This window comes from Barbatula barbatula, assembly GCF_947034865.1.
Source record: "Barbatula barbatula genome assembly, chromosome: 10".
NCBI lineage: Eukaryota > Metazoa > Chordata > Actinopteri > Cypriniformes > Nemacheilidae > Barbatula > Barbatula barbatula.
The window spans coordinates 18,631,357-18,775,535 of record NC_136773.1 but is presented as its reverse complement, the minus strand read 5'-3'; the positions used below and the strand labels follow the sequence as shown (position 1 = coordinate 18,775,535).

The 144,179-nt window shown below is 38.2% G+C and overlaps 10 protein-coding genes and 1 long non-coding RNA gene across 13 annotated transcripts in view; 7 read left to right on the top strand and 4 right to left on the bottom strand.

Moving 5' to 3' along the window:
* Nucleotides 1-23,328, top strand: part of itpr2 (inositol 1,4,5-trisphosphate receptor, type 2) — a 58,281-nt gene extending 34,953 nt beyond the window's left edge. The window contains exons 38-57 of the mRNA XM_079465894.1: nt 3,320-3,422; nt 3,930-4,117; nt 4,208-4,388; nt 5,488-5,732; nt 6,040-6,240; nt 6,467-6,577; nt 6,824-6,919; nt 7,056-7,166; nt 9,458-9,568; nt 9,655-9,847; nt 9,953-10,078; nt 10,703-10,878; nt 11,672-11,836; nt 12,168-12,351; nt 13,246-13,320; nt 14,251-14,378; nt 15,094-15,259; nt 16,002-16,162; nt 20,556-20,717; nt 22,611-23,328. Of these exons, the coding sequence (XP_079322020.1) occupies nt 3,320-3,422; nt 3,930-4,117; nt 4,208-4,388; nt 5,488-5,732; nt 6,040-6,240; nt 6,467-6,577; nt 6,824-6,919; nt 7,056-7,166; nt 9,458-9,568; nt 9,655-9,847; nt 9,953-10,078; nt 10,703-10,878; nt 11,672-11,836; nt 12,168-12,351; nt 13,246-13,320; nt 14,251-14,378; nt 15,094-15,259; nt 16,002-16,162; nt 20,556-20,717; nt 22,611-22,694 (2,967 nt within the window). The 3' untranslated portion in view covers nt 22,695-23,328. The remainder of the gene's footprint in view (nt 1-3,319; nt 3,423-3,929; nt 4,118-4,207; nt 4,389-5,487; nt 5,733-6,039; nt 6,241-6,466; nt 6,578-6,823; nt 6,920-7,055; nt 7,167-9,457; nt 9,569-9,654; nt 9,848-9,952; nt 10,079-10,702; nt 10,879-11,671; nt 11,837-12,167; nt 12,352-13,245; nt 13,321-14,250; nt 14,379-15,093; nt 15,260-16,001; nt 16,163-20,555; nt 20,718-22,610) is intronic.
* Nucleotides 23,329-26,021: 2,693 nt separating this feature from the next.
* Nucleotides 26,022-31,275, bottom strand: sspn (sarcospan (Kras oncogene-associated gene)). Its single transcript, XM_079465236.1, has 3 exons — nt 30,750-31,275; nt 28,471-28,557; nt 26,022-27,875 (listed from the first exon to the last, which is right to left on the bottom strand). The coding sequence occupies exons 1-3, from the start codon at nt 31,008-31,010 to the stop codon at nt 27,516-27,518; spliced, it is 708 nt and encodes a 235-aa protein (XP_079321362.1). The 5' UTR covers nt 31,011-31,275; the 3' UTR covers nt 26,022-27,515.
* Nucleotides 31,276-32,212: 937 nt separating this feature from the next.
* Nucleotides 32,213-36,451, top strand: bhlhe41 (basic helix-loop-helix family, member e41). Its single transcript, XM_079466547.1, has 5 exons — nt 32,213-32,442; nt 32,546-32,609; nt 32,729-32,836; nt 32,942-33,053; nt 33,216-36,451. The coding sequence occupies exons 1-5, from the start codon at nt 32,381-32,383 to the stop codon at nt 34,115-34,117; spliced, it is 1,248 nt and encodes a 415-aa protein (XP_079322673.1). The 5' UTR covers nt 32,213-32,380; the 3' UTR covers nt 34,118-36,451.
* Nucleotides 36,452-38,062: 1,611 nt separating this feature from the next.
* On the top strand, nt 38,063-42,540 carry ctsd (cathepsin D). Its single transcript, XM_079465471.1, has 9 exons — nt 38,063-38,332; nt 39,512-39,668; nt 40,419-40,542; nt 40,730-40,848; nt 40,940-41,139; nt 41,244-41,366; nt 41,472-41,616; nt 41,719-41,817; nt 42,020-42,540. Exons 1-9 carry the CDS (start codon nt 38,271-38,273, stop codon nt 42,179-42,181), a joined length of 1,191 nt encoding a protein of 396 aa, XP_079321597.1. The 5' UTR covers nt 38,063-38,270; the 3' UTR covers nt 42,182-42,540.
* On the bottom strand, nt 42,414-54,970 carry slc6a15 (solute carrier family 6 member 15). The gene is made up of 12 exons (XM_079465470.1): nt 54,791-54,970; nt 53,000-53,471; nt 50,383-50,540; nt 50,093-50,219; nt 49,800-49,981; nt 48,102-48,212; nt 47,421-47,662; nt 47,107-47,296; nt 46,192-46,384; nt 45,351-45,510; nt 44,870-45,032; nt 42,414-43,910 (listed from the first exon to the last, which is right to left on the bottom strand). The coding sequence occupies exons 2-12, from the start codon at nt 53,304-53,306 to the stop codon at nt 43,518-43,520; spliced, it is 2,226 nt and encodes a 741-aa protein (XP_079321596.1). The 5' UTR covers nt 53,307-53,471; nt 54,791-54,970; the 3' UTR covers nt 42,414-43,517.
* A 1,533-nt stretch (nt 54,971-56,503) lies between these two features.
* Nucleotides 56,504-58,575, top strand: LOC306899317. Of its 2 annotated transcripts, none has more exons than XR_013787185.1 (5): nt 56,504-56,733; nt 57,093-57,128; nt 57,297-57,378; nt 57,778-57,863; nt 58,449-58,575. It is a non-coding gene; the product is annotated as an uncharacterized lncRNA (long non-coding RNA). The 2 variants fall into 2 exon arrangements; XR_013787186.1 differs by having other exon boundaries at nt 57,294-57,378.
* A 3,186-nt stretch (nt 58,576-61,761) lies between these two features.
* Nucleotides 61,762-85,069, top strand: lrriq1 (leucine-rich repeats and IQ motif containing 1; the record flags this gene model as incomplete). Its single annotated transcript, XM_079465997.1, is given in 26 exon segments — nt 61,762-61,875; nt 62,093-62,198; nt 62,281-62,378; nt 62,580-62,640; nt 62,992-63,212; nt 63,493-65,025; nt 65,127-65,279; nt 65,398-65,548; nt 65,998-66,191; nt 66,688-66,815; nt 67,845-67,918; nt 68,020-68,113; nt 70,124-70,294; nt 72,700-73,035; nt 73,341-73,512; nt 74,091-74,210; nt 74,888-74,977; nt 75,877-75,992; nt 76,141-76,185; nt 76,283-76,371; nt 77,138-77,187; nt 77,189-77,237; nt 80,870-80,999; nt 81,154-81,214; nt 81,472-81,592; nt 84,436-85,069. Coding segments are annotated over 26 exon segments (4,611 nt in total). The 3' UTR covers nt 84,570-85,069.
* Nucleotides 85,070-87,886: 2,817 nt separating this feature from the next.
* Nucleotides 87,887-91,629, top strand: alx1 (ALX homeobox 1). Its single transcript, XM_079466478.1, has 4 exons — nt 87,887-88,203; nt 88,823-89,115; nt 89,531-89,659; nt 90,760-91,629. Exons 1-4 carry the CDS (start codon nt 88,002-88,004, stop codon nt 91,096-91,098), a joined length of 963 nt encoding a protein of 320 aa, XP_079322604.1. The 5' UTR covers nt 87,887-88,001; the 3' UTR covers nt 91,099-91,629.
* A 19,116-nt stretch (nt 91,630-110,745) lies between these two features.
* Nucleotides 110,746-116,769, bottom strand: rassf9 (Ras association domain family member 9). Its single transcript, XM_079465368.1, has 2 exons — nt 116,443-116,769; nt 110,746-113,861 (listed from the first exon to the last, which is right to left on the bottom strand). The coding sequence occupies exons 1-2, from the start codon at nt 116,487-116,489 to the stop codon at nt 112,604-112,606; spliced, it is 1,305 nt and encodes a 434-aa protein (XP_079321494.1). The 5' UTR covers nt 116,490-116,769; the 3' UTR covers nt 110,746-112,603.
* On the top strand, nt 116,103-121,293 carry nts (neurotensin). Of its 2 annotated transcripts, none has more exons than XM_079465369.1 (4): nt 116,103-116,736; nt 118,688-118,749; nt 119,957-120,172; nt 120,888-121,293. In XM_079465369.1, exons 1-4 carry the CDS (start codon nt 116,649-116,651, stop codon nt 121,029-121,031), a joined length of 510 nt encoding a protein of 169 aa, XP_079321495.1. In that variant the 5' UTR covers nt 116,103-116,648; the 3' UTR covers nt 121,032-121,293. The 2 variants fall into 2 exon arrangements, with proteins under 2 accessions (XP_079321495.1, XP_079321496.1); XM_079465370.1 differs by having other exon boundaries at nt 116,388-118,106.
* Nucleotides 121,294-127,199: 5,906 nt separating this feature from the next.
* On the bottom strand, nt 127,200-135,792 carry mgat4c (mgat4 family member C; the record flags this gene model as incomplete). The annotated part of the gene is made up of 5 exons (XM_079465996.1): nt 127,200-127,320; nt 127,927-127,999; nt 133,548-134,690; nt 134,765-134,912; nt 135,664-135,792. The coding sequence occupies 5 exons, from the start codon at nt 135,790-135,792 to the stop codon at nt 127,200-127,202; spliced, it is 1,614 nt and encodes a 537-aa protein (XP_079322122.1).
* Nucleotides 135,793-144,179: the final 8,387 nt, after the last annotated feature.

The window sequence follows — 144,179 nt, the reverse complement described above, 5'->3', positions numbered from 1 at the left end:
GGTCTTTTTCAGTAGGGTGAAAAATTGCAGCTTCAGTGGTTAAGATCTGAAGCAACCTCGGCGGGGAAATCTGCAGGGAATGTTTGGGGGGGTTGTAGTTATTTATTTTACATTATGTTTATCATGTATATTTGTTTTTACGTTTTTTTATACTGTGGCATTATAACTTTAGGACTCTTTCTGCATATTTGTTATGCACTATTAGTATTGGTCATAAGTATTGAACTTTGACTGTGTCTATGAAGGATGAATAATACCTTGTAGATTATGCATTTGGTTTACTTAAGAAATACCGTACTTCACATTTAAATGTGTAAATAAAACTCAATACTGCTTAAAAGGGATGACTGCTCTTGTGTTGCTTAGATGCAATCTTATGCATAGATTTTATTGCAGTGGACATTGCCGTTAGCGCTCATTTAATGTTCTGACACTCTTTCTCCCTCTCCCTCCCTCCTCTCCTCCTTAAGTCAATTTTTTAACACATCCACAAGACTATGGCAGCTGTAACCCTAGAGCGGAGCCCCATGTGCTGTGATTGCAGTGGATATGACCCAGGGGGGAGCCGTGAGGCCTTAAACTGAGCCTGAATCGGACTCTCTCTCTCTCTCTCTGTATCTCCATCCTGAGCACTCGGGCACCTGCAGTCAGCAGAGCAGGGCATTTTTAAGCTCGCTGGAGCATCCCAGGCTTAGCTGGGCCAGCCGCAGTGTGGCGTGCCCGTGCACATTTTAAAGAAGTCAGTTACCTCCATTCCTCCAGACTATCTATTCTTCTATCTCTCCCTCGTCCTTGTCTCTCTCTCTCTATATCGCCCTCTCATTCTCTGTCTTGCTGCTTTATCTCTCTGTCTCTTTCTCTTTTTTTCCCACCGTCCTCGCTTCACCTGCACTGATTTTTTTCCCTCTCCAATGCAGCAGCAGACGGATGAGTCAGACCGGTCCCGTTACCTTCATCTTTCACTTTTCCTTATTTGTCTTCCCATTTAAAATCATCTGCAGAAGTGAAAAAAACTGCATCACCTGGAAGGATGCTGAACTCCCCCACTTCGGCTGATTTTGTGAGAAAGCGAACAGATTCGGAGAAAACGGCAAACGCTATATAGTTATAAATCTACAGTATATAGTTGTTGTGAGTTGCAACTAAGTTTTTCATTGGCATCTAGAGCATTGCTATGCAAATGTTAGTGTCATGGGTGGTTGCTAGGGCAGTGGTTGCTATGGGCTCCAGTGCATTGTTATGCAATTGTTTGGGTTCTTGGACAGGTTGTGTGCGTTGCCATGCAGTCGCTTGTTTTTTCTGATTGCTTACTCTTGGAAGTCAGAATTAGGGGTTTAAACAAAGTCAAATGTAAAGTATGACAGAAAAGGAAAATAAATATTCTGACATTATTTATTCCTCATGTCATTCAAAACCTGTAGGTGACTCTTTGGAACATATTTTGAGATGTCTCCGTAGTTTTGTCTCCAAACAATAAAAGTCATTGGGGTCCAGTGTTGTTTGGTTACTATATTCTTCAAAATATCTAGAAAGTCACACAGGTTTGCAATGACATTACGGTGCTTAATAAATAAAAGAATGTATATTTTGTGCTGAAATCTTTTTAACATCAAGTATAAATAGCAATCATGATACTTGCCTTCACAAGTGCTCAGAGTTTTTATCAGATCGTAATGTTCACCTGCTGTGAGTGTGTGTGACGGTTCATCCAGACAGTCAGAGCAGACACAGTCTGCACTGACTGCTGATGAAGCCGAGTGTTTACTGAGAGCAGGAACATCAACAACACGTGCTTGTCGGAGTGGGAGAGGAAAGCGTCTTCTCTCTGTGGCAGTTTGTCATTGTCCTGATGGCGTGCACGTGACCGCACGGACCCCGCGTGTCATCCTCTTGAACGCTGCTCAAAGCATTTCTGCCATTGACTGAACTTTAAAGTTGTTGATGCTGATTTAGAATGCCTTGTGTTCATCTGGATAGATTTTAAACGCAGTTTAATATATTGTTTTTTACATTTGCAGAATGTTAGGATTAGAAGTGATAAAAAGAAGAGTAAAATCTAATGTTTTGTTAATGAATGATAAATATATCCTTTTTATTTATTGATTATAGATGTAAATGCTTATCAATTTATAGGAAATTCAAACAAAGTGTAAAAGGTTAAAACATTATAATATCGAGACATGTTTGCCACTGTGCTGGTTTCCATAGGAACAAAGATAACTTTAATGACATCCAGTCATGTCACTCCAACCGGAGTTCATTTTCTCTCTCCGCCTTTTAAAGTTGCAACTATTTTCTACCAGATGTATTAAAGAGAAGGAACAAGACAGACATGAAGGATACAAAGAAACAGGAGAATATTAGGCAAGCAGAAACGATTCTGTACCATCCTGCTCCCTCCGTCGTGCCTTCCGCGTGATCTCTCAGCAAGCCGCCACCAGGTGTTACGTAACTCTCTTTCTTTCTCTCTGTTAATCTGTCTTTCTCGCTCTTTCGGTCTCCGTGCCAGCCCCCTCACTCTCTCACTTTTTCACACATTCAGTTTTCTCTCCCACTGGGAAACAGATTTTCGAGGCGGCCGTCCGCTTTCTACCTTCAGCTTTCACCCTCTGGGTTTCGCTACACTTCTGGCATAATTACAGCAATTATGACAGATTATTCCAGTTATGTAAAATTATCCCATGTGAGCGGGAGTTTTATCCGACATGGTGGGGAGGGAAACACATAAAAGTGTGAGAAGACTCAGAACAGGAAATGAAAGTCACTCACATGCTGGGATTGCATTGAAGTTTTGTATGGTTATCTGACATTTGATTATCCGACAATAAAAGCATTCATTACTTATTTGAAGCAATTATAACTTTAAGTTAATAAAACACACATTGGTTAATGAGCAAATTCATCCATCAAAATGGTCTTATTGCCTTTGTAAGTTAAGATGTCGGATACAAGTTTGTGTAAGTCATTGTGGGACTTTGATGTGATTTGATTTCTAGCCACGTAGGTAAATAAACCTGCATATACATTTTTTGTTAAAGCAAAAGTTACGGATTGCAGCTGACAATGTTAAAAATAGGTTTAAGGCAAATTAAATGTACTGTAAGCGCAAAATTAAGAGCAACATCCTTTTTTGAGGAGGTTTATAATCTATTATATTTCATTGCTGTGAACAAAGAATGTGTGTGTTTACAAACTGAGGAAATATTTTACATTTACTGAAACTTAAACATAACTTAACATTATATACTGTATACTAAACATTTTATGTGTGATTAAAGACGGCACGTTAACTGCCATACCGTGTCTCTTTCTTCCTCAGGGAAACGTGCTGAGGAAGTCTCTCCTAACCCATTACTTCGGCAACCAGCGGCCCTATGCCAAACCCCTGGACTACGGCAGTGGAAACAGCTCTTCCTCTGGAGGTACAGCACACAGTTGGCTCACAGTAAACAATCTCTCGCTTAACTTCACCTCTTCTCGTACCTGACTCTAATGAAGACTGACTTATTCACCGTCTCAGCACAGCTGGTGCTGTCACTTTAAATACAAGACATAACATCAGTTCAGTACACAGAAACTCTCCAACACATTATTTAAGAAATTAACTTTCAGAAAGATTGTATGGTTCCCAACAGCTAGCTTGTGGGGCTGGTTGGGGAACGTTGCCATGCAAGTTGACTTGATTCAGGTTCAGTTCGAATTTGGTTTCCAACGCAATATTAAAAGAATGCTATATAATGACAAAGAACCGCAGTATAGGTTTTGAAAATGCACTGTATAACAATATGAATGTATATTTTTGATATGTTTAGAGGACAAACTAATATAAAAATCCTTTGACAGGAGTGTGATTATTGTATGGTTTCAATCACATTGTAACAAAATAACTAAAACAGTGTTTTTGTGTGTACATGTGTGCATGTGTTTAGGTGTCTCTACAGGGCAAGACTCTGATAAGCCAGGCACTTGCGTTGCCGATATCCAGTGTATGTTAGACAGTGTTGGTGCTTCTGAGCTGGTCATCGATCTCATCGTTAGCTCTAAGAATGACCGGATCTTTGAGGAGAGCATTCTGCTGGGCATCGCACTCCTTAGAGGAGGGAATACACAGATCCAGGTAAGCACAGGTGCTGCCCGATCCACGCATATATACCTGGATCTTGCAAGTGCCTCTGTTTGATGTCATTTCCTGTCGTCACACCCGCAGAACTCTTTCTATAACCAGCTGCACAAGCAGAAGAAGTCTGAGAAGTTCTTTAAGGTCTTCTACGATCGCATGGAACTGGCTCAGAAAGAGATCCGCTCCAGCGTTTCAGTCAACATGTTTGAGCTGAGCTGCAGGAAGAGAGAGGAGGAGGGAGAGGGTCTGGGAATGAGACATAGAAAAGGTAAACTTCCTGTTTTTCTGTTCATCCTGAAATAAGAAGAATCAAATGTTTACTTTTATTTTTGCAGGATGACTTTAATGAGAGTTTGATTGCAGAAATGGGAATTTGGGCTTTGCTTAATTATCTTGAAAATATGGTCACAATACAAAATCCCAATGCCCTTACAGTAGGCTTAATTTTCTTTACTAATTGTAATTCACTAACAAATTGTGAATTTAGATTATTGCAAAATGTAATACTTTTTCAGGTGCATGTTCGAGGTGGGAATAAATTGCCAAATATTTCTCAATAATACACCGTAATGACATCATGTCAAATAATATCGTTAAATAATTCAAAAGTAGTAATAGTTTAAAAATGCTGTTTTGACTTGCTTAAGTGCTTTGTTGAAGCGTATGTAAAGCATAAAAAAACTTTTCTCATCTTCTTTATCATACATGGTTAGTCTTAAAACTCAATCCAGACTTATAAATGAAACGCTGCATTTGCACTGTAACTGTGTCATTGGTTGGATGAATAGGGGTCTCTCACAACCAAGAATTTCTTAATGCAAGACTATTCATGTAAGTGCAGTTGTTGCCTGAGGCGCCGTTAATTTCCGGACACGCAAATGTCTGAATAAACATCTGTCCCCGATTCAACTGCTGCCTGTCATGTCACATGAGGTCGTGTGAGGAGTAGCGCTGGTTTATCAAAGGCTGGACATTAAGAAACAGTCTTTTATTTATCACTTCATCGAGAGAAAAATAGATTCCTAGTTCGCTTCATGTCATAGAGAAAATGTTTGATGTGGTGCCAAATATGCGCTTGTTTGAGAGTAAAAAATTTGAGGATTTGGTTCAGTTACCAATGAGCTACTTTGTCACAACGGTAAAACCAAAAGCAGTAACTACAACCTTGTTTGAGTGACCAAAAATCGGTATAGCAGTTCTCTAGTACACTAAAAAAAGTGTAACGCACATGTGTTGGCTGTGTGGTGAAAGATTATGTGATGTTGCCGTTTTGAATTGGCCAAAGCATAGTTCAAAAGCAGTATTGTACATAACACTATCTGTACATATTTCCTAACCTGATGTTCTTTTTCTTTGGCTCCGTAAAGTTCGAGATTCCTTGTACCTCAGAGAGGACATTCGAGTTCAGCTGAAAGACGCCTCCTCTGTCACCTCGAAGGCGTACAGCACCTTTCGCCGAGAGCTGGACCCTGATTTGGAGCTAATGGGGTCCGGATTGGAGGGGACAGAGGAGGTGGTGGAGGAAACCCAGATGAGCCAGGCCATCACCATCATGAAGCCCATCCTACGGTTCCTTCAGCTACTCTGCGAGAACCATAACAGGGATTTGCAGGTGCGGTGGAGCTCATCTTGTCAGGTTTTGTTTAGGTTAATGGTTGAAAGACGGTGGATAAGGTGTCTGCTAGATGCATCACTGTGAATTTTTCACATAACCGTGATTAAAGATATCCATTTCATATCGTAATGTTTGGAAAGTAAAAAAAATGAGAATCAACTGGAGTTGCCCTAAACCAGATTTTGAAATCTGTCTCTATTCAGACCTTTACTCTGAGTCTAACCCAGAGACCAATTACTGCCACCCAGGAATTGAGATTTAGGTTTGTGTTGTTAGTCCAAATCTTTTTGTGCTCTTTACACAGAACTTTCTGCGAGATCAGAACAACAAGACCAATTATAACTTGGTGTGCGAGACGCTGCAGTTTCTTGACTGTATCTGTGGAAGCACCACAGGAGGTTTGGGGCTGCTGGGTCTCTACATTAATGAGAGGAATGTGGACCTGGTCATCCAGACGCTGGAGACCATCACAGAGTACAGCCAGGGTCCATGCCACGAGAACCAGGTATCGACCACTCCTCTTCGGTGAACAAATGTGTTTCCACGACTTTGTGGTGTTGTGAACTCATTTCTGTCCTGATGAATGATTATGCAAAAGGACAGGCTTTGCTACATGCCAGAGACTTCGTAAATAAACAACTCTTGCAATGAGCATCTGTTACAAGTTTCAGATAACAAGTGGAGTTTCAAAACTAGGTCTTTAGGATGATAGATTATGCATTTTCTCCCAGTCATGCATAGCCAGGCACGAGTCAAATGGCATTGACATCATCATCGCGCTCATCGTGAACTCGATTGAGCCACTAGAAGAGAACCGGCTTGACCTCGTGCTGGAGCTGAAGGTAGGTTTTTGTGCACCATTGCTCATGTGTATCCTAGGAGGCGATTTGTTTTTCATGTTGCCATAGAACAGCTTTTTAAATAGTTGTTTTAAAAAAACAATGATGTGCATGATATGTTAATGTTCCCAAATTAAAATGATTGAATGTACCAAAAAACATTAGCAAATAACTCCAGGACAATAGGTCATTATTGCATGTCACAACAATTTAAATAAAAATATCTCTTTCAATGCAATGAAAAACCAGAACAATGCGTCTAAACTACTTTTGGCCATCATGGAGAGCCGTCATGACAGCGAGAATGCAGAGAAGATCCTGTTCAAGATGAGACCCAATGAACTGGTAAGCAAATAATCCGAATTTTAAGGGTGTCATCATGTACCCTATATGTATTTATCCAGTTTTGGTCATGTATTTTCAATCAAAACATTTGTATCAATCAGTTCTGATTTATTGTGTTCATATTGAAAATCTACAGGTTGATGTGATTAAAGAGGCCTACGCTCAGGGAAAAGAAATTGATCAAGAGATATCAGATCAGATCAAACCTAGAGACGTCGGCCACAACATCTATATCCTGGCCCATCAGGTGAGGTTCCTGCATAACACCTTTTGGAACATGGAGTCTTGTGGTGTCACGATTGGTTAAGAAACAAATAACAAAAGTACACACCTAATGAATTTCACAAAGGACGTGGCCATCCAAGTGCACATTTGCATTTTCTGCAATTATAGAAAGGCCCTGTGAGGAAGAGTTCAAGCCTATGCAGAGGAAATCCTCCGTCCAGCTGTGTGTTTCTCAGTCTCAATCTTTCACTTCCTCCTGCATGTCGGGTTCAGCCATCTGCCAGACAGTTTATTTCTGTCTCTAATTGGCTGCTTTCATTATGACTCCATCTTTGTTTTTCCAGACACGCTCTCACATCACCTCACACGAGAGAACACATGTGCAAATACACTCACTACAAGTTTGTTATTTTGACAGATTTTCCACGTAAAATGTAACCCCCCCCAGAACGTAAAAATACAGATAAAGACAGCAAATTTAAGCAAGTTCATTTCAATATTGTCAAAAACTGTAAAATTACAAAAAACAAGACAACAAATTTACAAGAAAAATGGGTGAACATTTTTATATAATATAATATCCTTATATCCTTTAATTTTACAGCGGAAACATATTTTACGGTATATTCCGTAAAATAAGTTAATTTTATTCAGGTGTGAGGATGGTGGATCAGGAAAGATAGGGGAAAGCAACAGGTAGGTCTAACATTAGGTGAAAGTGTAGAGGGAGCTTGATACCAACTTGATACCAACAGATTCATTTCTTAATATTATGAATATGGAAAAGGTAGGGGTGTAATGGTTCACAAAATTCAGGGTTCGGTTCGATACGATACACTTGTGTCACCTTTCGGTACGGATCGGTACGTTTTAGATACGGCAAAAAGAAAGAAATGGCAGAGAAATTTCCATGAATACATTTTTATATATTTGTGTCCATATACCATATAATTATGGTAGGCTTACAGTAGTTGTCTGATAAACCTTTATTATTTCAAGCCCATACATGATGATGTCAGGCACACTTTTTTATTTATCTGGGGGGGCACCAAAACTTTTGCATACCCCCCTAACACTGAGTAGTTGCGCCAGTGTATGCAAAACTCTCTCGGAGTTTGCTTTGCTTTCTATGTTCATATGATATGCATTTGGATGTTCCGCTGACGTTTGAATAGTCAGCACAGTGTTTGTCTGTCTCATTGTTCAGTGTAGTTCCTCAAATTAAGAAAACAAAACAGGAGCTAAGACTCACAAGGAAAGAGAGGAAAGTTGGTAAAAATAGGGAGGAAATACATTTTGTTGTGTAAAAATGTGCGTTTCATTTACGCAGTGAGTCGTATCGAATAATGACATAATCTTTTTCACAAAGAGTGACGAATGTTCTCATCGTCCTCTTTTCCATTGTGGTTTGATTTTCTTTTGTTTGCTAAGCTCTGTTTGCCTGCTGGGGTTTTCAGACCATGGTAAAACATCTGCCAAATAGAAGATCTTCCTGTGTTTTCATGGTACAAGGAGAATGACAACAGGAATGACATTTATTTTGTGTGTTTTTGTCAATGTGCTTTGCTGTCTCACAATTCTTCTTAAAAGATTCATGATGTTTAAGTGGTAGTTTACTCAAAAATGAACATTCTGTCATTATTTATTTACCCTCATGTCATTTCAAACCTGCATGATCTTCTTTCTTCAGCAAAAGAAGATATTTAAACGTTGGTAACCAAACAACAGTGGTCCCCATTGAATTCCATTATATGGACACAAAACCACTAGACATTTCCCAGAATATCTTTTTCTTTTGTGTGGCACTGAAGAAGGAGTCATATACAGGTTTAAAATGACATGAATAATGACAGAATTTGTATTAATGCTTGGACTGCCCCTTTAAAATGGAACAGTCTCCCATTCAGAGGAGGCAAACGAAATGTTTTATCTCGATGCCTTGTGAAAATGATCAAGGACTCTTGTGTTAACAACCATGTTGATGATTCTTGACTTGAATGTGAGTTGCTTTGTTCTTGTTGAGCGTTATTGGTTCTTTGCTTCCTTCTGATTCCGTCAGGTGTTGGAAATGATCAATACATAGTTTTCAGGGTGCGGTTTTGCTTACAGGCCTGGATGTCATCATCTCACTGGGGGTATCCAGGCATTAAGATAAACACCAGAGCTCCTCTGCGTGGGCTTCCCCTGATTAATCCGGCCTCATATGCACTGATCCATGATGTTATGACTCGATCGCTAACGTGTCACTAATACACTCATATTGAGCCGTTCTTTCTGATATTTTTTTCAAATTGCTGTGTTTCTGATGATCAGTTGGCACGACATAGAAAAGACCTCCAGCAGAGTTTGAAACCTGGCCTAGATGCCACCCTTGATGGAGAAGACGCGCTCACTTACTTCACCAACCACACCGCTCAGATTGAAGTACGGCATGATATGTTGTTTCATTGTTTAGTTTCATCATTTTTGGTCATGACATGAGACAAGAGGTTTTTTGTTTCACATTTTAGATTGTGCGTCATGACCGCACCATGGAGCAGATAGTGTTTCCAGTGCCCAACATCTGCGAGTACCTAACGGAAGAATCGAAAATGCGCGTGTTTACAACCACAGAGCGAGACGACCAGGGCAGCAAGGTCAATGATTTCTTCCAGCAGTTCGACGACCTCTACAATGAAATGAGATGGCAGAAGAAAATAAGAAGTGAGATGGTTTGCTTTGCAGAGAAATGTAACCATCACAACCTTGAGTCTAGTTTACATTGATTTCATATTGACTTATTACACGGGTGTATTGATGTTTTTGCAGATAACGCACCACTATTCTGGGTGTCGAAGCATATATCTTTATGGGGTACCATCTCATTTAACTTTGCTGTGCTGGTCAATTTGGCCGTTGCGCTTTTCTACCCATTTGGAGATGATGGCGATGAAGGTAGTTCATGCTTAATAATTTGTCTAAACTAATTTATTTTATATTTTTTTCTAGGGCTGTCAAATGATTCATTGTGATTAATTGCATCCAGAATAAAAGTGTTAACATATTCATTTTGTTTATATTTTGTATTTACAAACACAAACACATACACATTTGTATATATATGACATATATTATGTAAACACAAACTTTTATTCCGGATTTGATTAATCTTGATAAATCATTTGACAGATCTAGTTTTTTATATTTATTTCAAACTGCTGGAAATATCACAGGTTTGTGAAGGTCTAATATTACATTATTCAGATTTTATTAGCTGTGGTGTGTGAACTTTAAACATATGAGTTTGTTGATATTTAATCACACAATTACATTTTTTAGGAATAGTTTAAAAAAATATTTATTATTCTTTATTTAGAAGTTTTCCATAAAACACAAAATGAGATATTTTAGAAAAAATGCCCTTTGTGCTTCATGGAAAACATTTGAGACTTTACAGAAATGTAATTCATTTCATTGATTCATACTTTTTTGGGCCATTTTACATCCTCAAGATTCTGTAATACTAAGCAAAGAAGACCATATCATTCCACAGTAGCAATTCATATTTTCGTCTGGCAGGTACGTTGCCGCCTCTCCTGTGCTTCTTGCTTTGGGTGGGTGTGGTGGTGAGCTCCTTCATGCTGTTCTTCCTGCCTCGGCCTGGTGGCATCCTGGCGTTCCTGGTCACCGTCATCCTCCGCTCAATATACACGCTGGGTTTAGGACCCACGCTGCTGCTGCTGGGGGCTGCCAATGTAAGACAAATTCATTATCACCCATTCATGCTTCGTTAAGCCTGTCAGCGGTCCGTAACCATTAATAGATTAAATGTCGGATTTTATTAAAAACCTCAGTTCTGTTAGAAAAGACCATAAACATTCCAGTAAATAATTAACATTAATACAGATTAATCGTAAAATCTGGCTTCGTATTCAAAATGGCCATGGAGGATCTTATGATGATGTGTGATCAGATACAAAATAAGAGCGATTTCATGCCTTTCCAACCAATTGGAGCTTCAAAGTTGAAGCATGCGGACTCTACCCTCTGTTGTGTCAGTCTGTGCGTCTGTTCCTGCTGGCATCTCCGCAGCCATTATGGCACCGCGTGTAGAACCAGCAAAGACATGTGCTGAAACAGATTCTGAGAGTCTGGGATTTATTTTGTTGTTGACACCACTTCAGGAACCAGATTTCACGTTGGGCATGACGTGGTGACCCAACCAAAATTGTAAAAAGTATATTGACATAATATTGAATTGAAAGCCCTTGGCCAACAATACGCAATAATAAAGATTTCATGATGTAACTAGTTTGGTAATGTTTCTTGAAAGGTAGTTGCTTTATAATTCACTACCCAACACGCATTCACGCGTTACATTATTTGTTTCCAAAGGATTTGAAATGACATTGCTATTTGTGATTACACGACCCTAACATATCAGATGAGAACCTCCAAAACTGGCACTGAAAAGTATGAAGGCGTTTTTTTGTGTGATCTTAAGGATGATTCCAGTTCTGAGGGTAACAGTGCATTGTCTCTTCACAGCTGCTGAATAAAATTGTGTTCCTGGTAAGTTTTGTGGGGAACCAGGGCACGTTCACACGAGGGTACAAGGCGGTCATCATGGACATCTTCTTCCTTATCCACGTCGGTTACGTAATTGTGTGCATGTTGGGGCTGTTTGTACACGAGTTCTTCTACAGCATACTGGTAGGTGTTTTGCTCTTTATGGACAGTATTTACAACTTAATAAATATAACTATAGAATTAAATATGTAGGTCTCTTTATTTTTTATTTATGTAGTTTATTAAACCATTAATATACAAGAGGCTGTTCTATTTGTAGCTATTTTACTAAGCAAATGTGTGCCATCTTTTCACTTAAAGTCCTTGACACATCAACTGAGGTTCATAGTTGGCCTCTGTAAGTATTTTGAAGTGATATGTTTGTTAGAACTGTATATTGAACTGTATGTTGTTCAAAAAAGTTCACGCTCCTTTTGTAAGCTCAGACTCTTTCTTACTTTTTTAATCTCCGTAGCTGTTTGATCTCGTTCGGAGGGAAGAAACGCTTTTAAACGTAATGAGAAGCGTGACAAAGAACGGACGATCCATCTTCCTCACAGCTGTTTTGGCCATCATCCTGGTGTACCTCTTCTCCATTGTGGGATTCCTCTTCTTTAAAGATGACTTCCTGATGGAAGTGGACCGTCATCCTGCATTAAGTAAGTCTGAAGTTTCCTGGTCTGCGTGTTCTTATGGCCATCTACTCAGGAACGTGGGGTTTTGGTCTTGCATTTATTTTTACCATGATGTTCTGAAGTGCTGAGGTCATTATCATGTGCCAGCGAGGAGCTGGACACGCTAGGGATTATTTGTGTAAATGTTTTGGCGAGATTAACGAAAGGCGAAAGAACGAAATAAGTTTTGTGACTTGTACAGTACATACTGTGTTTTTTGGGCATGCATTCCATTTACATATAGATGTGTTACCGCAGCAATAGCCGTGTATAGTATTTATGTCCGTTTGCTTGTTAATGTAAACACACATGGCCTTGTGGCTGTGTTGAGATGGGTGAGGATCTGTTAGCACATGGCACCTGTTGCATAACCCAGCATTGGCCACACTCCCTTATGTAATCACTTTATCTATACAAACACCGGGGACGAAAGGGCACATTCATAAAACACATGCATGATCTGGAATACAATAAACATTTAGACTGAGTAGATTAGCTTCAGATGTCAGTTTGTGTTTTTTCCGTTAAATAGCAATTGAAGATTAATCAATCCAGTCCTTTGAATTGTTGAAAAGAAAGATCACCAAGATTAAACTTTGTCTCATTTATTGTCCCTCGTGTCGTTCCAAACCCATATGAGTCCTACCATGAAACACAAAAAATGTAAGACAGGAAGGATGTTAAGGACCGACAGCTTTGGTCACTATTATGACCAAGGTTTCACTCTCTATGTAAAATATGGCTTTTTTTCACTGGAAGAAAGCAAGTAATTTAGCTTTGAATAACGTTTTTATCTGGGAAGGCATATGTTAATGCGGGCTTTTCCTAGAAAGCTGAATTTAACAAACAATTGAAGTATTTGTTTGGTTCGTTTTTTAGAGAGACCAAATATGAGGGATTCCAAGAGCTGTTTAAGTGAGAAGTGTTCTGACTCCCCCTTTAGCCCTCTCCACGGTAAGCCTGTACACCCACATGTAACTGAACAAATCGGCCAAAGTATCAGGACAAATAACTTAACATGTGTGAATATTATGGCATTAGATTGCAAAATGTCATTGATGGTAAAAACCAGATGCCATTGGTTTTATAATTTATGCAATGAACTGAAAGCCATAGAGTACATTAAGACTTTAAAGTCATGGGCATTACTGTTGTAATGTATTTTAAGCATCTTATCGACAACATTTAATTCAATCAATATTTTTTATATAACTCCTCAGTTTTTTCTTTATTTTGACCTCTATGTCATCCTTCTGAATAACGTGGTGGCATGTTTCGTTTGTGTTTGTATGGATTTCATATGTGTTTGTCTTTCAAGGTAGTTCCTCTTGTCTCTAGAGGTTGAGGTGTTGAGGATTGTGTGTGTGTTGAAGGCATGACTCATGTGCCGCTTTGTTCTGCTTTGCCCTGCGAGTTTATATAGATCACCTGTGCCTGTAGATATCAACACGTGTCTCTCTCTTTCTCACTCTCTCGCTCTCTCTGCTGTCTGTTGACTGCTCTGTCATTTTCTCATTTCATCGCTCATTCTTTCAGTCTCCCTTTACATTTTTATGCGAATATAGTCTCCGCTGTAACATTATAAAAAGGCTCCTGTCAGTATATATGATATAATGAACTTGAAGACAAAAACCATTTAAACAGACAACAGTTCTGATTTCTATAGATATATGCCTAGAATTTATGAAATGGTACAGTACGGTGTTTAATCCAGCAGGGGTTCAACTCTCCAACATTTCAGATTTACTTTCATTTTTGCCCCAACAATTTTATTTTTTTACAGTTTAAATTGTAATCTCAATGTTTCATATATCTTCGAAAATCTCTATAATCCACAAACCATTAAATTGTATATGCATGTCTGTGTGCATGTGTCCATCCCAGGGGAAGAAGTAGATGATGGTAAAGAACGTGTTTGTGACACCCTGCTGATGTGTATCATTACGGTCCTGAACCACGGGCTGAGGAACGGAGGTGGAATCGCAGATGTTCTGCGCAAGCTCTCCAAAGAAGTGAGCGGAATGTCATCAACACAACACGCTCAGACATGAGCCACACCAATAAATCCTTTCCACCGTTGCAAATACTGTCAGCGAAATTCATATTCATAGCAGCGGAGTCAGCAGGCATCTGTACTTCATACAAGGCTTCTGCATTCATTTTAGTCTCTGTGTGCATCTCGTATATATTCTTTGAAGCGTTGCACAATCAGTCACGCAAGCTTCAAAGGGTTGTGTCATTTTGTTTCTTTTGGGATGATAGAACAATAATTTCACGATAATCTGAAATAGCAAAGCAGTTGTTTAGGAGAATTTTGGATTTACTATTTTATGACCTAAACAGTATGTACAGCCACAGAAAAATTTATTTAATTTCTGCATATCTAGATGTATTGTGGCAATTCAACAGACTGGACGTGTCTGTTGAATTTCAACTAAGTCAAACCTCAGTTGAGACATAAAGCATTCAACAGCAATGTAAAACACTGACAGATTACCAGATGCATGAAAGCTGTGATAAAAATCTAGTTTAACATTCACATCACATCAAAGACTTAACTTTCCCAAATACATGTACAAATATTACTGTTGTATTGCTCAAAAGTTGTTTTCTTTGCAGTATTTGAGGTATGGAAAGACAGCATATTTTCTGTTATTTTGACGCGTTTCTTCGGTTTTCATTTTCTGTGAATAAATATTCCATAAACTTCCTAATGTTGCTCCTCAGGAGCCCATGTTTCCGGCACGTGTTGTGTTCGACCTCTTGTTCTTCTTCATCGTCATCATCATTGTGTTAAACCTCATCTTTGGTGTGATCATCGATACTTTCGCTGATTTGAGGAGTGAGAAACAAAGGAAGGAAGAGATTCTGAAAACAACCTGCTTTATTTGTGGTACGTCTTTGCTCTTCATATCATGCAGGAATAAGTGTGGTTATGCTGCCACGACCCATGTTTGCATATGAGTATAATTCAGAATTCAGTATGTCCTAATGGAGGACTGCGTGAGCCAATCATAAGACAGTATGGTCTTGAAAAACTATATGGTGTCGTATGCATTTAATTTTTTGCCTAAAAGTTAGGCCCCTTTGATGTGAGCTTTTCTCAACATCTGGACAACAGAGAAGTATAGTCTTGTCATCCTAGAAAGTCTTGGAACGATCCCGTAGAGTAAGCAGATGTCACGATATGTTAAACTGACTACGTTTTAATTTGTATAAGAGGTCTGTGACTGCACTTTTTATTTGATGGATTAAACTGTGATCATTGTGAAATTTACACTTCTAAACAGATGATTTCTCTTACATAACCTTTAATTCCCAAGAATAAGGTCGTACAGGGACTGAACAGCAGTGAAGCGCTATGAATGATACAACGTGATTCCGATAGTCAGACAAAAAGAACCCTTTGTTCATATTTTGTTATCTGTGGGTTTTCAGGCCTTTAAAGAGACAAGTTTAATCATTGTGAAATTTACACTTCTAAACAGGAAATACAATTTATGTAAGAGAAATCGTCTAAGAATAAGGGTTTACAGTGACTGAACAGCAGTGAAGCGCTATGAATAAAACAACGTGATTCCGATGGTCAGACAAAAGAACCCTTTGTTCAAATGTTGTTATCTTTTGGTTTTCAGGCCTTGAAAGAGACAAGTTTGATAACAAGACCGTGTCTTTTGAGGAACACATCAAGTCGGAGCACAACATGTGGCACTATTTGTACTTTCTTGTCTTGGTGAAGGTGAAAGACCCCACAGAGTACACGGGTCCCGAGAGCTACGTGGCTCAGATGATAAAGGTTAGTTAATTCAGAAAAGGTTAGTTCATTGCAACATTTTGTATCATTGTTCGTCTATCCACTCATTTCCTAGCAGAATTTCTCATATAGCCAAAGCTTTGCTGGTCAAGAACCCGCCCGTATAGATAAAGCGGTATGACTGACATTGAAAAAGATTTCATTTGAATTTGATGTGCCATTTAGGGGTGATCTATTAGTTGAACAGAACTATTACACAACAATATCAAACCAGCGTAACAACTGTATAGAAAGACTACGAGTGCATTAAAAAAACAAAGCTGTGTAAAGTCAGTCCAATGCATGAAAGCTAGATGCTAGTTTTGTGTGCATTGAACGGTTATCGAGCTAAGTGTGGGACGTCCGTGGGTGTGCCGTCTGAGCCTCAGACAAAGTCACAGTATGCTGTGCCTGTGCCAATACGTCTGGCACAGTCAATGACACAGCCAGTTGTGTTTTCGACTACAAGCGGTAATTTACTTCCAAACTTGTGAATAAAATATTCATTACAACACTTAATTGGCGCATGATTTGTTTTGATTAAATAACTTTGCTTGTAAGTGGATTCTTGTTTGCTTTGTCATTTTTTACGTTGTTGGCAGCACAACCAAGGACACACACAGTGGGTTTGCTGAGAATGTGTGTGTGTCTCTGTATCTTTGTCTTTGACTCCTAGCTGACTGTCTACAGCAGGCGCCATCAGAAAAAGACAGAATGCCTCTTAAAACAGGAGAAAGACTCCCTGCATTGAAGTTCCTTGAAGAGTTTGCGTGTGCGCGCACGTGTGTGTGTGTGTGTGTGCGCACGTGCATGCGCGTGTGTGTGTGTGCCCGTGCGTGTTGGTGTGCCCGTGCGTGTGTGACCATGCGTGTGTGTGTGTGACCTTGTATCTCATATATTGAAAGCAGTGTAGTAATTAAAACCCTTGTTAAGAGTTCTGTTTCTCTGATAATGGGGCTAAAGATCATACTGTAGTGGAGGAGGTTTTACTTTATACAGAGAGAGGAGTTTTATTGTATTTCATAAAATATACTGTGAATAGATGACTCACTTTATTAACCATATAGAGTTGGGCACTACACTCTTACACACCCATTGAGAATGTTTATAAAAAGTTTATAAAAAGCAGAAGAAACATTGACGTAAACTTTTCGTCATTAAACTGTGAAAAGGTCGGTCTGCTCGTCCATCTATTTATCATTATTGTGTGTTGCCACAAACACAAAGACTCTCATTAAAGCTGAGATAGGAGTGATATGAGTTTTATGTAAAATAGTTTGTTCTGTGTCATATCTTCAACTCTTGTATGATAACCGCAGACATGAAACTGTAGCGGTATATAAAGCTCAGCAGTCTGACTCTTTGTGTGTTTGTTTAGTCTAAGGTCACATGAAAACACACACGCACACACTCTACAAATGGACCCAGACTAACATCATTACCCGCAGTTAAAGCAAAAATCGCCTATAGAGGAAGATGAACATCATAAAGATGAATACACAGGCTTGCGTTCAAGCAGGTACACCGCAGTATACTGTTATGCGTGTGTGTGATTATTACTCACAGTCTATTGAGGAGAGAAAGAGAGAGAGAGAGAGAGAGAGAGAGAGAGCAGGTACTGCAGCAGTCACAGTGTTATGTAACCCATCTCAAGTGGCCCGCGATTAGCTCAGCCTAGTCTCACACGTGCTCTCCTGTCCTACACACACACGCACCTGCTCCACCGCTCATTATCACACAGTGAGTCAGGCATCTCCTTGGCAACACTGTCGTCAGGCACCGTCGGCAGCAACAAGAAAAAAACCACTCTGCCTCTAGACTTGCGATCAATGCGGGTTCAAAGGTCACAAATTCACCATGGGATGTGTCTCACTTCTGCTTTTTCCCCCAGCTGTGCGACTCAAGCCGTATGTGTGTGTGTTTTTGTGAGAACGGATCACTGCAGGAATGTGTGCAGCGGCCAGCCATGTTAATCAAACTGATTATTGCAATCATGCTTCTATTTCCAGAGCCGATTTGACGGCGGAGCTCTGAAACTGCTTTTCCGTGGCAAAACTGCGGCTTTATAGCGTTCAGAGGCGAGGACACGTGACGCTGTTATTATGCTGTCTGTCAGATGGGAGAAATGTTCAATGGCACTTTAATGACAACTCGGACACCTTCCTCGCACAAACACCTGCCGTGGGGTGAATCTGCCGGTGCGAGTGTCTTCATACCATCGGTCCACACTTAGTGTTTCATATTTTTGATGTTAAAATACCTGCTCGTGTCACAGTTAAAGTGCAGAGTCATTCAGAGTCAGGACATTTTGAATGCTGTGGCTCTGAAGTTGTACAGCATCTTGTATTTGTTGGCAGGCCCGGTACTAGGCTGGCTGGACTGGAGGGCATTTAGAAATTCTGGCTGGGCAGCATTTTAGTAATATAATCATTGCGTGAATATTTTTCACATTTATCTGTCACAAATTAATTGAGAAATCATATTTAATAGATATTCGAAATAAAAACGTATTAAATGGGCCGGTGTGTAAATTCTTTGGAGGATCTATTGACAGATATCCAATATAATATGCATAACTGAAATGTCTTCAGAGGACTATAAATATTAAATACTATAAATACATAATAAAGCGTTGTTTTTATTACCTTAGAACAGCTTTCTCTATCTACATACACCGTGGGTCCTCTTACAAGGAAGTTTCCATGTTGTTTCTACAGTAGCCCTAAACAGACAAACTGCTCTACGGAGCGCGTTTTGTAAATACATTATCTTCTTCGGCAATGAAGCGGAAACATGACTTTGTCCCGTGTCAACTGCCGAAGTGCTTCGAAAGGGAGTGGGGAGTGAGCCATTGGTTGCAATTCGCAGCCTCACCACTAGATGCCAATTTCCTACATTGGACCTTAATGCATTTTTAATTATCAGCCGGACATTTTTGGAGGGGCCCAAGGAAAATCTGAGGGAATGCCTCTGTGGACACAGCCTGTCTGTTGGTGTTCCAAGACCCCCATAGAAACGGTTCCAAAACTTTTGATATTTTAAATCTGAAAAATCAGTTTTTTTGTGTTCAGATGTTTAACTAAAAACAATAGACGGCAGACATTTATGATTTGTAAATAATAACTTATATGGATTTATGGATTGATTGTATTTGGTCAGAAGGCATGCTTTTTTTTATAATATATCATAGCATCAATGCATGTCACACCTAGCAATGCCCTTCATGCATGACAGTCCCTCATGCCTTATAAAAAGGTTTGATCGTTTAATACTCTCGACATTGTCTCCAATCAATCTTTCTGTTTTTTACTAACCAGCAATGAAAAAGAGGCCAAAGGACAGTCTTGTTTTCATGTTTGTTTGTTGTGTCCCTAGGTTGCGTCTTTCAGTGCAAGATTCTGAAAAATAAGTCTGTTCATAAGACCCGAAAAAATACAGTCTGGTCTCTGTTCCTCTGTCCTAGATTCACCTACGCTTTACCACACCTCCCGCAAAAAGGCTTTAATGGGTTTTTTTAACGGACGTCATAATGAACAATTCCCTAAAATGAATTAACTAATCCTAATGCCTTTTACCATCTGAAATTTGATTCAGTGCACATCCATCTGGGGTGTTTGGTCCTGATTCTGATTTGAAGATTTGTTCTTGGAAAGACTCGTTCTCTTGTACGCCAGAAAAAGGGATGATGCAGAAGGCACCTCGAGTGAGTCTCCCCACGAGTGTGTGCGTGTTGTGCGTTGTTTCATGGTTGTGTAAGATCGGAAGGCAGTGCTTTCCCACCTCTAAACATATCCTGGAACTCTCTGAGCACCTTGCGTCGCTCCTGTGAAAAGCACATTACATAACTGCCTGTGATAAGCTGCTGCACCGTTACCCCTCCTTATATCACACATGCCACAGACACACACGTAAGACCCCCCCCTCCATCAGACAAGATAAAGTCATATACACACCGATCGCACACAATAAATTATAGAGCACAAACAACACTCTTGTACGAAAGCTACCGTGCAGGCCCACACACTTGACAAAGCATAATGACTCACTATTATTATCTACATCCAGGAAAAAAACTTTTTAACTCGCCCTGTTGTTTCTTTTGCATGAGAACTACTTTGTGTTATTGGTATTATGTTTGCGTCTGAGTACTGAATGACTGATGAAATACATTATACAAAACTATTATTTATTGTGAATACTGTAATAGTGTTATTCAATCCAAGGTCTATTCATTTTTATCTATTTGTAGTGGTGCATGTAAAATTCATTCATTGCCATGTTCAATCTGTGCCTCGTGACCCTAAACCAAATTGGTTTTATGGATATCTCCTCTAGCACATCCCTTATAAAAAAGATGAACAATTGCAAGTGTCATTCACATCTCCCTTTCTTTCAGGAAAAGAATCTAGACTGGTTTCCAAGGATGCGGGCCATGTCTTTAGTGAGCTCCGAGGGAGAGAGCGAACAAAACGAGATCCGATCGCTGCAGGAGAGGTTGGACACTACCGTGGCACTGGTGGCTCAGCTGTCCAGCCAGCTGGCTGAGCTTAAAGAGCAGGTAACGTATAGCACAACATGCTTGCGTCCCGTCCAATAGGGTGACCCGCATTCACAGCCCGCTCTGAGCAAACCGGTCTTGTTCGTGCTCAGAGAATCAAAGGTCTTTCTTCTTTACGGGGCCTCTGGAGTGTTGACTGTTCGGCCCGCTGTGGAAGTGCGTCAACACAGTGGTGGGGGCGGGTGCCCTGCGGCAACGTGGATGTGCCGGCTCTGCTCCACTGTGTCAGATCGCTGATATCACCTGCCTGGCCCACATGTGATTCAACACAAACAGTTTAACTAATTCACATGACACAGAGGGAGACCGAAAGAGAAGAGAGCTTAAGGTTTTAATTGAATGACGTTGGAAAATAAATTGCGTGCCCCATGGCTCGGACGGTCTCATAAAAGCATATCCCCGCCTATAAGGTCTGCAGGTTTCATAGCGTGATGCGAGAGTGTTCTGTGCTGTACCCGAGCATAAACATACACAGTCACTGAGAATCGGCAGCGATCCAAAGCCAGTTGAACCAGAAACTTGAAAGTGGTCACAAGGAATCAAGTTTTCCTTGATCTCTGCAGATAAAAGAGCTTGCTGTACTAGGAAAAAAATGTGAGTACTCAAAGTAACAGAATTTTTCAAAGAACTCAAGAAAATTTCTTTGAAAAACTAAAACTGCTAAATAACATTGCAACATTTTGACATCTGAGACATGAACGGCCACATGTGACTGTGTGTTTATTTACACGTCATTCTCGCACACGCTGAGTGTTAAAACTAGTCATGGTGACCTAATGAAGCCAGATTCTAGTATTTACAACGCCCCCAAAAGAAAACAGAGGAAACCCTTTACTTAAAGAGTTAACTGTCTGAAAGATCATCAAACCTGATGCTGTTTGTGCTTGTGTGGCACTTCTGAACTTTATGTCCTTCTAAAGAATCTCAGCAATAGAAACGTTCATTTTTATCAAGGTCGCTGATCATTGTAGCTGACCTATGCAGAATGTATCGGCATGGATTATGTCTTTTTGTAACTTTTTATAACTCTTTAAGTAAAGGGTTCGCTTAACAATGTGATGCAGGCTTTGCAAAGCTGTTAAAGGATGGGACAGTTACAATGTTTTAACAGTGACAGCAAAAAAATTATAAAGTTAATTTCGGACATGAAAAAACTATTTGATTTACAATATACTGTATATATATATAACAACAGGCACAGTAGACTACTGTAGTGAGTACTGTAGCCCCCTTCATACACCAGCGGTCCTTCTGGTGGTCTTTTCTGATGGTCACGAGGGTCCGTCTCACTGTAGTTCTCCTGGCACTGCTGGATGTTAAATAACTTATTAAAGTGATTTCTCTCCCGACAGTCAGAGCTAATTAAACAGATCCTCCTCATCTCTCAGATCCTGTAGGGGAAATTCGACTTTGTTGTGTTCAGATCAACCAGCTGAATGTAGCAGAGGGTGTTCATCCTCTATGTTTTTAATGTAGGATGGTTTACACATTGCACACATCGCTTGGTTAAGAAGGCTGCAACGCAATGCACTTCTCAACAGTTGATTTCAGTAGAGTTTAGCATTATCATGCTGCTAAACTGTTATCTCTAGAACTATAGACAAGCATCGCATTCAACAGTAATGTTTTACGTTAACTGTTTTTATAGGCAATTTTTATATAAAAAAATTATTAGCCATCTTTTTTCAATTAAGCTTGTTGAAGTGCGTTCTCAGATTGGGTTCAATTTGACTAAAAGTGGAAAGAGCGTATCTATTCCGCCCACCTAAAAAGCTTTCACGTCAGTCTTATAAGTCGACCATGTTCACAACAAAATTACTGTGTCTGAGAGAGTAGGCTTCGAGAAGTGACTAAAGTGTCTTCCTGTTTTGTATGTTTTTTACACACCTGCAGATGACAGAGCAAAGGAAGAATAAACAGAGATTGGGCTTCCTGGGTCCATCGCAGATGAACCATCACATCGCCCCTTCACACTGAGGACGAACTTCATCACACACAGATTCTCACATTCACACCATGAACAACGCATAGTGATATCACACTTTACATGACACAACAGTAGTTACATGAACATAAATGACTAAAGACTATGGTGTCATCTCATAGAAGTGCTTTCTGATTTAGAAATCTGAGAGATTTGGGAGATTCTGCAAGGTTTTATTTAGGAAAATAATAAACACTGTGCTTGTAACCAGTATTGTTGAGGGCAGTATTCCACAGCCCATTTGGATCATGTTTATCTCGGACTGCCTTTGGAACGGCTGTCTGATTTTTAAACTTAAAGTATTACCATTAACATTTTAATCGTCATGTACATAACTGGATTATTGCTGGAATAACTGGAAACATAAAGTGCCTTACGCTTTGTACTTTCTTGAATGATGGTTCCTTACTGTATGATTCTATTGTGCAAACTATTGGACTGGAAACATTATCATCTCATAATAAGTTAATCATGTGACCATTGATATCAATGTTTTCCACATCCTACAAAGTTCTAAACCCTCTTGATCCTAGTCCTAATTCTCAATTGATTTTTACTTCGTCAAAACGTGTCTTACAAAGTTGTACAGAGAATAATAAAGAATTTATATTTGTTTAGTAGTATGGTAAGTTTGATGGTGAATGCGGAAAACTTTTTTAAAGGGGTAGTTCACAAAATAAATATTTGATTCACCCTCAGGTCATTTAAAACCTGTGGAACACCAAGAAGATATTTCAAGAAATGTGGTTTAGTATCCATACGGGTCATTTGTTTACCAACGTTCTTCAAAATATCTTCTCTTGTGTTCCTACAGGTATGGAATGACATGAGTGTGAGTAAAAGATCAACAAATCTGCATTTTTTTGTTGAGCTATCCCTGCAGTCTGTTATGCATAATGACTGTGGTGTTAATAAGCTACAATGCACCTGAGCTTGCATTTACACACGCGACAAGTATTTCGGAGTTCTAGAGAGTAACCTGATCTTAACCATGTGACGTGAGTATTTTAAGAATAAGATCCTTCTTTTATTTATGGAATGATATAGCGATGAGCAATGAACGGTGAGCATTACTACCAAATCAAAGATTTTATTTACTGTAGCTAATCATTTGTAACTTTAAATTGATGGTTATAGCACTGCAGATGTGCAGTACGATGTAGAAAATTGCATCAATTTCATGTTTCAGAGAACAGATCTGAAAAACAAAGACGACTGCCAGCATTAAAAAGTTCAAATCAAAGTCTAATGAAGTGCATCTGCCTTTCGTGCTGATAAACACTGCTGGAGTAATATCCATCAACAAAACACCTGTTATAGACTTTAGATATCGTATTCCTTGTTTGTTTAGGCCACAGGGCCCTACGCAGTTACGAGGGAATGCAAAGTCTCATGTATACTAGTTACTTGCGCAGGTTAAAATTAGCTGCTGACTGCTCTATTATAGCTCACAGCTGTCACTAAGCAAGGGAAAGTACTTCTGTAGAACTTCTGGAATGCTCCATCAGGGAGGAGAGGAGAGATGTTGGATACCTGCCACTCTCACTAACTGTCCCCAATATAAGACACGGACCGCTCATCTGTCGATAGCATGCTTTTCCAAACAGAGTTGGGTCAGTTCCTCTGAGAAAGTAATGAATTACTAGTTACTAATTTCATATTCAATAGTGTAATTACATTCCTGTACAAATTATCTCCGAAAATGATTTTATTACTTATTACTAAGTATATCCTACATCACCAGATTAGAATTGATTCAAGGATAGACGTGAAATGGCTTATTTAATTCATTCAAATAAATAACTGCAAAATTGATTCATATTATCTGACAAAAGTATACAAATGTAAGAAGCATACATTTAAAGTAAGACTTTTAATTTTGAATATATTTCACTGTATTTAGTTCAGTTACATCAGAAGTAACTGTAATTAAATTGCAGAAAGGGAAAAGTAATTCAATTACAGTAACTAATGACTAAGTAACTAGTTCCACCCAACATTAATTCCAATACAGGACAGGAACAAGCGAATAACAATAGTCATGGATATAGCAGTTATTCAATGAATAAGATGAGGGGTGTTTAGTTTGGTTTGTTAATGTACTGTGCTGAACAATGATCATTGTTTTAAGTAAGCATTATGGTATGAGCGTATGTAGTGTAATGGGAATATCTGCTATATTAATGAAAGGTTAATAGAGCTCTGACTCATGGTTTGCTGCTTGGCAGTCTGTAGCAGGTGGTACAGATGAACAACGACATTCTTATTTTAGAAAGTATCGTATTGGATAAAACTTATTTCGCAAAAGGAATCAATATGTTTAGTCTTTCCCAGAAGAGGAAAAAATGCAAAATTTCAATGCATGCATCCTATGAAAAAAAACATTTGATTTTAGAGATTAACGGAAAGGGTTGTTGTAGGTACTATAAACTAAAACTAAAAACTTTATTGACCAATTAGCTATCATTTTAATAATTTGTTTCTCTAACAAATTGGTGGATATATATATATATAATATATATAGACATGTATATGTAGATGCCACATTTGACCGTTCCAGACATGTCATATGACTGGATAATCTGTAACAGGTAAGTTTTTATGAAGTTAACTGAAGTGTTTAACTGAAACCTTTGACTTTTTGAATTGTGTTCGAGAATATGTTTGTATCTGCACAACAGCGCACATTCTTTGACGTGCACTGTAAACTTCCTCTCGTCTCGAATGTTCACAGACCGGATTTGACTTTGACCTTGTTCCAATATGGCGTACGACCTGTAGGCCGTGGAAACAGCTGCTAATGAGTCATCCATGTATGTAACCCACAGCTAATAATGTAATTCATTTGATTAAAATATGAGTTCATACACTTTCAATAAACTTTCAAACGCTCTCGCTGGACTATTATCGTGCTGCTCAGTAACGCAGGCCGAGAGAGACGGATCCGGAGAACAGCATCCAGCACAAACACTCATTAATCTAAATATACCTCATCCCTTCCTCCTTTCCGCATGTGATGGGTCTTCATGTGATTGTGTGTGTTGTTGTCATGCTGGTTGGACGGAGAGCAGATGAGATCTGTCACATGAGCGCGTCTCTGAGTGGCAACAGAATCCCCCATGCTGCACCCTTTCCAAAAGCACCAAATGTGAGGGGATTTTTCATTTGACTCAGCATTCATGCTTAATCTAATAGCTTGTGGAGCGACTCACTGGAGCTGCTGTAGAGAGAGAGGGGCCGCGAATCTGATCTGTGTGGTCTTATGTAGACATTTAGAACATCACTGACATAGTATAGCTGTTTTTTTATCAAACACTGGTGAGATTTTTATTTACTTATTTATTGCACAAGAAGAATTATATGATTATTATGTTTGTAAGTGGGATTTGTGTTTGGGAGAAGACATTTCACAAGGTTGTTCAGCATAGGAGAAATACATAATGAAATTCAATTAGTCACTTTTTAAAACAAAACACAAATGGATGATGAGGAAAAGCGTTATGTAAATGTCTTTTATTAGAAAGAAGCTCAAAGGAGAGATGAGTCATACAAATCTTACATTTAAGGGTGTTTTGCCCGTGCCAGAACATCTTGTTAAAACACCAAGCTAAATGTATTTTTAAGGTGACAGGGCTTAGTTTTAAAGTATGGTATAGACAGAGATTCATGCATTTTTGGTTTGATTGTCAAGTTTTAAATTACTTGAATGTTTCCACTCTTAAAAATAACAATGACTTCAAATCAAAACAATAGGAAGAGTTTTTTCTTGGAAATCATCAGCTTTTTGTCTCAGTACCCCTTCCAGTCCCCCCAAACCTTCACTGGCTGTGTGAACTGTGACTTCAGGCCAGCCGTGTCACTGGACACACCTTTCATTTCTGACCGCTGTTTACACCGCCTGTCTTGTCTCTACGGTTCCAGGCAGTTCTTTCTTAAAGCGAGACTGCATCTAATACTTTACATTTTATAAACTGTTCAAGTTGATATTTGTTTTTATTTGTATATTCTCACTACAAATCTAAATATATACTATATATTTTCTTTATTTAATAAAATATTTTGACTTCTGTCACGAAAACAAATTCCTCGTGCGTGTGAACATACCTGGCAATAAAGCTCATTATATTCTATTCTATTAATCTATTAATAAAACTGATCATAAGAAAATGTATTACTTGTTAAACTTTTGCAGAAGAATTATGAACATTGAGCAATGGACCAATGAGAGCACTGGAACTGAAACATTGAATAAAAGGAGTCGGGCAAAGATGAAGATCTTGTCATTCATTCAATATCTGCATCTCTGCAGGATATACAAGCAAAACCTCGAGCAATTTTCAAACTTTAGCACTCCATTTCAAAAGAGGCTTGACGCTCACTGTACTTCTTTGATCTTACATGTTTACGTATTATTGAGAATGTTCATTTAAACATGTAAAACTGCAAATAAATGAAATTGTATGCATGGCATCACTAGATGAGTGAGAAGAATAGATTCTTTAAGTCGTGACAGGTCTCGCTTTCCTTCAGATAATAATACTCTCGATGGCAGTGGCAAATTAAAGACGCTTAACCTTGACAATAAAACCTTAAAAATGTCCAAAAAGCCAATATACAAAAGTATAATATCTCTAAAAATCACATAAACATTTCCAAAATATTTTAATTGTCCTTATACAAATATCGTTCAGCTGCTTAGATTGAATGTCACATATGACTCAAAACTTCCGCTTCTGTTGAAAACAGTTTCTTCCTAAAGGCACGAACGCTCCTACGCTCCACAATTTTTGCTTCACGGGAGTGATATCTCAGCTCTAAACTTTCTGCCACTGCTGGGCAGAGGGAGATCCCGTCTGCAGGCCAGCAAAAAACACCTGATACCGATGTTTCCATAGCATGAAAGCCCCCACCAGGCAGACAATGGCCTGAGCCAGGTTCAGCACGATCTGCAGAAGGTTGTACATCGGGAGTGTGCTTACGATGGCGCTGCAGTCTGCTACGCCGCTGTAGGTAAAGGTTCGAGCAATAGGATCCTCAGGGTCCAGGGTGCATGTGCAGTCCTCGCCCATTTCCTTGCACAAGAAGCTGTTTGTCAGGGCATAGTGGTGGCACTGGAAGGCAATGACCAACACAGAGATGACAAGCCCTATCGTACAGAAGAGGAAGTACAGGAGCTGGAAGGAATGAAGAGAGAATCTACAATCATTTTTGACGATTATGATAATGGGATGGACACTACACACTGGTGTGACCTGAAATGGTTAGGGTAACGGAAATTAAAAGTGGGAATCTGTTCATATAAGAGCTAAAAGTTTAATCTTCATAACCCAGAAATGATGTTGGTGTAGAGGTTTTAATGGGCCATCAAGGCACTGAAGGCGTGCCAAATGGAAATATAATGATGATATCAAGAATTATTTCATATCTGTCAGAGCAACATTTTTATCTTTTTAAAAATGTTCCTCAAACCACATTTTTTCACTATAGGATTTTTCCCAGAGCTCCTCCCCTCCTACTTGATCTTACATTTTATGTTTGCATTTCTATATCTAATTTCTATTCAATTTATGGCACAAAAAGACTAAAAGTCATCAAATATGGAGGTACAAGGGTTCAGAAGGACAACCGCAATGTTTAAGCTTATGTCTTCTATAAAGCATTAAATCACATAAACATATGTTACTTATTAATGTGTTATATAACAAACTCGTGCACTTTGAAATACACATACAAATCCCAGCAATGAGGTGCAATTGCATTCATTTTCACCTTTGTGACAAACTGTACCGTTGCTCTTTCATCAGGCACTCTGGTAATGCAGAAGAGGACGAAACCCAGCAAAGCCACCAGGCACAACTGCAAAAAAAAAAGATTTTTTAATAGTCCTCTTGTCATTCAGACCCCATATTTAGCGCCGTATTTAAACAAATCATACGTGTGACCAGTTTTATGAGGTGGCACGAGGATGCCATGCAATGCACGTCCATCACGTGGATCTCACAATCTTTTCTTGAAAAAGTTGCCATTGTTAGCAAGTTATGGACACATACCAGTCCACAGGATTGCTCTAATCTTATTTGCTGTAAAGCAGGACGCCACAGTTCCCTGCATCCGCCTGGGCTCTAATGAACCAGCCGTGACCCTTATTGTAATCAGCATTGTGCAACTCAGCATCGAGCTGTCATCTGATTGTATTTGCAAATTGAACAGTTCAACCCTTCAAGATATCTTTATCTCTCACGCTTTTTATATCACCCTTTCATTCTCTCTTTTCTCTTCTCTCTCTCTCTCTCTCTCTCTCTCTCTCTCCCTCAGCGTGATTGGAGTCTTGTGACTAACGTGTGGTGTCTAATTTGATTGTTTTTCCCAGGTTCTGAGGCGAGCTAGCTGAACAGACGTCTTGGTGACCTTAGCTTTCTCTTCAGGAACAGAGGTGCTGGTCTCGTGAGCCCTGAACTTGAGATGCTACAGTGCAAAGACACGCTATCCGATCAACATTATCACACAAATGTTGTGTATGTGTCTGTGTACAATAAAGCTCTTTCATAAGCACATTGCTTCATAATATTCTTACATTAGCTGGATGCAGGGCCGGCCCGCGGCATAGGCAACATAGGCGGTTGCGGCGCAGCTTCTTCGCGATTATAATTAAATCTTAATACGTTCATTGTGCATGTGTAACGGAAAGTAGCTAGTGTGATCTGTGCAGGTAAACTCCACTCCATGACTTCAAGAGATGCTCCTACCACTCATGTCAGTGCCTGTGGCCTTGTTGTTAGTGTGCCTGCATGCTGGACTCAAATAAACAGCTAAGTGTGTTTAATGGCACTGTGAGGGGCCTATGCCATTTATTTAAGAAAATACAAAATAATACAATAAACTTTTATTTGTGTCCCTACATCATTTGCGCAGAGGCTAATAACAAAATGTTATTAGCCTTTATCTAAATAATAATAATAATGAAGTATTCGTTTTATGAGGTCTAATATTTAAATACAGTATTATTGTGAAAACAATCTGTTTTATTGAATTTTCAGCATTATTTTCAAACAATGAGTAGGTCTTTAGAAATTGTTTTATTAAAAATATATTTAGTGGTTATTTATTTACTTCCTATTAATCACAATTCATGTTATACTGTATTAAAATAAATAAGAATTTTGCTTTTAAAAAAGTTCATTTTCAGATATTGGCATTAATTAATTTTTTATAGGGGGCGCAATCTAAAATATTGCCCAGGGCTCCAACAGAGGCTGGGCTGACCCTAGCCAGATTAAACAAAACATGATTCGGCATGATGATTAAAAAACGTATGTTAGATAAGATGAGTAGCAACATGATACAAATATATTTATGAAAGAAAGGTATCTCTTAAAAAGTACAACGTTCATTTTCAGAAACATTTACTTTTAAACTTTTAAACATTTATTAGTTATATTAAACTTTTGAGAGTATAGAAATTGTTTCAAATTAAGGTATTTGTAATCCCAAAGCTAATATATGCCAGGTGTCCTGCATGTTGTAGCTCTCTGTTATCTTGTCATATTTTTTATGTGACCGGACATGCATGTCATAGACGCTTGCTTTGAAGAAGCCTTGAAAACTTTCCAAAGTTGCAGTTTCAACTGACCTTCTTCTCTTAAGAGTAAACAAAATAAAACTTTCTAGTTCATTGTACTCAAGAACCTTCTCAAAATGTTAAATTGTTTTCAGTGAATACATCTTGCCTGTTTATAGTATATTAAAAAAGGTTTTTTTGTTATTTTGCATGTCAAAAGAATGAGATTGGCAATCCTGAGAGTCGATTCATTGTTCTTATACACATTCACTGGTGATTCTCATGAACTCTCAATACTTTTAATATCTATGAGGTTATTAGTTTCACTTAAAATGAATCTTCTTTTGAACTCAAACACATGAACTTATGAACTTGGCAGTTTGGCCAATGGAAGGTGGACAGGTGAGATGGCCTCATGCATGGCCCCTAAAAAGCAAACAAGGCATGCTGGGAGCTGAGGATAAGGATGATGAAGAGGAGGGTTGCTTACAATGATTCCAGCCCAGTGGGGCGTCTCCCTGGCTAGCAGAGAGGAGCTAATGGCAAGCATGAGGAATGCCACGCCTGCTATCGCGATACCCAGCAGGAGCTGTAACAGAGCCACCAGCAAAGGAAAGCGGCAACCACAACAAATCTGGGCTTCCTCCGTCACTGGGCCTCCTGTTCCTGCTTTTCCCTTCTTCTTCTTCTCATTGCCAGGGGGTGCGTTCCCCCCACCCGAAGACCCCAGCGGACTTGCTCCCATCCCCATAATTCCTCCTCTTTCAGATCGAGATTCCTAATCTTCCTCTGAGGCAAATTGTTCTCTTCTCTGTTTGTTTGTCCGTTCTTTTCTTTCTTGCCTTGTGTGTCTCTAGCTTTCTTCAGCCTGAATGTTCCTGCACACACTGTCTGCCTCTCTCTGCCCTCCCCTTCCCCTCCCTCCTCACTGGAGCTCTGCTCGGCCGCTGCTTTTCGGAATCAGAAAGGGCTCTGAACTAATATGGAAAACATTTGGAGCAGATTCCACATGCAGCGTGAGAGCCACATATAGAGCAGAACCGAGCAGAGGAGAGAAGGCAGAGAGGAGGGTGGGTAGGGGACCGAAAGCAGTAAGGGGGGACTCTAACACACGACAGCGACTAATCTCCCTGAAATTAAGATGTTACAGTGAATCTTACAGGCAAAAAGACTTTGTCATCAGCAAACATGTGGGTGAATGCCTGAATCCTGCACAGTTCTTGCTACACACACTGTATGATCCACTCATGACGGATATGGAGTCAGTCGCATGATTTTAATTAGGTTATGACCTGCGGGCATGTGAGACGGTTAATAGCTTATGAAAATTATAAGAGTGCGGGCACACTGCGTGGTCATTTTACTTTGTGTGAATTATGCAGAATCATTCACGGCATGCAACATATGTATTGCTAATGAAATCATTTAAATGCATTTAGCAAAAGTGAAGATGCAAAAACGGATGCCCGTAAATAGTGACGTTTAAGTTTTTGCTGCATAACTTGCATTGCACAGAAAGTTTAAAATATAACCTTTGAAGCTTTTGGTTAAATTATTATTTACTCACTAATGGGTCTGGGTGGAGCCCATCTCGAGCATCTTATTATTGTAAGCAATGACCCTGCTTAGAGGACAACACTGTGAAATGAGCTAAACCTGTCAAATTATTCCTTTGGGATTCCTTCATAAAAAAATACATCACATATAGACAATTATGACCAATTTTGATCATAATGTTATATTTATGTATAGAAACAAGGTTTTTGAGACCAAGAGCAAATATCTTTGGCTTTGAAGTGATATGCTGGGGTTTATAGTTTTCTCCAGCGGAATCTATTCAGCAATGATCTGACAACTTTCAAGTGCCGTTTAATTCCCAGACTCGAGCTGGTGCAGTTGACACGTGAGTCAACTCGCGGTTCCTATAGGAAGGGCGCGTGCGCCGTAGCTGCCACGCGCAGAGTGAGTGCGCGAGGGAAAGTGGCAGCTCAGGCGAGCGCGCACGCACATCATCAGTCAGAGGCGCTGCGCGATACTGGACACAACGCAACGCTGCTCCTCCGATACTGGATTAACAAACCCTGAGTGTAGAAGAAGTGCACTGAAAAGTGGCCAAAAGTTATGGAAGAAAGAATACCCAGAATGCAGGGCAGACAGTTCCTGGATCACGCGGATTTCTTGGGGTAATATTTGTATTAGATTGTTTTGGTTTTAACACGTTTTATATATGCGAGGTCATGTCTAAATGGATCCATTTGCTTATGAATTGGGCCTTTGTGTTTATAGGGTTGAATATTCGTCTCTGTACATGTGCAAATCGAAAAGAGGAATGAAGAGAGAAGAGGGAAAGGTAAGCAAACTGTGGACTCCTGATAAAAACGTGATGCCAGTCAAGATGAGATAACGCGTTTTCAATGATTCGAGTGTTTAAATAACGAATGCAATGCAATTGTTACTCCGAATGTGCAGGACGCTTACAAGTTACCGCACAGACTGATCGAGAAAAAGAGGAGGGACAGAATAAATGAATGTATTGGGCAGCTGAAAGATTTATTACCAGAACATCTCAAACTTACGGTAAAGTCAGCTACACCTTTGGTTTTGTGAAACTTGGTTTTGTGATTTAATGTCAACCACAGGTAAAGAACGTAAGATTGAATAAGTGCTTGTTCTGTCTTACAGACCCTTGGTCACTTGGAAAAAGCGGTTGTTCTTGAATTGACGCTAAAGCATTTAAACGCTTTGACAGCTGTCACAGAGCAACAGCACCAGAAGATCATCGCTTTACAGAATGGTAAATTACATAATCTGCAGCATACACACATACAGTCAGGAAAACATCAATGCCACATCAAATACAACTATAGTTTAATTTATCGATATATATATATCTCGATAATCTATCTAAACTACATCTGTCAGTTTCATAATGTATATATTTACTACTCTACGACAGGGGAGCGTTCGTTGAAGACGTCTCTCCAGGCGGATTTAGACGCTTTCCATTCAGGCTTTCAAACGTGTGCCAAAGAAGTCCTGCAGTATATGAACAAGGTGGAGAACTGGACCGCTCGCGAGCAGAGGTGCACGCGTCTCATCGGTCACTTGCACAAAGTTTCCGCGCAGTTTCAGCCCGGCGCACGCCTGCTGCCCGGCGACGACGCGCAAGAGCGGGACGCGCAGAGAGATGCTCAAGCCAACTGCGTCCCCGTCATCCAGAGGACTCAGAACATCGAGTTTAACGAGAACGACACGGACACCGACAGTGGATACGGAGGAGAGGCGGAGAAAGGTGACGGCAAATGCGAGAAAGGATGCGACGTGGCGAAAGGAGTAAAGATCAAGCAGGAGTTTGGAGACGAGCGCGTCACCAAGAAGCCCAAAATGAACTGGTCTGCGAACGGCGCGCCCTGCGCAGATTCTGCCGCTACCCGGCCGGACGTGGCGTTCGTGAACTCGTTAATGGGAATGGCAGGTGTCGGTGGACAACAAACTCCGTTTTGCATGCCGTTTTACTTCATTAACCCGTCCGCAGCAGCATCGTACATGCCTTTGTTTGATAAAAGTCATTTGGAGAAGTTGGTGTATCCGGCGGCGCTAACCACCCCGTTCCCCTGGCTTTACCCAGGAATCCCCGCGCATGCGTCAGCTGCGGCCGCCGCTGCCATCGCTTTCCCCGTGGTGACAACCGATAAAAGCTCTGAATTTGATGCAGGACCCTCAAAAGACAGGGAGTCGCTTTCTCCTGATGGTGATCTGTCAAACCAGGCCGAGCTTGCCTCTCCTGTGACTAGGGAGCATGGATCAAATAATGATGCTGGTCATCAGCCCCAAAATAACGAAAATGATGGTACATAAGCTGATCTTTTGGTCTTTCACTAATTTGCTTGTAAAATCGCGTATATTTATCCGTTCCTTAATTTTATTGTCATTATTGAGTATTAACTATAGTGTGTCTATGGATTTCCAAACAAATGCTGTTCATTTATTTGGTATTATTTTTGTATATTTTTTCATTATTATTATTATTATTATGACTCAAAGCAGTTAAAACAAAGTTTCACAACAACATTGATTTGTGGTTTCTAAGGGGAGAGTGGGGGACGTTGTAACAGACAGTGCCTTTAGCACTGAGATATTTAAATGAAACTCCAAACTGATCGACAGCAACCATTATGACCTTGTCTTGCCATCCAATGGTGTTGACTAAAATGTGTAAAATCTAAGACTTTTACATATACACTATATTTTTGTTGTTGTGTTTTTTATGAAGAAACTTATAGTTATAGTTTAGTGGAATACATATGATATTAATCTTCTTTAAGCTACAGAACACCGCTTATCCAGCGAGAGTTCTTCTAAAAGATTTGGAATTCACATACTGGACTCTTGGATGTAACGTTTAATACTGACCTCAAGCAGGCTGGTGTGACTGCTATACAGTATTTGTTAAATACCTTTCTATTTGCTAGAAAGACTGCATTCTGTCCTTGACGGGATCAGTCGAATTCTATCGTTTAATGTTCAGTGCTTGAAGCAGTTAGAAGACTTAAATACCTCAATGTACCATAGTGTATGGGCCAGCACTCGTGCTCCTCTGGTAGGGGTGGTGACAAAACTTTTTGAACATTACTGATTGGCCAAATCTTGTGAGCAACAATCCTCTGATGTAATGTTACAGCAGCCCCTGCCTCTCTCTCCTGAACAATGCATACAAACAATTATTAACAGAAGGAAATAAAATCTCTAAATTGGACAAGCAGAGCTCATTTTTTTAAACGTCAATACTTGTGATATCAGGATAATGTTTTACCAACACAGAGAATTAGAAATGTGTTCCTATCCTGTGACACAGAGCATCACATTGCTTGCACCTCTAGCTTAAATGTAAAGGTATACTAGCACCTTATGGAACTTTGATATTGAATGTAATCTGTGTTCTTTTGGTAGATAAAAAAGTTTGTACTGTATATATTCTGATACAAGTAGTAACTTAATCCAGAGGTAAAGTGCACTTTTTCTTGCCTTCGCAATTTCCTATAACACAATCCTCAATCTTCATATTTAAGCCAATGCCCTTTGAATTCATGATGTGTTTTCTTAAAGAAACTTCTCAATGCAAGTGTTGGACTATGTCTATCTATGTATGTGTAACATCATGATTTTCAAAGCTCACCTCTATGGGCTCTCTCAGTGACAGTTGTTACTGTCATGTCTTTGGTTGAAAAGTTTGAGGTAAAAAGCTTAAAGTGATATATGATCGGTCATGCATTGCCTTTCGAAACATTGTCACTGTCCATGAACTGTGGAAAGCAACATGGGTCATGCTGTGTATTGTGCAAATGTTGTGCAGCATTTTTACATGACTGAAATTAATAAAAAGATAAACAGACCTTTGGACCAGATAGATCTAAGATGAGGAGGTGCTTACGTGTATACATTGGAGACTTTCAACTCACGTTTTACTGAATGTGTTAATTTCTATGCCCGGGTTCATGAATGCATATATTTGTTTATATTGTAACACATTTCATAGGCCCTTTAGTGTCTTTGCCTCAGCTGTCATTTGCCTAAGTGGCATGTGGATGTATATAGTTTGTGAATATCCTGTATGTTTAATGTTCATGTTGTAGAAGAAATCTATGGATTGTTCAAGGATAAACTGAGCGACTGCAGCACATTTCCTTAACGCTTTACACATTTTCTGTTTGAAATTACGCAGCTCAGTTCCCAAATAAACATAAGCTCATGTGAACGAAATGTCATTACCCCTCTTTCATTTGTACTCATGGAAATGTATGTGATGTTTTTACAGTCCACTATCATTATATTCACAGGATACAAGAGAACTTGTGTACAGATGGTTGACAGAACAAATCTCACTTTAGTACAGGTCAAAGTATGAATGTGGCACACATCTTTCAGAACACCCCTAACTGTGTTACTTTGGTGGCTAACCACCCAGAAACACTTGCTTACAATAGGAGCAACTACACCTACAAGATGTAAACAGATGGTTTGCATAATCTGGTATCTAATAAATAACGGTGATTTCCATGTAACACAAGGCAACTATAACAAATTAAAATCAACGTAATGACTATAAAACTGTCTCTGGAGCCCCTGGATTCATATCTATTTACTGTAAATGCCATAAACGTTAATAAAAGTTAGGCTACCCTGTGGTACACTATAATGTGGCCATGTATTATTTGCCAATTTTATTCATTGAAATCAAGAAAAACTAATTAAATATATCATACATTGATAATATGAATAGGAAAGGTGTTGTTTTGTTTAGTTGTTTTTAAAGAATGACTGTATGAGTCAGCTTAAAAATCAGCTGACACAGGATTCATAATGTTGGAATGTAAAAGCAAACAAAGTTACACAATTCACGTGATATGTGTCTTTGGGAAGCTGGCAGGTGATATAATTTCCCATTTTTTGTCTAAAATAAGGAATATGCACTACTTGAACATACATTGTCATTATTCAACTTGTATAACTTTATGAAAACATAGAAATGTGCAAATCATAGCTCCAATAGATACAAATAATTACGCATAAATCAATAGCAAGGACTAATCTACTATGGCTTGTGTTTGACATATTGGTTAGTAGACTATTCTAATAAACATTTAATATTGCATTTACTGAAAAGACCAAAAGTTACACTAACCAGAAAAAGTGTGTTTAAAAGTTATATTTTACAACGACCATTACAAAAAATATTTGAACAGCTTTGGTCCAGTCTATTTCTAAAGTATTTAAAAGAAGTTGTGGAGCATATGAAACCAAATGCGCCTTGAATAAAACGAGACCAGTGTATTAACCAGATTACACCCCCCTCTAGTGGTAAAACTGCGAGGGCACACTTAACCGAGTCAAAATGTACTGTATTGTGTTTTCCACCTCAACCCGGAAATATATCGTGTTAATAAATACTTTTCAATCTTTTAATACTACTGAATCATTAGTAACACAAGTTTTGATGTTACTAAAAACTCTTAAAGTCCCCGTGAATCTGAAGTTGCGATCGTTTTTACTTCTGTATTTTGGCGATATTCCGAGTGAAATTTTTAATGAGTAAACAGTGGGCGTGGCTTCCTTCTATGCGATTTGGATGTATAAAACAGCCGTTCAAAAATGTGACTGGCACCAGATTGAAAGTTGAAGGGGAGGAGTTAAAGGAAGCTCCGCCCAATCCGTTTAACATGCGTCATTTAAAATGGATAGTCATTAAAAGGAAAAGCATTTTCAGATTTGAACTAAAGATTATGAGGGCACCCGGTTTTTAAAAAGAGAATGACCCACATTGATAAACTATTTACAATAAACGCTGCAATATTTCATGACATTTTTTTATTTCACTGGAACTTTACTGTTCCTCAATCCAAACGTTATTTCCGGGTATATTCCAAATCCAGAGTGTCTGGAACGCAGCATTAGGCATTATATAGGCATGTTGTACATTTTTTTATTTTAATGGATTCATATTAATATCTCACCATAAAGTGTGAATACACTTGAAATCTTAAAAACATAATGAAATAAGTTGTATCGTGTGCTCAAATATATTATTAACTTAATCCTATCTTTCGAAGCGTTTTAGTTTAGTATAGTAAGTAAATAAACTATAAATTTGTAAATTCCTTAAAAAAGTAGTATAGCAAACGTGATATATTTTACTGTATCTTAAGATATGTTTTTTATGTCACTGACATTTGTAGGTATTGTTTTTTTTCAAATCTAATCAACTAAATGAACTAAATAATAATGAGACAAATCACGTTTTTTAACAGACGACCCGGTTGTTATTGCGCAGGATACCGCGCAGTCTTGACGTGCATGAACGCAACGTGTGTCTCATCACATGACCATGAGCAAAAGTTGCTCGGCAGCGCCATCGCATCAGCTGACTGCAGTCGTTTTGTTTGCTCTAAATATCAGACGACACAAAACTCATAGTGTCACTCAGATGTGTTAACAGTCCTGAGCTTTCGCCAACATGAGAATCGCCTGCCTGCTTCTAGCTGCTGCCTTTGTGTGGACGTCCGACGCGATTGTTCGGTAAGGTCAAGCAAATGTAACAATAACATTAACGCAATCATTAAGTGTGCCTCGTGATCAGACGCTGTATTGTTGTTGTTGTTGATTCCTTTTTGTATCAGTTAGTATTGTTAACAAAGTATTGTTCTCCCTAAACGCTACTGTTTTAAGTATATGTAGTATTCCACATGATGCACGAACGTTTTCTTTTAGGAAGATCACAACTTTGACACAAATGTTGTGAATCTCCCGCTTGAGCAAAAAGACTCCCGAGACCTTTGTGACTCAGCAAAAGCCTCGAGTTGTTTATAGATCAGTATGAAGGGCCCTTTAAAATTCAACTGTTGCTAATCCAGTCTAACTCGCTTGAGGTCACCCCAAAATGATTTTTTATCATTTTCTCACCCTCCTGTCATTCCGAACCTGTATGAATTAACCTTACGTTCTTCTGCAGTACACAAGTATTTTGAAGAACTAAAACACTGACCTATTGACTTCCATTCGTATGGGAACAAAACTGCTGATACATTTCTCAAAATAACTTCTTTTGTGTTCCAGCTTTTGAACCTCATGAGGGTGAATAAATGGTGAACTAACCCTTTAAGCTAACAGACACAGTCGAGACATACACCGGCCGAAACACAAACACATGTTATCAATGACTTGAGAATGAGACTGCTAGAATAATGGTGTAGGCTTTATTTTGAGTGCACAAAGCAAACTCTTGACACACATACGGACGATTATTATTGTGTCTCGCTGCCTTATCAAAGTCCAAAACGCATCATTACACTGTAAAAGAGAAAGATATATTTAGATTCGAGTTTTGATTAGATTTATGACCGAAACAGAGCAAGTGTTTTTATTTATTCATTTATATGTGTTTATAATGTTACTTAAATGGCATTTTTTCATCCAGCAGAGACTTTTGGGCTTTTTCCACTCTGGTTCAGCACATTAAGAATAGTTCATTGCGAGCATGTGATCTGAGGTCTGCCAGTTGCTAAATGTGAAACTTTATGCCACTGTAATGGAAATTACATATTCTACAAATACAAAATAGCCTAAATTCAACAATATTGTAGGCGTCCTGCCCTGGCTTTGAGAGCATGAGAACAGTTGCAGTTTGCTTCAGGTGATGTTGTGGTAATGCAAGATAACAGCTCACACCGGTGGCTTTCTTCGTCTCTTTCATCACAGGATTCCTTTAACGAAGTTTCGCTCCATAAGACGCACACTCAGTGATTCCGGCAGAGCTGTAGAGGAACTCGTGGCTGGTTCTGTGCCTCTGAAATACAACCTGGGCTTCCCAGCTAGCAATGGTCCTACCCCCGAAACTCTCAAAAACTATTTAGATGTGAGTATTGTTTCCTTGCACTTCAACCAGTTTCCGCTGATGTGGTTGGGGTTTGCTTTCTGTCACGTGGCAAAGTCCTGTGGCTTTACTGCAAAATGTCAATTTCCAAATCTCCTTCTCTTCTTGGGCTGTTTTCTGTAATCTAAATCTCCAACTCAGGCATGCAAGTGTTGTTACTCAATTACTTAAGAAGCCATGGTTTCAGAGTAACGTGACTTTAACCAATGAGGTTGCACAAGGTTGTAACCCCAGGGAGCAACAGTATGTGAACAAGCGTTTTCTATAGTGCAACACCAATTTTTTGTGCTCAGTCATGTCATATGATTATTACATTTCACTGTCACTGGGCGAAACGTGACTGATACTGTGCAAAAAAAAAGAACATGAAACCTGTCATCTTTATTCAGCAAAAATATGCGTGTGTGTTTCCTGTCATGAGCTGTTATGGAAAGCATTATGCAGCAGTAGACTGTTCTAAAATTCTGGTCATGAGGTTGTTACTCAAGCTTCCTAACATTGTCTACCTCATTTGAGCTGACCACAACAATCCGCTTTAGTAATAAACACGTAGTGTTGTTTTTCTTTGATGTGCTTATAGATTAGATTTAGTCAGAAAATTGTGACAATTAATTGAGATATTTAAGTGCTGTGACTTATTTCACAGTTGCACTGAAACCATTCCAGAAAATCTGTTCTCTTAAAATTGCAGTCTGTTCCTATTAATAATAAATGAACTGCTTCTGTTTACAGGCTCAGTACTATGGAGAGATCGGTCTTGGCAGTCCAGTCCAGTCCTTTACTGTGGTATTTGACACTGGATCCTCCAACCTGTGGGTTCCCTCAATCCACTGTTCTATGAGTGACATTGCATGCTGTAAGTCAACAAAACTTAGAGATACAGTCCCTGACATGTATGTTTGGCTGCTGCACAGTCATGTTGTTTGTGTTTGTCATCTACTATTACATATTTTATATTACTTTATTTTATAAATTATATCAGAAATTTCCCAGGTGGGAAATTGTGTGTTATTCTATTTAAAACTGAATTGTTCATCTTATAGTGCTTCATCATAAGTACAATAGTGGCAAGTCAAGCACCTATGTGAAGAACGGGACTGAGTTTGCCATACAGTATGGATCAGGAAGCTTGTCTGGATATCTCAGCCAGGATACATGCACGGTAGGGATCAACAAGTCGAATATGTCTAAACGGTCTTGTCACTTGACAGAATTGACCAAAGAAAGAGACCAATCTGCTGCTTCTCTTTCAGATTGGGGACATAAAGGTTGAGAACCAGATATTTGGAGAAGCTATCAAGCAGCCGGGAGTGGCCTTCATCGCAGCCAAATTCGATGGTATACTTGGTATGGCCTATCCTCGCATTGCTGTGGACGGAGTCCCTCCCGTCTTCGATATGATGATGAGCCAAAAGAAAGTGGAGAAGAATATTTTCTCTTTCTACCTGAACAGGTATGTTTAGGTTAAACTGACTAAATCTCTTTATGGTCCTATTTTTGATCATTGATTTATTTTATCATTCAGCTCTGATTGTTGTTATTTTGTTTGTCCATCAGGAACCCTGACACTCAGCCTGGTGGCGAACTGCTTCTTGGAGGCACAGACCCTAAATATTATACTGGAGACTTTAACTATGTTGATATCAGCAGACAGGCCTACTGGCAGATTCGCATGGACAGGTGAGAATTGCTTAGCATGTTTCTTGCTATTTGTGAATAGCAAACCTGTTAATTTTTTTATGTCAAGATGTCGGAGTAGGAAGTAAACTTGATGTTTGTGTGTAGCATGAACATCGGCAGTGGGCTGACTCTGTGTAAAGATGGATGTGAAGCCATCGTGGACACTGGAACCTCTCTGATCACCGGCCCAGCCGCTGAGGTCAAAGCCCTGCAGAAGGCTATTGGAGCGATCCCTCTTATCCAAGGAGAAGTATGTTGAAATTATACAAATATTTTACATTATTTACAGTAAAGTGAACAATTCTGCAGCTTAAACCTTCAATGTTCTCTAACTAGACATGTTTTTCTACAGTACATGATTGATTGTAACAAAGTGCCCACGCTCCCCACCATCTCATTCGTACTGGGTGGAAAGACTTACTCACTGACTGGAGAGCAATACATTCTCAAGGTCAGTCATTTATTTTGTCACCTCTTGATGCTGTTGTTTTGATGTCATATTTTGCATTCGCAGTTGTGAAATTGGATGTGTTGGTAAAGGTCACGTTGTGAGTCACAGAAACAAAATCATGCGTCGTCGTGCAAATGTCATGTGGAATGTAGACCAAATCGACTCCCTATAACAAAGATAATCTCTCTGTTTATGCCTGCAGATGAGCCAGGCTGGAAAGCAGATCTGTCTGAGCGGCTTCATGGGCCTGGATATCCCACCCCCTGCCGGACCCTTGTGGATTCTGGGTGATGTGTTCATTGGGCAGTACTACACTGTGTTTGATAGGGAGAATAACCGAGTGGGCTTCGCCAAGGCTGTATAAGCCCGCCGATTGATTTAACACTGAAGTGAGGTGTCATGAGAATTATAAGACAATATCAGTCAATATCATCTCTGTTTAAATGACAAGAGTATAGGTATGATAGTATTGTTTGCACTGCTTTTAGCTTTCAAATGTTTTAGTTTTTTAAAAGATTCAGGGAAACGTCAGTAAAATGACAGTTACACTCATTTGCTTTGTGATCGGAATATTTGTGATCGTAACACAAGGTTTTAACATTTTCGTTTTTTAATTTTCGTATGACACGTTTAATTTCAGACACTACGTAGTTTTTACTGTTGAAAATGACCTTTCAATGATCAAACAAATCAAAAAGGACAATAAAGTTGTTTTAAACCCAACTGTGTTTTTTCTCTCAATCCCACATATTAAATCCCTGCAGTTTTACATAACGTTGTTTGATTCATGACCTCAGGTTTGAGTTTGATAGATCACGCACAGGTTTCAGCTGCAAGAACGTAGCAAAGCAGTGTCTGAATATGTTTTCAATCGCAATACTGAGAAAGGAAATACTGTAAATAGAGCAAATTCATGAAAAAAATATTTACAGGAAGAGGGAGGAGAGTTAAAAACTCTTTCCCATGATGTTACAATGATAGCACATTAGCAGACATACAAAACATAAAAGTCAGCGATCTGGATTTTTAAGCCCTTCGTACCAAAACTATATTCCAATTTGTTCATAATTTACAGAAATTCATAAATGTACAACATTTACTTTGTCCTAACATGTGCGAAGTCAATAGGCACACCGTTTTAAAATAATGGATTAGGGTTGTTTTTTCTATACAATCCATTAGCTGACACACAATGATCAACATCCAAAGAAAAGTACTGCATATTGTTCACGTTTGACGCGTACGTTACATTCTAGACTTTTCCAAAGATAATAAACTGCTTCTAATCTCGTTTTTTTGCTGGATAGCAACTGCCCTGCAAAATTATCTTTTTGTTCAAATAGCCATTCTATAGTAGAGCACAAACCAGGGGTCTACAGACCCATAAAGACATACAGAGACGAGTAAGTGCGTGCTGACAGTTGAGGAAATGGGACAGGGTGCGTTAGTGCTGGATGCAGATATAACACAACTTTCTGGACCAGTATCTGAGCTATGATTATGGCTGTGAGAAGAGAATGTAAAAAAGTGGGTGTGGAGTGAAGCCACTGGACCGACAAGGAAGGGAGCTTGATTCGGATTGGTTAATGAGATTCTCGCTTTCAGCTGAATTGATGAAATGGTAAGAAACGTGCACAAAGTTATAGCCTCGTGTGACAAATTATACTGGACTGGTCCTCTCAGTACAAAGCCGGAAAGTCTCACAAATCAGATTCGGGCATGTCCGGAATGTCTGTGATATTGGGCATTACGTATCCAGTGCCACAGTTACCGTTGAGCATGATGTCTGCGCTGGATGGAGGGCTGCTCTGCTTGCGGTAGTTGGCTGGCATGGGTGAGGGAGCTTCACTTGGCGTCTTTGCGTGGAGAAGACTAGCGTCATCTCCTTCCTCCTCCTCTCTGGTTCGAAGTGTCGTCTCTTTAATAATGCGACCCTTCTTATAGGAGATGGTGGACAGGCCTCCTGCATTCTCGTCAATTATGTTCAGACAGCGCAGAATAAAAACCACGGGTACGGGGAGTATGGCGAAAACCACCAGCGAGATGCACACAGCCAGGCCCCAGGGTGGGTAGCTGAGAGATTGTTCTTGAGCCTAAAAATAGACGAAGCAATTGGATTATTCAAGCAGTAATTCCACCATAATCCTGTGATAAAGTTAAATCTGACTTGAGGATAAAGAATCGCAGTATTTATGTATGTTTTTAATTACGATCACAACTGATGGTGTTAAGGTCCCATGTGTAATTTTTTGGGGGATCTACTAAAGCTCCAGTCACTGAAATCTAGCGCCAAGGTTGCAAATTGCAACCAACCGCTCACTCCACCCCTCCCTTTCGAAATGGCGATCCCATGGCGAATTACATGCAAGTGGACCCGTGGTGTGTGTAGATAGAAATAGCTCATTCTAAGGTAATAAAAACATAATGCTTCATTGTGTGAGTTCTTTATACACCTCTGAAGGCATAGCTACGCATATTGTATTGCATTTCTATCAATAGATCATCCCAAAAATTATACGCTGGACCTTTACGAGAAATGCCATATAATATACATAACTATGTTTTCAGAGGTGTATAAAGAGCGTACACAATGAAGCGTTATGTTTTTATTACCTTAGAATGAGCTATTTCTATCTACACACACCGCAGTTCCTCTTAGATGGAAATCATAATGTTGTTTCTACAGTAGACCTAAACGGACAAAATGCTCTATAGAGTGTGTTTTGAAAAAACGTTATCTCCTTTGGCAAAGAAGCGAAAAAGTGACAATATCTTAGTCCTGCGTCAGCCACCATAGTGCTTCGAAAGGGAGTGAGTTGCTGGTTGCAATTCGCAACATCACCACTAGATGTCACTACATTTCATACACTGGACCTTAGAACTACTTAAATAAGGGTAAAATAATGATCATAAAATAGCTCTTCACGGGACACCACATTTTAAAACTGTGAATTCATAATGATTCAGTAGTTGAGATCGACTTTTTAACAGGCTAAAAAATATCTAAACACCAGCATATCATTGAGTTTAAATATGACTGGTGAGTACTCACCATTTGCTGGTTCCATGCACTATACCTGGGTGGTGACAGACCCAGCTGGATGATGCTTGTGACCAGAAGCCCTATTAGCAGAACCGGTGTCACGAACTTCCACATGTAGTAATAAAATCGATATGGAGTGAACCCAAGCATGTCCTTCAAATCCTCAAAGAACCTAAATGAGTGTGTAGAGATCAAATCAATGCAAATCCTTATTTTTCTGCATCTGTTCTGATTGATAGATTAGGCTCCACAATCTATTATTGAAGCTTTTTATAGTGGCTTAGAGTAGCATATGAAATGGGAAATAGGAATTTGTTGTAATAAGCTCTCAGGTCCTTGTGCTTAAGATTTTTGTTTACGTGCAAAACTTCCTAATGAAATGTACAAAAGCCTTACATATGTCGTACCAGACTCAAGTCACTAGAGGGCGCTGTAAGCTTTCTAACAGCTCAGCTCCTGCATTAAGAAAGATGATATTTGGGTAACGTACTTCTCTGTACCATAGATCCAAGCTACAGCGATGTTCTCCAGAAGAACCACGATGAGGAGAGGAAGAGTAGCAGAATAGTCATCAAACATGGCTACAAAGTAGTTTCCAGATCGCTGGACAAAGATTAAACCGATGCCGAAGGCAAGTACACAGCAACCAACTGCAAAGGAAGCATATGCATGATATTTAGCTTATTGGAAACAAAACTTTACCTTTGCTGCATGAGTTGTGCAAAAAGAGGTCGTACTGACATTTTGCATATTGGCAGATTCTTTTCACTGTACAATATGCTTTTGATATACTTGTTCAGTATTAGGCTTTTCCTGATATTGTCATGGTATAGTTAAAGAGAAGCTTCTTTACACTGAAGATCGGAACAGGTTGTTTAGAATTTAGGTGTTTATGTTAATGTCAATAGAAAGGGTGATTCTTGAAATTGACTTGGGAAACATTATTGACGTTACATAGATCATTCTAAAGTCCTTTGGCGGTATTTTTAACTCTTTTGCAAAAGTAGAGAGTTACTGGTAACACTTTTGCACTTCTGTTGTATGTTTGTGTTGGATGGCTATCATGTGTATGATACAATTTCATTTATGAAAGAAAAATAGGGTTGTCAGTGTGGTTTTAAATACGTTTTTAATTTAAAAGTTTGAAGTATGACGGATTTTTTGTTTTCGTTTCAATTATTCCTTCAAAGGCCTGGTAGTACTTTAATAATATTTATGAAAATGCCTGGGTGACAGTATTAACATCCTATATGTTTGTGACAGTTTACTATATATTTGTGAACAATAAAACTGTCTACAGAATTTTGGTATCATGGCTGGCTTTATCTTACCTGTAAGGTATTCCTTCCGCACTTTAAAGGTGTCCACAATGGGCGTGAGGATGCCCTGGATGGTCCCGAACATGCTGCCCAATCCCAGATTAACCAACATAAGAAAGAACATGACCGACCAAAAAGGTGAAGCTGGGAAATGGGTCATAGCTTCAGTGAAGGCGATGAAGGCCAATCCTGTACCCTGCACTGCCTATAAGTGAACACATTCAAAATCTTTTAGTGTTCTAGCATGGATTAAGAATAACACGTGTAAAATACATACACACACACAGCCGCACACATGAGATGCACAACTCGTCCTGTAGATAATTGAGAAGAAGTCTGCAATTTATTGTTGTTTTGAAATTCTGTGTGTGGTTTCGTGTGAATGAAGGAGAGAGATTATAGTATCAGCTCTGACACACCTATATTTCCATTTGTTTCATCATGCAGTGCTGTGGATCTCCCACACATCTCCGACCATACCCAGACAGGGAAAAACTAGTCTTCAGACCAATAAGATGGTTATGTACAGTGGCAGACACTTCTGCAGTGTACATATCTGAGATTATCAAAGACATAAATCTCATGCCTTGTGAGTGAAGGTTTGGTTCACTCAAAAATAAGATTAAATTCGTTGCAACAAAAAAGTTATACTTCTGAGAACATTAGTAACCAAACCCCATTGACTTCGATTGTATGGACACAAAGTTTGGGGAGTAAACTATCCCTTTGATCTTTCTTTTCTTTACAACAGTTAGTCTTGATAATATTGTTTTATTAATGCATATTTTGAAACTTTTCATACAGCATTGTAGCAAATGTCAAGTGAGTGTGTGTCCTCCAGGGTTAAATTCCATGGAAAGTTTGTGCATATCAGCTGTCTCTAATGTTTCCCTTCAGTGTATCAGTTCACTTCACGCTCCTCCTCACCTTGTTCAGCTCCTCTTTGATGTCGCAGTTGGCTAAACCTAGGCGTGGGTAATCGTTTTCCATCACACCCCGGATAATGGTGGTCATTTGCTGGTAGTCCTCAGGGCTAACCTGACTAAAGTTAATATGGTGTGGGATCAAGCTGGGATTTATTTCTTTGCCAAGGAGAGCAAAAATCTTTTTTGTGTTCCTGAAATGCACCAAAAAACACAGTCCAACTACAGGGTAAGAATTAGAAGGTATTAACTGTTAAAATATTAGAAAACAAACAACCAATTGGTCTTAATTCTTCTAGGCTTAATTTTTGAACTCACATTTCCACACATTTGGCGTTCATGATGTTGGCTTTGAAGCCCAGCACGGCGAACACGACCAGTGTGGCCAACACTGAGGTGAAGAAGTTAATAAAGGACACCAGCACAGCATCAAAGTGGCAGTTGTTGTCTCGCTTGTTGTAGCTGGAAAAAGCAATCACGCCACCGAAACCGAGACCCAGGGCAAAAAAGACCTGCGTGGCAGCTTCACGCCACACTTTTGATTCCAGCATGATTTCCAGCTGTGAGAAGATTGAAGTTTAAGTTTATTATGTTAAATACTTTAATGCACCAGGCACCTTCAGTCAGACATACTAGACCAAGAAAACCTTAAGTTTTAACAAAATAAAGGTCTCTCTCATTCCGCTGTTCTACAAGAGGCTTTTGTTATTGTATCACAATACGAATGCATTCTGGGAAATCTGGCAGGGGGTTTTGTTTCCATAGATACATTTACTGTTCTCCAACGAACTGATTCGAGGGATACACATGGGAATTAGTAATGAACGATTAACATGATTTTGAATAAATTGGATTCATTGCTGGTTTATAAAGCAGAGCATGAGGAGTAAATTGGTCTAATGGTTGTAATGTGTCTTTGGGTTGATGGTGTCGGGATGAAAGCCAAGAGGGCAGAATTAGCATCTGCTCACCCATTCATCTTGTGTTTTAGGGTCTTACCTTGGGGGTGAACATGTGGGCGATCCCGTCCACAGAGCCTTTTAGAAGGAAAGCACGAACCAGGAAGCAAATAAGTACCACATAGGGGAACAGAGAGCTGAAGTACATGACCTGTAACAAGTAAGATGCAAATTGTCAAAGCGGTAAATTCATGTTTTGTACTAGTATGCACCTTTTTACCCCGTGCAAGTTTTTTAAAGCCGCAGCAGCCCTTTTAATACATAGGGGGCAGCAAAGTGATTTAAGATTTAAATCTGTAAAACATTATTCACACTTATAAATGGTGTTATGTACTGTACACAAATAACAAACATTTTCCTTAAAAGCTTTTTTATTTATTTATTTATTGTGTGTTGTTTATAATCAACTAAACGCATTCGATTTTTCGATAAATGTTCGCTGCCTGTCTGAGCAATCTTGACAATACAACAAACCACTTCAGGATATCTTCCTAAGAATAAAAATGTTAACGCTGTATGTGGTTTTGTCGAGGAACATCATAACTAAAAGCTTATTTGTCCAAGCATGTACAATAATAGAGCTTTACGGTGTTAAAATCTTGTATTGATGTTGCCGCGCGGATCATGTGTGACTCACAACCTTGGGGTGCTGGGAACGGTTGCTGTTCTTTGACTTCAGTACAACCATTCACTAATAAAGACACACCTTAAACATAATTTCATAATGTTCAATCTAACAAAGTGGATAATTTAGCACTTAATGATTAATGCTTAACCTAATCCCTGTATTCAGTTAAACTTAACAAGTGTTTATGTAAGGCAGAAAAACAGACAGAATTTGATTTATTATCGAACCTTTAATTTAAAAAGAAAAAATACATAACCTAAATACATAAACAAAAAGCTATGCCACATGCTTTTACTTTATGACCATTATGCAAATGATGTACCCCGACTGGTGAAGCATTGCTTTAGCAATGCAAAGGTTGCAAAGGTTTGATTGTCGGGTAACACATGACATGTAAACCACAAATGTACCATTTGGGATAAAAGCATGTACATAAATGTAAATGTATGTTTAAAAGGTTACTGGTTGTTCGCTTCTTCATCAAGATCAACCTTAAACTATCCCTTACATGATTAAAAGACACAATTTCTCTGTGGCTCCCTAAATATGATGCATGAAGAAGTTTCACAACAGTCTATTTAATCCATCTACACCTCTTCCTGTGGAGCCCTTTTACCTCTAATTCTACACTACAGTGTCATCAAACGCCAGTAATTGTAGCTGAAATGTACTGCTTAAAGCACCAAATAACTATTTGCAGGATGTGCACACAAAACCAAGGCAACAAATGCTACTCTGTTTTTGTTCTCAAACAAAATTACAGTATGTAAATTCTTGTTAAAAGGTTTCTTAGTATAACTATTATCATTATTGAGGAAGCACATGAAAAGGTATTAATGGAACAGTTTACAAAAAAATGGAAATTCTGTATACATCTGATTTGTGGGTGAACTTGTAAATGAACACAGAGAAATATATTTGTAACCAAAAAGTTCTTGGCCACCACTGTTTGGTTACAAGCATTCTTCTAAATATATTTCTCTGTGTTCATCAGAACAAAGAAATGTATACAGATTTGGAACAACTCAGTCATGATGATGACAGAATTTAAAATTTGGGGTGAACTGTCCCTTTAATGCATACAGTATACAGTCAATGGACGTTTCTTACCTTTCCAGAAGACTGGATGCCCTTGATCATAGCGAGACACACCAGCGTCCACGCAAACAGTAGACATAAAGTCATCTTCCAGTTAAGTCCTCCTCCCTCTGAGATGGAGTCAGAGATGTCCAGGGCCACACGATACCAATAGAATGTAGTGGCCGAGCTTTTCTCACACTCTGGTTCGACATCTACGCGATAACAGGAAAGTTAAGTCTGACACATTCATTGAGACTTGCCGCTTTCATACAGCATCTTAACATAAATATTGTGTTATTGCATACATGGATGTATTGTCTTACATGTGTTGGTTTGGTTTTTGACCAGGGGACATTCATGCCATGGAAGAGGCTGTTGGAAAGACTGTGAAAAGTAGAACAGGCTCCAGCCGATGATGACATTATAATAGAGAGCCACAAAGAAGCACACCTGCAATAAGAAGAGACAGTGAAATGCAGCATATGCAGGGGCAAGTCTTTTAATGGCCTAATTTGTTGCCTCTCCCCCGGGGAAAAGACAGGGCCTGTCTCTGGCTATTTTCACAATGCGCTTGAAACAACATGTCTCCGTGAAAGAACAGTCTGATATTCACCAAACAGCTGGCGAAGCCAATCCCGCCAAGGCGTGGGCTGATGTAGTTCCACACTCCGATGCTGCCCCGACGGATACGCTGGCCCACAGCTAGTTCAAGAAAGAAGAGAGGGATCCCTATCACCACCAGCAGAATGAAGTAAGGAATCAGGTATGCTCCTGCAAGAGAGGGGATCATTTGTTACAAATATATTGTAATTATATAGACCACTTCGCTAGATGTAAACACTAGTCTATAAGCACTTAAGGTTTCATTTTTATTTATATCATTTTTAATTCTTGCATATATAATTAAATCTTAAAGATATTTGACAATTTAATTGTCTAGTGTTAACAGGAAGTTCCTCTAAGTCTGGACCTGCACTGGATCAGCATTGCTTACTAATTGATGTCACACTAACAACTGATATGGCTTAAGCAACGGAAGATGAAATATCTAACCAAGTAGCATAAGCATACTTTTCAGGCAAAGTAATTCACAAATAAGTTTTAAATTGTTAAAATAACAGATATACCTACTGTAAAACTATTTTATTATTGAACCTTGGTTTTATTTGGGGAAGCACCGACAGTATCGATTTGCCAAAGCGATTTGATAGACAGCCATTGACTGATAGCGATCTATACAGTACCACATCATGCCTAAAAATACCTTTTAACCATTTTAAATTTGTCTTTTGGGGCATATTGCATCAATTTGCAATATTTTTTACACATCATTTTAAGAACTATGTTTGTACAGAATACATTTTTTTTCTGAAGTATTTGTTTTACCCAGAGCAAAATGTTAGATTATGCAAAGACATTGTACGATCTTCATCAGGTAAATATATCTTCACAGTTATATTTACCTGTTTTACCATATATTCAATATTCTGATTATCGATCAAACTTTAGTTGATACTTCAGTGCATCTCTAGTTTTATTGTTTGAACTTAAACATAAACCTGAACTTACAATGTACAATGTGTGCCATTATAAATGTGAATAAAGGAACATCAGAGATGATTCAAGCATTGCCAGTAGCATCAGAACATTCCTTCATGGTGAGGAATAACAGTAATACAATGGCTTTACTTTAAGAGTACTGCAGGCTTGATGCTCATGTGCAGAGTTTCTACCATGTAGTTGTCATGTGCTGTTACACACAGAGAGATTCAAAGACAGTTATTTCTGAAATTCGATGTTTTCTTCTATTTAGTGACATGAAGCTGCAGTAAAAGTGAATTCACAGGTTGCGCATGAGATGACATCTGGCAGAACGGAGCAGAAAAACGTTGTAGGGTGGGTTTCCTTAAGGACAGATTGTCCTGTCATTTAGATGGCACACAGATTGTGCAGTGCTGTGTTTCTGTTACCCCGTCTGAAAGACATCGACAGACATGACACACACAGTGGCCTATTTAATCTAATTACAGATCTGCACAGCAGGGTGGCCACAGTTACTTATAACAACCTGGAAAACAAAACCCAGCAGGGTTGTGGAGTTTAGGTCAAACACTCATATAGACAAAGTGACAAGCTGGCATGGTGTCTCACACATTTACTTTTAGCATCTAAATGGTGACATCCCATACACTTCTACTGTTTTTATATACAGCTGTTTACATTTATATCTCTCTTTTTGTCTCATACCGTAAACTCATTATTAGACTGTCTTTTGCAAATGAAGATGAAATAAACGGAATAAGGCAGAGGCATGAGTGATACCTATTGCATGTCGCTGTTGTCAGTGTAAGCAGATGTAATCTGATTTGACATTAAGGAGATTTGTATAATCACAGACGGGTAAAATAACCTTGTATTATCTTCCATAAGGAAAGCGTTTCATGAAATTGCCCGCCCTGTTAATGTGACACTATACATCATGATCAACTGCACATCTGTGACTCAGCACAACATATTGATTAGTTTATTGTCATTTGGTTACTGCTCTTATTGCAGTGACCTAGGCCAAACATAGCTATCTAGTTTAAACAATGATTTCTTTATGAAGTACCTTTGGTTGTTTTTACTGAACATGTGTCAGTTTGTTATATGAAACGTGCTGTAATTCTGCTGTTATTCTAATTCTGTGAAATGTTGGTATTTTTTTGATCGAGAAAGACCTTTGCATGGCAAAAACACGCACACTTTGAGAAGTCCTTCCTGTTGACACATGCAAACATGCAAACTCCATTATAGAGGAAATACACAGTATACAACATACAAATGAGGTGAGAAGCATGTCTCACTTTCGGTGCTAAAAATAATAGGACTTTAAACAAAATTTCTTTTCCAGACACTTGGTTTCCAGACACTTGGTTTTGTAAATGAAATAGATGTCAAAGGCCAATTCCTGATACACAAACTCGTAAATATTTTTCCCTTATATACTATTCATTGCAGTTCATGTAGATTTCAGTGAAACATTCTATTAAATAAGTATGCAAGTCTTGCCAATTGTTTGTTTATAGAGTATATATTAAGATAATGATGATCATTTATTTTTTAGTGTATATTTTCATGTTATTTTACTGCTACATTGTTAGACGTTAAGTGTCTTTATACAACAGGCATTTACCATTGTGGACGTTTGACTCATTTTGAGTTTATTATGCCTGTATAGAGAAACCTACCTCCGCCATTTTTCTGGCACAAATAGGGAAACCTCCATACGTTGCCCAGACCCACTGAAAAGCCGACTTGGGCGAGGATGTACTGCAGCTTGCTGCTCCACGCAGGCCTCTCCTCCTCTTCCTCCTCTTCTTCCTCCGAACCCTCCTCAGCATCCCGCTCTTTTTTCTGAGTAACATCACCCACTGTCAGAGAGCTTTTCTTGAAAGAGTCCTCACATGTATCTTCATTGGAGAGCAAGTCTTTGACAGATTCCGTAACTTCGTCATCGTCAATCTCTCTCTTGACTGTTTTGCTGTTTTTGGGCATTTGAAAAATGTATTTTTTGCAGATGGGGAGAGAGATATTCTTGTACACCCTCAGCAGTGGGTAGATTTGTGTCAAAAGGTTAAAAGCAGGTCAAAAATTGGATTTAGTGAATGCAGGAACGTGTGGGTTGAAATGTTTATCTTCTCATTTTGTAGTATAAGCTTCCTATGAGGTACAAAGAAAGAGGTACAGAAACAAGACGGATGTCAATTCCACTTATATGATGCAATGTATCACTTGGATTGCAACTAGTTACTTGTTAACAACTATAAGAAAGTTTAGTTGCAATCAAAGTTTCACACCGTTTCCCATTTGATCCTGATCCTTTTATTAGATTGTTTTGAACTAGTAATTCATTTAAACGGTGTTGTTGTATGCGACTGCAACCACATGCTCTCCAAAAACCCGCCCTCTACAGACATTAGCCAATCGCATGTCAGGACAAACGAACGCTCAAAGTTATTGACAGACAGCAAGACCTTCTGTATGGCTGAAAAGCGCGGGCCTCCTCCCCCTTTAGTTTCCCAGAGACAGGTGTAATATCTCCTATTTCAGACGAAACATTTGTTAAAAGTCACACAGATGACATCTTGTCCCGTAAAATAGGTCGTTATTTGTCACATAACCATGTTTACAATAAGAGTAAAATGCGAGTTTGCCACTACACACATCACAGCTTATTCTCTGTGACAGCAAATGACATTTAAACCGACCAAGAACGTTCCGAACATCATCATATTTCAAGTCTAAATTATTTAGCCCCTATCCGGAGCACGAGGTACGTTCATTTGCATACGCACCCAAACAGACAAGAGCGCACTAGCGCATCAGCTCCAGCAGTCGCGTGGACGCAGCGCCCCAGATACAAACGCTGAATCGTACAAGGGACACTAGAATATAGATTAAGGGCGATTCCGTTACCAAAATAGTGTTTGTGTCACGAATTATGTTGTTTATACGTCGTGCAGTTTACCACGAGTGTGACAACGGAGTGATGCTCCGTGGTCGGCTCAAGCTCAGCTCACGTGATCACTTGATATCTTAAGGGCTGCATTTTCTAACGCATTCGCCAGTAAAACACTGTTTCCCCCTCGTTGTTAAATCTTCGATGTGTTACTGGTACAAAACGCTTATTCAATAACCATAATGCGAGTAAAACATTTGGATCGTTTTACATTGGGACATAAAGCTAGCCTATAAAGCAGTCAGGTATACAGAAAAAGGTGAAATTATGTTTGCGTCTGTGCGTCTAATTTACGCTCGTAGGCATTACCAGGTAATTGATTATATTGTTTTACTGAACTAACAATAAATATTATGTATAAGTAGTCAAATACATCCTAGATTTGTAAGTGACTTAAATTCTCCCCCCGCCCAAATTTACTATGTCACCCATGTGCGAGGTTTCATCATGCACTCTGAATCTGATTGCGCAGCCGTCCTTTCATCGTGATAATAAATCGGCACAAATAAAATCATCTTACCTTATAAGGGACCAATAAGGAAAGAACTATCAGAGGTTTTGTTAGTATCTCCCCTTGTATGAACTGATGGTTTAAACACACACAGGTATGGCACATGAAGTCTGATCGAAATGTGATGTGGCCGGTGGTACCATGCATGCAGGAGGCGCAGATGCTGTCTGTGAGTTCGTTGGACCAAGAAGAGATTCGTTGTGGGGGGAACGGCCTCGAGTTTCCTTAACACGTGAACTGGGCGTGTCTTGTGTTTGTTGTTAATAAAATGTATTTATATATCTGTATTACTATGACAACACTGAATTATATCTCGATTTAAAGTGCATTTTTATGTTTCGAACTGTGTTTATGCGAGGGATCAAAAATCCCCCGTGTAATAAGAGGTGGTACAATCCACTATAGCACCCACAAGCTAGTTTTCAGTGTATGCAGTTATTGTAACCTCGTGCGAAGAAATCTTACATCAGCCTTACCATAAAATGGCTGAAATGAGTAGGATCGAAACCAGCTAGATTTAAGCCTTCATCCACTAAGCGATCATCATTGCAACGAAGATAGTGTTCTTTCATCTTTTATGTACACCGCGCGTCAATGACTAACGTTACTAAAAGAATCACACACTATAATACAATAATGCACGCTGCAAGCTTTTACAATACAGAATACCCATTAAATACAGGCAATACAGAACATCCATTGAATCCAGCGCTATGTCGTGTGCACCTGCTTCGTCCATTTGTACTATTGCTCTAGAAAACGTTAAATCGGCGTATGCACTTGCGTTCTGACATCCCAACATTTATTCCAATTGTTTAACCTAATTTTATTTCTTCCAAATGTCTCTGCATAACCTAACGAAACATAACATTTAGGTCACGGTTTTTAAGTTTAACTTAAGTAATAATCACATTGTGAAATAAAGTAAACCAATGCATTTGCTGTTATCCGTATTGCTCAAATTAATTGTAATATGTTTCACGTAAAAATCACAGCAATTGTACCATAGGAAGAGTTAACTGTTTTTAATGCAGCCAGGCTGTGTCCCCTTGGTGATACTGTCATTACTGCATGATTGGAATTTTTGATTAATGGAATTAATGATACGAAAAAGGTTACATATAGCTTTATAGCTAAATCATTGAGATAATCTAACTCTTTTATAGAAATGCAATGTACAAGTAAAGCTGCATTATCCAGTATGCTATAAATATGCTTTTCATACCTTAAATTAAGTAAAATCTACCTGTTGTAAAATCTACTTCTACTTCTTACATAGACCTAAAGTTATTGAAAAATGCATTGAAAATGCAATAATAAACATTGAAAAGACTCTTGGTAGGTTCTTTTGTGCAGCTTGATGGTTGTTTGTGTCATGTGACTGTTATCTGCTGATAGCTGTAGGTGATCATTGTATGGCTTGCTTCCTGCAGTGTGACGTTCACTGTAAAACTTTTCTGTAAATTTACAGGCAATTTCTAACAGTATTGTACTGTATTTATATAAAACAGTTTGAGACTGTATATTTAACAGAATGGCTGTAAATGTACAGTATTATTCTGTTTTCAGCACGCAAAATTTGTAATACAGTATCGGGCTGTGAATGCTTTGCATTGTGGGATTGATTTCCTTCGCGCTCAATTTTTTTAAATGTGAGCACACATCTGTTGCCGCTGAAGCACTTAATTTGTTATTCATATGAACAACATAAGCTTAACGCTACATAGGCTACTTTATGAACACATGCTAGTCGTTTCGTCGTGATTCTTTTTTTTTATTTGAGCAGCGAGTTCGCCTTTTAATCTACAGCTGCCTGTGACATTACAACTTTGAGAGACTACCTGTGAAAATTAGATGATAATGCCGCAAGAAGATTGGGGAAATACATTTTGTCCGTGTCGAAGAGAAATGAAGTTGGTAGCAGATGGATTCTTTGACTGAGCATTGACACGGTAAGACACAGTTGTTTTATTCGATTACATTTCTGAACTGTTAGCACCAGTGGACTGATTTTGGGAACAATAGTGTTACGTTATCAAGAATATTTTGGATCGGTGTGTTAATCCTGTCGTTTATGACGATTGAACATAAGATATCGAAATTATAATGCCAAAGATAAATTGCTGTCTTTCGGCGCGATGTGATTCAACTTAGCTTAGCCATGTAACACACGTAGGTTAAAACACGAGTGAATAGTTCAGTCTGTTCTCATCTATTCACCAATGAACTTTGTGATATATTTTGAAAGGTAAACATGTATCATGCCATTCGCACGACCTGCGTTTGATTTTCGATTCATTTTTAATTTCAGGCTGAGTCATCTGATGAAGATCGTCTGAGTGCTAACGTAAGTTCTTAGCCTTAAAGTTATAATTCACTTGTTCACAACAATGATGTGGTGTCAGTTCTGTGATAGTCCATTTGAATCGATCTTATCATACTGCCATCACATGAAAATACATAGTCATGCTCCTAATGCTAATTATAAATGTGGTATTCCTGGTTTCCCCAGCAGATTCAAAAAGTTTGCTGCTTTTAAGGCTCGATCAGGGATCACAAAAAGAGGGACACAGATACATCTGCTGAGCAATAAAGAGGTAAGGCTTTAACTTTAGTCTGTGACATTGGTGTCTGTCAGGAAAGATGTAGTGATTTGAAAAACTTCATTTTACACCTGAGGTCTCTATCAAAGAAGGCACCAGAGTGTCTTGCCCATTTAAGTGTAATAAAAGCTATTCTTTTGTGTCAACACTGACCTCACATATATCCAGGTATCACTGCAACTCCTCTGCAGATAGGCTTCTTTATAATTTACTACATTTAAACTTTTCAGTACAGAGGCAACATGGTGAGTATGCAATGTGACTGAAGACTCAAATGCAATGTCTGATTCGTTTATTGATTGGGATGATGGTGAAGATCAGTTACGTATTGCACTATTGCCAGATAATGCAAATGAAATGCTGTTTTTATAGAATATTTATCTCAAATTGCAGGCATAGCACATTCTCCCATCATCTGTAATTCAGTCGGTAATTGAGGGGCTGCAGGACATCTATATTACCCAGTCTCATTTGCTAGGGTAAGTGAAAAATTAACTACACTTGGAATTTCTGAAAATGATATCAAGAATGATGTAGACATTATGTCTACAACATCGAGAATTCTTATGTTGTTCTAAAACTGATGATCTTTTTCAGATGTGTAATACCCATGCACTACACACTGATAAGAGGAGAAAGTCTTTCTTAAAAGCCAATTTCAAGTATGTTGAACCTGTCCCCATCTGCCTTGGTAAAAATTTATCTGGCAAGGAAAGCTTTGCTAAGTACATTCCCACTATGCAAAGTTTAGAAGCTTTGTTATTCTGTAAATCAGTTATAGAACAACATAAAAATTCACGATCTGAAATTAAAGCAAACGGTGTCCTCTGCGATGTATTGGATGGCAGTTATGTCGATTCTATAATTCTTGCTGTTTACATGACACTTGGAAACATGTTGCCTCACTGCAGGTCAGGAATTGACCACATGCAGCTAGTTAATTTTGGTGTGATAACATTATCCAGACAATTTCTTGAAAGACATCTGATTGAGAAAGAGAGAGACAGAGATATCTAGAAATAGGCATAATCATCATAATAATTTGTTTCTGTTCTGTCTTGTAGACGCTTTCTTGACATCAACCCGGAGCGTGGATCAAAAGCCAAAAAGGGGAAAGTGACTTAAAAGAAGACTGGCCAAGTTGTGCAAAAAAGGACACTACTGTGAACCCACAGGTTTCCTCTCTTCCGAGAACTTACAGACTTTAAATGGAACTTTGTTTAGACACTTCCACTATCCACTGTAAATGGACTTAAAGGAAGTAAGGCATTGTTAATGATGTACTGTTAATTGCAATACAAAAATAGTAGCATTCACTTGATTGATAATGTTCTGCTAATTGTAAACGGTTCTGTCAATTTATTTCGTACAGCTGACATTTCAGCCAAAATGTGTTTAAATGGGATTTCTCTGGCCTTTGCATCAGAAATAAACATTTTATATTCTAAGACTATTGTTTTCTATTTTCATTTGAGACTACTGATATGGAAGTAAATTCTTGATTTAAGGAAAAAGATATTCTGTGTAGAAAACAATTGATTGCAATATATAACACGTTGTAATATGTCAAATTAAATGGCATAACAGTATAATACTTTATACAGTCATAGTTCTGTAAAAATACAGTAATTTGCTGGCAACCCAGCTGAAAGAATGTAAATTAAAAGTGTAAATATTTACAGCACACACTGTAAAAAAGATACAATTACAGCATGATACTGTATCTGGCAACTACAGTACAACACTGTAAATACTTTTTACAGTTGTGGTTCTGTAAAAATACAGAATGTGGCTGGCAACCCAGCTGCCAGTATTTTACTGTAAATTTACAGGGAAAAGTTTAACAGTGTTGGTTGCATTTAACTGGCATGTTGTGATGTCATCAAGTGGACAAGTTTCCATTGATGGTTCATTGAGGGTCTTTAATATCACATGATGAAGAAAGCTTATGATACCACAAGATTTCTTTAGCACATGATCAGTAAAACCCCAACAACATTAAAATACAAAAGACAGTCAGTCACAAGTGCCATGGCAGGTTGGTTTGTCTACCTGTTGAATAGTTAATGTTTTAAGTCAGTTAACACCAGGACCAGATGGCCATTTTAAATTTGTTGCATTTATCTGCTGGTGAAAGAACCAAATGAAAAGCATTATGAATTATTTCACAAAATGACAATATTTGATAAATAAGCTGTGCGTTTCTTATAGGGCTAATGGTGACAGTTCTAGAAAGTTGTATTTTGCTTTCCCAATAATAAATTTTGTCAAAGTGTATTTGTTTTATGCATTTTTCTGTATGTTCTGTATGCAATATGACATTAGCATGTTGTAAATAAAAAAAAATTATATACTGTACATGATAATGCTTAAGGAAGATAAATGCTGTATTTTGTCTAATCTAACAGATTCTTTCCTACAAACTGCAAATGTTCTCTCAGCTAATATTGTCTTATATGAACAGTTAACTTTTAAAGTCTCCATTTTAATAATTAAATGCCTACTAGAATATACATCATAGCCCTGAACTGAATGAGTGTTCAGCAATGAGAGTGAAGCGGAGGTTAGAGCTTTTCTTGAGTGAATCAGCATTTAATATATTCTGACAGCTCAATCTTTTCACATTTCATTTCTTAAAACCACCCAAGTCGTTACCTTTCTCATGACAAAAAAAAACTCATCTGCTCTTTTTATCCTGATCTCTCTGTCCGGTCCTCTGTTTTTTACAGTCAACATACCAACTTAATGGAATTAATGTCGGGATAGAAGTGGACAGCGGTGCCTTCATTGACAATGAAAGGATTAATTTCAATGTGGTCCTAAAAGCCTTATTTCTCAGGATTTTTTTGCGTCATTGGGTTCAAAATAGTCATGGGATAATCAGCAGGTTGTTACATTTTTTTTATAGAATGATAAAGGAAAAACAAAGGTGCACAGACAAAAAGCATAAACCTTAAAGATTTTATTTCAATAGGTTAACTTGAATAGTGACATAAATGGAGTGTCATATGCACAATCCTTAGTCCATTTCTTCTCAGCGACTCCTTAAATTTAAATCTGTAATTTAAGATCTTATGGTCACACACAGGTACTGAGCTCAGTCAATTCTGACAAACTTACTAGTCATTTTATGGAATCCAATGTGTTGTGTTTGGTTTAAGAAAGAATACAATCATTGTTGCTCACAGCTAAAGACAAATTTTCTTCATCAAGTTCTAGTATTTCTCTGTTCCTGTCAATCACAAGGAAAAACTCAATGGGAACAATCTGAAGAAAGCAGTGAGCAGATATGGCAACAGACCAGTAACATAAAGCCCTTTTGTTAAAACATGGGACACTATTCAAACCTGAGCTCTGTCGAGAGCAGAGCAGGCTTTGTCCTAATCACAAGTGCAGATCTGCAGGCACTGCCTACTGTATCTGGTCCCTGTCTGGGTTCCATGCTCTCAAACAACAAGCTTCACACACCTTCCCTGCTAACAAAGAGGTTGATGGCACTCTCCACTAATTGAAGCAGACAAGGCTTAATGATGGGAGTTTTTTGAGCAATTTAACTTGGTGAATGCTTCTGATGAAACATGGACAGTTGATTTGACTTCGATAACAGTCTCCAGCAATGGGAGTGAAATTGTGCAGCCACTCAGAGAAAACTACAGATTGAGCAAAATTGAGTTATGTTTAAAAATGTTGCAGATGCATGCAAGGTAGACTGTATTCATTAAATACTGTACAGTAATTAAGGTCTGATTATTTTCTGATCAATTGTTGAGTTTTGCTAGACAGACCTATTTGGTTGATCTATGTAAAATTGCACTTGAGAATCAAAAATAATGACAGCATTTTCATGTCTGATGTATGGTGAGATTATTTACACATTCTGCTAAACTCAAAATACTGTTTTACGATCCAATACCTAAAATTGTCCACACTGTCACTCCATTTGTAAGTGCACCTAATGTAAAATGTTTTATGTCAATGTACCATTTTACCACTAGTACCATTCTATCATATTTTCTTATAACACGTAGGATATTTTACAAAATAATTTGCGGAATATATTTGTGTGGTTTACTTGCGCCATTCGCCATTATGCGAGAGCGTTCATTAAGTTTGTCCTTCTTGCCACGCTGTATTCTCTGGTTTCCATAGCAACTGCGATGCACGCGAATGGTACACCATGAGGCAAAAAGAGAAACAGGTTCTGGATATTAAATAACAAAAGAAACAAATAAAACTATAAAAAATATCTTATGCTCATACTTTTTGTTTTAAATTCGTAAATGTTCGTGTTTACTGTTGTGAGATGTGTTACTTCACTCTTCATTTACGCAGAAAGGTTTGAACTGGTTTTAAATCTTGGTCTGGTGGTCGATGAAAATGGATGACATGGAGAAAGAGATTGATGAAGAGTTAAGGAAATTGAACTTAGATCCCTTTGAAAATCATTCAGAAGAATCAGAAGATGAAAACTTTACTGCGTTGGATGCAACTGTAAGTGCCATCTGTATTTCAACATGCGTTCGTCCCTCATATAAAACGAATACAAACGTGCTTTTATATTGTATAAATATCTCATATAAGTTGTTTAAGTGTATTGGAAAGTGTATTGCATTTTATCTGACCATGTTTAATTTATATACATTGATGATTAAACTCTCAATACTCCAAAAGCTCATTACACTGACAATCACTTTTGTTTTCACAAAAGCTTCATTCAGAAGATCTTTCTGACTCCGTGCTTGCATACATTGAAGCTTCAAGAAAGCGAATTAATGCCTTTGAACAATTAATCATTGAAGATGCTGAGGAAAAATGTAAGATATTTCTTAAACGAATTTTAATGTTCATATCATATATTATTATGCCTAAATTGAAGACTTTCAATTTCACTTGTAGCCTCCTTGAGTCAGGAACTTTTCGTCACCCACGATGATAATATAATAAGTGAGGGAGCTATGGATTTTATCGAGGAACCCAAAAAGTGGATGGAAAGAGTGAGTCTTGCTTTTTTGCTTGCCTCGTGAGTTAAACCTTTAATTTAGTTTAGTCCCTCATAGTAGCAAAATATCTGTTTTGTTTAGCAGTTTTGTGTGTTCAGACAATGTGAATATAGGCTGTAAATACACAGAGACATGGCATCTGCTAAAAACACAATCTGCATAAGTGTACATTTAAATGTTATATTTTATTTGTAGGTAGTCTGTGGAATGAAGGAACAGGTGGAGTCACAGAATGCTCAGAAGCTCAATATGGAAGGTAAATATGAAAATAATAAGGTTAGATTGGCCTGTATTTTACGGTAACATGAATAAAACCGAGGTTATTGAGGTCAGCAATTAAAATTTTATTATACTGTATTCAAATATATAACTATTTAGTCTTTATATATACTGTATGTACAGATGTTTCAGAAATAAAATACACATTTGTAATGATGCAACATTAACTGCATAGATGGATTAACAGTATTCTTTCACCATTAGATGGCACTCTTTGAAAACATATATAAGTGTATGCACAGTATAAAATACATTTAAAAATAAATATTTTAAAGGACCTCATATTGTAATATTCACACAGTTGCACCTCTCACTGTTTTGCTTTCAGTTGTAATTGACCATGACATTTGCTCTGAGAGTGAATTGCAGCTTAGTCTTGAATGGAAAGAATTGGAGAAAAAAATAAAAGAGGAAGAGGAGCAGAAATTAGTGGCACGGAAGATGGAAAGAGAGCTGCATTTGAACTCCGAGAGGGATGAGAAAGAAAGGAGAAAGAAGTCACTGATGGAGTTCGAGGAGCAGCTAAGGAAGGTAGAGAGGGCCGCTCTGGTAGGTTTGTCTTTAACATTCTTGTGTATGTAATAAAAGGACATTCTATAAATGTAATCAATCTTTCTGAATATTTATAATAGTTTCAAAATGTTGGAGAAAAACATAAAGTTCATTACACAGTGGATCAACAAGAACTGGATAAACAGCAGGTGCGGTAAAACGGTTACAATGAATCATAAAATAAATGTTTTGGGATAAGGTATGCTTCCTTAAGAAATCAATACGTTTGAATGGGATGATGCTATTAATGTTTATTTAATTTAATGTTTAATTTCAGGAGTTTATATGGAAGCTGGAGAAGGAGCTAGAGGAGGAGAAACAGGCTTTTGAGGAGACTCAGCAGGAGGAGAGAAGGAGAATCCAGGAGCTTCAATGCAGATCTGCTACAAAGATCCAAGCTGCTCTCAGAGGAATGTTAGTCCGCCGCTGGAACACAAGAGAGCTCAAGAGAAAGAGAGAGGAAGAAAAAAGACTTGAAGAGGGGAAGAGGGAGTGGGAGAAAATAAAGAAGGAAAGAGAGGAGGAGAGGAAGAGAATCGAGGAGTTAAAGCATTTTCACAGGGAGGAGATGGAGAGACGCAGAGCTGAGTATGAGGTATCAAAAGAACAAGAGCACCATCGTCTGGAGGAAGAGAAAAGACTTGAGCAGCAGAGGAGGAAGGAGGAAGATAGAGGAAGAAGGGTGATGGAAATGAAAATAGAGCAGAACAATATTACAGGTGTAGAAAAAAGAGATGCGAAAGAAGAAAGCCAATGCGTAAAGGCAGAGAAAATACTTCAGCAGCAGAGGAAGAAAGATGATGATAAAAAAGATGAGAGGAGGAAAGAGGTGAACAGGAAGGAAGAACAAAACAACATCACAAATGTGGGAGAAAGGAGAGTGAAAGAGGAGAGCCAATGCCTGGAGAACGAGAAAAACCATCATCCGCAGCCGAAGAAAGAAGAGATGGACGAGGGGAGGAAGGAGGTTAAGAGAAAGGAAGAGCACAACGCAATTACAAGTGTGGAAGAGAGGAGATTGCAAAAGAAAAAAGACAAGGAAAACAAAAGACACGAGGAGAACTTTGAGCAGAATAAAGAATATGATAGAAGGCAACTGGTGAGAAGTAGCAGAGCAGAAAATAAATGTCAAAGTGAGGAGGAAAATGAGGAGAGAGGAGAAAGAGCGATTCAAGATAGTGAGGAGGAGGCAAGGGAAAGAAAAGATAATATGGCAAGAATAAGAGATCTGTACAAGGAGAAGACTGTATTGGACAAAAGTGTAAAAGTAGACAGGTTTGATGATCAGATACTATCAAAAAAGTGCTATACAGAAAAGAAAAAAGATGGCAGTGAAGAACTTCACTGTCAGATGCAGTCAAAAAAGAATCAAAAATTTACTACAGCCCATCCGCCGCCCTTCATAAATGCACATAAAGAACTCTCTAATGACCATTGCATAAGTCTGAAAACTACAGGTCATCTAAATTTCGAAGTGACTCAGGACTTTGATACAGATAAGAAAATCAATGGTATAGAACACAAGATGGACACTAGGGGGCAGCAAGACACTACAACAATTTTGCTTGAAAACTGTGGACAAGAGATCCAAGAATCAGGTTCTGAATGTCAGCCTGACAGCACAGAGCAGAAGCGTTTGGCCTGGATAAAGAACTGCACTCCTTGGTCCATACTGTCATTTCAGAATAAAAAGAAGAGGTCATCTGCACAGTCCCTTAAGAGAGGGGCAAGAAGAGGAAAATTACCCAGTCTGCCACCTTTGTCTGCGGACACTATTCTCAGGACAGGAGCTTGGAGTTCTCTCAAACAGGTAGTCGATGTAATACACTTTAAATGTATGGGCATGGGCCACAGCTATTTCTTGGTTATCTTGTAAGTTCCTGTTAACTGTAATTGTGATGTAAAAATCAGGTTACAACAGTGACTCTGGAAGACCTGCCGGGCTGTAACCTGTCCACACTGTCTCAGTGTAACAAACTACAGACGTTAACCCTTAGACGCTGTGAACTCGTATCCTTGGATGGACTTAATCAGTGTTCTCAGATCAGATACATAGATGTACAGGTGATTATGATCTTTATTAATGTAATTATGCACATTTAGCAATGTCTTATACAAAGCGACTTACAAAAGTGAGGAAAACAACATATTGAGTTAATTCTAATGTTTTTTTTACAATAAGGAGAACTCGATCACACGTGTGGATTGTGCAGGTCTGGCAAACCTTAAAGTTCTCCTGCTGGGTAAAAACCAGCTTACAAACATCCATGGCCTTGATGATGCTGAGAATCTCCAGGTCCTTCAGCTGTCACACAACAACATTTCACGTATAAGTGAGTGTTTATTATTCATAGATGTTAATTTGTCAGTGTTTTATTTGTCATTATGATATTTCGGGATTAAGTTAAATCTTTATATTTGGATGTGGACGTAGGTATCTAGCTAGCATTGTCATTGACCAGTAGGTTGCAGCCTAGTTTCATCTTAGTCTCTTTTACTGCTTTCTTCTAATACCACTCTCAAAATACATCCCGATGTGTCTCCCTTCTGAGATAATGCCATCATATTGAATAAATATGAATAAATATATCATAAAGAAAAGGAAAAATGCAGTTAAAAGGTATTGCTGTCAGCATTAGATAGTGTCCTGCCAATTCTGTTTTTTTAGATTAGATTATTCTTTGGCTGCTATGAGATATTTTCACAGTGCCCCATGATTTAGTACATTCTAACCAGGTTTCTCCAGCAGCATTGGCTTGATGAAATATATTTTCTCTCTTAGGTGGTTTAGGAGCCCTGAAAATGCTTCAGAGATTATTAGTGGACCATAACCAACTGCTCAGCATGAGAGGTTTAAATGAAATGTATACACTTCTGCATCTGGACTGTTCATGCAACCACCTAAGCCACGTCGAAGGTTTGGAGAACTGCGCTCTCCTCAATACGCTGGAGCTTAGAGGAAACAGTTTAACTCAGGTGGAATTTTTCAAAAGTAACAAAATAAGTTACTTGACATATGCCTTCAGCACTGATATCCAGATTGTATTGAATTATCTTCATTTAGTATTTTTCCATTACTTTGTTGTTATGCATTCTTATTCTGATAAGTCAATCTAGAAAAATATTTCCATTCCAGTGTCCAGGAAGTTATTACAAGAAATGCATCATCACCAGAGAGAGCTAGACCACAATGATGACAGCTGTTGTTAACATTATCTTCTAGTAAAACATGCTCACCCATTTAACTGGATTTCTAGGCTGTGGTCACCTTAATTGAATTATTCTTATCTGTTGTGTTTAATGTGTAAATGTTACTTTGCGATCTCATATTTAGGGTGAGAGTTAAGTTTCCACCCATGTCTTCTCATGGGACAGTGTTTGTGGTTGGAAACGACATGTTGACGTTTACTGTGTGGTCATATGGTCATAAGGGGATTGTTTTGTTTTGTTTCATCTCTGGATTGTGGCATAGCTCCCTGTCCTGCATAACCATGTTCTTCTGAGGGACCTTTCTCTGGATGACAATCTTATATCTTCTATTCGTGACCTGGAGTCTTATTGGTTACCTTTGCTCCAAAACCTCTCCTTAGCTCATAACAGGTACTGTAGGGGTCAATACAGAAAATAGCTGTGGCTGAAAACCTAATGAACTGGCAAACAATTGATTTTTTGTATTGTCCAATTTTTTTATCGGCAAATGTGAATGCACAAGTTAAAAAATTAAATCAAAATATATATATATTTTTTTTACAATTTTGCACAAAGCAGCTTCACAATAGATACATATTTGCAGATGCATTGGAGACTCGGGTAAAACATTATAGGATAAGTAAAAATAAATGATATACAAATACAGTATATATAAAATAAATGTACAAATTAATGTTTGAGTAGGCAGTTCACTAGGTTTTAAGACACAGCCAGTGTTTATAACATTCACTTTCAGTAAAATTCTACTCATAGGTGAGATGTGTGTTTTTTATGTGTAAATACTTTCTTGAATGGCAGTTTAATGTGCAGAGTCAACACTACAGTCAACATTCCCATAAAGTATAATCACCGTAGCCCATTGGTCCTATTAAAACATTGCACCTTTTGAACATCTTGAACAGAAGTTGTATTTTATTAGTGGCACAAAAAATGACACGTTTAATACTTAAAGTGATACTCCGACCAAAAAATTTAATTCTGTCATGAATAACTCACCCTCAAGTTGTTACAAACCTACATACGTTTCTTTGTTTGGTTGAACACAAAGAAATCTATTTAGAAGAATGTTAGCAACTGACAGTTCTGGGGCACCATTGACTACCACAGTAATTGTTTTAAAACTTTTGGTTTGGTGAACACAAAATTAGATATTTCAAAGAATTTAGTAAAGCAAACAGTTCTAGGGCACCTTTGACTACCATTTTAAATCTATGGTAGTCAATGGTGCCCCAGATCAGTGCCCTTTTCAGTTGCTAACATTCTTCAAAATATCTTTCTTAGCTTTTAACATAACAATACATGAAACATTTTGGGTGAGTATCACTTTAAATACAATTATTTTCTGAAGCAATGGTGATGTGTCATGTTTTAAATTAAGATGTTTTATTGTTTTTAATCATATTGACTGTTTCCCGTCAGTATAACTGACTTAATTCCACTCTTGGACTTGGTGTCTCTGAGGATGCTCAACATCAGTCAGAACTGTCTTTCAGGTAAGGCGTACACATGGAAGAGGTAAATTTTATTGTATGTTTTTAACTTTATTGTAAGTTTGAATGTCTCATGAGAAGATGCTGTTGTGACTCTCTTTTAGACCTTCAAAATGTTTGTCTGAACCTTCAGGGATGCTTCAGTCTTCAAGAACTCAACCTGACTGACAATCCGCTACAGCAGGAGATGAACTGGAGGTATGTATTTACACCTTCAAAGATTTGCCCTATAGAAGATTGTCCTAGGTCAAAATGAGATCAGATCTTATGACCTTTTATCCTACTTCATTAACGGAAAGATTTATGTTGGATCGGGCAGAAGCTGTCATGCAAACATTCCGGCAAAAGTCACTAAGCATTTCATAATTGTGTGAGAATGTGAAACTAATGTGAACAGGGACATGGGCTGGAAGTGCACCGGGCGTTTAAAAGTAGAATAAACATTCCTCCGTACCGCTGAGCTTCCGGCCCATATCACCACACAAGCAATTGTATCTGTGTCCACTATTGGATTACACAGTGACATCTGTACGCACGTGGACTTAAGTGCTCGTAATTCTGAAAATATTTGCTCAGTTGAGGAACATTTTTCAACTATATGGGCTTCTGCTCTAAAGTGTTTTGAATGGACTTAAATGGGTTGATTCAAAATGAGCAAATTATGTTTTAGTGTGGTGAACAATAACGTGTAAGAGACAGAATAAGGAGATCAAGAAAGTATAGACGCATGTTGGAATTAGTCTCACATTTAAGTGCCAAGCAGTCTGTCTTGATTTTGTTAAAATGGAACGAAAATGACATCATACTTTGTAGTTAGGATGGCCTAAATAGTTTCAAGTTGGCAACACATTTATTTTCCAGAAAATGTGCTTTGCAAGATCTTACAGTGTGACGATATCCGAAATATTTATGTCCTTTTTGGTATTTTGTTAAATATGAAAAAAGAAGTGTGTTCTTTCTTAACGTCTGCTTTATTCGGCAGTGACAGATAAGTTCATTCGAATCTGTCTCTGTATTCTTCTGAACTTTGTCTAACCCTTAATGCCAACAACGGAATTAGAGCCAGTGTTTTCCTCTCTCTCCACTGGTTCTTTCATCCCCATCCAGTGATAACAGAGGCTAAATTAAAGTACTGAAGGATATGTCAAGGAAGTACACAGCACATGACCATTCAGAGTATGGAAGAACAGAGGGATTTCAGTAAGATTGATTGAACTTCTGTTTGTCTCTGTTTACAGGGAAGTTTTTACTAATTGATGAGTTAAATCAGTAGCTATAGAAGCCAAAATGAGCATTTGCATATCACATGACCATGCCCACATTCAAGAAAAACGGCTTGGCAAGTGTTTCTACAAAATGTTCTGTGGGCTGCCATTTAAGTTAATAGGTTATATTTTTGTTGGTTATATTTTTAAATATACATCTTTTTCAATAGGTACCTTCACAATTCTACAATATTTTAATTCTACAATAATTACATTGACACTGAATTTATCACTCCTTATTCAAACCTCAGTTCCTTAATATCTTTTTTTCCTGCCAGCATGCTCCAGCAAAGTCCTGTGTTTGCTCATACACTGTCGTACATTTAAACACAGACCAAAAAGGCAGTACAGGCTCGCTCGAAATGTCTCTGGACTGAGGCCAGCAAACCCCTTTTCATTTCTAATCCCCGCCATGTATCATCATGCAGGTTCTCACTGAGAATAGCAGACTCTGACTAAACCTTTTTACTCGACGTGCAGACGCTCTTGTTGGTTCTCTTGGGTCCAGAATGTCAAACTCATTAAATGTTTTATCCCCATTTCCTAACCGATTTCATCTGCTCAATGTAAATATTCCCCAATAGAAAACCCACGGAGACAGAAAGGGAGGGTCTGGAACCAACATTTCCCTGTTAATTTTTTATGATTGCAGTGGACAGTCAATGGGGTAACATTACATGTTACACTAACTGTTTTATGTCCAAAAGATTTTAAAAAAACCATCTCCCTACTCTACCCCTATTATCGTTTTTCTTTTTGTGATCTCAGAGAAACTTTTCACAATACATAAATATAAAAATATGATTAAATGGAACATTATTGGTCTATTCAACCACTCAAGGTCTACAGTGTGATGCACATTGTAGCACATTGTGTGGTCTTTTCACTTTTCATCATGCAAATTTTCATCATGCAAATCCCTTAAATGCCTGTTTTCTTTCAGGTCCTTGCTTCTGGAGACAGTGCCTGGCTTGATTAAGCTGAATAATGAGCAGACATCTGTAACAGCAGCATCCTCTAAAGGCCCAAGACAGCAGTGGAGTTTCCAAGCCCTTTGTCAGGCACAGCAGAGACAGCGTGATTCACTCCTTCAGAAACATAAGATGGAGATCAGGTGAAATCTTATTTCAGTCTCCATGAAAAACCAATAAAGGCTCATTAGGTCAAAATTGAAATGCTGGATGAAGAATAAAGCAATGGATGTAAATTATACAGAGTCATTTTATTCTCCTAAAATCAACACGGATCCACAAAGCCCAATGTCCACAGTGAGTCAAAGTGTTGTTGTAAATGTCTAGTGTCTTCAAGCATTAACTATTTAAAGGTTCACAACACCAATTGAATTTAGGAAACATGGAACAAGAAAATGGAATACAGTAGAATACAATAGTTTATTTTTATTATAATTTAATTGTTAAAATAAGTAATCTCTAAAAAAGTATTCAGATTATCCTATTGTAATAAACTTGAATGGTTTGGGCATTCAATTTTTGCAAATCGGATGTCCAAAAACAGAGAAAACTAAGCTGTTATTTATCAGGTTTGTAAGATTTTTACACGTTTCATAAGTTTTAATTTATGCAAATTTAACATTAAATAGTCATTACAGTCGTGAGTTCTCACATATCTGCAAGATATGACATTTTGACATATATAGAAATAAAAGTCCCTAAGATGCTGTCTCAGACCACCAACACATAAGTCAGAACACTCGCCATGTTTCATAAAGGATGATTGGCAGACGTCTGTGTGTCCTGCGGTTCAAGCTGAGGTCTCTCATGGCTTGGAGGACTTTAGAAATACCTCCCTCCAACCCTTCCGCCGCACACTCCACACAAAGAGTCTTTTGGACTCCCGTGGGGACTGCTGCAGCCATTTAACATCTGACCTGACCCAGTGTCAGTCCCAAGATTTGGCAAGGTGAAGACTTTGCTGTCTGACTGGTATACAATGTTATATCAGTGCCTGTGTTGATCTGAAGGCATAGCGTAACCAGTTAACCCCAACATATTCCTTTAATTTCATTAAACTGCAGCAAGAAAATGAGATTTTCTATGGCTTGCCATTAAATCGTAAATAGCCGTATTTATGATGCACATTAGTTCTGCGCAAGAACAGGTTGAATACGTTTTTGGAATCAGAAAATGAAAACCTTTCCCAATTTTTCAGAGGGAGTTTCAGCTGTCAGAGAGTAGAGGGACTGTTTAAGGTCTAAGATTGTATTTGTTTGCCTTGGCTTCTTGTAACAAAGTTTGCCTTTCAAGATGTCCGTTGCCGACTATGTATGCAATTTGACATTGATTTGTTTTAATGAGGTAATCAAATTAACCATTATAACCATACGTCTTTGTGTTTGCACTTGGTGTCAACAGGTTTCAACAGTAGTTTTGTTTCATGGTTCAAATGTACATTGCGTCTGACTCAATGTTCTGTTGCAGAACTGAGGTGTAACTGCTTTGTGTGTGGGGTGGTGCTTAAGCATGTCAGAGGATTAGAATAGCAGGGACTCTGTAGTGACAGAGATGGTTTATAATGTTGACAGCAGGGACAGCTTGGGGGTCAGAGGCATGAGGGGCCAAAGTCACCATGGCTAATAGAGTAATTAGAGTAACATTGAGGCACCTTTGTAGAGAATTTCGCTGAAGATCACAAACAAATATACATCTAATAAATATAATAAAGTGATCGCTCACCAAAAAAAAAAAATTCGGACATCAGTAATTTACCATATACTCCTGCTTGGTATGTCTGGGTGAGTAAATGATAAAATGATGTACAACTGGGTGAACTATCTCTTTTAGTTGTCCTAGTAATGTTGCTGTCGATTCTGTCCGTTTAGACTGGTATAAATTCACATCCAGAAAAAATTGTTTGTACATTACACAATGTACATTAATGTGTTGTGTAAAATATAATTCAAATCAGAGGATTTCCAGTTCTCAGCATGCGTAAGACTGTTGGAGAGTAATTTTCTTAAAGGGGTAGTTCACCCAAAAATGAAAAATCTGTCATAATTTACCCTCTTTTCATTTCAAACCTGTCTGACTTTTTCTCCTTCTGCAGAACACAAAATATTTTAAGCATCCATTCATTCGCATTGGTTTTGGTGTTCATACAGTAGAAGTGAAAGGGTGCCAGTGCTGTTCGCTTACCAACATTCTTCAAAATATCTCTCTTTGTGTTCTGCAGAAGAAAGAAAATCATACAGGTTTGAAATGACAAGAGGGTAAGCAAATGATTACAGAATTTCCATTTCCAGTAAAGAGAAATGTAATGTTTAATGAGTTTAATGTTTAGCGATCTTTGAGATTTAGAAGAGTTTGTTATATTTTTGAGTTTTGTTATTATCATTGTTCAGAAGGGTGATAAGTTTCCTTAGGTTGTGGGAAGTTACTTTTAAACCTAAATTTCTGTAAAGCACTGTTAACTTCATATATTAGAAGAAATGAATGAAAAGTTTGAAGCTTCAGTTTTTTAACGACTGTCATTTATGTTTTTTTTTCTGTGTTGCACTAACAGTTCTGTGCCCTCTCAACACGATGTCCAGCTTCTTTCCAGTGGTCACTGTGCAGACCTCTTCAAATTGGCAGTGGACCAGCGTTATGCCCATGAATATGGAGACAGCTTTGTTACGGACGATCCTCCATCTTCCACAGCTGCTGACAGCAGTCAGTGTGATTTTTCTGAAGCATCTCCATCACAGAGGATAAACCCAGAGAAGCAACCTCAGCATACAGCAGATCCCCAGAAGACTCACCATGAGCTTCAAACTAATGACCTTCAAACCGACTTCCCAGACAGCTGTACGGAGAAACGAACTGAGAAGGAACCTGTTCAGATGTTGAACCTTGAAAAGTATGGCTCTCTCTCACACAACACATGTTTTACACAACTTATTGACGTCACATGATGTTTACAGTTTTAACGTTGTTGTGGATGTGAAGAGGAAACATCTTGCATGATTCGAAGGTACATTTTATTTTAACTGAAAGTAACCAGAATGAACTCCTCGCTAAATCAGTGAGATGACATTGGATCCCTGGTGTGTCTTTCTCCAGATGTTTTAGGGCAGATGAATCATCCCAAGCTTGAGTTCAGTGACATTCATTTAGTCATTTATGACCTCGGTGAGTCATCAGATAAAATTGTCTTTCACTCAGAGCGGCTGTGGTCATCCAGCGATGCTGGTGGAGATACGTATTGCAGAGACGTGGGGCCCCCTCAGGCTTAATTGCAAAAACTACAGAAAGATTGAATATTCGTAGGATGGAGGAGACCAGCATTGAGAGGCCAGAACTTCCTAAGAGCGACCGTGCTGCTGTTGTTATACAGGTAAGACTTTTTAGCAGTTTGTTTATTCAAAGATATTTGGAGACATGGACAAATAACCAGACTTTTGCCTTAGAATTTTTTATCTACTGCTCTTACCTCTGGAAAGGTTTCCGTACCTCATATTATGAATATCATAAATAACTCAAATGAAATTAAATCATCTTCATTGCGCTCTAACTGGCTAAGGCTTGTTTTGGATCGGTAGGTAGCGCTTTTAAAAACAACCTATTTCTTTCACATATGTAACTTCAATAAGGGATATTTTCTCTTTCTGCCTGTGTTTAATGAGTCTCCGGGGACTCGAACGGGGAGAAAAAAATGATTAATCAGATTCCAACGTGTCGCAGGAGTGGGAGCGCCGGAGTTCTGATCCACTAAGTCTTTTTTCCCGCGGGGAATACGCAGATTTAAAGGCAACCCGGTGTTACATTTGTCTTACAAAGCCAAAGTCACTGAAAGTTCAAACTGCAGACCACAGGGCAATTAAATAGTGGTTAACATGTTTTATCTTCCTAATGGGATAACACACAATATTTATGCTTGTATATGATTCATGGTCGTATGTGTTGCCCCTGCAGGCTGCGTGGAGGGGCTACAATCTGCGGAGAAGACTGGCCTGTGCTCTTGCCTTCGCGCGGCTCATGGAGAGCGATGAGGACTTTGAAGAGGTGGACACGGACAAATTCATTTTTGATGAGGTATGAGCAGATGCGTGGTGCTCCTGCCATTACGGCGATGTGGGCAGACTGATCGCTGGGACTGGTGGGTCGTAAGATCTTTAACTAGCACTTGTGGCAGCGAGGGAGGAAGCTGTCATCAGTGATTAGGTGCAGAAAAAGTGCAGTCAACGAGCGGGAAGGGAAAACGTTGTTTCTTTTGACCTTTTTTCTGTCTATTTGCATCAGATTTATTTAACGTAACTTTGGCTTAACCCATGCATTACGCTAAGTGAGCTCATCTGCGTAGCTTAGGTGATTCATTATAGTGAATTAGGATGTCACGTTACGTTTCGTGTTTTGGTTTTTTGCGTACAAAAATTCGCAGGACTTTAAGATCAATTTAGTTTTTCTTTTTGAAAAGTTCTACCGACATTCATTTACGCACACTGGCAAATTTATTCATCACGACTTGAGCAAAAAATAAACATGCTCTGTTTTGAAGTAGATATGAGCTCAAGTGTTTGTGCACACTGAAAGCATCAATGCTAGTTCAGTGCTTTTAGTTTAATGCGATCTGCCACTTGCTTTGAAGGAATAACAGAAAAATAGAGATGCATTTCATCAGCTGTAAAAATCCCATCAGATGTCACTTTGGAACGATGCAATACATATACAATACAAGCTCTTTGCTTTCATGTGTTCTGGGTTGTGACTAGAAGGCGATGGAGAAAGACTGGATAAGCCTGCATTCCAATATGTCACCGGCCAGGGCGATGCCATATTCAGCTCACTCGCCGTTGCCAAAGGTAACAGCTCCACTAACCCTCCCTCTGTCTGTGGGCCGGCACAATCAGAGTCTCTCGAGGTGATTAAGTGCCGGCTTTATTGCCTCCAAAAACACAATTACTTTCTGGGCCGCCTCAAACTTCCTTCTCGTCAGCAGATGTCATTTTTCAACGTAGTGCTTTTTCTCCCGTGGTTTCTTTTCTTTAGAGAAAGCCGGGCTTTTCCATCACGGTAGCGATGCCGTGATGGGACGCAGCTGCTGTGGAGATGTGGAGATTGTAGGATGCAGTTCAGTGTTTTAGAACCAAGATGAAGACTGAGTGATCAGATACAATGAAACACTTTACACGCATAAATTATTCTAGTTTAAAGTGCATATAAAGCACATTTATTTTTGTTGGAAGTATTTCCTTTAGCAAGAGCTGTATTTCATATTTTCGGAAAAAGGACTAGTTAACCAAATTACCTAAAGTAAAGTTTTATTTTTGGTTAAGTAAAAATGTGCCGTATATAGTTTTATTTGAAAGGGATAGTTCACCCAAACATTACAGTTCTGTCATCATTCACTCTTCCTCAAGTGGTTCCAAACCTGTATACTACCATACCAACATTCTTCCAAATATCTTTGTTCAGCAGAAAAAAACGTATACAGGTTTGGAATTACTTGAGGGTGGGTAAATGATGACAATTTTCCTTTTTGGGTGAACTGTTCCTATAAGATAACAAGGATATTGTTTATGTATGACCAATACTGATTTTGATGCAACATGCAAGTTCAATCTCTTTATTTCCTGATTTTAATCTCCTGATTTATTTAAATTTGATGTTGGTATATAAATTCTGTAAATGAGTAATACTGATCAAATTTGCAGACTCCTGTTTTGTGGCATTTACTAATAGTTGTGGTATTTATTTACAGTGTCCATTGCATCGTGAGAGTCCACCTGTTGTTCCACGTCTACCCAAACATGCCTGGTCAGATAGTAAAGGTGCAGTCCGCATGGAACAAAGTGTGTCACCTCACCTTAAAAGCAGGTAATGAGAATATAGCCATTGAACTTTTCTTATCATACCTCAATAGATGATCTGTATCCCGAGACTTTGTGTCTCATCCTGATGAAAGTAAAAGGAATTATTTTTGAATTTTCAGTAGGTTTACGAAATATTCTGAATCAATGCTCAGAAACAACACCCTTTCCGAGAGGTCAGAAACAATCCTCAAAGAATGGTATGTTCCTGCACTACTTGTAATTTTTTCAATTCAATGTATTTTTTCTACATTAATGTGTAACTCAATTGGTTCATCTTGTTGGTATCTCTCTTAGGGGCTTCACGAGCAACTCCACTGCTCTTCTCATGCTGAAGAGAGCCAATAAAATGAAGGGCAGTAAACCACAATGCAAAAGATTATTGGGTAGGTCGGTCAGTCTGTGTATCCGTCTAGCTATTTCCCTTGAAACAAAACTCTGGAGGAAGAATATTTTAAAAACATGGTTCAATATGCATTGCATGTTGGTTATCCCATTAAAACTGAGAAATAAGCTGTTCCTGTATAAAAAGATACGGACAGTCTTGGGGACTTAATGAAAAAATGCCAATTTCCCTCAAATCATGCCTGTCTAAACATCTTTTTAATTCCTTTTTTGTCTCTACCTCTCTTTGGCGAGCCGTTGTAGTACACTAGCGTGACATTCTATATGAACCTTAATCTGCCATAACAGCAAGCAGCCTCATGCCTTGTCATGTTCCATTGACCTGTCCACAAACACGCTTACAAGTCTTAGGGCTCTAACGTTCCCCCTTGTAAAAAGTCCAAAAGTAGCTTTTATTACTAGGTGCTAGGGGAACATCAGTACTCATAAGTTCAATGGGCCGTGAGTCTGAGAAGAAGCCCAGACGGAGTGAGTAGTCCTGGCCTGGATCCTCCAGGGTTGGCCTGAAGCCGGCTTTGATCAAGGTCAGGAGTGCGTGACTCTAATGCCACAAATCCAATCATGGCCCCATGAAATGAGGGCCTGTGTCGAGCTCTCCGAGCACTGCTTCATGGGCTCTTTGGTCTCCTAATGGAAAGTGAAGCTTTGGTTTCTGTCAGTTTTCTATTTGCCCTGGTCTGCTCCATGAATGCAGCGTTCGCATGAGCTCATTCGTGGCTGCGTTTTTGTCTGCGTTATGTGTTCTAGACCCAAACGCACGTCTGGTCTTGTTCAAGAGCCACAGGAAGCAGTATGTTTTCAAACGAAGCTCAAAGGCGGACTAGGCAGAAGTTCAAGGACTTTAAAGGTACAGTAGGGCGAAATTGTTGATTGACGTATCAAGGTATTCACTAAATGAGTTACAGGAAGAGTTTATCCAAAAATTCTGTCATCATTTACTCACCCTCTTGTCAAACCTGTATGACTTTCTTTCTACTGCAGAACACAAAAGAGGATTTATTTGAAGAATGTCGGTAATCATTTAGTTTTTATTATTTCTTTTTATTTGTCCACAATAAATGTTGAAGAGATGCGATCCATTTAGTAATCTACATGGGTTGAATCCATATATTTAATTCGTCAACTGGGACACCCTTAAACCTGCCTTGCGTGTCGTACACGAAAACATACACATTGCCACATAAAATTGAATACACATGATGGGATTGTAAATAGCTAGCTAATAGGTTGTGTGGGATGGCGGAGAATAAACAAGATGATTGTATTTCAGGAGACTTTGTAGCGGACCTGAAGTGTGAAATTGAGTTAAGTGCAGAGGAGGTAGGGCACTCAGAGGGTTTCAGAGCGAGTTGTCTGCAGCCCTGGTGCCACACCAGGGGGCGGGGCTTCCAGCGAGATGCTACCGAGGGGGGTCGAGCGCAAGAGATAAGGATTGGGAGGGAGAGATGAAAGGCCAGGGCAAAATAAATTAAACGAAATTCTTCTTACATTTAACATTTGCTTTCTTTCTTTAGTGCTTTTTTGTTGTTGTTGTTGTTCCGACTCCATCAGTCCCGCGGCGTATGTAAGCTGATACCCATTTTCAAGCGGGTTACTTCATATCCAGCACATCCACAAAAGAGAGCTCGGATAAAATAAACACAAGTGAGTCGGATATCTTGGAAAGAATCTGTCACGGCTTCGGGGGGCTAATCACCTCCAGAAGGGGGCTTGGAGCATTCGGCTGAAATGTAAGCCCCTGCTGGGGGAGAGCAGGGGAGCGGCGGCCGGCCTGTAGCCTGAGGCTTGGGGCCGTCTCGAGTGGGGTTGGGGTGGGCTTTTGGGGTTGCATTGCTGGTGCCTTCTGCAGGTCAGAAGAGGGGAAGAGCAGGTAGCCTAACACCATCCCTATCCAGAACATAGTGCTCAGTTACCCGGTTAAAGAGCCAGGCCATGATGCCCAAGGTGATCTTACACTCTTACATCTATGTGAATGTATAATTTAATATGATGTAAAATCTGATGCTTTTTAAACACATGCTTCGATTCTGAAGTTTAAATGAATGTGTTTTTTCTTTCTAAATGTTATTAATTCATATAATGACTATTAATATTGAACATGAAACTCTTGATGTTTCTTAACATTTTCTATATACAGAGCACAAATGCTTTTTGCTGTCCTCTTTTGATTGACAGGATATATCGACCCTACATATGGAATTGACTTAGCTTCACTAGTAGTTTTGGTTTTTGGTTATGCTTTTTAAATTTAGCTCCCAGCAAATGAAGTTGGAAATTAATACTTAAAAAACAATAATCAGAGATGATTTTTAGAACCTCATTATAAACCAAATAAAACAAGGATAGAATCTTATTTATTAAAGCCAAGCTTTTTATTTGATCTTTTCTCCTGCACAAGCGCAGTCAATAAATCTCCTAATAAAATGTTATCAGATTCCTTCCATCGATTTGAACCATTTCTAGTTATTATGATTGCCCATGGGTTATGAACGACAGGCACTTTTTGCATTAAAAAAGAGTTTGTAGCATCTGTTTGTGTATGTGTGTGTGTTGACCGCTGATTGACCGCCTGTGGTCTGCTCTCTGGAGGTGAAGGTTTGACCCAGGGTAAAGGAAAGTGGGAGACAGAACCTTACGATAAAAGACCTGACCTCCCTCTTTGAGTCTGCTCAGAGAACTCCCAAACAATCAAAGCCCCATGGGTATGTCTCACAAACACACGCACACACAGGCACTCTCCGACCAAAAGGACACATTTCACTCAGCGTGTTTTGTGCATGTGGCATGGCTTCATTGTGATTAGGCATTTTGCTGCTAAAATTCCAGTTTTGTATGTCAGACCTTAAAATACCTGGAAGGCATTTTTGATAGATGTGGATATAATTGATTTAAGCTTCATCACGTTGAAGGTTCATGACTGTGATTTGAAAATGTATTTTGAATAGGGGAAAATATAAGAAAATCATTGAGTAAAAAATACTGGTAAGCTATCTAACTATAACATTCAAGACAAATTCAGGATGAAATAAATGAAATTGAAAACGGTATAGATAATAAATGTTATTTAAAAACTTGTGTATAATAGTTTGTTTTCGGGTGTTAAATACAAAGATATGCAATATAATATTTCACTTCAACATTAGATTGAATTGTATGCAAAAAAAGTATTAAAAAAGGTCCACTTTTTAAACATCTACTTTAAAAAGAACATTCATCTTAATCTGTGTTCGTTGTTCTATTTTAGCCCTGTGTGTGAATTTATTTTAGTTGTGGGATTATCAGGGAAGTTTTAATCTTAGTTTTGAAAGGCTTGACCTTGTTTCTGCGCCTTAGTATTGTTATAAAGGAAGCCGGATTTATTAAAATACCTGCACAATGACCTTAAAGAAGCCACTTTGACTCGCTTTGTTTCTATTAGCCTGACTCCCCTCATGAAAGAACTGATTCTCTGACTCCTGTCATCGCCATAGCTTCACCACACGGATAATGTACTTAAGAGTTCCTCTAACAGGCGTGACTCCTGGGCCCCCTGATGCCCTGAGGGTGGGATCGATAGGGGGATGCCGGTTCGAGAGCTACTGGACACCAGTCGTATATATGTATCTGTGCTACCTCTGAAGTCTATCCTTCGCTAGTATCATCATCGATTAAAATTGTTTTATTAAGTTTCTTGTATGTTGATGCACAGTTTGTATACATTTTACATTTGTATACAGAGTTATAAAAAATAAGCCTATTCTTTCCCCATCCATATTATTCCCCATTAACATTTTTCTTTTGTGTTTACCCAACCATATATGTAAATGACAGTAAAGACATTGTTTTGAAGTAGTACAACTACTGAAAGGAAACATGTAATTGCTGCCATTGTTGTTTAGTGGATTTTCAGCATCGCTTAAGCAGCAAAAAAAAACATTTTTCGTACAGCCCTTGGGTAGGAGTTAATGGCTTGACATTTTTAGTGGATTTTCAATTAATCTATGACAACTGTAACCCATAAACCTTGTCCGCTCTTTAGTTTTTGGCAAAACCATGAAAATAACTTAAAGAAATGGCTCATTAGTTCCAGCACTTGGCCGTTGGATGTCATTATCAATTCTTGCTAGTCTCCGCTGCGATATCGTGTTTATTTAGAATTAGACCTTTTTGGTGGCACGTATCAACACTGTCCAAAAATATTTCTACTTACCAACACATTTGGTTTATTTATTGCGCAATAAACTTCAGCCACAAAATTTATTAAAACAAATGTAATTTGCAAGTGTTTCTTAACCTGTAGTTTTATAATGATGTTATGTTGAGCCATACAAATAGTTTTTTTTACTGTTCCTTCTTAGATAAAATCCAGTACAGTTTATAACATTCTTGTTACTTGATTCATTTTCTTGGTGCTTATTGGGACTCTTCTTAAATGCAATATTTATTGCCGTTTGTGTTTAACTGATTGAATATTTTTTTTTTCTGTTTTATGTCGTGCAGTTCGTCAAGTTAAGCATGAAGTTCAGAACACACAGAGAGTCAAGGAACCACAGAATTATAAGGAGAAAGCTTACCAGTGGCTCCACGCGCAAGCAATTCATCCTCACACAGATGCTGCCGTCTTAGGACGGTAAGATACTTAGTTTAGAGAAATACTGTACACAAAAATAATATATTATAATCTAATCAGTGATGAATACGAGTGGGGACTTTAAATGGGCACTAATAGGTCTTAAATCATTGTGCTGTTTATCTGTAAAACTATTCTGTGATTTGTTTTGTAGGGATCATTTCCTCCCTGAGATTGATCGCGATATTCTTGATGGTGCAAGGGTGCAGCTTGTGGTAAGATTGGTTTTCTGTATTTAAACGCTTAAACAAAATTAACTGCAAAACAATTTTTAAATAACTAACTAAATAAATGAAAGTAATAAATATTAAATACTAAGAGAATATAGTCTTGCTAAAACGGTTGCTTTAAACAAATTAAAATAGAAATGAAAGTGGGAGTGTGGGAGTGTGTGTGTGTGTGTGTGTGTATGTATGTATGTATGTATATATGTGTGCTGTTCATATTTTTATGTTACAGTTTTGTTTTTAAGGCCAGTGTTGGTGGAAGGAGTGGTGTAGATTCAAGAGGTAAGCTTTGGGCAAATACCACTGGTGTCTCTCCACCTCCTAACAAACCAACTCGGGCACGGAGACATTCAACTGAACATGAAAGTAAGTCTCAAAAAAGTTATATATATTGTGAATAACTTTATGCCAGATTTATTTTTATTATTTATGTGTTTTCAAAATACTGCCTGAACAAGCCTTTTGCTTTCATAGCTTATTATATTTCAAGAATGGATGTGTTCATAAAAGAAAGGTTATAGAGTACAAAAGCTTCCCATTAACATCAGAAACATATGTCGCGTTATCTTTGCCCTCAGTGTTGATAATATCACACAAGCCACAGAGAGCAAAAAATGAAACTCCCCTTTTCCAGTGTTATTAAAACATATATATTTTTTGCTGTATGTCTTTTATTTTTGTATTTAAGATTACACTCGGATGACCAACTCCATATGATTCCACCCAGTAATCATTTCTGAAATGATAAAGAATGTTATTAATAAATAAAAAAAGAAGGAAAACATCACACAATATTGTACAGGTAAAATATGTCGGTCAAGGCCCAAATCATGAACTGCACCGCAAAGAAAGTGACAGCTTATTGCGACATTATAAACAGTATAGCATACATGGTCATAGTATTTTTATCATCTTTTTTTATAATGACAGCTGTTACAATATCACACCAAACTAATATAATTGTGTTCCCATGGTGATGTAGATCAAGACAACATGTTCTATTGTGTGCCTGAATAATTTTGCTTGTGTATGTATGAACATGGCTGCATACGTGCGCGTGTCATCTCAGTATTTAGATGCCAGGGTCGATTAGGGGACGAGGGGAATAATCTCTTTTTCAGCAGGAAACAGCGAGCGAGACCTTTGACAGATCACTGAATAAGTGCTAGCTCTGTCACACACGCACTCGCTGCAGCCTGACAATGATTCTAGTGAGTGACATAAGCAGGGCTCAGCACATTTACAACTGTGATGTAGGACTGAAGGCTTTTCACTGTCTCTCCTAATGAAGCTAAATTGGAATCTGATGATGAATTGAAAATTAAATCCACGAGGAAACTGACGGACTCACTGAGTGACAGACTGTCTGTCTGTCTGAATAACTTAATCGAGTCTTTCACATCGAGGTATTTATAGGTGATTTATTGGAGTAAGTTAAGCAGTACAAAGTATTGTGAGCCTGTTTATCCGTGGATCAATGCTGTTATCATGCTTTTTTAAAGAGAGTTTGATGGTCTGCATGCAAAATTTTATTATTAGGGGGTGATTCTTAAACTACAGCCCCATTACCCCTTGGGTTGATTCAGACCCTGCATTTCAGTTAGTATTTTATCAAATTTCCCAACTGCTTGTTTCAATCTTATTCTAAAAAAAATATCATCACATTTTAACTATGATTATCTAAAGAAATAGAAGATATTTATATTGAATAACCTATATTATTTAATGGTGTGACATTTAATTATTTTAACATAAATGCAAATGACAAGATATATACTATACGAGTATTGTATTTTTACATTAAGTATTATATTCAAGCATTTCTTGTACGAGTGTTATATTTTGTTTGACTATAAGTTAATCTCTATTTTTGTCAAATTATGAAAGGTGTTAATATTTTTGTGTACATTTATGATGATGAATAAAATGCGAGCCATAAAATGAACTTTAGCTACTTTTTTCCAAAAGAATAAAGTAGAAATTTTATTTGTACAGAAATGTATAGAAAATATACAGAATAAGATTATTCTCTGATACATGTATAAACTTACTCTTTTGAGTGTTGTCAGTGGGTAAATGAAACTAATGTGAGTCAGAAAAGTGTTGGAGAAAGTTTTTTCACTAGTGTCTTACAGTTACATTGAAGGCTCAGAAAATGTTTTATTCCCGTGGCGTATTAGCCTGTCTGTTGTTTATCAACTAACATAATATAAGATTTCCCAGTACCTCATAGGCCTCTTGTCATTTGAATTGAATCAGTGTGAGTCATTAAGTCATGGGGCTGAGGTTGACAGGCTTAGTTCTACGTTCAATTACGAAACGAGATCCACAAGTACTGCTTAGCTTTAATGCAACAAGATACCCTCTGCTAACTGGGGCAGAGCCATAAAGAACAGTTTAAGGAGCCATAAACGTTTTCATTATGTGTGTTGAGGAAATCTCCCGGTGCCTCATTTTTGCCCCCTTTCAAAGGTAATGGGAACAAAATGGCTGAAAACAATTTGTTTGGTCACAGCGGTTAAACGAGTGTGTGGCCGTTTTATTAAGTATCGACCCACAAAACTGGAGCAACAACATGGGTTTCTTTTAATATAAATGTTGAGGGTTTAATGTGTGATTAATATCCATCCGAGGCCGACGTTCATTTTTTTCCACCTCACCCAATGCAGACAAAGAACAAACAAAGACTAATTTTATGAAAACAAGATTTCGTGTTAGGTGAAAAATTTAGACATTTATAAATTGTATTTAATTTATAATGAGCTTTGGAAAATAAGAGCTATTTGGCTTTGAGGTGGCTTAGCGCTAAATTGAGCTTTGAAATAAAAATTATGCATCGTTTTCTGAATACGGTTATACTATTTAAAGGTTGCGTATGAGATTTTCCTGTCCCTCCGTCTTTCTCAGTATTTCTCGTTGGCGAGTGCGGCAGAGGCTTTTACACGTGGAACGCATCAGGCACAGAAAAAGGCTCGCTTTGTTCTCTGTTTGAAAAGAACTGTGCTTAACTCACTGTGGAATAGACAACTCTGATGGGCCATAGCATATGGATAAGGACCATGAATCCCTGCTGGACGAGATCTTCAAATCTATACTTAATAGTATACCATGGCACTATTGCGGGCATGCATGTTCAGTTTGCTGAAATTATTTTGTTTTCATCCATTTATAACTGAATATGTATTGAAATATTGTTTTTGTTCTGATAGGGACAGAAGTTCCATCACCCAACAGAGTCAGTTCAGCTCCGTCCCGAAAGGAACGCATCTCATTCCGGGATGACCCTGTCCGGCAAAGTGGAGGCTGGGGTGGGGGAAAGAAGAGGACTCAATTGAACAAGTAAAAGACAGCCACATCAGCGTCAGTTTATAGCTCTTAGATAATATTGATTCAGTTTTTATCTTTTCATTCACCTTCGTATTTGTGGCCGTGTATACGTCCAGAGTGTGATGGATGTCTTGTTGATGTAAGCCCTTAACAAGACTTACAATGCAGTGAAATTCCCTGCAGCTGCTGTTTTTACTAAAATCCAGCTTCCTCTCCTCCAAACGAATTAGAAGCAATGGATGAGATATAGCCCAAATATCTGCAGGCGGTCACAGGATACGTATTGCTTTCAAGTATCACTCCATTTAATGTGAGCACCGTGAGTCATGAAATGGGTGGAAACCCTTTACAAATGACATGCTTAATATGCAGACAACGACAGCCAATAGAAACCAGCTCATTCCTGTTTTAATTTACTTTTTTTGTTCTTTGCTTGTACTGGGCTTTTTCCTTTGTGTTGTTCTTAAGAGCGTTGTTTTCATAAAAATAAAAGTGAAGTATGTTTATTGAAAGTTATAAATCAAAAATCACTGTCAATGAAGTATTTGTTTTGTCTACATTTTTGCCACAAACATTCATTTTGTATTTGATTTGATAAAACGCTAAAAGCACAGTTCCAATGGCATACAGGGTCCAAAAATGTGTTTTTCTATAGCGTTATCAGATAGCGATAGCTGTGTTTGTGTGTTTTAATTTGCACATCAAAAAGCTGACTATTCACAAACACTGGTTGGAAAAGTAGTTTCTGGCACCATCTTAGAGCTGATTTTCTTGGGGGGAGTTTTGGCAGCGTGTTTAGGCAGGCCATCCATAGGTCTCAGACTCATAATGCAAACACCCCCCTGGCTAAACTTGGTGTACTGTAAACATATGTGTGTTAATACATACATAGAAATAGGACCAAATTTGAGTATTTTCAACAGGACGGTTACAGACTGGTTAAACGGGTGCCTTATCTCATTAACTTAACGGTTCCAACTCTCCATTTTTGCTACCCAAGCTCTAAAAAGCTAAATGACTTCACAGACAGAATGCCAGTGGGTAATTCGTGCCAGTTGTTACTCACTGCAAACCATGAGAGATAATCTTTGCAACTGCCAGTGTGAGCAGATCTGTGCCGGGTTAGCAGGACCCTTCGGAAGTCAATGAAACCTATCGGTTTGTTTATGTTTGTAATAGAGGTTGGATTTAACTACCCAGGAACATGTTATAAGGAAAGTAAATATGCATTGACTAAATTCTTCACACCGAAGTGAAAAGGCTTTTCAAACCAGATTTCAGTCAGAGAGCTCTATGCATCTGGCCTGACCCGAGCAGCTCAGCAGCTGCCTGTGGCCAAACCGTTTATTATGATTTTAATTACTAAAGTGACTGCAAAGGCGTATGCATACAAACCCAGCTGACACGCTCACGATAGCCTCTGACCATCACAGATTCATTCTGTCTATGAGAGATACAGTGACAGACAATAAACAATAAACCATTGTGTCCTATACAGAACCATTAACCACCACCACCCTTTTGACTGGTCTGTTTCTTGTATACTGTATATATATATATATATATATATATATCACAATATTGACATTTGTGTCATTTTGTATTTTATATCAATATTTATTTGCTTCTATTTATTCTATAATATTATATATTTGAATCAATGTATGTCATTAGGCCTGAATCCATATATTTTTAACACAGGCCTACAAAATAATCAAATATAAAATAACAAATGTTTTAAAAAATATATTTAATGCAGCAATAGGAAGTGTTTTGTTTTGGCAATTTAAACACAACCGCATTTTATTATAGGCCTATATACTTAACTGAGTACAAATCCGCTTCTGCTCTTAGTTCTTGCGCTTAATACGCAGACAAAATTTAAACAAACCACACAGAATTTCTCACATTTTCCCCTCAGCGAGGGGCCGAATACGAGGTCATTTCAGACCCTTAATAAGAAACCCCCCTGCTACTTAAGAGCACTCCTATTTATTTTCATTTTTTTGCAGCAGTGGCACCATCAAACCTCTCGCATTGAAAGTGACCCGTAGATATGGCTAGCCTGGCAGGTGGTATGATTTGCAGGCAGAGAGAGAAAGCATCTCTGTGATCTCTTACACGGACTTTGGAGTGACGCTGGTATCGGATGACCACTTTACTGGTCTAAATACAAACGTTCAGGTGGTCGCAAAGTCATTTTGGTGCCGACTTATATTCTGGCTTTTTAAAAGGTTATCGGTCATGTGCTCGCTGTGAATGTTTTTAAGAAGTTATTAAAAGCCTTATTAGTTGTGTGATGTTTCCGTTACATCCGATGCTGCATGCTTTGTTAACAGAAAATAAAATCAACCGATAAGAGCTGGAATTATATGTAACTAATGTGCACTATAAAAGGCCCGTTTTTAATGCAAAATTGTACTTGTTTTTTTGGTGTATTGGTTTTAGTTTGTTAAATCACTTGGTTATTTTACTCTTCGATTATTCTGAACATGTAAATGGTATAACTTTTACGAGTTACGAAGTTAAAAAAAACTTTTTTCCTAAAGTATATTCTATTTTTTTTCAGTTTGTGAAAGTCGGTTTCCTTTCAATTGCATAGAATGTGCCGTAATTTTATGTCTGTGCTTCTAATTTCATTTGATCTTTATCGGTTTTTTTTTGTGGACATAAAGTTATCGTATTTATTTTAGAACGTTTAGATTCAAACTTCGATTTATTTCCAATGTAGATGTTAATGTTATAGTTAATTGTATTTTTCAAGGGTCACGTCTTTAACAACAAACAAGAAGTTAAACAATATGTACAATTAAAAAACCTTCTGAAGATTTTTAAGGAGTGCAAATGCTCCATAATAAGAACATTTTAATATTTGCCACAACTGTACAAAGTCATTTTGCTAGTAACAATGATTTTAGAATTTTACATTGCTTTGTTAGATTTCTTTGGCTATTTTTGTATGTTTTACCTTGATTTATAAGGATTTATGTCTTAGATTTGTTATTCTAACTTTGGAAAGCAGGAAAATAATTTTAAGTCTAAACATTCACCAACTGATAATATTGTTGCTATGTTATATTTAAAGGTTTAACACTTTCACAATCACACAAAAATCACTTTAATCTAAGTAATCACATTTTATTATCCAAATATATTGAAAGCGAAATGATATGTAATTGCTTTATTTCGGGTCATTGCAGAGTTTCATCAATCTTTTTTATTGTGAAAGTTCGCGTGGGTGGAGTTTCCCCTTCTCCATATTCAGAAGAAGGGTGGTTGCTTAAAGCTCCCTCACTATGCAGTATAAAGAGTGGCCCTCGGTCTCCTTAAGACAAGACAAATTAACGGATTGTGAAAATAATTGGCTGCATTGCTTTCGTTTTGACATCACTGAAACATTAATGTTGTCCTTTGGTGCGCTTTATGCTTGACACGAGGCCAGAGGACTATGATGGAATACTTGAGCGACAAGTTCGCCTTGAAAAGTCAAGCGATTAAAGGAAGCGATTTCTACATGGACCAAGTCATGGAGACTTTAGACAATGTGCATTACTACAACAAGACATCACCTAAATGCGTTCAGGCCTTCTCAATGCAGAACAACGATCACACCACGATGGACAGGTCCTCTCCATGTGACAACCAAAACAGTAAGTTTGGCCTTTTTGAAAAGAAATAAGTTGTAACATAGCCTAACAGAAAAAAAGAAACAGACAGTTGATCAAACAAATAGCTTAACGCATTGAAGTGTAAGCGCATGCAAGGTTTTTAATGAACAAAAAAGTTAAAAGGTCATTTAAAAATTAAAGCTTTTATTAAGAATTTCGTTTATCAGTTTTGCTTTTTCTAAAAAACAAGTCGACAAATGAGTTTTATTTTTTGCTAAACTTAATCAAAGTTGATAGTAGAGCATTCGTCTATAGTTTCTTTATATATAGTATTTTTGCGAACGATAGTTCTTGCATATGTCGATGCTAAAGACACTTATTTGCCGTTTTAATGATCATTATAACATCTATAATAAAAACATACAATTGCTAAAACAAACCACAAGCATTATGTAATAGTTGACAGGTCATAAGTAAAGGCACACTAAAAGATGAGCATGTAAATATGTGAATGCAAAGTTTTTTACTAAATTGAATATCGTGCATTGTCGAGCTAACATTTGTTCGTTATGTTAAAGTTATTGATCAAAGTTATGATAAAATGATACAATTACAAATATTGCAAAATTGTCACTGTAATAATACTTCATTACCACCATAGACGTGAATTACTGCGCTCCGAAAAACGAGGACAGCAATCTTCACCCGATGGAGAACTGCTGCAACATCAGAGCCTCACCGGCCACAACCGGACCAGAGAAAAATGATTTGGACGACATCGGTGAAAAATGCGACAGTAACGTGTCGAGCAGTAAAAAGAGACGCCATCGCACAACCTTTACGAGTGCTCAACTAGAGGAGCTCGAGAAAGTCTTCCAGAAAACTCATTATCCAGATGTGTATGTGAGAGAACAGCTGGCCATGAGAACAGAACTCACGGAGGCTCGCGTGCAGGTAGGCCGAACTGAAACTCAATTTATTTTTGTAAATATAAAGGGTGTTGAATTAAAGTTATGTTGGAAAAAGTGCCTTTTAATAAACTTTTATTTTACGCGAGTCTCTTTTCATATATGCATCATGCATACAGTTTATTTAAACAGATTACGTAGTAGGCTACTTGATATTTTAATTTAGATAAATCAGTCTGTCACGAATCTTCATGTGTTTTTGTAACATTTATCACTATAAACGCAATGTGACAAGCCTGTAATTATTGCTTAGCTTGCATAACATCAATAGCAACACTGACAAGTCAAAAAACGTATTGGCCTTACTACTTCGGCAACCATAAGTTATCCGAATAATTTTAAGTTTTCTTCCGTAAATTTAAAGAAGTAATGCAATTGCTCAACGTTGTGTTTCTTTTCAGGTGTGGTTTCAAAACAGAAGAGCTAAGTGGAGGAAAAGAGAAAGATATGGACAGATCCAGCAAGCCAAAAGCCATTTCGCAGCGACTTATGACATATCAATGCTTCCCCGGACAGATAGCTACTCACAGGTAAAACTCTTTATTTACATCATTTCGGCCACAGAGACTTAACTTAGCCTACTGCTTTTATTATTTAAAATAGCTTCCAAAATCCCAGTGCTAGCTTGGGAAATTATTTTAATATAATATGTAGCCTATTTTACAAACATTGCCCAAATGCATATGTTTTGGCTATCAATTATTATTGCGCGGAAATGTTTATGTGCTGAATGAACATATTTAATACCATAAATTCATTTTTATGAGACATTTTAAAGGATAATTTGGAAATGCAATTGCATGATTATAAGTAGTCACATTTTTGCGCAGCCTCCAGCATACACAAAATGCTCATCAATTCAAACGCGGGTATTGTAACGCATTTTGACTGCTGTGGTCATGCCGCAAAAGTTGTCTTATAAAGTCAAGGTAACTGACCAAAGTTAAAAAGGAAATGAAGATTAAGATGACACGGCGGACCTCAATTTCCTTTACCCGAGAGTAGATTCCACAGTGCTTGTATTTTTCACTCATGTGTTTTTCATAATCACATAAAACATATCTGCCTTAATATGAGATTATGGCAGTCCCTTATTTCACTGAGCAGGCTTATAGAGAAAAGAAGGGTGTGAAGGCTGTGGCGTTTATGTCTATCTGCACAGTTAACTTTATGTTGAGGATTTTGCAGTGAACATAAATGCATTTTTGTGGGCAACACAGGGTTTGTTTTAAAAGCCTCATCTGGATTTATTTAAAGTCTTGGAGATAAATGTCACTTTATTTCAATTTAAACTGAGGTCATATCTGATATGATGTCACGAGTTTATCAGAAAATACTTTTCCCAGGCAGACAAAAATGCAGAGACTTGTGTTTTAAAATTGAATTAGTATATGTCCTGTGTTTATGCGCTATAATTTCCAGAACATTTTGAGGACTCCATTGTGAATCTTTCTTTTACTCCTTTTTCTTCTAGACATACAGTAATATCACCGTTCACATCTCATTAGCATATCAAAGTGAAACAATTATTATACATTATTATTATACATATAATACTTATTTGGTGTATTTGATGTGTAGAGACAGACTGTTTAATTTGACATTATCACACCTTTTCATAACCACACAGATTCCCAACAACTTGTGGACGGGCCCTGCTCCAGGCAGCTCTGTAGTGTCTTCCTGCATGATCCCACGAGGGTCCCCTCCCTGTGTGACATCCCCGTACCCCCACTCACCGCGAGCTAGTGAACACGGTTACGTGGGATTCCCCAATCACCAGCAAAATCAGTTTGGAGTTAACCATGTATCTCTCAACAACTTCTTTGCGGATTCGATTCTTGCTCCTTCATCAAACAGTCATGCCACGTTTGAGACCAAACCTGAGTTTGAACGCCGATCCTCCAGCATTGCTGTACTGCGGATGAAGGCTAAGGAACATACAGCCAACATATCTTGGGCGATGTGAACTCTGAACTTATTCTAAAAGTGCTGACCTGAATAGTTGTCTACCTAATAACAGCCATATATGAGCACGGGAATTGCCAACAAAGACTTTCACTTTTAAGAGAGAAGATTTATGGCTGCCCCAGCAACAAACAAAGCATATTGGTGGGATAAAGAATGAAAGTTTTACTTTTCATAAGAAAGATATCAGTAGTAATGTAGCTGCAAAGCTATTTGCAGTGATCATTAAATCTGGGAAAGTTTAAATTGTCTGCCTTTCCAAAAAAACTGTTTACAAAATTGTTTGATTTAAATATTTATTTAAACAACAATTTTATATATTTTTCTTAGAGGCTTTTTGTTGTGAATATGAGGAAGAAGACTTCAATAGTATTGTGCTCTCATGACTTACGGAGATATTGTGACCTGCATACTAAAACTATGTCTGTGTGCTTTGAAGCAAAGCTGTATAATGCTCTTGAGCTGTGGATAGTCTGCACTGTACCACATGCGGATGATAATTTATGGTAATAAAAGTTCATTCAAAATTGCCAAAAGTATTCCTAATGTGTTTCTTATTTTTGATTCCTTGGACACCGTTCCACTTATTTTAATGCACACGCATCCAATTCGATCTCTATAAAAATTGAACATATTTCACAAATCGATGAAATACAATCATTCCAAAATTTTCCAAACAAGCTTGTTGAGTACTGATCCACTTTTCTTTGTTATATATGTTTTGAGCTTATTATTTTCCCCAATTATCTGATGTAATCATCTTTTTAAGCATATAATGCACGTCTATGGTGCAAATAAACAATCATTTTGAACATTTATGGTTTTTAATATAAAAATCTGATTATATGATGACTTTAAACAAATTGGTGAAAGTGATTTTTATGAATAATGAGATATAAAATCTTAGTTAGACTGAATAGAAAGAAAACGATTTTTTATATTCTGAATATCCTTGACGTTATTATAAAGCACAATAAAACAATACTTTTAATCTTTCAACAACTCATTACATGAAAATGTAATAACTACAAGGCTTGAATGAAAATTGCTGCTTAATAACATTATTTTGCATTGACATACAAAAACATTTTTAATTGATTTAATGATTTGCACTTATTATTATAAGTATATATATAAATAATTATTATTTACTTTTTATCTACAGTATATCATTTGTATCACTTGTGTAAAGATTACGCGGTGAGTTTATACGTTTATAACCCAGACCTTGTCCTGAACATTGGGGGAGTTTCCACATAGCGACAACAAGGTCTCAATACACAGTCAGAGATCAGGAAGATCGTTTCTGTGTACTGAAATCTTAGCATCTGTACGGTCATTATTTGTTCTTTTGGTCACTGGTCCACTCATTTCCTGATACCCAGAGCTTCAATGTAACCCCGATTTCACTGTATGACTGATGGTGCAGCACATGAAGGCAAAAGATCCCAGCACACCTTGTTGCAGATGAGATTCATCAGCAGACCGAATGGGTTTGACCCTCTGGGTTGAGCTGGGATCATTAATAAAGACCCTCACACGTTTGGGGGAGTAAACCATGTGAAGGAGACAAATCTTTCTTATGCCTGCTTCTCTCCCCCTGGACTTGGAGGAAGAATCAAACCTTGAAACACTTTAGACATTGACTATACAAAAAGAGCTAACTGCAAAACGCAACACGGATTCATAATCTAAATGTATTAAAACTTATTTAATAGCTTTTGTTCATCACTCTTGTAATAAAGCGTCTGATAAATGTCTAAATGTAAATGTTTTTTTTACACACACACACACGCACGCACGCACGCACGCACGCACGCACGCACGCACGCACGCACGCACACACACACACACACATAAAACACTCTTCCTTTATATACATCAGGCATACATTTTGTGAAAGATATTTCAAAGATAAGCTGGCATATTCAACAGTGAAAATAAAAACAAGGCCTACGGGACTTTGTGTGGAAAACTGACGTGACGCCTCTTGTCCGACAATTACGTCCTGACTTTAAATGGCTCTGTTCCAGACGACTCTTAGATTTGTCATGCTCTGTATCCTTGATGGACATTTTTGGCCGCCCTCTTCATTCAGTACAATGTGGTCTTTATAATTACAGCATGCAAGTAAACACATTTAGGCCTGTGCATTTCCTATAGATGGATTATCCAGTCCTGTGTTCTGTAGCAACAGAAATAGCCCAACATGTCTGATGTGTCATAACACTGTCAGAAGTAATGTCCATCGTAATCTGTAATTCTGGACTTCTGGAATTTTTATTTGTGCATGTTTATAGGTGTTAATGGCACATGCATGGTCATTGCTATCATCAATATTGCGTGAAAAACTGCCTCTGGGGTAAGACTAAGGATTTTCTGTGTGTCCAAATTTTTTGGTCAATGTGCCCAAGAACTTTTAGAAAAGTTTGAGAGCACAACCACGCACAAACAGACAGCATATCTGTGAATTACTGAATAATGCAGCGCACTTCTGATGTTCTTATGGCTTTTGCTATAAAAGACAAGCACACACTGGTCTTTGCTTATCTATTTCACACTTCTTGTTTTCTTCTATCCAAACACCACATCCACACTGATGGACATTTCAGCTGGGCCCCATCCTTCACGAAAACTCCCAGCATGCAGTGGGTCCTGATGTTTTTAGACCCGTGCCGAGTGAGGGGCCGGCGATGGCTCCTCCTGCCAGGACAGTTATGTATGTTCAGTAGGAGCAGCGGTGCTAGAGTCGGTACTGAGCTCCATGATTAATGAAAGAATTCCCCGAACTGACTCTCCTGCTTGAAAAAGAAGCCCTGTGAGTTATTGTGTGTGAAGTGATTTTTTTATTATCGTTTCACACAGCGTTTGGCTGTATATGAGAGCCAAATAAAGCCAATAGATCAGGCAGTGGCGATGCCACAATGATGGTGTGTATAGTTTGATTAATGTAAATACTAGCAAACAGTAATGAGATCCTGAAACAAATAGGATGGAAAGACTGATCAGGTGATGTCCATTTTCGTAATAAGATAAACGAAAACAATTTTAAGTGCTGAGAATTTTTTGGCCGGGTTTTGGTAGAGACAGTATCAAAATCTTGTTTAACAATAGTATTAAAATCTTACAGTATCAATGTTGAAAATGATACATTTGTAAGCCATGGGATTCCTGTAGTTTAGTTTCAAAGAATATAATGGATTTGATCATGGATACTGATAAAATGAAGTCACTTTAAATAAAAATGTCTTCCAAATGCATGAATGCAAATTAATTTTTTTTAAAATTGAAAATGACCAATGATTTGCGTTTGAGTATGGCGTTTTGTAAATTTTCATCGTCTTTTGAGGAACACACTTTATACACATTGCAGTCAGGTAGTCTGGACAATCTGTGTGCAATCGCCCTTGAAATCGTAAGTTGTTGAGGGTGGTGAGTCATTGTGTGATTTTCTGTGTTGATGTTTAGAGTGCTCATGAATAGTCAGATGTGGCGGCACCCCGCTGAGATATCAATGTTTACTAATGCCAAGACAAACAGGGGCAATAAACAGACCAATTAACCATGAGAGGCAAACAAACTGAAGGATGCTAAATTACCTGTGACGTAGACTTGACTTTTAAACGTGAATTGGATTTTGTGTATTAAATTGCCAACATTTCTTTCAAAGTGCTTGTTTACCAAAAACTAAATTCATCATTTACTTACCCTCATTTAATTTAAAACATGCTCTTCTGCAGATACAAAAGAAGATATTTTAAAGAATGCAACAACATTGCCCCGCTTAGACATTTCTCAAAATATCTTTGTTTGTGTTTCACAGAAGAAATAGTCATAAACCGGTTTTGAATTACATAAGAGTACATAAATGATGGATTTTGTTGGAGCAATGGAGACAAAGCTTTACCCATGTGTTAATTTATTTTCCAAAATAACACATTTCAAAACATTATTCAGTTGTGGTGTCTTTTCATTCCATTTCCAAGTAATTCAGAATCACTTACATCAACCACAAACAATCCGAAACCACCTCACAGTAAAACCACAAATATCAGATGACAAACAAATGGAATTCTCCAAGTGCCTCTCCAGTGACTCCCAGCAGGAGAAAACACATCTGAAGCTGAGCTTTAAAGCCCTGGATCTCCATCTGCACTGGCTCATCTCTCTCTATGCCTAAAAGCACTATTCCCTCAACACTACACTCGGAGACATCAACAGATCTAAGGTATTGTAGCAAAAGAAGCTAATAATGTTTGAGATTTACTGTAAATAAATAGTACAAAGATCTGATCCCTCAATGTGACTAAACATCTGGACATGATTTTGGAATCGACAAATCATGTTTTAAATGTTGGCCGGGTGTAACTATAATTAGCAACAAATACAATAGTTACTTACCGACCGTATATTCATGCATTTTATCCAGATCAGGCCTACAATGCATCGATGCTGCAAAATACAGTATATACTGTCTAAAACTTTTATTTTTAATTATACAAATTAATTAAATAAAAGTTGGTAATTCTTCAGATTTATTAAGTTTTTAAACTTTTGGTCTGTTTTATTAGATTATTAGTCTTATTAGTGTCTTGGTCACTAAAAGTAAAGGTGGAAGCTATACTGTAGAAAGGTTTAAGTCTGTAGGTTTGTCTTTAAAGATAAAGGTGATGTATTGAAAGAGAAAGTAACTCATCCTTTGATGATAAAACACACAGATACCCCCTCCCACTCCTCACATTAAGTAATCTCTGGATTGTGGACAGTGACATATCACCCTGTCACAATCTCATGAACTAATGGTAGAAATGTCCATTTCTTATCATGTGTATTGATGTGATCTGCTGACCCTGTGGGCACTTGAAGCCACGTCTCCAACGTCAAGCCAAGTCCTCCCATGTGGTTCTTTCCTTTCTGGAACGGCTTTGAAGTTCATTCTCCTCAAGGTGAAAAATATCAGGGCCCATTGCGAACCATGAACTGATATATTGAAAGGTTCGACTTGACACGATGCTCTATATAAAACTATGAGTGGGCTATATGAAAGAAGTAAAGATTCAGTAAACGCTACTTCTAAAATAATTGACAGAGACGTTTCTGGCATGAAACTCTAGATGGCGCAGTCCTAACGTCTAAACCGATCTGGCATAAAAACTTTACCACAAGGGGCAGCTGATTGTTTCCTTCTGTATCAGCAGCCGATGAGCTTGCTGCTATACGTTTTAAACTTGGATAGTGATTGCTGTAGCAGTGCAGCACAGAAACCCTCCTCCTTCCCCAGCTCCACCTGTCTAGATCTGCCAAAAGCTATGCAGGGTTTATTCGTAGATGTTATACTGTGTGTATGCACATGTTTTGGATGTATTGGCAGTAGCAAGTCTCAACATCAAGTACATTTAAATGTCATCTACCATGCTAAACCCTCCAAGAGTTGTCATGACAGGATTTACAAATGCTTGATATCTTATTATCATGCAACGCTCTGGAATTAAGAGCTACAGTAACACAATCTAATTTAAATCTTTAGTTTATCCATTCTGGGTGAACTTATGAACTTTATATAAACTTAATGATTTAACATTTATTTTCTGCATTGGGATTTAAAAACTATTGCAGTAACTTTTTTGACAGTTTCTTTGTAGACAGAGTCAAACTTTTCCAGTGTCCTGGACATTTAGGAAAGGATGCCATTGTTTATTTGTTAAGGCTGCTGTAGGTGACACGAATTCCTTCTGCTTTTACTGTCCTTGTTTTCTAATTAGGAACATAATCACCTGTTGAGTGACAATGGGCTCTCGGCTCACGCTTGGCCCCTCTCAGGTGACTCTGCTGATCTAACAGATTTACTCTGAAGGGGGTTATGTAACAGAGCCTGGCTGAGAACTGCACTGTAAATACAGCTCTGTGCCTTGATAACCTATGGGTTCTTCTAATCGGGTCTAAGGAGAGCTTTAACACCCCCCTGTGGTTCTCATTATTGGACCAGGGTGACAGGCTAAGTAGCTATAGTCCAAACCCATGGCAGTTCCTCTGGGATTTCCCCCATGAGGTGCACTGAATGAAATGGCTGATGGACTCAGCGACTTTGTATTTTTTTCAGGGACAATTTTCTGGGAAACTGTCACGTTGCACTGTATGTAAAAGTCTCGATACTTTTTAAAATAAACATATAAGGGACAGCTGTCTGTGAGGTGAACTGCACTGAGCGGAGCAGGAATACATTTTTATTTTAAATAGAGACGGGTGTGATGAAATAAAAACATGTGTTGAACGCCGCCACCTGCTGGTGCAGATTTAATAATGCATACAGTGTAGAAACTGGTACTGAGATTTTGTCAGCTGTATTGATTGAAGTGAAAATATAAGCAAAGCTAGTGAAATGGAGGGGGTCGTGATTTCATATTTTTTACTGACTTGTCACTACTTTCTTGAGAAAAATATCTCATGGGGCATTTTAATAAGCTGAACGTCAAGTATGAAGGACACAGGCAGCACTTGGAAGTTGGGGAATTGCACTGGCGAAATGAAAAACATTTCGACTTTGAAGAGAAGGTTAAATTAGATTAAAAAAGCTGCTTGAAATCTTTGAAACACCATCCACTTCTATGGCAATAACCATTTATTTGACCATTTCTCTTCGCAGTGCAATGACAACACAGCTGAGGCTGAATCTGGAGGAGAGTTCCACTTCAAATAAGTGGCTATGATAGAAAAAGCCTCAATCAGTGAGCCGAACAATGTGAAAATCGAATCACCAGTGGTGTGTAAAAACACACGAGTGTTTTGTGTGCGAGTGCTCCTAAACCTGCAGATGGAAATCAACAATGGAACTTCACATTTTGTACCTTTTTTATGTACTTGGATTTGGTTGATTCACTTCATGTATAAACATAAGATCCATGTTGTGTGCTGCATTTGATCGTAGGCTATATAGGTTTAAAGGAATAGGTCACCCAAAGTGAATTGAATCATTCATCCCTGTATGCAAGTCTGAAATCCTGACTTGACTTTCTTGTATTTTGTGGAACACAAAAGAACTTGAAGAGTGTAAAAACTGCTCTCTTGCATCAATTATTCATCAAAGTGGCCCATATATGATTCATTCCTAGTTTTACAGATTTCCATAAGACATGATGGTGAATCTTAGTAAGTTATATGAGGGTGACATTCTACAAGAATAAACACAATCCTTGGATCAAAGTCCAGTAATACTTGTTCTGTATTATTAACAAAACCTTTAAAATTATTCAGCAATATAACATTTATTTGTTTACATCTATGACTAAGAATTGAATGGTTGAGAGGATGCTCATGTTATGTGCACATTTGTGTGTGTTTTTGTGTCTATTATTCTCCATGATGGAGCAGTCTTCTGACTCACAGCTACAGTATGCAAAACAGCTACAATAGTTACAAAGTGTAACTTACCATTTTGGGGCAAAAACATTCCTAGTATAGTGATGTTCCCATTCAGAATTAATTTGTCATTAAATGCACAAGGACTCCTAAAATAATTTTATAAGATTACGTAGTTACGTATACGTTTTTGCCCTTTGACCAGTTTATGAGTCTTCAACCACTTCTACTGTCTACCAGGACGCGTTTTTAAATGATAAAGACCTTCCATGAGTACAGGCGTAGCCAAAGCTGTACGCATGCGTAACATAACAGCACCTGCCAGCAGATGGCAGCATAACACACAGATCACCTAAAGGCTTGTGCTGTGTAACTTAAAAAACCTTATGATCACCACTAGGAAGTTGCATTGCCCCTGACATGATATTCAACACACTCAGCGCCTGTGCTTTCTGCTGTTCAAATCACTCAGAATGAATGCATCAGTCAATGTCCCGGGGGGATGCTTGGTGTTTGTCTCTCATTAAAGCCTTGCCAATGTTTGGCAATGAGAGGTCTCTGCCAATCTCTTCTCTTTTGCGTGGAGAGGGGGTGTCCCAGGGGCGATGTTGTGAGGGAAATATCAGTTCATCAGTATTCCGCTGCCATTCTGCCCCACTGGTCAATCAGCTCAGTGTATGAGGCATCAGTTACGACCTTAATCTGAGGCCAAATCTATATATGCGCATTTACATTTCTGATTGTGAATAGTAATTGCGACATTTAGGAGGCTACGTTGTGTCATCAAGGCTAAACATTAACTATTTAAAATGCTTAAATATGGTTTTATTTAGAAAGTAATCTGTACAATATGTACAACCATATTCTGATTGGATATGAGCCGAGTTACGCACACCCATAACGTGACGTCACGTAAATTGAGGCGTTGCAACGTTACAGACAGCTTGTTGGGCTCATAATTTATACTTCTTGAGAACCAAAATGATTTTTAATGTTAATAATTGAGGATCAGTTTCTGTGTCATTGAACGTATATAGACCGACTTCCGGTTTATGTTTGGCTATTGTCTAATAACTATTTTATTTTATTTATGTTAATATGAATTTGTATTATTATTATACTGTATCATTATTACATTACATACACGTTTTGTTGAATTTTGTTGTTTTACTAAATAAACAATTTGTTAAATGGGTCCTGTCGCAAAAACGTGTTGTAGATTGACATCTAGGTTGAGCTTGGTATAGCAGTCTAAATTCTAAATATTGGAGAGACAAGTTTGGTCAAGTAACGGTTCTTCCCGGTTTCATTTGATTGTTATCAGAAATAATATACAGGCACGCTATTGAAAGTGTACCTGAAGTTCAGCTGGGGTCACAAAAGTGCGCATGCCGTTTGTTTACGTTGTTAAGGTGAAACCATCAACACTGTCGCTGAATTATAAAAGCTGAATGCTCTTGTGGTTTATTGAAGTTTAAATCTAGGATTCAATGTAGGCTATTTGTTTTCACTGGAGCTCGTAGCCTACATTTTCCAGATTCCGGGTAGTTTGTCAAGCTTAAGGTATGCACTTAGTTTTCCTAAACGACAGCTTTTCACTAAAGATTAACCATTTATTGGTCTTAGGTGTTTACAGAGCATTAAGACCACATGACATGTTTCTAATGCTGTTATTTCTTTTTGATTCTAGGAAGAAAGAGAAGCTCCTGTCTGATATTCGTTAACGTTTAATCCACAACTGACTTGTTTCACTATGTGCCATGCCTGAACAGACAGTCATATAAATTCACCTGGGGATGAGTCACCGTTCCCATCTGTAAAAAAATCCCCTGCGTAACCCGGTCACAGCCCATTCAAATGAACAATCCCAGAGACTATAGTTAAGTCTTAAGATTGATAAAACACACAGCAGGCTATTTCATCTGAACGTCGGACATTTACGTAGGATCGGTAATGAAGCTAATCAATTTAAAACAGTGAGACAAGGGAGTCAGAGTGCACCCTATTCACGTAATTGCACCCGCTCAGAATAGCCTATGAATCTCCCCACGCAGATATATGTCGAGCTCGGTTGATTTAATAGGTATTGCATACTGAGTCATTGTACGTGGCTCCCAGTCGTTGATGGTCTGCAGCTTTTGTTTTCGTCATTCTTTGGATTGGATTTCACAGCTTTTCCGTTTATTGGCGGTCTTAAACAAAATAAAGAAATAAATAAGTTTAAAGACCCAATAAGTGACCACCCAGCTGTCAAACAGGAGGCAGTTTAAATAAAATATCAAAAGCACCTGAATTTGATTGACCTTTTGGGAAGATTCATGACTTCTTTCTATCCCTATAGCCACTGCCATAGAATTAACCTTATGTGTGCAGCAGATATTGGACTCTTGACTACTGCATTATTCACCTCTGTGTACTGTCTTTTTGTTATATACTGCATGCTGACACTACCCATCTTTCTCTTCCTAGCCTAGTGTAAGGCAACAATGATTGGCAGCCATAATATCACTCCCTGTCAAAGATTTTTTGTGCATTTAAAGATATAACTGCTTCAGGGAGGCAATGATGTGTCTTTTCTGAACTGAACTGTCTAAACAAAGCATCTGAATGCTGTTTGTTACATGCTTGTTATTTTCTTGCACTTTCTTGTCTAGAGAAGTGTGGGTGTTTCCCATGGGTAATGAGGGAAGTGATCAGCCGTTGTTGCTTTGGGCACGCCCGTCCTGGTCATCCAATGAGATCGACTCTGTAATTATTGCTACCAATTACTGCTGCTTTATTAGAACAGAGACAAGGTTATAAAAGACACTTGAACTTCTGGTTTGTGGAGAGGGAATACACCATGAGGCTAGTTGATTGGTGTAGTCGGCTCGTTGATTGGTGTAGTCGGCTCGTTGATTGGTGTAGTCGGCTCGTTGATTGGTGTAGTCGGCTCGTTGATTGGTGTAGTCGGCTCGTTGATTGGTGTAGTCGGCTCGTTGATTGGTGTAGTCGGCTCGTTGATTGGTGTAGTCACCATCACGTTAGGATTATTTTTTTCACACGCTCAAGTATGGGTTTACATATATTTAATTTAATTCATTCCGGGGGAGCCATTAACATTTCAGTGAATGTGTATAATAGAGGTTATAGACAAAGAGCAGCATGATCAAGCTTGTTTAAAAAATCTCATAAGAACAGTTTACAAGCTGAGAAGATGATTGAAAAATGATAGGAGCAAGGTCTTCTGACACATTTTGTGGACCGCAATCCAAACCAGCTATCCTTTATTCGCAAACACATCTGTCATGGACGGCTTTAATGCAAAGCAATAAACATTACCTGATGAGAGATTTGAATCAGAGCATCAAAAAATGCTTTGTGCACCGCCTTCTTTGGAACAGCAGAGAGAAGCTGAGGCTAAACTTGGACAGATTTACGAGTGTTTTTGTGGGCCTGTTAGAAATCACTCAGGTCTTATTGAAGCTGATAATGAAAGGTAATATAAACGCAAGCAAGCTCTCCTCCTTGGCAGGCTTCATGGCCTTGCACATTACTGAAAGATTGTGCAGGCGTTTAGAATTCTCAAACACTTGTGAATGTTAAAAAGCTTGTTAAAATTAAAAGCAAAGAAGTAACATTGAAGCCAACCCAAACAAATGTGTTTCATAATGCATGGTAACATGTTTTGATGATAACATGCTGTTTTAGTATACATTAAAGTACTGTATTGCTACTTCTAGCCAAGGCTGGCTGATCACTATTGCAGGGGTTCCCAAAGTAGAAAAAAATATATTATTAAAAATAACGTATTCAACCAATAAGTGTAACAAAGTATACAAATATTACGTTAAAAATAACCCATGAAAATAAAAGCCATCAGCCTTTGGAATTTCCTCCTCCTCGTTCGTGACCCCTGAGGTGATTATAAATATATATAAACGCATTAGGTTAGGTGCTGTAAGTAGTAATAGTTAATGGTTTCTGTATAACAATAAGTTATACGTTATACGAGTAAATAACTATAAAATAATATTATGGTAGACTGTGTTCTTTTATGCTGTCATTATGTGCGTGCTTAGACAGACCTATTAAGGCGTGCAACGTTTGTCTTTTAACCACCAGGATAGTGGGGTCTCAAGTCACTGGCACAGTTTTTTTGAGGGGTCGCGGGTTTATTTAGCAAAAATTGCTATTCTAATCCCTTTCACCTGATCAGAAAATGACAGTGAACATGCTGTGTGATTCACTACACACGCTATTGTATGCTGACAATAAATTAGCATTTGTTAGTTAAAATGTCCCTCGTAGCGCACAGCTGTGCTGTTTAATTAACGTCATTTCCGTAGTCGCACAATCTCTAATTGCTATTAAAGTCCTAACACCGCTCTCTTCATAAAATGGAGAATGTCTTGCAAGTAAACGTTTTCACTGCCAGGTCTTAGGTTGGAAAATGGAGGAACTGAAATGATAAAGAAGCAGGTGTTGACATTACATGAAGTGCCAGAACTTGAAAATATCTCACGGCAATGTATTAAAATATGTTTTTAAATATACGTTGGTAACCTTTATTTTGCCAGGTATGAGGCTTAAATCCGAATTCTACTTTTCATGCAGTGTGTATTGTTGGAAATGGGAAGAAACAAACAGGAAAATTTTAATATCATCAGTTACATTTTGATATGACACAATGAATAAAATACGACGTTTTGACAGTGCTCTCGCCAAGAAACAAATATAAAAGCAAAATATGTCAACAAAGTGACTGGAATTTTCCTAGAAAATCTGTCACAAAAAATTTCATATTTGCTACAAGGTGCTTTAAGTAAATATTGGTTGAGCTTGTCCTTTTAGACAATTTATATTTAATTATTGCTTATATCAGTTTGCTAATATGAACTGTGTTTGAACCGTCTGTGCCCCTTTAAAGAATGTGAAACATACTCATCAGTTCAATTATATTAAATAAATAGGCATCTGTGTATTTAAGCTCATCTGCCTCTGTAAATGACAGGCCTGAACAGAGCAACTGTAGAAGAATTAATCAAAATATTCTCTAATCCTCTCTTCTAAACCTTTGGTATGAATGGGGCACAAAACCAAGGTCCCTGTTTAAATGTGATTGGCCACTCTTATGATGTTACTCTGTAAGAGCCAAAAACATTGGGAACTAGAGTTATTTTCGAGATTACAATAAGGGTTATGAAGAGCTGAAACCAAGAAGAGCCGCTTGAGGTAAAAACAAGCTTTTATTTCAATTCCAATGCAACGAACTGTGTGAAATAAGATTTTTTCTCCTGTTATGAATGAAAAAGTCTATAGTGTGAGTGACAAGATTTTGTTCATCAATGAATTTTGTTCTTGAAAACATTTAATGAATGATAATTTATCAATGGGAATTAATTTAAAGTGAAATGTAATAGAATGAATAGTTTTTCTATTCATATTACTTTGACATTTGAAGAGGTTTCATGTATTACATTTTTTGTTATATACATCGGCGTATACTTTAGTAGCTAATTCTGCTTTACTGTTTTTAAAAACACAAGTCTGGGCACAACAAATATTTTAACCGGAAGTAATACAATGAACAATTGTGATGCTAGACTGAATCTCTTTAGAGCATTTGTATATTTATAGAGATTTGCAATGCCTGTATGATCCCAAAAAAGAAGATTGACAAATGCTGATACTGTACAAAATATTGATATACAAAATGTAACAGTTTTCAGATTTTAATTGAGTATCATAAATCACAACATAAAGTGTTTTGTTAGTTTTAAATTACATTTATTTAATAAAATAGGAACTATTTAAAGGTATTAAAATGTACTGTAAAATGTAAGTGCTTGAAGTCCAACAACCAGTGATGTATTTGTTTTAGAACAATGTGTTCCTTAAATACAGTCTCGAGGAACATTTGGACATTAGCATAATATCTATCCTTTGGAATTATACAGACACAGTGACCCTGTCTGTTCTTACAGAGGTCAGCTTGTACTTTCCAGCCAACAACATCGCATGATAATTTTTCATAGCACAAACTGCTGGATGAACAAATGCAATAAATGACTATACAAACGCTAATTTTAAAGGCATGTCTGAGACCATCTGAGTCAACAATTATGAGTCATCCGAGAAAAAAGGGGATGAGAAATAATAAAAAAGGTTATGGAAAACACAAGATCTTTAATCTTGTTTGAGGTTTCTGAAGGCTGCAGTTCTAGAAGACTTGTAATAGAGATTATGTGTGATGTTTTGAGTTTCTACTTTAGAAAGGCAGAAAAAACATTTTGTTGCCTGCCTGTAATGCAGGCAGCTTGATCTTTCCGCTCAATATCACTTTACCCATTGAGGAAAACTTCCTTGGGTTCCTAATAGGCTGTAAGTAATATGCCCCTGGAACCATTTTAGAACTCCAGTCGTGCATTAAAAAACATTTTCATATCAGGTTCACACACTTTACAGTTGGATGTTATATTTGTTAAATCATCTTTGTTAAGGGAGCAAAAGTAATTGCATACCATGGGAGGCAGTGAAATCGTTCAGCTTAATGTGACGGGATGTTGGCGTACATAGTAAATATCTGGGGAGCATGACGTACACGTGACAACAAAGATAAAAGAAAATGAATTGCTCACCATGTTTTGATTGGAGAGGCAAGGATTAACAGGGTGTTTGTGTGTATCAGATCTATGAGCTTTGCTAAACCCATATTTGATATAATGAACGCCCGAGCTTATGCTGCCCTCTTTTTACCCCACCTTCATATTTCTCAGCCCTTCGTCATTTGATAGGATTACATGACAACTGGTCTGGGTTACTTGTCAAAGCATTCCCTTTTCTTTCATGCTATGAACATGTGACTTATTGCTTAAGGTCAGAACACAATCCGTGTCCATGCACAGAGTAAAATGCATAAAATCTTAAAGAAAACTGGGTTTAAAATATAAAACCAAAATTCTGGAATTAATATATTAATATATATATATATATATATATATATATATATATACATATATAAGAGAGCACTAAAACTATTTTCTGTTTATTTAGATACATGTCAGATATACCTTCACAGTAAAATTGCCAGTGTTAAAAATTGTCAAATTAGCACTCACAGTGTACATATAATCCACACTCTCAATGTGTGGATTATATCTACACTGTGAGAGTTAATTTGACTTTTTTAACACTGCCGATTTTACTGTGTGTGCATGTCAAAGTAAAATGATTAATTCCTAGTAAGTATTTTTTTTTACACAATTGAAATAAATTCAATACAATTTACAAAATGGTCAAAATGCAATGCAATGTTTTCAGATCTTGAATAATTTAAACAACATAATACTTTTAATGTTTTTTCAACATGAATATTTGATGAAATAAGACAATTATTTTACTACTGCATCTTGGCATTCTCTCCGTCTTTCACATTGCTGTTAGATGACTTTATATAATTTGTGATTTTTGACACACTGGACTGAAATGAAAACAATACATGTTAAAATGCTGATTTATTTCCAATTTAAAAAATATATTGTACACATACAAATCCAACTCTCCCCTATGCCACATGAAAAGACACGTTATTCAGAACTTACCTAAACTAAGACAAACCAGACGCTATTTTGAAAATGCCTCTATACGATTTATTTTCTGTGCATGTGTGCCGATACAGCCACATGAAAGCTCCCTCTTCAGAGTACATGTTCTGCTCGGGTGTGAGAGGGAGCAGAGTAGAACACAGAGGGGGGAGATAAGCAAGAACAAAGCTTACTTTCCCACAGTGTCAAAACAAAGACTTCCCACTTCACCCTCAGGCTTGCCTGCCTTGAACGCTAAAGAGAAGACAACACAATCTGAGGAGACTCGGGAATTAGAACTTCTCTAGACATAACTATTTGTTCAATCAGTTTGTTTTCTCGGGTGTTATGGATTTTTGCACCTTACGCACATTTCGGAGCAAAGTAATGGTAAAACAAATGTGTTGAGAAACTGTCTTGCAGTTAATGGCCGTAGTGAAAATAAATCAAATAAAAACATTATGTAGCGCAGTATGTTTGTGCAAACAACATTTTTGCTTTATTTGTAAAAAATGCGAATACAAAATGAAAACTGCTTAAACCGAGTCTTAAATCAAAACTTCACAGGAGGGGAGGTCTCAAGTTGGAACTTGCATAAAACAATAAATTATGTGCAGTTAGAGAGTTCCAACATGTTTTGTTTTAGGGCATTCTGATTTGTTAGTTATAGAGCACAGTCAGACTGGTCCTGAGATTTATTACATGCAGTGAACTTTTAATTGAAAGGCCGCTTGCAGTGTGTGAGGATTTTGATTAAAGAATCCAGACCATAAAGGAGACAATAGAGGGAGTTGTCCTTATGAAATGATTGCTTTCACTCTCTGATTAGAGGTATTAAAGCCAATGGAAGGGAGATGGTACGTGGATGGTTGGGCAGTTCAGAAAACACAGGAAGTACAGTGTTTTTTGTCTATATAGGCTGCCCCCCTCACTGGGTGTCTGTTTCCAGGGTTGCACACATGCATAAACACACACTGGTACTTGGATGCACTCACGGAGGGGATAGGTCTCAACCTCTCTTCCTTTTCGTGGCGGCGTTTTACGTAATTCAGCAGGTGCTGCTAATAACCCGGCTGACATCATCCTCCTGCACAAAGGCACATCAAACCCAAGCCAAAGCCAAAGAAAGCAAAACTGAAGCCGTGGAGATAGAAAGGGCTTAAGACAAAAATACTTTTTACAGGACATGCTTCACCTACCAAAATCCCCTCCAGGCAATCTAGTTTATAAGAAAGACACTTCCTACTGGTTCCATTGTCTTGTTGTTGAAAATGGAGTTAGGTTTACATTTGGAATAGTGTAAAGCTTATAATAATATAAATGATTATCATAAAAAGTATTAATACTGCAATTATTACAGAATCATTTCTTATAAATTTCAAACTGTCCCTAACACCCGATGTTCACCATGTATTTTTTAGCTTGTCAATGTGAGTTTGTTGCATTGTACTTTCGCAAAGTCTAAATACAGTTCAATACACAAATCCAGTGATATCCTTACAGTCCCTCTGGGTTACATCAATTCATTTGTTTACAGAAGGAATCTGGGCCATTGCTCCAGAGACCTCTTTGTCTAACTTGTAGGACAATCTACTCCTGTGACCTGCTCACAGTAATGCAGGAAATGGTCCATGAGCATTGACATTAAGCTTTGTTTCATTTCCCTGATTCTAGTCTAAATTATTAAATCGAATTATGGTTCATATTGTTTAGTCATATGAAGTACATGATCCAGTTGCCATGAGGAACATTGCCATGGTTGGGAGGAGGTGATGTACAGGTATGACCGCAAATAATTATGGTAAAGAATTATTACATTTTAAAAGCTTGATGTCTTTAGGGCCTCACATGAGTAAAGTGGAAGTACTATAGCTTAAAGGTCCAGAGTATGAAATGTAAGTCTAGTGGTGAGGTTGCAAATTGCAACCATTGGTTCCCTTTAGAAGCACTACCTTAGCAGTATCTGTGACTGGCTTCTGCTGTATATTTTTACAGCACTATTCAATTAACAAGAACTCTTGTAGTTTTATTCTAAGTGATATTCATAGAAAGTCAAAAGCTCTCGCTCTGTTTGAAACTTGACTTCAACAGGAAATGTTGACCATTGACTCCATAGGAAACCACTCCCATTGAATGTACAAAAGGAAAGAGACCTTTTAACGTCACTGTTATTATCTCAGAGATACAGTATGCTGGGTTTTACCCAGTTCACATTCCTATGTAAGGAACTGAAGTTTTATGAGCATTAATCCATGGAAGAATTTAGATTAAAAAAAGTTGTCCTTCATACAAGTGCAATCATTTATGGCGATCTGGATGAAGAGTAACAGGAATCTGGGCTGTGCTATATTAAGGTGCATGCAAGGGGTAGATTTGAAGTACTTGTTCTCTCCAGAAATTAACATCAGATATATTAATCTTATAAACAAACTGATAAACGCATTCTAGAGGAAGCCAAGAGAGAGCGAGAGAGCAAGAGAGCAAGAGAGAGAGCAAGTGAGAGACGTATTGGGCATCTATGTGATCAAAGGCTTGCCATGGAGGATCTCAACCAGGCAGGATAGGTTCTCCTAATTGCTACTTCAAATCCTCCAAGTTTTGAGAGTGAAGTCCCCAGTTCAAAGTCATCTTCAGACACTTTTGAATACTCCTGATGTCACCTATATGCACCAGCATCTGTGTTTGTACAATAACTCAGCAGAGAACTTCTCGTGTGTTTGATCTTAGTTGTATGAAAAGGTTAAAAAAATGAAATTCGTCTTGTGAATTTATTCCTCATCATTCAAAATAAGAATTTGCCATTGAAGCTAATTAAACTGCTTTGAGATTTTAAGGCTTGTAAAAACAACAGGACCAAAACTGTTCATTTCTAAGTATGGAATTATTCATTATCAATCATATTTATTTATTTTAAAATTCATTGTAGATAAGCACCTCCAGTGTCTCCTCCACTCCAACAGAATCATCAGAAGTAAGATGGGGGTCATGGCTTTTTTGATTAGCTGTAATGGATAAACTATCCACGCTGTATGGCAATCAGAGCTTATACACACAAGGCTGGCAGTGAGGGCCTCACAGGAAGAGATTGGTAATTCTGGGAAAAGGGAGCCCATGTTTCAAGGAGGCTTCAAGCATGGAGGGCGAGATGGTAAAAGCAATGTTTATATAAGCAGCTAATCAGCAAAACATATGGGGTTATGAGGTCTGGGGGAGGGCGGCAAGAGTGTCTCAAATGCAAATAAAAAAAACTTCCTGCTTACACACAACAGGGAATAAATGTGTGTGGAACAGCTGTGAACATCTAAACATGTGTGAATAACAAACAATACATGGCGACAATCCAGAAAACAGGACTCTTTCTGGTTAAACAACATATTTGAATATTTACTTCTGTAGGTTTGTTCTGCCAAGAGGCTGGCTGGATATCAAGTTCAGTTGTTTTTATGTACTAAATGTTCTCATTTATTTCTAAACACACATCCAAAGCGTTATGCCCTTTCAAATAGGTTATTTCATAGATGTTGCGTGTGGAAATTGTACTACACTAAAACATCTTAAACATAGGATTACAATCCATTTACATTTTGGCAGATGCTTTATCCAAAGCGATTTACGTTGTATCATACTATACAATCCTCATTATCCTTTTCTCCTTTCTTGTGATCCTATCTTATCTTGCTTGGGAGTAGGGGACCTAAATGTTGGAACTTCCACTGCAACGCCCCTGCCTTCAAACCAAAACATCTCCACTGCTTCTCTCTGAGCTTTTGCGAAAACCTGTGTGAGAATGATGACAACATGCATGTGCTCATACGGTATTGTGATTGCTAATAGTTTGATCTATGTTTGCGCATTTGGTACATGCTTTCAACCTTTTCAAATAGTATACATTTGAGGACTGGGAACTGAGAGCCATGGTTTCAGGGCCATCCGAGTTTATTGCTGTCGTTCTAGTCATAGCGACAACAAGATTTTTTATGCATGGGAACCCTGAGGGTTTGGATCAAAATCACGCCTCATTGATGTAAACATTTTTAATTAAATAGAGGTTCTGACAAAATGTACCAATATTTTTTACATCAGGTAATTTATTGTTTGTTTAGATTACAATTTTCAACTACACATCTTTAGGTCAAAATCCAAATTAGCCTCTAACATCTGTAGTGAGAAAAGCGATTCGTTTTATGGGATTCAGAAAAAAAGTCTGCTGACATGATTTTGCAAGTGAACACTTAAAATGCGATTCTAAACTGCCAAAGGACAATGTTCTTGTCAGGGGACCAAAAACTTTATAACTTTGATCGATCAACAATGTATTTGTTCTTAGGTGTGCTACTAAGGCATCTTGGTTCACCTAAATACTTTCAGCCTCTGTGAATAAACCAAAATGCAGGTTATTCGCTGATAATTGTTGAACTCAAGGACCCCATCAGTCTGCATTTTGTCAGCCATTAGGTTTTAGAACCACATGAGGGCAAATAAGATAATTGTATTTTTTTGGGTGAACTTTTCTCTTAAGATTAATAAGGACTGATTCATGCACAACATGTGCTTTAGTAAATGGTCGACTTTAATAGACATTAAAGCTTGTAACATATAATTATGAGATTCAAGCAAAAGAACATCTAAGTTGCTGTCAGGTGAGCATCTCTATAGCACGTGATTTCTATAATCCTGTTAAAATACACCCTACGCCCATGCGGTAAAAAAATACAGCGGCACAGTCTGAGATTCTAAAATTTTTTATTAGACTTTTGGTACAAGTTTTAAATTCATATGAGAGCAAAATGCACATAAAAATCATTGACCTGAAGGAAGGAAATTTATTTTGTGTTGAAAATAATCCCATCACTTGGGATTAAACAAATCATGTGTTTCTGCAATGCCAGTTGCACATGCTCCTTGATATAGTGAAGGTGCCACCTAACACACTCAGGCGAACCGTCTGTACAGACACCGACGTCCCCATGAAAAGTTCAACATGTGGGAGCTGCCTGACACAACCTCAAAGGGTTGTTTACAAGATTTGTCCAGTTTAATTGTTAGCGCTGGAAATACTGCTACAGCAGCAGCAAAGTTAAAAGTCAGTAATTGCCGTTTTCGCCCCTGGTAATTACAGCCGTTTTGCAACATGACTGAGTCCTGGCAGCCCTCTGGTGTCTTCTGAAATGACAGTGGCAGTAAACAAGTCACGGTACTGGCAGTACATTAAAGATGTTAGGTTGTGTAGCGCTGGAAAAGAGCCAATGAGGGGTGGGGGGATTCGGCTATTATCTCAGTGGGACACCACAGCGCTCAGAAGGACCCAGTGAAGAAAACCCTTTGAAAAACCAAGGTCAGCTGCCTAATGCAACTTTTAAAAGCCGTTCGTTTTGCATAACTTAACACTTTTTTGTAAACGTTCGTTATGAGTCATGCTGTGCGACAACAGGACAACACATAGTCACCGTTCAGGAACCCTAAACCTGTATTCAGCCTGGCAATGAAACCACACTTGAACAGGACTTGCTTAGGTTTTGAAGAATGAGGCAATTATCTGAAGCAAAAGGAATCAAATGTCTTACTGGCACTGACTGAAATGCAAGGTTTTCCCATTAGAATTGAAATATTCCTGATTCTTGATTCTATCAGCGTCAGAACGTGTTCTTTCTCTAAGTGCCGCTTTAACCCACTTTAGCTGTGAAAAGAGCGTGAGACCACAAGTTATTTTGTGCCACACCGCAAAAGAATGTTGATAACAAATCTTGTATTGCGAAAACATGAGGGAAATGTCAATGCTATGCTAAAAGCTTATTGTGAGAGAGAACACGATAAAACATATCGTGTGTGAGAAGAGTTTGGTTCCATAAACTCATGTTTTTTTATTGTGCATTCCAATTAATATCAATCAAACTGCAGTTGGTTTGTTGTGATTTAAGCCATTATAACGCTAAAAATACAGCTAACTAACACAATAAAACCGGATAACATAATAAAAACATGATATTTGAAAAGAAAATAGAACAGAGTTAACTCATTTTGAAACCAAGCTCTTCATTTAGTACTTTTTTGCATAAAATAACATATTAATAAGGTACAGCAAATAAATTATGCATTAGGATAAATGATATAGCTCTATATTAAGCACTCTGTGCAATCCTGTTTATGTACATTTTAAAAGTCTTTCTGAGAAAAAGATCAAAAGTAAAGCTCATAAATAATCCATATGTTGTTTTAATGTAAAACAATTCGATTTAAGCACATTTTATATAGATAAATGTGTTGATTCTTAAATAACAACATTTCCAAGGATTTTTTGTTTGCATCATTTTTTGAAGTAATGTGCATACAAGTCAATTTCAGATTAATGCCAATAAGATACCCTCTAATTTAAAATGCATGAATATTCTGAGCGGGGGTTTGTTTTTGCTATTTATGTTTAATGCAAAATTAGCATATTTCCATATATAATCTGAGATTTAAGTGCATAAAAATGAAATGAATTTACCTAGAGTTTTCATATACAGTTTGTAGCTGCACTATAACATGATGTAACTGTAACAGCACAATAATGTTGTTCATATGCTCATTGAATCCTCAGTTTATTTAAACATCAGTATCCAGAGGTGATCTGTCCACACACGGCGACAGCGAGTCTTGACTGTGAGTAGAGCTTATTCCAGTATCTGAGTCTGTGTCTATTGCGTCTGTAGGAGCGCATGTTTGTCTGACCTTGCCTGATGTCTGCTGAGAGACAGCAGCCCTGTTCTGGCTCTTTAAAGTTACAGGCTGGTCAGGACAGGTCCCCAGCTCAAGCGCACCGAGTTGGGCAACAAGATGCTGGTATTCTTGGTTCTGTGACTGTAAGACTGTGTTGTTCTGCTGCAGTTCCTTCTCAATATCTTGTGCTTGGGAATGGAGTGAAAGCCCGGCTCTCATGCTTGACTCGAGTTCATTGTGTAAGCTTTCCAACTCCAAAAGATCAGATAGCAGCTCCGGTTCTGGGCTTGCCGCTGCTGCCCCTTTCAACTCCTCTGAATCGAAGGTCCAAGCATGGCTCCTCAGCTCCAGGTCTATATCTCGAGAAAGCCGATCAATGAGTTCCTGGTGTCTGCAAATGTGTAGGTCTAGTTGCTCTATTCCATCATTGGTATTAAAATACTCCTGCATTTGGCTGTCAAATTCAGACAGGAATAGGGGCGATGCCTGTCTATCTTCACACTCGGTGAGGCTGGAGCGAGGTGTGGGGCTGCTTTTCACCTGTCGTTCCAAATGTTCAATCTCCAAGTCCAGCTCGCGCATCTGCTGAATCTGCTGTCGGATGCTCTGGTCCTGGGAGATGATCAACCACACCAACTTGCTGATCTCCTCAGAGCCCTCTGATGTCTCTCCTATCTGGATTTTTTCCAGTTTGCGGAAAGCCTTCTTAACCATGCGCTTCTGCTTTTCCACAGACACGGTCTTGGCATACTGCGCAGGTCCCAGGTCCAGTCTCCTCGACCTAGCTCCTCGAGATCTTGAAGCCCTCTTGGTTCCCTTGGATGACGGCACAAAATCGCTTATTTTCACAAGAACAAGCTGTATGAAAGGTCTTTCGTCACCCCAAGCGTTCCACAATCTGAGGATTCGAGTGAGAGGTGGCAAAGCTCTCTCAAATCCCTTCCATCGTTCCAGGATGCAAAAGTCTTTGGGTTCTCCATGTAGGAGCCTCTTACTTTCGGGTATAGACTTGTGGTCCTCCAATAAAGCCTTAATCAGGTCGGCACAGGTCGTGTGCTTGGTCACACCGCAGACTATTTTTTCTTCTTTACATACTCTCACCTGGATTTCCTTTCCTGGTGTCTCCTCTACAGCCTTAGACCTGCTACAGATATAAAAAAGGGCACAATAAGCAAAAGTAAATGACTTTTGCCATTGTACGGTATCTTAAATAAATATAATAAAGACAATTTGTTTGAACAGAGCAGCGTATTTTATGAAGGAGGAATGTGAGATGTAAGCAAAAATGCAAGTGGTGAGTTAATGGATGAAAGACCCTTCCACAAAAGTCAATAGTTAAACTACTTTCACACAGAATGAGTCTGAAACGGAGGTATACAGAAAGCCTCTTATAAACATGAACCAAATGCAAAATGTACAAATTCAAGTACTTTATATTGTATGGTATTACTGTAATAGACTTATATATCAGCTTTACAGGCACACCTGTATTAATTGTATGACCAACTTGTTGGATTTCCTCAGATCAACAAGATTTACAGGAAGTGTAGTTTGTCCACAGATCAGTTATTTAAGCTGCAATACAATACATGCATGCACGCTGACAAATGTTTTTCACAATGGTTTTGCCCCTGGCAAATTGATTTTTGATTCTGAATAAGTTCTTATAAATAACTTTGTGACGACATGTTACTTCAATCGTTTTATTCAGAATTCAATTGTTTTCCAAAAATGGTAGTTTGTCTTCCATACTCCTCATGAGTACAGGAAATGAAAGAGATGGATGCACCTGTGTTTGTCTTGTGGGAAAATCAATGGTGACCAGCCACATCCTGCTACATACATCCTGCCAAAACGTTTCTATATCGTGACTCGTGAGGCAATGGAAAAGCTTGAATTCCATTGATTTATTGCGAACAAATGGAGTAAAACTGTACAAGAAATGTACTACAAACTGTCTGCTTTCTGCATTTACAGTAAAAAAATGGATTTAAAAACAAAATTTGTGTCTACACCAGAGCATGGTTGGGTGAACACGACGTGTAAAAGGTTAGTCCGTAACATAAAACCCTGTTTTGAAACGTCTATTTGTTGTATCTGTTGTGACCTAATAATCACGACACCTGACACATTTTATGATGCAGAAAACCCTGCTTCTCATCCCGTGTAGAAAACACATGTTTTGGCAGCAGACATGATGACAGTAAGAATATGCTGTATTCCTCATCACAGTGTCTGAACAAGTGTCAGGTTATTACAAAACTATGTAAAAAACTACAGTGAAGCAGATCGTAAGGGGGAAATCCATAACCATAAGTCACATTTTTCACACTAAAGAGTAATGTTATGATACATGATATCGACCCACAGTACAGCAGAGTGCTCTGTAAAAAAACTGTGCTTCCAGAGTCCTATCTAAAAGGGATGGGAGAATTTGAGGAAACAACAGTTTTTTCATTGGGGTTTGCTGATTTTCAGGAAAACCCTGTTTACTTGTTTAACATCACGTTGGAAGATGTTTAACATCTCAACTGGACCTCTCCATTAGCTTTTTAGTCTCAATAGAAAGTGCAAAATTCTGCTTTGGTAATTTCCCAATATTCAAGCCATAACAGTAAAAGGTAGTAAGTACCCACAAACATAAATTCCCTGTTCTTGGATCGTACAGCTATTTCATTTCATAAAGAAAAACACAAGTCACGGATATCTGTGAATTAAAACATGCATAAATCAATCCTTAGAATGACACAAACCACTAGAACTAAGAGAGACAGAGTTAATTTGCTTTGATTGGTTATTCCCTTGAACATTTCAGGAAATTATAGTTGGTTGGCTTATGTGATTTTACAGCGCCATAAAGATATAATCACACTTTACACGGTCTCCAGACTGAACGGTTAAAAGAGCAGCAAATTAGTAAAATATCTTATTTTGAAATCTATAGAAACTGCAACACATATGTGATACAAATAATTTGTCCACATTTATTCTCTATAGTATATAAAATGTTATGACACAAATATGGCACACCATATAAAAGCCAATGCACGCTCACAGCCAGCTAAATCCCCTTTAATCTCTCCCAACAATTCATATGGACAGAAACATCAGGAAACACAAGCTCAAAAGCAGGATTAGATTACTAATTTAATAGTAAAAAATATTTGACTATTAAAATAATTATATTATAATATTCTGTAATATTATAACTATTCTGCATAGTCTGTCATATTATGCATTTGCTGTCATGCAAAAATCTAAAACGACTTTTCATAGGTATAACTCAAACACAAGTAGCCTGTACACAATCGCATCACTTTAAAAGCTCAACCATGCTACAGCAGTTCTTTTCATCCAACACACGCACATCTGACATGCGCGACTTGATATTTAGAGGGAAAATGAGTCGGTTTGGAGAGACATGGCGTTACTTAACGCCAGCTACCTGCATTCACACAGAGGCAACAGGGCAAGCAGAACAACAGCATTAGTGTAACTCGATTCTCAGCGACCATGCAGCGGAACATTGAGAGAGAGAGCCAGAGCTGTTGTTGTACCCAAAGCCATTATTATAATACGCCATTGTCATTGTCCAATTACGCACGAGAAAATAATTGAATCCCCCTCACTTTTTCGTTTTTTAAACTTGTTTCGTATTTTAAATATGTGTGTTCTGTGAAATGTTTGTGATCCTCTCACATGAAACGGATGGTGAATCATCATACCTGTTCTTCAAACGCGCTTTCAGAAAGTTTTTGCCGAAAGGAGCCATTGCGCGTCACCAAGCGTAAAAACGATCACAGGTCAGACCCGAGCCATCTTGTTAGAAGACGGAGCGCACGAAGCACATCAAGAAAACGCCACTGAAGTGCTCGTGGAAAAAGTTTCACAACTTGTGAACTTCAAAGTAAAGAAAGAGTTACAAGCGGCGATGTTCGCGCAGGCCCGGCCCACAGCGCACGGGGGAGGTGACACAACTCGAGGCTGCGGTGGAGAGCAGTGCGGAGCTGAATCTGACGGTACATCCTAAATTCATTCAGCTCTGGCACTGTAGAGTTTCAAGATACATTTGGCTTTTGAAAGCAATCTTAAAGATATGTTTTATTACAGATTATATTAGGAATTTAAAGGTTGAACACCACATTGCCTCTTAAAAAATAGACAGTAAATGCATTTAATCTAAAAATTTAATACAGTATGTAAGTGTCGGGCTAAAAAGTTGTATTAATAATATTATGTCTACTCGAGAGCGACGTCCAGTGGAAGAACATGGGCTAAGAATGAAAATACTTTAATGATGACAATATTAGAAAGAAACTATTGAAAATATTCAATGTAATGTTCAAAAAGTTTATTCTTGCAAGAAGGAGCAACACAGACGAGAAAGTTCGATCACTAGGTAAGATAATACGGGAATGTGTTGTACAGTCATCTCTTCAAAAGGCTTCATCAATATCAATGGTTTTTACTCATACAGATGTCACAGATTCTGTTTCTACTATAAATCCCCTAAAAGCTAAAAAACACGATAAAGCAAGCAATAAACACAATGTTTTCAACATATTCCCATGACACTTCAAATGCATTCATATGAATCAAAGCAGGTAAGAATACATAAATACATTGGGAAAGTTTTTGTCAGTTACTATAAATTGTTATTTTGCCATTTAGCTATGCTATGTGTTAATCCAACAGAACAGCATGACCTGTGCTGATGTGATGAGTTCATCTAAACTGTTAAAGGTCTGTCAATCAGTTGAGATACAGAGAATACTGCAGAGTCTTACATCCTCTCCGACTTTATCTGTCATCATCTTCATCACCACGCCTCCAAGAACTAATAACAAATTCCCTTCAACACCCACCCTCCTGTGAAGATGAGGAACATCAAATAATCACTGCAAGTTTGGACGTCAACCACGAAAGTGGCTGACGTGCATTTCTGAGGTGTCTACTGATGTCATCGTGACACAAGACAAGAGGCCACTGTGGGAGGGATGGGGAGAGAGGGATATGGTGATGGATAGGAGGGGTATGAACGATAGCACTCTGACATCATAGAGGCTCTTATATACTGGGTGGAATGGAGCCCACCAATCCACACTTCACTTCTGAGGAACCCAAGAGGAGACACATCCAACAGGTCGAACAAGAAACCAAGGGGACAGCATTGACTTCTGGAGGAAGTGCTCGTCTGTGATCATCTCTTTATTTTTCGCCCAACTTCTGTCTGCTTTGCCATTTGTTATATACCCTTTTTTTACCTCAAACCCTATGGACTTGGGCCTGTCTTAAATGTTAAACGACTGTAGGACTACTACTTACAAGATGCAGACGCAGCTGACCTTCATAATGCTACTATTTTTATTTTGTAATGGACTTTGCTCAGGTAGGCTATTTAAGGCTTAATACATTCTGTCGGGTTTCCACTGGTTATTTTATTTTAAGCTTCAAATTTTGCAAAGTAAACTGTTTAAGAATAATCTTGATGGCCATATTTTGTGGAAATCATATATTTTTGACACTTCAAGAATCATTGTTGTTTTAATGTGACAGTTATTCGCTTTTAGAAATCACTTTAGGAGCAACCAATATGAAACGTTGCTATATCAAATGATGGAATTTTAAATATGACAGACTGATTCTTTCATCCAGGGAGCACTTCATATACAGTATAGAAAAGAAACCCTATATATCTGTATAACCGTAAAGCCCACATCAAAAGGTAAATTTCATGGAAAGTTGCTCACTGATGACTCAAATAAAAATATGTTGCTGGCAAGCAACATTTCTTATAGTCTACTCAAATTGGAACAATATATTCGTGTATGTGAATTGAAGCGATTTGATAGCATATTATCGATTCACTTTAACAGAAAATGAATTAAACTGAATTACATTTTCATTTGTTTGTCTGATTTTTACCCTTAAAATGTAATTTTTTTTTAAAAGTGTTTTATCCTCCTTTAGATATAGACGAGGGGAAAAGGGCAATAGAAGAAGAGGTACTGAGAAGTCTCCTCACATCAAAGGTAAAGTATTGCTCGTAAAAACATCTGTCACCAGCAGAAGCAATGCTGTCCTTCTATAGGCTTTTAATATGTGCCATTTCAAGCGTATAGGGCAACTGAATTTTAAAGTAATGTCATGTTTCTTTTTATGTCAAATATACCTTTCATTTTACTAAAGCATTACCAATATTAGATAAGTGAAAAAAAATTAATGTTTGCACTGATGCCTTATAAGCGTGGCTGAATGAATACAACATTTCTTAAGACTCGTAGGTTTTTAATATAGGAATGGATACAATTTCCACTTGAATCTTATGTTCTCTGCTCACGTTTCCAGAATAGCCCAGGGGTTTGGTTTTCTCTCTGGTCAGTCAACACGGCTATTGTATGACAGGACTAAAAGATCTAAAACGCTAACTAATGTGAAATGCATCTTTAAAATGATTAAATTTTGGTTAAACATTCAGTAATTTTAGAATTAAGTAAATTAGGTTCAATGCAGTAAACACGCAAAATGGATTAAGTTTGTATTCTACATCGGTTGACTAATAGGGGTTTCATTGGTAGAGGAGATACTCATTTGTTCACTGAGCAATGTTATCGACTATTATGTATTGAGTTAAAAGATTGTGACAGTTGGCATGGTATGATTATTTCTGGTAGTTTAGGTTTTTTTTAAGACACCTTTTATGATATTCCGTATAGACACTCACTCAGTTACTCAATCATTTTGGGTTAATTTTCATGTCTTATGCTTTTCATATGACAAAATAACAGTTGGCACCGATGAATCAATTGTAGTGGAACAGACTTTCTCAACTTTCTAAATGTTTTAGAGGTCATACAGAGGTCTCTTTTATATTGTAGATGGTTTCTATTTATATATTGAGAGCTGTTTTTAATGCAGACTTTAATATCTGAAAATGTAGCTACAGTCCTCAACCAACGTATTCTGAACTTTTGTTTTCTGTGTAAAGTAAACAATATACTGAAACAAATATATACTGCACAAATATAGGTACTGCACAGCCAACAGGTTCAAAACCAATTGCCAGGCTTTGATGTGGTTAGATTCAATTTGTGAAAGCCTCAATGCGTTTATCCAGCGGTATTGAAAGATATTAGAAATTCAGGCATTGGCACCCTTGATGAGAAAATAGTGATGGCTAGAGACAGAATTTTTTTTTACCATTTGAAATATGAACATGCTTTTTCATTGTGCCTGCAGGTAAAGCAGAGCAAGCACATCGCCCCCTTGTGGCAACTGCCTCTTCAGGATTTGTGCAGGATGCTGGGCAATCTCGGGGACACATTGCATGAGGCCTGGGGCAGCGATGATGAAACAGAACCTGACTATGATCAAAGTGTATCTGGTACCTTCGCCCAAATGCTTGTGGAACTACATGACCTTCAGAACCTCTGTAGGGTACTGCAGCCCAGAGAGGTGAGAAACAATATAGAAACAAAGACACCTTGAATTTTCAATGGTCAACAGTTAGTGTTGTATTTTAAGGCTGTCTGGTTTGTTTAATACATTTCCTTTATTTCCTAAAAGAAACTGCAGACACCCCACAGAGTTTAATTAAATTGCCCTGCAGTCTCAGGACTTCATAAAAAGATGATTGTTCCTCTTTGAAATGTACAAGGGTCAATACATGAATGCCACATGAAATAAAATGTCTTGGGGAAAAAGGTTAATCGAAAAGAAATGCTGCCGATTTAAAGAATGGCCAAGAGCTTATCACAATACAAAGCTAAACAGTTTTTCTCAGACAAACTCAAAGCACTAAATCAAGGTTCCATTTTATTGAAGTATTCTGAAGTGTGATGTCACACTTTAAAGTAACGGGGGTCCTGGTAAATCTCCAGTTCTTGCATCACCACTACCTAGAACTGAACTGTGATTTAAATTTACACACATCATCTGTGCTTCCATGAATGTCAAGACGTAGACTCAATCACGTATACATCTTACATAAGCACACTTGAGAGCTCTCAAATGAGAAATGATAAGAACTGGAGGTGTCAGACTAAGCATAAGTCAGGACATGCCTGCTGAATGACAGCACCAGTCGCCCAATTGCCCAATTTTTACTCCTGTAATAATATATTGAGTGACACTGATTGCAGCAGCTCAAATACTCTGTCTTTCATTTTAGCTTCAAGACGGCCAAGAATTTCAGGACCTGGATCAAAATAGCGACACCCCACTGAAGAGGAAATCACCCTATATACTAAAAAGGCAACTGCGCACCAACAAATCAAGAAGGCCGTACATTCTGAAGCGAAGTTTATATTACTAATGGTCAACAACCACATGCAGAAAGACACTTTTACATTTTGTGAACGTGTCTGTTTTCACTGTCGTGTTATGTTTCAAGCTTGTTTAGTGAAACTTGTTTAATTTAAAGTGAAGTTTGTCCCTTATTCACTGTGGGATGGAGAGTGTAGATAAAAAAGCATTCGATTCAAGAGTTTATTATATTTATTCAACGTATATTTATTTTTCTTCCAATGTAAATCATACATATTAAAACTCATTATGATATTGATCATTTCTTCATCATTCTGAAATCAGTCTCTTTTTGCACACTGAAGGGTATTACCAGTACTGTAAAATACTAAAACATTGCATTATCACCTCGACCTAGCCTACTCAAATATATATCTATATGTATTAAAATTATATATATATATATACTTTTAAAAACATAAACATGAAAATATTAATGAAATATTTGAATTAAATCGTCCCTGCAAAAAAGCGAGTTTGACAAAGAAAATCAGTTTCAGGATCACAACTGTGACAAAAGGACACATTCGGTGCTCCTATTATAAAATTCAACATTCTCCGAAAGACGTCTTGAAATGTTAATGAAGGAAGTGAAAGAATCTCTGCATTACATCTGACAACTTGGTGAGAGTGACTACGCTTTAACCTTACATATTAAGATAACTATATTCTGGCACATTCAGAAACTCTTGTATTTGAGATTTATTTCATGGGCTCTAAAGCAGATAAATGCTCAATTGGTTTGTTCAGATTTATTTGTCATTTGTCAAATCCCCAGCTAAGCACATCACTTACATTAATGAAATGAAGAAGAGAGAGCTTGTTGATTGCTCATTTCTCTAATTGGCCATTGATCATTAAAAGACTAATTCATTTAAGTAATTGGCTTTAGGAAGTGCCGAACAATTCAAAAGACCCAAAATATGTTATTCTACAAGGCCTTTTGACACTGTGCTATAGACACATTGTTCTCAATACAATTAATGTTAGATTAAGATTATGCATTCAAAATGTTTTCATATCAACATATAGAATGCTAACAAAATTGATTCAATTATGCAATAAATTCGCATCTGATAGACATGCAGTAAGTTGTCGGTAAACCAGCAGATGGCAGTAGAGTCTAATGCAATTCAGAGACCCCAATAGACACCAAGCATACAGAGACTACCTTAGAGGAAATAGATATGTTTGTAAACAATGTGCCAATTAGATTAGCAATTGGCGTACATTTTGGGATTTCTATATAAGTATCTGTATTTTATACTTAATATTATTGTACTAATATAATTGTCTATTTCATTAATACTGTATGAATACTTCAATAAGTAAATTAATGTAGCTGTGTATATGGCCATTATTGAATATCACTACAGTACTTGGTTTTAATGTGGATAAATGTGGATAGCCTTTCACAGTAGAATACAATGCTACGTTATTTATTGATGCACATCACATTCTTTTCCCCCATTTCTGCAGTTATTGATCGCATATGGTCGCTTGTCTTATTTGTCTGTCACTTTATTGCTCACTGCTGAAATGTGGGGGAGAAACATTAGTGTCCTTCAACACAGTCCCACAGTATATGAAAAAAACAGCATGCATGTCTCTGTATTTACAGCACACTGGTTATGTGATGGCTGAGTAAATGGGTATCATGCAGTTTTTTTTATTTTTGGGCAAAGTAACAGCTGTGCTTTTCATGTTGGCTTTAAAATATTTCTTATAAAGGGGTGTATACTGTATTCATTTATTAAATAATTTATTTTAATTTCCTAATTCAAAGCCTTAAAGGTCCAGTGTGTAGTTTTTTGGAGCGTCTATTGGCAGAAATTCAATATAATATAATATACATAATATGAGCTATTTCCATCTGCAGTACATACACCACGGTTCACCTTAAATGGAATTGGCCATGTTGTTTCTGTAGTAGCCCTAAACGGACAAACTTCTCTACAAAGCGTGTTTCGTAAATATGTTATCTCCTTCAACAGAAAGCAAAAACTTGATGACATCTTAGTTCTGTGTAGCCACCATAGTGCTCCGAATGGGAGGGGTGGAGTGAGCCGTTGGTTGCAATTCGCAACCTTGGCGCTAGATGCCGCTAAATCACCACGTTGCTCCTTTAAATGTAAATATCTTGCTTACGTTTTACTTGATACATACTGCACATGTTATGATCACATGTCATGGTGCTGCATCCTGTTGCCGTACTTTAGCAAACCGTCTGTATGGACTTCACTCATAAAAGAAAGGTCACATCAACTCAACAAAGGTCTGTGGGAGGACGCCAGGGAAATGCAGTCCTCCTCAGCATCATCTGTTGCGTCCATACTAGGGCTCCTTAATTGATTTGGCCACAATCCAGCGCTGAAACTCTCTTTAATTTAGCTTACATTTTCCAATAGAACCACAGATTGACAGTTTAACTTAGCCATGGGTCCAGGGCGCATCCCGCGTCTGATGCTAAATCAAAGTCATTTGTGCCTTCATCTGGGCAGGACGTTACATCTCCAGCCAGCCGGCTACATCAAGATAATTGCTTGTGAAAGAACGAGATTAGTTCTCTTTGTGAGAAATCTGATTGTGTGGATTGAATCTGATTGTGTGAATTGGATGATAGTATAACAAGTGTGACCTTGTTCTCTGCCTGCAGAGTAAATAATTAGCGCCTGCATATGGGCAGTATTACTCAGCATCGGTGAAAAGGCAAAGGGGTGGAAAAGGGACAGCTTCTAACACGAGAAACAGATCTGATCCAACTGACTGTCTTCTGCAATGAACTAAACTGAAGTGACCTCTCCCAAAGCAGAGACAGATCCTCATCCGAGTCCTCATGATTAATAGCCCAGTGTGGTGTCCTAAAAGGCCAAAAGACACCTGGACATACAGTAGGAGTCGGACATCACAGATGTATAGCTGCCAGTTCTAGTGTAATTGCCTGTGCTTCACAACATCTACGGTTGACCTGGCAAAGAAGTTTGAACAATGAAAATTCTGTCATTATTTACTCATTCTCTTGTCATTTCAAATCTGTATGACCTGTCTTTCTTCTGCAGAGCACAAAAGAAGATATTTTGAAGAATGTTGGTAACTGCACGACGGCAGTACCCATTGACTTGCACTGGGTTTATGTCTATACAATATATGGGAATGGGTACCGCTGTTATTTGGCTACCAGCATTCTTCAAAATATATTTGGAGCTACTCTTGTTAGTTTAACCCTTCCATAAATGTCATGTAAAAACTGAAAAACACTTTCCATGTCCTTCATACGACAGGAAAAGGGGTAGAATGGATAAAAAAATGGATCATATGCAAACTTTACTTCATGCGATTGATCAAATTGTTACTCCTGTTAGATGTCTTAGTCCCAAAACAACTGATTGAAAAAACAACATTGAATATCAGCATTTCTTTCTCATACAGTAACTTAACACGGTTATGAGGGAACAGTGAAGGAAAAACTAAATTTACACAGCACAAAGCAACCTAATCCAATTCATTCTTCTCCTGTGCTGTTTTAAAGGCTCCCTACAGAGAAGGAAGAAAAGAGAGTTGATGTTCTCAGACGGGCTGCGAACAGAACCATTAAAGGGGCCGATGGAGACGACGACAGTAATTGTCACACAGGAGGAGAGAGCGGTTACCGCTATGCCAGGTTTTAAATGAGCTGATAGCATCGCTGTGGCTGCCAAAATAGTAAAACACCAACTTCAAAGTCTTACGTCTTATTTTCACACTCTCCGCTTGGTTATTATATGTCCTACAACGGTACAGAAGGAAAGGGGATCAGCCAAAGTGCCTTTGTTCTGCATGGCATCCCATTCTCTCCTGCTTTTAGTGTGTCCATGAGCGAGGTGCCTTTAAAGAAGGGCCTGGGGAAATGAGTTATCTCCACTCTACATGCAGGGAAAACCCTGCCATTAATCTTTAATTAAGGCTGTTACAATGGAGAGGGACACTGCAGTAATAGGAGAGAGAGAGAGAGCGAAGGGGGTTAGCTATTACAACAGGAGAGAAGCCAGAGAGTGGGAGATTGAGAGCGGTAGTGCAAGAGTACATTAGTAGGAGCTCATTGAACCATCATCAAAACATGTCCTCTCATCATCTAACAGACTTTGAAGAGGACCTGCGCCGCTTCTGCAAATAAAGAGATAATTGTACTATTGTTATGTGGAGTATTGGCATTTCTAAAATGTAGCAGGGTTGTATGGCTAATGGTTGTGTGATATTTGCATGATGGTGGGCGCAATCTGTCTTTTGTTTTGTTCACGCCCTTGCTGGGAGAATGTGGATTAATGTCTTGCCTAATGACTCATTGCATGCAAATTGATCTTTAACACTCTCTCTTTTTGTTTAAAATTGGATTTATAAAGATTCCCCTCACCAACCGTGTATGTCTCCACACGCTTAAAAAAAAGGTTCTTCAAATCTTAGGTTTAGCTAAGGACAATCTCCTTTTTGTAGAGACATGTTACCTTATGGTTCTCGAGTTACACATTTTTTGGGGGAAACTGTTATTTACTTTTGTTTTTACATTATTCCTACACACTACATTCTGTAAATGGAATTTGACACATTTTAACTTACCCACCAGCAGTTCATTTCCGGTATCTTTTAACTGGTCCTACTTAAGTCTGTATTAGCGAGTGAAAATATGGAGGTGCCGAACCAGTGGTGGTCTTGTAGGCCAGGAGTAGAGCTTTGATTTTGATGCGAGCGACTATAGGGATCATATTTAACTTAATGAAGAGACGAGTGACGTGTGCTCTCTTCGGTTCATTGAAGAACACTCTTGCCGCTGCATTCTGGATCATCTGTAGAGGTTTGGTTGTGCAAGTTGGGAATACTGCATTGCAATAGTCCGGTCTGGACAGGATAAGAGCTTGGACTAGGAAATGTATAGCATCCTCGGTCAAATTTTCCCAATGTTGTAGAGGATGAATCTATAGGACTGCGTGGTGTTGTCAACATGATCTGTGAAGTTTAGATGATCATCGACTACCACTCCCAGGTTTTTGGCCATTCTGGAAGGTTTGATGATGAGCTTTGTTGAATGGAGAGGTTGTGATGAATCTTTGGGTCAGCCGGGAGTCCAAGAACTTCTGTTTTTGCAAGGTTCAGCTGCAGGTAGTGGTCCTTTATACAGAGTAAAATGTCACTCAGGCATGCTTAAATGTGTGCAGAAACAATCAGATCATCAGGCTGAAATGACAGGTATAGTCGTGTATGGAAAAGAGCAACGGTCTAAGCACTGAGCCCTGAGGCACCCCTGTATTGAGATGTATAGAACATCTTGGATTCAGTTAAGGGCATTTCTTTATTTAAATTACCTTATTTATTTTACATGTGCTTTTGTTCCTTTTGTTTTTACATCATAGGTTCCTACACACTTCACTATGTACAGTAGTATATATTGTTCCAAACCTGTATAAGTTTTGTTTTTCCTGCTAAACACAAAGGAGGATATTTGGAAGAATGTCAGTAACCAAACAGATCTCATCACCAATTTACTTCCATAGTTGGAAAAATAAAAACTATGTGAGTCAAAGGGGGATGAGAGCTGTTTGGTTACTGAAATTCTTCCAAATATCTTCGTTTGCTAAATTTTAGGTTCAACGTCATACAAACTTGTTGTACCATATAACTCAACAACACTCAAACAAGTTATTGTATCATCTCAGGCTGCAAAATATTTTTGAGTTCCAATGCAATCATCATCTCTCATGTCATAGTATCTCTCTGTAGTAAAGCACAGGGCTCTATCACCGAGTGATGACCACCATCAGCTTCATACCGCAGCTCTATTGAGAGAGTGTGTCATCATACAGTAGTTAACACTTATGAAACTTTAATGGTTTACTGATGAAAGCTGTATAAAAGAGCAGGCAGGAGCCCAGAGCTACACATTCCGGGGGGAGCAGAAGGATAAATGATACTAATTATTGGATGAGGGTAGATCCGGCTCCAGCGCCCCTAGTGATATGTGATACTAGGTTGAAAAGAGCCAGATGTGGGGCTCTACCTTGGTGCATGGCAGTTATGGGATATTAAACCACAGAGGCCCTGGGGAGTGTCAGCGCAGCCAAAAATGGTCCATTCCAACACCTGTGGCATTATGTGTCTAGGCCTACAGATAAACACCTGCTTATCGGTTTAAGAGCAAGCTAACTGACTAATAATTGCCGTGGGAAGGGCCTTTGTTCTTATCGGGGAGGGATTTGGGGTCTTTTTTTTGCTCCAGGTTGATCTTTTCTCCCTCCGGATTCATCTTAGCCACAACACCTGCAGCCATGCTGTAATTGAATCAGAAAAACTGGTTTGGTCAGTGATGCATAAATATTTATTGCGAGCAACCACCATATTAACTTAAAAAATTTGGTTTTCTGATTTTGGCTGGGTAAGGCCAATTTTGTTGAGCAGGTGTTTTACTGGTCTCCAAATCTGATGTGTCCCAAATCTTCCTGGATAACAGAATCAGCTGAAACCATCAATGACAGGTAGGCTGTTTATTCAGCAAAGCTTAAAGAAAGTCCTTGTTGCAGTCTTCAACACACCTGATTTAACCACGCCCACCAGATGTTCTTTTATATTGAAATTAACTCTTCTGAAAGCCCTTCACAGTACCATTCTGCGTGTGTTGAAACATGTTTCTTTTTTTAAACAGGAAAGCAGATGTGTTTCGGTGGAACGTTGCACTCGTGTCTCAGCCACTGTTCAATACACAGATCACATCTTGTCATAGCGGGTTCCCGTGAGCACGAGAGCATCTAATCTCAAAGGGACCTTAGATCAGTGGCCGTCAGACAGTCGGCAGCTTATTACAAGCCATTCATCACCCACATCTCTGTTTTGAGCTCCCCTGCTCCTTGGGGAACACCTTTTTACGGCCTTTTGTTTACCCATCAATCTGTTGATGCTTTTCTTTTCCATCCTCTTCATCACGCCTTTCCTTGACACCCGTATCACTAGGCCCTTAAACCATTCAAAGAACCCATATAAATGCCAGCAGGTTCCTCTGTTTGTTTTGGATGTTGATCCAACAACAAATCACGTATGATTACAGTCAAGCTTTGATTGCTCTTCGGGGCAGGAGTGGATGGCTATTATGTCAATATTTTTATATCTGACCATATGAAAGTTAATAGCACTGTTTATTGAGCTATAATTATAAAGTGGTATTCATATCATTGGTGGTATGTATGATTCACTGCCGCAGTCATTGTGATAAATAGCTGACAATATTCACAGATTAGGGGTCATGCAAACAAACGGACAGATGGTGTCAATAAAATCATTCATTTACATTTACATTTATTCATTTGGCAGACGCTTTTATCCAAAGCGACTTACAAGCAGTTTTTTACAGTGACACATTACTGCAGAGCAATCAGGGGTAAGGTGCCTTGCTCAATGGCACTTCAGTCATGACCTGCTGGCACTGAGATTTGAACCAGCAACCTTCTGTACATCAATACATTTTCCTTTCAGGTTTTGTTTTGTTGGATGTGTAAGCGTGTTATCTGAAAACTTTTAATTGTCAACCAGTCATTTTTTTTTCTTAAATTAATAATGGCGGTAAACATTCACTTCTGTTAGACACAAAACTAATGCAAGTCAATGGGTGCCGCTGTTATTTGGTTACCAACATTCTTCAAAATATCTTTAAGTCATATAGGTTTGAAATTGATTTTAATGATGACAGAATTTTCAGTTTTGGGCGAACTATCCCTTTAAATAGTTTCAATGCAGTAAAAGGATTTAATCTACTTTTCATGACTTTACATTGCACCGCACAACTAAACATATAAAAAATGCATTTGAACGTTTTTGTAATGTACCCACACTTAATGACATTGTTTAGTGATCCAAGTTACCTGAAATCCTCTTTAACTCAATTACACGCTTAAAAATAAAGGTGCCTCAGGATGGCATAGAAGAACCTTTTTTGTCTAAACTTTTAACACCCGAAGAACCTTCGGTTTCACAAAAGGATCTTTGTGGCGAGAAAAGGTTCTTCAGATGATAAAAGGTAAGAAAGAGACGGAAAGGAACCTTTCATTGAATGGTGATGTGCCTTTTAAGCACCATTATTTTTAAGAGTATACTAATGTGCTTGCTTGACTTTGCTTTTACAGTCCCTAAAGTGTTCAACTATTTAAAGCATTTATTACCTTCCCTTTTTCACATCCCCGAGGTTAAGAAACATACATTTCTACCTTAAAGCAGCAGTAAATATTCATAATTCAGCCTGAAGTTTTGCTGAGGAGATGCCTTTCATTGCAAATTCAGCCCCTGTGCTGTCACATTAACAACGCAATATTGAGGTGCTGGTAAATCTATAGTTTCACTGTAGTGCTGAGGGGCTTAATCAGTTTGCAGTTTACTTCGAATCGAAGTGGAATTTCTTTCATATAAAACCCGTTGAACTTTTCGAGTCAAAAACAATCGATTGGTTCCTACTCCTTCCCTATTATCTTCTGACTGCTTCTCTGAAGGTATTAACATCCGCAATGATTTTTTCTTGGGAATCAGATTGTGTGAGATCTTCAGTTCAGCAGATCATTTGGGAATAGGGTACGAGAAGCCTCTCTGCCTTAGATTCACATCATTTGATTGTAAGGTTCGCTCCCTTATTTACGCAGAACAGCTGCCATGGAAACCTAGAATCGATTGGGTGGTGCTCCGTGCAGGGCCAGGAGTTATTATGGCATATTGGTTTTTCTGGACCATTCTGACACCTTTTAAAATGCACATTAGCCATGGTTTCCTACGTATCTCGCCTGCCATATGGACCCACCTCGGTTTCCGTTCCGCTTCACTTTGAAGGGCAATACTGCTGTGGCCTCAGCTTTTCTGCACCGGCCCAGAATACAAGGAATTTGCTGGTCCTGCAATAATAATCCATTTCCTTCAGGTGCACTCGGAACAGTTGCTAAAATGTCTATCTAATGAATGTAATTCATCCTGTATCCTACTTCAGATATTCAGAACTATAAGATTGTGCTTTTAAACAAGTATATTTTAATTTTCATACAAATATGAAGAAAAGTGGTACTTTCACTTTTGGGTAAACAGAATAAAATAGAGACCCAATGCTTTTGGTATGTGCATTTTTATGCAATAAATGACTGTAAAATTAATAAACTAAAGTAATTGATCAAATTTAAGTAAGCACAATACGACAATTGTTTTTGTATTTGTTGTTTAACTCTTGAAACAACCAACAGAAATTCAAATAATTCAACAAAAAACTCACCCAAATGGCCCAAGCACTGTAAATTCATTATGAATGTATTAACACGACATGAATGTCAATAATAAACAAATAAAAAATGCATGAATCGGCTACTGCTTTGAGCTACGGTTTGATTGAATCTGTGACATCTGTGATGATTCCAAGGCTCTAAAATTGCTTTATATATTTATCACACTGGCTAATGTTTATTTCCACAGTGGGAGGTTTTTGAACGGTTTGGCTTGTTCGAGCTCTGCATACACGCAAAAGCAGAATATTCCAAGTCCAATATTGATTCTGTAGAAGAGATGTATGTATTTGCTGGGGAGTGTGTTTTTAGACTGTATCATACCCAAAAGCTTGTGCAATCTCTAGATTTCCAATGATCAAATGGCAATCATTTTTGTCAGCTCAACACTTGAGTCAATGTATATTTAGGTACAGTATACAAGGCAAACAGTTCTAATGAGAAATGTAAAAAAATATATGTCATTTTACAATATAGTTACAGTACCAGGTGACAAACAGTGTGGGGGAAACACAACATAACTCTACATCATATAACACATTTTGTTTTACCTTTGCACCATAATAATACGTGAGATGTCATCTGTCGTAATGCAGTATCAGTACAGTAAAATTACAAATTGAGTACAGTACAATGCCAGAGTAATTCAAGTTCAGAGTAGACGTAAAAACCGAGAGGCATACTAACATTGCAGCATTCTTTCTTAGCTCATGCAGGAACGATAACGTTTTCTGTTGTTTCATTAGGAAGACAAACCTTCCGATGTTTTCATTTATGACATTTTATTACACACCCAGCTGTAAAAATTCAGCTGGCTGTTTGAAAAAGGACCTGTGCTTTGCTCACAAGAAGGAATTACAAAACTATTGAAAACATAACGTGACATTTAAAAAGCCATAGAATTCTGAAATGCATCCAAAAGACCATTCACAAACACAATTGGGCAAGATGTATTCACTTCCCATAATTGAGTGATGCAGATTTCACCAGGAAACATCCCAACTTTTATCTGGAATGAAAATGAATGTATGTAGCAATGTAACACACTTCTAGCCTGAGAAATTATGCTAGTAATGGCTTCTTGACAATCGGTACAACGTTAACTTGCTTTTAACCTTTTAACCACTTAACATAAAATCAATTCAGTATCTCGAGTGTTGGCAAAGACAATCACGGAAATCATGCAAAGTACTAAGTACAGAATTTGTGTGATATCGGGTTTGTCACACTTAATCAGAAGGCAGCTTACTGAACACGCTATTCGTGAAATGCGGTATGAAGAGCATGAGAAAGTTTAAAGTAAAATATGTGGTTTTGCTCGCAAAATGAAAAATCTGGACATACAGTAAACACATTTTGTCATGTAAACAGTTTTCTTATTGCATTTCCATGTGACACTTTAAATCTAACAAAGTTTTCAAAAACAGAATTCTGAAATCTAAATTCTCGTGTTGAATGAATTGTGGGTTGGCGTGATCTACCCAGCAATAAACAAATATTGATCATGATTTTAATGACAGTCTATTGTGAATATACACAATAACATAAAGGTGAAGTGAGAGGGTCTAACAATTTCAGCCCAAAGTTTAGAAACTGAATTTTGTGCACTAGGGTGGTTGTTGCTGGTGTAATTTTAAAGAGGCACATGCCAAACAAAATCCAATTTATCCTCATAAAATTGAGCTACACAAAAATACTTAAGGGGAAAATACTTAAGGGGGAAAAGGGTTAACCTAATATGTTACTGTACCAGCCAATTACAACACTTCAGAAGATGGCCGAATACCCACCTTGTGTTCCATACCATGCCAGTAAAGCACAAACAAAATAGACTTTTGGCCCGAGTTTGATTGAATAACAGTTCTGTTATCATTCAGTGGGGAGACGGCATGACATGTTGCCTGTATTCATGCCACAACACATTTTATATTCAAGGCAATATTGACCCTGTGCTTGTGGAAAGGACAGTGGGATAAGCAAATATTTCAGACTGAAGAAAAGAATAAACAAAGAACCAGAAAAACAACCCTACTGAAATGAAATGTTTACAATTCAGCTTTAAGCAATTGTTGAACCAAGTTGCTTTATTTTCAATGGCTCCGCTACTGTAGGATATTTCAATCAAATCTTGGAACGTACTGTACTAGTTCCTTGACCGGAGATGAGTCAAGGAAATTGTAGCTGCTGTGAATTTAAGCTGAGGACTAAAGTTTATAAAGCAAAATGGGAAAATATGGTATAAGAACAAATACTGTAAACGGGCCTCATTTACTAACACGGCACATTACGTAAATACAGTATTTGTGCGTGAAACCAGCATCCACAGGTTTTCAGACATTATCAATGGGTTTTTAGTTTAAAATGGTTTTAAATTTAGGCTTGCACATTTTTATATAATAAAAAACGTGAGGGCACCTTAATGTTACTCGATGAGCATGCACTCGTGCAAAGGCACATGTTAAGGCTAAAATACACCACAAGAGTTTTGCTCAGATTTGGACATTTATGCATTTGGTAGACACTTTTATCCAAAGTGACTCACATTGCATTGTATTATACATTTGATTGTGACCATGTGCAATCCCCCGGGATCGAACCCATGACCTTGGCATTGCTAGTGCCATGCTCTAACCACTGAGCCACAGGATGAGCTCTGTTGTACAAAGTCTGTGCCAGTCTGCAGATTTGATCAGTTAGTGTGTTTCAGTGTCTCTGAAACTTTCAAAACATCTTGTAGTGTATGATGTCTAGTTTAAAAAAAATCTGATCAGATTTTAAAAGTCTTGTAGTGTATTCCAGCCATCGAGAGCACAAAAAGTTAAGAGTGTGTGTAGAGTGGAGATTGTGAAGAAATCCCCCGATCATGATGACTTGGGCATGTTTTATGCAATGTACTAACCCTACATGGAAAACCTGCTCATTTAAAAATAATCCAGATTTAAACATTAGAATGACAGTAAGCTTCTGTCATGAATCCGGCAGAAAGTTTGTTTGAAAACATTCAGCAAACATTTTTGAAAACTTTTGTGCACATATTCGTAGGAATTAGTAAATGAGACCCAAATTCTTCATCATCTGTAAATTCTCTAAAGTTTGCAATACGTATTGTTCTGCCGCAAAAATGTTTCTAATGAATAAATAATAAAGTGAAATGAATAAATAATTTAGAAATTGTATAAATAAATAAATAAACAAACAAACAGTTGACAGTTGTGCCTTTAGCTACGGTTCATAAAAAAATTCTCATTAATTTGCACCTTGTATAGTCCAGAGGCTTATGCTTCTAATGATAAGCCATTCTTTCTGACCTGCTGTTACCACAATACGAACACACTCAATATCAAAAGCAATTTTATGGTCCACATCCTGAACCTCTATGTTTCCGTTTTTAAACTCTCCTAAAGTTATATAGGAGGAGCACTGTCTCCCCTTTTTGGTTCCTATTAATTTCTCCCCCACCTCCAGAGCTCCATGATGCAAAATATCATTCTGACGATCATCTGTTCCTGTGATGATCTTCATTTTGCTTACTTTTGTTGCCTTGTTGAACACTATAACGTAAAAGTCACCAGTGGATGGAGATTTCCCCCAAAAGTACTCATCAACACTACTGTAAGCTTTGGCAGCATCATAGCTCTCAAATACATTTATATTCGTGTATAGACTGGCAGGTGGGTTGTCTGGAATATCAAGCGAGTCTTCTTCAAAGTCATCATCCTTGAGTTTGTTCTCAGCCCCCTTGTAGGAGGAATAGTAGCCCATGTGTTGAAACAGAGAGGGCTTGAAGCGAATCGCATCCTTCTGGGCCAGCAGGCCTCTGAAATGGATGAGCAGCCAATCGCAAGGCATCTCCTGATAGAACATGAGTAGGAAATGGGCGAGTCTGGGAAGGTCTCGCGAGTGGTACAGCTTTCCTATGTAGCCCAGTTTAGAGAATTCTAGCGTCACCCAATAAGATCCCTCCCTGGAGGCCACCACCTTCTTTAAGGCGGTGAGAAAGTTTCGGGAGCAGCGCACGTCGTCTTCCAACATCATGTAGAAATCGGAGAGGTTGGTGCAGAAGTTAAGCAGAAAGGCATAATCTACATTCTGCTTGGAGCGAAAGCGAACCCTGTCATCGGGATCATTATAGTTTCTCTTCAGCCCATCCAGGGACGGGTAATACTCCTCGGGCGCGTGGATGACCAGCAACCGTCCTGCGATGATATGGTGACCAAATTTTCTTGAGATTTCTTGAACCAGACTCTCGCACCACGCCAGGTCAAAGTCCGCCAAGTGGACGACCACCACGATCTCTTTGAGCTCTTCGTAGCTTGACTGGTCAAAAATAGACTTGATGGTCTCCAGCAGGTAGTTTCCTCGTTTTCTCTTCACAGATGATAATCCGATTGTGAGATATTCTGCAAAGACATTGAGTAAGTGAAGTGATCTGAAAAATGTATTATAGCGGTGTATAAAAGGGATTCACTCTTACTCTTTCGAGGTAACGGCGTTCCAGCAAGATACCGATAAGTCACATTGATGGTTCCGGAAAAATTGGTGATGTCTTTAAAGGTGTGAACATATCGCTCTGAGTTCAGCGGATGCATCGAAGTCTCACGCAACTGACGTTTATCTTCCTGCTGCAAAACATGATAGCCAAGACAGACAGAAAAACACATCCATTAGTCAAAGCATATCCAGGATTCATAAAAGATCTCCAAGACTCCCCATAAAGCTACAAGTGTCTCCAAGACACGAGAAGAATGTGTTTTGTATCCGTGAGTAAATACTGCAGGCCGTAAATATTTTTCCACACTCTTGTGAATAATGTTCTTTGAATTATTCATTTTATATAATATTACCTTCATAACTCTATAAGTCACTCGTGTAGAATCAAATTATTGCTTATTAAATTAAATCCTACTTCACGCATGAAGCTATGCTAAATTTAGTAATGGTGTTTGTATTTCAATTAAATGGAGGCTATTTAGGAAGTGGCATCGTCAGAATGGGCACACCTTTTGCATAATGCAACAGACAAACACACGCGACATGTTATGATCACAAAGTTTTGATCATAAAGTTGGCCTCATGAATTATAAATTCGTCTCTTGCATTTGGACTGCCTCTACATCATGAAATTTTAAACATCCCGAGCTCTCGTAATTATACATGCACAGCACAACACGGGCAGGCGTACACGCAACATTTGGTAATTAAAGCCCATAAACAAAATAAGTTTTCGGTACACTGATAATTAATGCTAAATCACATGCAACAGCTGAAGTGGACTTGTTGTGAAGACCACGATTGTCTTGTTATCTGCTTCAGTGGTGTTGTAAATGAATTGACCTCTGTAATTTACCTGCTGTTTTTCTACAGAGAACTCACCAGCACGTAGCCATCCTCGATGTAGAGGTTTACGAAGAGCAGGAAGGTAATGAGAGCCACCAGGAAAGGAATGGTGGAACGTTTCCGAAAACATCTCATCTTGTCCAGATACTTTAACGCCAGTCTCATGGTGAAAACACTATCCGTCTGATCTGAAAAACAAAACATAAATAGAAAATTGAATAAACAAATTAGTAGACACCCTTTATATTGCAAATATCTAAATAAAAAGTATTAAAACTGCTTGTCAACTTGGACAACAGTATTTAATCATTGAAAAAGTAACTACATTGTTTTTCCATTTCCTCAAAAACAGCAAATTTGGACATCCAAGGTTTTCGAAGGACAGGAACGATGATATGTTAGATTAGATGACTGGTTGTTATAATTGTTTCTATTAAGCATTAAAAAAACAGAACAATCGTGGCAAAATCCAAGTCCCTTTATGCAAAATCCACAAATATTTCAAATGCTGAAATACGTCCATATTTGTTCTTGTATTGGAATTGGTGCCAAGGTCACAGGTTTGATTAAGAAACGCAAGAACCGATTAAATACATATCCTGATTGCATTGTAAGTCATTCTGCCAAATGCATGAACGCAAAGCACTATAATAAAACTTAAGATGAGAACGCTGATCACATCATTACTACTCAGTAGAAAAAAAACACCAATTCAATACAAAACAGAAAATCAGTGAAGCACTCATTTTTGTTTATAAGACAGGACATTCACTGTAAGGTCACCCTAGAAATAAGACGGCCCTCTTCTGTGCATAGTCATTAACCTGACAACAATGTAGGTATATTGCAGCCAGTAGCGGTTTTAGGCACGGGCGAACCGGGCAGTCGCACGGGGCGGCGCATCTTTTCATGTCACATGGGGGGCGGCACCGGCACGAGCAGTAAAAAAAAAACTCTGGGCCGCCGAGAAGTGGTTTTCTATTATCATTTATTCATTCATTGTGTGGAGAATTGGCGCCCCTGCATGCTGAGAAGGTGCCGTGTGTGTGACGGGGAAAGGGGAGGGCGCATGCAGGGGATAGTTAACCTATGGTGTTCACACCGAACGCGAATGAAGCGTTAAGCGCGAGTGATTTACATGTTAAGTCAATGCAAAGACGCGATGACCTGCTTGCGGTGCAATTCGTGCGAATGAGGCGCCGCAAATGCCGCGAATTGAGCGTTCGCGTGATTCGCGCGAGTTGAAAATCTAAACTTTGGCGAAAATTCGCGCCGCCTTAACCAATCAGGAGCTTGCTCTAGTAGGGCCGTGATTATGACGTAGCGAGCGGCAGAAGCCCCTCCCATGACGCGAAATCAATTAGTGGGCTAAAGTCAATCACACACCACCTCGACTTTCTCCCAAATAACACACATTTTATTCATAATGTAATGAACACAGGCCTATAGTTCCTGCACATTTTAGTTTTTCTGAATTGTGTGAATTGGCTTATAAAAAATAAGTAATACAAAACGATTATGTTTTGTTTCACCTCACCAAGGTGAATTGGTTTAGTCTTTCTGGTGGTGACTTGTTTCGTGATGTGAGTGACAGTGTTGGGGGGTGGGAAATCTGTTGATTGTCGAGTGCCAAATAAACAGAGATGGACAGGTCAAAGCCATCAGGTGCACAAAAAAACGCCTTTGTGCAATTTAGGCATATTATTTTTTCTTTCACTTATGTTGTTATAATAAAATATGACGGTTTGTCATAATTTTGGGAGTATTTTAATTTTGGGGATAATTTTTTATCTTTATTTATACATTTTTCGGGGGGGGGGCTCAAAGGTGGTCTCGCCCGGGGTGCAATTCAATGTAGAACCGCCACTGATTGCAGCTTTAACTCAAGAACACGCTGTGAGGTTAATATCCCATCCCCACTCGCCAAGTCTCCACTCTGTCTCTGAATCCTATATTGTTCTGCCCTGTTTCAGACCTTTGTGTCAAAACATGGTAGATCCTTAAAAAGCCATTTCAATCTCAGCTATCTTCATCATTTTTTTGAAAAAGAGAGCTCTGCCGTGTGCATGAAACAGGCCCCAAGCGTTCTTTCATTTCTGACCTCCAATTACGCAAAGTAACCTGAGAATAGAGAAAAAGGCTTGCCAGCATTTTGAAAGTCTTTATATGCAAGTATCAGTACAACCTCTTTGGTTGCACCACAGACCACTAATGGAATACAAAATAACTGGGATTCCACAACCAAATGTGTATTGATCTTGCCCACCACCGGTCTGTTTCACATGGGGATTGTCAAGCCAATATTCTATGAGCTCTCGACTGTTCTTAAATATAGCATCACATTTAGAGCAAACAACAAATGCTTTTTCACTTTAATCACATATCAAAGGCTAATGTCTTTCTTGCCAAAAGTGCTTTTAATCAGGACCTGAGAGAGAGCTATGCCCTCACTAAGATAAACAGCATTTCTGGAACTTATTGTACCAATAAGTCTTTGGACTATAATCAATTGCAAAGAATGGCAGTTGCTACATGTCATCCATTTTAATAATAGGTTCGCCTATGCATATTTTAAGATCAAAAGCATGTTGTCAGACGTATCGCACTATTCAATTAATTGTCTAGTACATTTAATTATACAAGTGGCTGGCTTCTACTATTTTTTTCAAATCATTTTGCATTTTGATGCATGCAGGTGGATTCATGTAACGTAGAGTGATATGGATGGATACAGACAGTGGTGAAGGACACAGCCTGGAAACCGGCTTTATACTTTATTGGCAGTGAAGTGAGATGGACCTAAAGGTTTATTGAACGTTTCCATTGGATAATGCAATTGTTTAAGCTGACCTCCAGTGTTGGGAAGTTACCTGCATTACAACATTGTGTCACTCCCTAAAACGTAACTGCACTACCATCTTTTTACTTCAAAACTACACTCTTTTCAAAACGTTCTTCGCAGCGATGCCATAGAAGAACCAGTTTTGGTTTCCCAAAGAACCATTTACGGAGCCAAAAATGGTTCTTCATTTGCACCCAGAAGCACCTTTTTGTAAGAGTGTTAAAGGATAGAAACCTTTGTATGAGGTTTACTCTTTTTTAGCAGTGTTTTAAAATGTGAACAAATTAAAATAATATTAGTATTACAGTATGTACATTTGTTGTTCCAAGCAATGTGTTACTTTAGAAAACAAACATGTAAAGTAAAAATTATTTGATGTGTTATGAAACAAAATGCAAAATGGCTGATGTGCGCTATTGAGGTACTGTTTGAGGAAGTATCTTCAATAAAGTTAATGTATAGAGGATAGTTGGAGGCAAATTCATTTTAGAGCCTAGAATAGTTAGAGTAAAAGTGAAAATTCAATATAAACGTTCTCCTGAACAAAGCAGAGAGAAAGTTAAAATGGATTTTTAAACGTTTTCAAATACTGCACAACCAGTTGCTACTTCAGTTTCCAGGTATGTGTCCGAACACTTCAGATGTTCCCTCGGGGTGAAAATAAAACATCCATTAGAAGCGTATTAAGCTGAGCTGACATTATTCCTCCTCTTTTCATAGATGCAGAGAGCACCGCTTGTTGACACACACAAAATCAATCTTGGGCTGTAAAACCAAAGAAATGGTAGAAAAACAAAGATTTAATAATGAATGCATCTCTTCCCAGACAAAGCCGCATTTAGTTCGTAAGAGTAGAAAACCACAAACCTTGTGCCTTCATCTATTGCGTAATTGCCTCTGACAGTGCCTGATTCTGGAAGAGGCGTTCCGCAGAGCTGCCAAGGATCTTTGCTTTTGCAGAGGTCTCATCTCATCGCTGACGTAAATAACCTGAGGCTTCCTGCTGCCGTATAGATCATAACCTCCCAGGCAAGCGGTCCTTTTAGCAGTCGATACAAACAGCCCATTTAAAGCCATACCGCCGTGCCAACCGAAGTGGCTCAATGAATGAATGAAATAATCTAAAGAGTTGATTTCATAAAAACGCAAGAAAACCAGATGGTCGCTGTGTTTAACATCAGCTATGACGTGTCTGCTAATGTGAGCTGTCACGATTTCGGCAAACTCATAGGCTGCATACTTATAAACACCAATTCATTACAAAGCGACAATTTGTGGCAGTATCATTTGGAGCTTTTATCCAACGTTCTTAGCATTTCACTCGTGGCGGTAGGAGTGTCATTTCTCCCAGGTTGCATCTCTCTTTGCTTTGGTGACATGAAATAGAGAATAAACTTCAGAATGAGAAACAAGAAGCTCCCCGGTGAGAGGAAGGCAATTACAGTCACGTCTGATGTGCAGCACGACCCCAGGAATAAGAAAAACAAATCAGTTTACAGAGTTGGAAACTGCTTGGAGAAATGTTTGAGCAAGGATATCTGCTAGATTGTGAAACTGCGATGCAATTTTAATTATGTAAATGCACTACGAGGGAATGTGGAATTAGAGAACACTCGCTTTCAGTTTGATTTTAACACAAACACTCCTGGTACTCGACAACGTTTTGGTGCGTTTTCATTGGCGGAAAGAGTCACCGTGGCCAGCGAGCCATTTTTGTATTTCTAGCAGCCTGATCCCTTAAGCCTGAAATACAAAAAAATACGAGTCTGCAAATTTCCTCAGAGCTCTCTAATTCTAAATAAGCATTGTAATTCCAAAATATAACACAAAAATGTGCTTTTGCAAAAGTAAATCTATAAAAGCAACTTGAACTTTCATTGCTGATTTTCTTGAACCGTAAACTAATCTCTACAAGTTTTCTTTCAGATCAACAGCTTTATGATAACTCTGTCAGCTACAGCTTTATGCTGCTTGGGCGCAGAGGCGTACCTTTCCGTAATGTGAAAACCTGCATGGAGGGGAGAAAAAAGCCATTTTGACTAAGAGAGAAACAGATTAATAAAGCTGGCAGTAGAAAGCAATTCTTCCACATTTGATCTTGTTATCTGTTTTACATTATTTCCCAAGGGTATGCTGCACCTAGCTGATATACGGCTCTGCACAAATAATCAATTAAGCCAGCAGATTCTACAGCCTTCTGCTCTTGCTTTGTGTCAGAGCTTCAGCCACTTATATAGATTTTTCTCTTCAACAAAAGGAGCTAAATACAGGAAAAGAGTCCAGGCTTCAGATGATAAGACGCACTTGCCTTTGGATGGACACTGTGGGGAAATGAACTCCATTTTGTTAATTAAATGAATTTCATTGTAGTAATCAATTTGCGCAGCGCAGTCCTGTTTATCAAAATGTGCCATTAGGCACAAAAGTACAATGATAATGGATAAAGGGTCTTTTGTGGAAATGTGCAATCAACAACGTGCATTAGAACATGGAACAATGTCTGCTTCATCGTGTTTGTAGCAGTAAAGAACAAAAGTCTATGATTTATGATGTGTGTAATTGATTATGCTTATATGAAAGTGTTGATTAACCATGTGAAACAGCTCAGGGGGCCGACTAAACAATACTATTAATTTTTAGTAGTTGCCAATGAACAAATGGAATATAATTAGGATTGCTTGCAGCTTGCTGCCAACTTCCTATGACCCTAAACTATACACGTGTGCCTTTTTTAAAGCAAAAAAAAACCAAACAAATGAATTCAGATCATCAAGTCTAAAATACAGTACTATTCTAATAACTGACCTTTAAATATTTAAATTGATCTTGCCAGAAATTTACAAAATACATTTCATGGAAGATGTGCATTCACATGGAAGAGGTGTACTGAACGCTCACCACAAGGTGCCTTTCAGTGTATTGGCAGTTAAAAGGATAAAATAATTAAGGCGTTACAATTAAAAGTGGCGCTGTCTATAATGTATCATAGCTTCGCTGTATGACTGTACCGGTCCATCAGCATTGATGCTGATGGCAGGGTGAGCGCCCTCTGTTGGCCACACTGACATTTATGCTGCAGGAATAAAAATTTAGACATAATCGTTATTTGAACCAGTAAACAGGTAAACTCAAAAATATCCACAAGCTTTTTGTGCCCAGGCAGGACAAATTCCTGGCAATGCCAACAGGGCAGTGGCACAACTGTAATAACTGTAGCATTTGGAAGCAGATATTTATATTTAAAACGTTTACAACATGTCCTTTTATATCATTTTGCTTCAGCGTGGATTACTTTTATGATTCTTTTTTTACGTTGATATGATAAAAGTCAAACGGCAGCGTCAGTAAATGATGAGAGAATTTTCCTTTTACTTTAACTAGGAACTGTTACAAACAGTATAATTTGCTTACATTTAGCTAGATTAAAATGGGTTCGATTTATTTAAGTTATATTAAAAATACGAAATAGCAATTTACTGATAACCGATTCAATAGAATGTCAGGATGCTGTTATTATGTAGCACCAGCACAGCAAATCTTTATTTCTCAATCCACTGACTGCCAGATCTTAAGATGTTTATGTGAGTGTTTGTATGCACCTGCTGAAATGGCACCTTCTGACATCGCTTATGCTCATCACATTCTTAAAAAGCTTAAAATGGCTCTCTGAAGTCTCTGGAGAGATTGCAAGCTTGTACCTGCAGAATCTTCACTTAGACACATGGAAAACATTGTTCAACTGTTGCTGACAATGTCAAACCCAAAACACAGACCCACACATACACCCCCTCTTCTGCTAGACGGGAAGAATCAAGTCTGGGATTTCACGAAAACCTGCTTAGTCAAAATGATTCCTGTTTCTTCCTTTACACCACACTGGTGAGGTTGAATTTCTGCTTCCATTGTAATATTGTGCAAGTAACAATTCGCAAGCACAGTGTGGACCTTTTTGTCTACAACTTGAAGACAACAAGGATCTCTTTCCTCATGCCCAGGTTTCCAACTTTCCTCCAAAGCAGGTGACATTTCCTCAAATCTTATGAATTTCTCTCGCTTAAGGCTTTCTGAGAGATTACAGATTAAAGAAGACATTTGTTTATATTGCCATCCTGAATCTTGGTGGCAGCCTATTTTTAGCGGCTTCCCTGCACCGAAGCCACGGTGGCGCTTCTCTGTGTGGATCTGTCGAATGTCTCTGTGTTTTGATGTAGGAATAAATGCAGCGCCCTGCTCGGATTTGGGCAACGTCCAGGCTGCAGCAGGCACCAGCTGTACAGGTGGCTTAGCTTCAGGTTGGAAGCTGTGTGAAGAGCTAGATTGATGCTGAATACAAAGCAAATTCTATCAGGGTTTACCAATGCCAGCTTCTTAAACAGTAACAATAAAAGAAACAAACATGCCAGAATTCATTGTTTGGTTTCCATGCCAGAATGGAAGCTGTGTGATCCAAAGTAAATGTTTTGTTTAAAAATACATAGATAAAGGGTAAACAAAATAAATAAGCAATACAAAATACTTTTTTAGCATTAAATGAATTATAAAATGAAAAGATCTTAGTTCCAAAAACTACTAAACTTGCTCCTTATCCATTAGCCTTGAAAATGTGCAGTCTATCTTTTTGGTTTATGCTGTCTGATGTTCACACATCTCATAAGTCTTGACTTCTTGCCAAATATGAGTGACTAATGCTTACAGTACTCAAATCTAACTGTGCCCTCAGTTACGTGGCACATCTTCCAAGGTTAGTCTGTTGAGCGAGCTTCTGTCATTGCCGTAAGGCAGAGTTTTACCTTTAAGGTCAGTCGGAGATGCAGAGGCCTTTGAAATTCTATCAGCAGAAAGTGTAATGAGGAAGTGAGGTGTGAGAAATGATTTATGTGTGAGTGAGTCTCTCTCAGGCTCCTCTCAGCAGTTAGTACTTTGACCCAGATTATAGCACTAACCCAAACCTCAAAGGGGAGCGCTAGGGATGAACCTTGACGATATTATCACTCTTTTTTTCGCTACAAAGAACACAAATATATGAAACAGTCTTTCTCTTTCCTCTGGTGGATAAAATCGTTTAACGGACATTGGAAATACAGTGGCATTTGAAGTATTACAAGGGATAGTTTACTCAAAAATAATCATATTACAAGGGATAGTTCACCCAAAAATATTTTTTTGTCATTTATTTATCCTAATGTTGTCTTCAGAAGACACAAAAAAAGATATTTTGAGAAATGTCTTGGTGGTTTTCTATCCTTAGGCCTACAATGGAAGTCAATGGGGTTCAATGTTGTTTAGAAGCGTTCTTCTTCAGAAGAAAAATAAGTCACGTTAATGTCACGTAATTAACAGCGCTATATGTTGATTCTTATTCTTTTTCATTGTCATCTTGACAACACACCCCACTCGGTCTCTTGGCTCTAGTGGGTGACAGACTGTGAAAGACGCACCATTGAGCAAAACTTCCCATCCATTTACGAGAGAGGAATGGTAGGACAGCTCTCTTTCCTAAAAGCTCTGTAAAAAGCCAAGGTGACTGCTGGGTCACAAGTGAGAAATAGGAAAATGGCTGTGGGGCGTGAGTCCAGTAGCAGATAACATGAGAAAGCACTATCTCCTCTCAGCACATTTCTGTGTAAGAAAAATCCAATGCTATAGTATCCAGGGAGACTCTCTTGCTCTCTTCCTGTCTGACTCTTTTTTCTCTCTGTAAATGATGGGC

Excerpts from the sequence above, each read along its gene's own strand:
- bhlhe41 (XM_079466547.1), top strand. The coding sequence starts at position 32,381 with ATGGAAGAAAGAATACCCAGAATGCAGGGCAGACAGTTCCTGGATCAC. Across the intron at positions 32,837-32,941 it reads CAGAACATCTCAAACTTACG|ACCCTTGGTCACTTGGAAAA; the intron begins GTAAAGTCAGCT and ends TCTGTCTTACAG. Across the intron at positions 33,054-33,215 it reads GATCATCGCTTTACAGAATG|GGGAGCGTTCGTTGAAGACG; the intron begins GTAAATTACATA and ends ACTCTACGACAG.
- alx1 (XM_079466478.1), top strand. The coding sequence starts at position 88,002 with ATGATGGAATACTTGAGCGACAAGTTCGCCTTGAAAAGTCAAGCGATT. Across the intron at positions 88,204-88,822 it reads TCCATGTGACAACCAAAACA|ACGTGAATTACTGCGCTCCG; the intron begins GTAAGTTTGGCC and ends TTACCACCATAG. Across the intron at positions 89,660-90,759 it reads GGACAGATAGCTACTCACAG|ATTCCCAACAACTTGTGGAC; the intron begins GTAAAACTCTTT and ends ATAACCACACAG.
- rassf9 (XM_079465368.1), bottom strand. The coding sequence starts at position 116,489 with ATGGCTCCTTTCGGCAAAAACTTTCTGAAAGCGCGTTTGAAGAACAG. Across the intron at positions 113,862-116,442 it reads AAAGCGCGTTTGAAGAACAG|CAGGTCTAAGGCTGTAGAGG; the intron begins GTATGATGATTC and ends TTATATCTGTAG.
- slc6a15 (XM_079465470.1), bottom strand. The coding sequence starts at position 53,306 with ATGCCCAAAAACAGCAAAACAGTCAAGAGAGAGATTGACGATGACGAA. Across the intron at positions 48,213-49,799 it reads GCATCCAGTCTTCTGGAAAG|GTCATGTACTTCAGCTCTCT; the intron begins GTAAGAAACGTC and ends TACTTGTTACAG. Across the intron at positions 46,385-47,106 it reads TCAAAGAGGAGCTGAACAAG|GCAGTGCAGGGTACAGGATT; the intron begins GTGAGGAGGAGC and ends GTTCACTTATAG.
- sspn (XM_079465236.1), bottom strand. The coding sequence starts at position 31,010 with ATGGGGATGGGAGCAAGTCCGCTGGGGTCTTCGGGTGGGGGGAACGCA. Across the intron at positions 28,558-30,749 it reads CCCACTGGGCTGGAATCATT|TTGTGCCTGGTGGCTTTGCT; the intron begins GTAAGCAACCCT and ends TTTTTTTTGCAG. Across the intron at positions 27,876-28,470 it reads CGGTACAGTTTGTCACAAAG|CTCCTGTACTTCCTCTTCTG; the intron begins GTGAAAATGAAT and ends CATTCCTTCCAG.
- ctsd (XM_079465471.1), top strand. The coding sequence starts at position 38,271 with ATGAGAATCGCCTGCCTGCTTCTAGCTGCTGCCTTTGTGTGGACGTCC. Across the intron at positions 41,140-41,243 it reads TTCTCTTTCTACCTGAACAG|GAACCCTGACACTCAGCCTG; the intron begins GTATGTTTAGGT and ends TTTGTCCATCAG. Across the intron at positions 41,367-41,471 it reads TGGCAGATTCGCATGGACAG|CATGAACATCGGCAGTGGGC; the intron begins GTGAGAATTGCT and ends GTTTGTGTGTAG.
- nts (XM_079465370.1), top strand. The coding sequence starts at position 118,013 with ATGTTAAACGACTGTAGGACTACTACTTACAAGATGCAGACGCAGCTG. Across the intron at positions 118,107-118,687 it reads TTGTAATGGACTTTGCTCAG|ATATAGACGAGGGGAAAAGG; the intron begins GTAGGCTATTTA and ends ATCCTCCTTTAG. Across the intron at positions 118,750-119,956 it reads GAAGTCTCCTCACATCAAAG|GTAAAGCAGAGCAAGCACAT; the intron begins GTAAAGTATTGC and ends TTGTGCCTGCAG.